Genomic DNA, 104,614 nt, shown 5'->3' with positions numbered 1-104,614 from the left:
AAACACAAACACCTTTTGAGTGTCAGCCAATGTTTGTCAGACAAATGCTGGAACTACATGAGTACCTCCTTCCTGCTCATGCCATGTAACAAATGAATAAAATTTGAGTACTCAAGACCTCAAATGCTAGACTCAAACTACATAGAACATGGCTGAATTGCTTACCGGCAGTATCTGCTCTGCAATACAAGACACATACACATCAGAATCCACAAGAAAATCTAGAAATCCAGTGTCTCTTCAAAATTTCCCAGTACATGCAATAGAAGAGTACAGGCTGTGAAAACCAAACAGGTGAATCATTTTGATGCCAAGTTCACTTGGGAGAGTCCATTTCACTTGCTGAGTATCAGCATACAGCGGCCAATCCATGGTCTCAACCACATTCTGGTGTCCAAGAGCTGCTGACATTTCTGCATTGTAGTGTAGACTGTGCCCATGTCAACTGATTTGGTATCCACAATAGGTGCATATGCAACTGCTGTGGAGGAGTTCTTTGTTGCATACTTGTGGCTGCAACCAATCTAAAATTGAATCACCTGACTGTGAATAATATCAGAATCATTTGGTATTGATAGTACATCATGAGGTAGTAGTCTTAAAAGACACCCGGAGAGATCTCAGACAGCGTTCATATGTAGTTGAGTTTATTTTCTCAAGTACTTTTTCATAGCAAGCCAGTTTAGAAGTGTTCTAAGTTTTTCAAATGCTGAATACTGCGCAACAGACTAATTTCCTGGGGTGAGTAAATGAACTTTCCTTCCCATACTTCAGTGATATTTCTTGTGCCAGTGGACTATCTTCTGACTTCTCTTGAAATACCATTCTAGCAATTGCATGATCTTTCCATCACTGATCTATATACTGATGTCTATATTATCATCTTCATGGATGGGATTTCCATGAACAGAAGTGATACAATTACATTTGGAATGAACAAACCTCCCTGAAGTCTTTCTACTTCAGTTTTTGCAGCACTAGTGATGAACTCCCTCAGCTCATCGTAATTGATGCAGAATGCACGAAGGTGTAGTATGTCAATTAAATTGCAAGACCCAAACTCATGGCAAAGGTGTGCAGCAAGGCTTATGTGCAGTAATGTGATCATTTTGGAACTGTTAAATAACATGCATTCTGTAACTCAGAGGCACCTTCAGTGAATTTCTTGTGAAGGGTGATACTCATTGCTAGTTGAATTATATGTTTGTCTATCAATGAAAGGACAAACTAATGCACCAATGGGGGGGGGGGGGAAGAGGGGAATTAAAAAACAAAATAGCTGACTACAGTCACCTGACTTGATACTATACTGTAGCTTTCATTTTGGCTATTTCAGACTGAAGGATTGCAACCACTTGTTTATTTGCAAAATGTTCATCAGGCTCATTCACCAGAAGAACATCCACAAAACATTTGGATGACTTAACTTCCTGCTTCAGAAACTAGCAGCTTAGCATCAGCTATTGTTATTGCACTGTATAGAATAAAGGTAGACTTGTTTTGTCCATGCTGTGCATGGAATGAAATTACAGAACAATAGTGTTTTTCTGATTTTGCCTGTAATTTACTAATGGAATAGCTTGCAGTTTCTACATCTGAGGGAAGTAGAACTTTACATCTTTGTCACAATTTGACCAGGAGAAGAGCCTTCTTGTTGTATATAAGGTCTGTCTCTTCAATCAGCTAAAATGCAGTATCCTAAAGTGGCTGTATTGTGGGTAGTGTAACTAGATGGTTTTAGTTCAAGATTTGTTTTTCTCAAGTAGAAAAGCATGTTGAGTGATAAACTGCATCCTTAGCAATCAGGATATTCTGCACAACATGCCATCATCTCCTCTTTGAAGTGTTGCCTCCATTAGGTGGGTTGCTCTCTCAAATTTTGTATTGTATGTAGTTTATCTTCCTTTTGTGTGTTTTTCTCAAGCAAACAATGCAACAGGACCTGGACTAAAGGATGTGCTTGCCCTGGTGGCTGCAAAAGCAGGTGAACATGATGCTCTCTGATTAGATTCAGAGTCCATTTTCTTTCCTGGGTTTGATACAATTCTGAATGTACCGAATATTGCTTGCTTGTGTATTTCTGAAAGCAACCCCAGTGATACAGTATTGGTGGCACATCATGTAAACTAGAAAACACATCCAGTAGCCACCAGTACAATTAATCTTTCCTGGCTTCTGCTGTCAGCATCACAGAATTCTGTCCAGAACTGGGGGCTTTTCACAGTTGTTTGCATTTTTTAAATTTTTTTTTGACAAATAACACATTTTTCAGTTTGTAGAGAATCTTTTTCTCTTTGATGTAACCTTTACGGGACTTGTATCCTCCATCTCTTCATATACCGTAACTTCCCTGTAGAGGTAAAATTCCCTAGTATATTGTTAGCATTACCACCACCACCGCTATTTTTTCATTTTGTACAAATATGCAAATCTGTGCTAAATTAGGTATAAAATAGATCTATATGTTATCAAAATTGCCATTTTTGTTTAATGAGCACTTTGATTGAAGCCCAGGTTGAAGCTGTTTAGTTTAATATCTAATATGAATACTGACCTGTGCATATGTGTCACTGAATTAAAAATCTAATTTTCTAGAATATTTCAAAGGGTAGTACTGCATGCATAGGCAATTACAAATTAAAACGTTCTAGCAGGCAGACTAGATGTTACATTAAATGTTCAAAAGCTTACAAATAGGGAAGCATTACATTAGGAATTCACATACATTTATATCTACTCACTATACATTACAAACTATGTGCACACAATCCACTGCTATTGGTGCATAACCTTCAGTGTAAAGGTGACCCTTCTGTGCCTAGGGCAGCCACCTGAAACTGCCAAGGTCAAGGCAGGCTCTAAAAGGAGAGCAGATTCTCCCAGCACTGGTGGGTGGCACTGAAGCCAGACTTCCCAACCAGCCACAAACTGTGCTTCTGATTTACCACACCGGTTATCAAGAAGTCAGTACACAAATACATACAGTCCCCTTTACTGCATTCCAGTCTCCGGCTCCCAGTCAGCCACTAGGTCCAGTAAAGAGACCAGTTATTTAAACTCTATGCTCTTTACTAAAAAGGCTCCCTTTGACCCTAAAGGGTCAGCCACAGCACCGAATCAATATAAGTTTGGATCTTACCCAAAATACCACACTGCCAGCCAATCCTTTAGAAATTAAAATGAAAGTTTTATTATAAAAAGAAAGAAACAAACCATAAGAGAAATGTTAAAGGATTAAAGCAATTAGATACATATAAATGATTTGAAAGTCCATGTACATCAGGTTTCTAGAAGAATTGTGGAGTTTGCAGGCTTGTGTAGTTCCTCTGGTATACATCAAGTAATTGGATGGTCTCAGTCCTTTGTTTCACAGCTTCAGTTCAGTTGTAGATGAGCTGATCCAGAGGTAGGTTGGTAGCTGAAGCTGAATCCCAACTGAAAGACAACATGGATTCCAAAGCCTTGCTTTATATACCCTCTGGCCCTAGCCACGCTGTCAGTGGAATTTTATAGGAATCAAAATGGAGTTCAGAGTCACATGAGCGAATCCTGGTGACTCATCAGATATATCCCTGGCTTCTCCTCCTGGGCCCCTTGCACCTGTGAATGTCTTAATGGGCCATTAAGCAGGCTATTGTCCTGCTGCCATCCAGTCTGGGGTGTTGCCCAGGCAGCACAATTTGAAATACAGATATCTCAAATATGTCCATAACTTCCATTACACATATCACACATGAACGTAAGAATTATCATCTTACTTAGCATATTATAACCTTTCTAACCGTACCTGACATATCTTACATGAATTATTATGATTTTGACATACTGATGTTAAACCATATACTAAATGCTCCCCCCCTCAATCTAACCAGCATGACACCCCCAATGCGAGACTGGTGTAGAAGGGAGTAATCAGAGCTCCTGAATACACCTCAAGGGCCCCCTGGTCCAGCCAGCGTGACAGTAAGACTGATCTTAATTTTAATGTAAAATGTAGAAAACTATTATAATCACTTGTGAGATATTCTGACAATTAAGAATATGCAATGTGAAAACATTTCCTGTTAGTAGATTGCCAAAATGTTATTTGCCATTTTTGCTGCATGCTACACAGCTTCATCATTTCTGAAAAAAAACTTGCCCATGCAAAACCAATAATAATTTTTTAATACATTGTCATTTGGTATGACCAATATACATCATGTTAAGGTGTTGAAATTAACTTAAACAGTAGTCATAGTTACGTTGCAGTGTTTCTCGAACTGTGCAAAAAAAGGCACTTTGTCATTTTGGATACCGTTGATCTACTTCACCTACAGGCTTGTGGCGCCACTTGACAGCTCCACATCATACCTCATCTAAATGTACACCAAGTAAGCTTTCAAATGATATATGATGGGTGCGGGGGGGAGGCGGGATGGGCACATTACACTCCAAAAATATGGCCCTTTTTGGAAAATTGCTGCACACCTAATATACCTTGCAATATATGCCCACAGGTGAGTGGGACTGCCTGTTGTATACTATGGTGCAGCCACCTGCACTATAGTTTACATTGTGTTAGAGAATTTCAATTTGACAGTAAAAGAATAGTGAATATCTGGGGTCTCTGAGTGAGTTTTAGTAATATAATAATAACAGAAAATGGATTATAATCCTTAGCTAATTACAGGTCTTTTGGTGTATTGATTGTATAATTTGAAGTCTGGGAAATCTTATCATAAACTGTTGTTTTTGCAATTTTTGCTGAGGAGTGTCTCACTTTTCTTTGTTCTCCTTTTGTAGGAAATCTAACACGTTATGGGAACTGTCCTTCAGCTACATTGCTGATTCCTAGAATATTAGTTATATATCAGGAGTGTTTGTCCATAAAGCTTTATAACTTTTTAGCCATAAAGGCAAACACAGGCACCAGTCTCAAGCCACCAAATTTTAATTTGACAACAACAACAAATGCTGCCTATCCTAGAAAAGAGGAATCCAGGACTTCTACTGTCACTTCTACGTTCTGTTTAAATTCCCATGCAATTGACTATTATTATGGACTACAGCCATGATCCTCAGATTAGAATACAATCAGGGAAGGACTGGCGAATGCTTCCCTCCCCCCCATTTAAAAAAAAAAGTTAACAGAGCTTATGCAAGGCCACTAGAGGCCTAGAATCAAGGTCTCTTATATCGCAAATCCTGACATTAGCTACTGTGCCACACTGCCTTTCAAAGCAACTAACCCAATTTTTATTAGCCTATCTCTAACCACTATAAACTGCTCTTCTCTCACAGATGCAGGGAGAGAATCCAGGATTCCTGAGCACCATTATTCTGCATGTGACTAGTAGATAGTTGTTTGCAGTATTGTTCAGATGTGTTGGTCCCAGGATATGAGAAAGAAAAGGTGGGTGAGGTCATATCTTTTATTGGACCAACTTCTATTGGTGAAAAAAACAAGTTTTTGAGCTTCACAGAGCTGACTGGAAGAAGAGTTCAGCAGTTATGCAACTGTAGTGTAAATACTACAGCGATTGAAGGGGTTTTTCTGTCGCTGTAGTAAATCCACTCCCTTGAGAGGCAGTAAACTGGTTGATGGAAGAAGTCTTCCGTTGACCTACCACTGTCTACACTGGGGATTAGATAGGTTTAACTATGTCTCTGAGAGCTATGAATTTTTCACATCCCTGAGCGAAGTAGCTAGATTGACCTCAGGTTTAGGCGTTGACTAGACCCCTGTGAGAAAATAAAGAGAAAAGAACATTGATTTCACTTCTGGTTTTGTCCTCTGCCTTTGATATCCAATTTTTAAATCAGAATTACCTGTGTCCCAAGCAACAGATGTAGAGAGGCTCCGGTTGCCCTTTCAGTCCATAGATTGAAATAGCAGGCACAGAAAGAGGGAAGGCTGGAATGATTTCACTCCTTCCAGTTCCTTTTCATCATATCTGCATAGCCCTTGAACACTGAAGCTTTGTGTGGGGAGAGTGGATTTCATTCTTTGTTTGGTGTTTAGGTAGGGAGCTAACTTCCTACTAGTTGCAAACAAGCTCGGACCCTCTTGCAAACATTTTTAGATGCGTCATACTTTGGCCCTAAGTGATGAATCAATGTCTCGCTAAAGGCTGAGATATGGGGTAATAAAATCAAGAAAATGCTGAGTTGCGGTTATTGCATCAGCCTTAACAATCCAGTTCTTTTCAGGGTTGTAGCACAAAGCTCAGAGACTCAGAACTGTATTTCCCGCAGTGTACTGCATGTGCAACAATACTGAAGCCCCAGGGGTTCTAACACCGATACAAAAAGAAATGTCACTGGTTTTATAATAACACTTATGTTGAACTGGTTTCCCAAAGGGAGCCACCACAATAATTACATATATAGATAAGAGAAATTAAAGAAAATCTTGGCAGTTTCTAAACTGATTATATAGTGAATATCATGAAACTTTCCAAAGACACATTTTGCTTCTTGCTTAGATGTAAAATGAACTTAGCTGTAAAAAACACAGGAAACAAACTTTAAAATGAATTTTAAAGAATAAATAGCACACATTATGAAAGGAACCTTTGCTAGTATATGAGTTGTTCTTGTTAAAGCACTTATGTATGAGAGCCTATCAGCTAGCTAATCATTTACTATAAACTTTATGTGCCCTGAGTTGGCAACTCAGTGCAGTGTTGTTGTAGCTGAGTTTCTCCCGGACCTGAAGAAGAGCTCTGTGTAAGCTCAAAAACTTGTCTCGTTCACCAATAGAAGCTAGTTCAATAAAAGATATTACCTCATCCACCTTGTCTCCATTCATGGTCCTTGCAGTTCCCTAACTGAAACAACAACACAGGAGTTAAGCATGGTGAAGGCCTGGTCTTGCTTACATAAGTAATGTCATTGACTTTAATAGGAAAATAAAGAATAAGGGTTCCAGAACTTGCCCTATTTTTGTTTGCTTTTATCCTTGATATAAATTAACTTAGGGAAGGTTTACTAAATGAGTTTATCCTTCAGCAGAATAAATGTTTTAGGTATCACTCATTCATGGTACATTTAAAGGAAGATGGCACCCACTTTACCTGGCTGGATAGTTTACATAGAAAGGAGCACTTTTCAATCAAAATGAATTGTGAAGTATATTTCAGCATAATGTTTCTTTTAAACTAAGCTAGTGTTTCTGAGCCTCCTACTCCTAGCAATGGCTACTTTAATAGTAAAGGAAAAATGAATTTCTAAGTGTGTATTTTTAGTTGAATTGTGGGTGAAAGTCTGGGTATTTCCACCTCAAAAATTTGCAGTTGCAGGCAGGTAGTTGGAGGTGTAAATACCCAGTTCAACTGCAGGTGCAACAAACATGCAAATGTTGCAGGTACAAATCGTACTTGCCCAGGAGAAACTGTTGCTTTAAAAACTTGGCTCTTAATATTTTTTTTTTTTTTTTTTTTTTTTTAATATTCAAGTTCTTTTGGAACTTAAACCAATTTTATAGAAAGATGGAGTCTGGTTTTCAAGTTCTTAATTGGGTTTTCTCCATTGTCACCAATGTAATCCTTTCTGTTAAAATGCTGTTGCCAGAGGAAAGCTTGGAAATGCTGAATTCATTTAAATATTTTGGGTCAGATACAGGTCTATGTAAGTTTCCTTCCATATAGGTACACAATTAGAGTAGCAAAGCATGCGTGCCAGTTACCTGCAGTCCCAGTCTCAGACCCTGTACAGATCAGAGACTGCTCCCATGGAAGTCAGCTTTGCCAGTGACTTCCCTGAGCATGAGAAAAGGCCCATAAACACATATGGTCTGCTTATTTTGTTTTTCTTCTTCTTCTGCAGAAGCGCTTCTGAAGCCAATGGGAACCACAGGTGCTTAGTACCTTTGAAAATCAAGCCATTAGTGGCTACTTTGCCTATTATTTAAATGAAATTGGTCTTTTTTTTTTTTTTTAACAGGGCCAAATCCAGCTCTAGTCATGTAAGTAGACCCATTGGCATCGATGGAACTACTCATATAAGAATTGCAGGATTTGGCCCATAGTCCTTTCTTCCTGCCCCCCAAAATAGTAACATATATGTATTACCCTACTATTATATCAGAGTGTATTGTGACTGCTGTGTATAGGAATTCAATGTTTTCACTTTTCTATCTTGAACAGTTCAACATTTTGAACATATAGATAATTTAATGAAGACTCTGAAGTGAGCACTGTCATGCTAGCTGGATTGGGGGGGAGGGGCATTTATTATATTATTTAATATCAGTATGTCAAAATCATAATAATTCATATAAGATATGCCGTGTCAGGTACTGTTAAAAAGGCTATAATGTGCTAAGTAAGATGATGATGTTTATGTTCATGTGTTATATGTGTAATGGAAGTTATGGATATGTTTGATATATCTGTATTTCAAATTGTGCTGTGTCTGGGCGACACCCCAGACAGGATGGCTGCAGCACTAGCCTGCTTAATTGCCCATTAAAGAAATTCACAGATACAATGGGCCCAGGGGAGAAGCCAGGGATATACCTAATGAGTCACCAGGACTTACTCATGTGACTCTGGACTCCATCTTATTCCTGTAAATTTCCACAATCAGCATGGCAAAGGACATAAAAGGCAGCTGCACAACATCCATTTTGTCTTCTATCTTCAGTCACCATTTTCAGCCTACCTCTGGATCAACTCATCTACAACTGAACTGAAGCTGTGAAACAAAGGACCGAGACCCACCCAGGTACTGGATGTACACCAGAGGGACTATACAAGCCTGCAAACTCCACAATTCTATTAGAAACCTGATATATATGGACTTTCAAATCAATTGTGTGTCTGATTGCTTTAATCCCTTAACATTTCTCTTCTAGTTTGTTTGTTTCTTTCTTTTTATAATAAACCTTTAGTTTTAGTTACTAAAGGATTGGCTGGCAGTGTGCTATTTTGGGTAAGATCCAAATTTATATTGATCTAGTACTGTGACTGACCCTTTGGGGTCAGGAGAAACCTTTTTAGTAAAGAGCATACAGTTTAAATAACTGGTCTCTTTACTGGACTTAGTGGCTGATTGGGGGCCAGAGACTGAAATGCAGTAAAGGGGGCTGTGTATATTTTTATTTTGGCTTCTTGATAACCAGTGCGGGGAATCAGAAGCACTGTTTGTGGCTGGTTGGCAAGTCTGACTTCAGTGTCACACACCACTGCTGGGAGAATCTGCTCTCCTTTTACAGCCTGCCCTGACCTTGGCATTTTCAGGTGGCTACGCTAGTTACGGACGGGTCACAAGCACTTTTTATTTGTATTATGGTAGTGCACAGAGACCCTTGGGTTTCAATTGTACAAATACTCTTCAATTTATTTTACCATTCCGAACAGAAGTAGAATGTACTTTAAAATCAATGCTTTGAAATGACCGGCCAAAGCAATAACATTCCTGTTCTTCAGCATTGGGCGCTTTCCCTCGGCAGCCTTCTGGATTAGGCCCTGTGTTAACTGGGAATTAATCCTTTTCATCTCTTGGGCTGGCTTGCTTGAGGGCTTTGTGTCAGATCCTTTGGTTCAGCTTGACTGTGTGTTTGTGCTGTTTAGATCTTTAGGTTGAGTTTAATATTTTGCACCAGCTTTATCACATGGCACTTAGATGCTTAATGACAATCCCTTTATAAACGTAAAAAACATATTTAAAATGTTGTACTCTTTGTTTAACAGCTCAGCTATTTTGCTTTTTAGTTTTCTTGCGTAAGTGTTGTACACACAAGATGAATGAAAGACTAAGAAGTTTGAATTGCCTGCCAAAACCCATTCTTAATCTTTGTTCTCACTCTTCTGTACATAGTCCAACTTGGAACTCTTAATAATTTAATTTCCAGTTTATTCTATGCTTTTCTTATTAAGCAGTGTTTGACTCTAAGATTTTTGTTAAATTTATTGGGATTTATTTTTTGTGGAGTTCTTGGTTTATCACTTGTGCTTCAGTAATTGAATATTTTCTTTACCTATTTTTAATTTATACATTTATTTAGATAGACAATCCCTCAGCCTGGAATAGGCTCATTTCTATATCTCATCACGCATCTCAAAGTCTCTAGTCAGATCTAAAAGAAAACGGAGCCTCAAATTATACACTGTTTCTAGAATACTAAATTTAAGGAAATTGCTATGTGCTTGAAATGTTTTATAATTCATTTAAAAAAGCCAACATACTATATACAGTTCTTCTAATCATTCTGAAAAATATGATACTTTGCTTGACTCTTAAATCTCAATATTCTGTCTAAATCCTCCCAGGTTTATCCTTTGCTCACATCATCACTTCTTTATAGGCATCTGAGCATCTGGGGCAGAAATCTTGGTCTACCTTTCAGAACTAACATAGGAGAAAACTCTTCACAGAAGATATACCTAAACATAATCTAAAAAGGGGTGTTATAATCTAAAACAGAAATTTTACACAACAAACATCATGCTCAGCTCAGCCTACCTCATTTCAGAAGCTGTTTCTGCTATATTTAGATTACTTTAGTGCTTTGTTTTGAGCTTCTGCTATTAAATGTATATTGCTCAAGGCAAGTTGTTTGTCAACATGGTGTACTATAATATCTGTGTGGTGATGGCCCTAAGACTTATATTATAGCCCTGTATGTTCAGTTCCCTCTGTGTTACTGTTATTTAGATGACATTGAGCCTGATCTTTTACTAGTTTTATCTTGCTAAATGCAAATAAGATACTAAAGTGCTTTTTCTGTTTACCAGACATTTTCTCATATATATATATATGTGTGTGTGTGTTTATTTATTTTTTGCTGTCAAATCACCAACCTGTGTAGCTAGGACACACTATTTTGAAACTAAGCTCTATTCTGTACAAGAAAATAACATTTGATTACCATGTACGTCGAAGTATAGCACCTCAGAACACTGATAGGCTGAACCTTACTCCCTGCAATAGGAAAGATCTGGGATCCTCCTGATCAGTACATCTTTTCTTAAGATGGGAGATTTTCAGTGAGATGTGAGCACATAACTGCTTTGAAATCCCAAATGTTTTGCTTTAATTGTTTACATTAACATTGTCTTATATATTTTAAATGTTTGTAAATGATCCAAAGCTCAGGAGCAAACTTCTTAATGTTTCCCATCCATTGTCTTCATGTAACCTTCCAGACTTCACAATCTGTTATTTGCAAACTGTCAGGAGATCCGTGGGTTATAAACAAATGTTAACATAGAGTCAAGAAACTATCAAATATCAAAAGTACTCATTCAGAATGAATATAAAGCCCCACCTGTTTATCAGTCTCTAGACCTGGACATGATCCTGCAATATGCTGAGTGCCTCCTGCAAGGGGTTGAACACTGTCAACTCCCACTGAATTAAATGGAAATTTAGAGTGTTCAGCACCTCCCAGGAGGCACAGACCTTGCAGGGTCAGGCCCTCGGACACCAGGGTTAAGATTCTGTGCTGTGCCCCTAACAGGCACATCTCCTTGGTCAGAGCTTGGGAGGATTTACCAAAGGCAGCCTTATGGCTATTTTTCACAGTGCTTCCACAACACCTTCCTTATAGCTTCATATGAGGTTTTTAGTTCTCCTTTATGCTTCTCCTGCCCTTTTACCCCGCTGCCTGCATAAATGGGCTGGAGCAGGGATGAGGATTTCACCAGAAACACGGGAATAAATGAAGAGCTAAATCTTTTCAGTTTCCCCAGGTGATGTGTTTTAGCTGCAAGCAAATCAATAGGAGAGTAGTTCAGCCACAAAAGCAGCAGAGTGTAACTGACAATGAACCTGAGCTAAACACAATCACTGCATAACAGAGTAGGGAGACTTGAAGTTGGCGATGCATGGATGGGAACATTACTTGGACATCAAACTAAATAGTTCATCCTCATCCCTACTTACACCCAAGAAACACTGAAGCCTGATTACACTGAAATGAATAGCAAAACTCCCACTGACTTCAGCTGTAATTAGCTTATGTGAGGCCCGGCGCTGTGTGGCCGGCTCACATGCAGCTAAATGGCTGCTTGTTGAGTAGAATAATAGAATGTGTTGCAGCCGAGTGTAACGGATGAGAGACGTGTGAGCGTCACCCTCTCAGCGCACGTCTTCAGATAAGTTTTGTTTCCTTGGATAGAGTTAAGTTTCGATTTTGTATATTGGATATAATTAGCATAAATAGGGGGAAATTAAGCAAATATTACCGGCTTATTTAGACTAGCAAAATAAGCCAGATGAGCAGCCTATCACCAAACCAATATGCTAAATGCACCAATGGAAGCCAATTGTTGGTTCCAACCATCAAGTGCCAGTCTAATTAGACCAAAATTCTAACCAACCATCAAGTGCCAGTCTAATTAGACCAAAATTCTAACCAACCAGTAACACCAAACATTGGCTTGACTAAGGTCCACATCAGATAAAAGACAGAGTCCAACAGGTCAGGAGTGTGGTGTATTCGGATGTAATCAACACGGCAGAGGCTGATAGCCAACACATCCCCCTTCTCGACCCCTTGACTTCTGGACTTCACCCGGAAGAGAAACAGCTTGAAGCAGAGCAGAACAGAGCAGAGCAGACTGAGACAGAATTGAAGATTGAGTAAGTATATTGCGATTGAATACGGTGATTAGGTATTAGGCCTAGTAGGAGTGGCCTTCCTGACCAAAGGGCTCTTTGCCGAGCGGCATAGCCGTTCGTGGAAGTAGGGAACCTCTGATACTTTTAGACAAGTAACAGAAGATTAGGTTAAGATTGCTTCAAGGGGAAAAGTCTTTCACTCAGAGACTAAGTGAGACTGAAACGTCCTGAGGACACAGTTAAGAGTTACCGTGAGGCTGGGGGCTATCTGCAGGAAGCAGGCATAGCAAGCCTAAGGCACAAGAAGTATAGTTAGGGACTGTTACTGGTCGCTGTTGAACATGGCAAATGAGGTAACAGAAAACCAGCTATTGTAGCGGTCTCGCTTGAAGCCATGATTGGGGTACTGAGGTACTATCGGGGGACTCGCGACAGTTTAGGCACGCATTCCTATCGCTTACATCCTGAATTGCTCAGGATTTCTTCTCTTTCTATCTCTCTTATATTTTCATCGGAATTGTGTATTGAATAAAGACTCGGAATGTAACAAAGACATTGAGTATTGGTACTGATTGAAGGGCTTGAAATCGTTGGTCACTGTAACACGGTCAGGACCACGGCGAACTGAGCGAGGGGAGTCAGTCACACTACACAGGACTCACCCTTCATTAGGTAGTCCTCTCTGCACGGCAACTTGGGGGCCCTTCACTTAACATCTTGATAATACCCGAGACCATTGCCCGTGACAGATTATACCCATAATGTGTTCACCCCCTAAATTATTTTCTTAGGGCTAGTCTACATTTAATACTTACAGCGGCACAGCTGCATTGGTACAGCTCTGCCACTGTAAGAGCACTTGAGTAGCTGCCTTATGTTGATGGGAGAGAGCTCTCCGACCGACATAATAAAACTACCTAAATGAGCGGCGGTAGCTATGTCAGTGGGAGAGTGTCTCCCACCAACATAGAATCATAGAGTTGGAAGGGACCTCAGGAGGTCATCTAGTCCAACCCCCTACTCAGAGCAAGATTAACCTCAGCTAAATAATCCCAGCAAGGGTTTCGTCAAGCCGCAGTTTAAAACCCTCTAAAGATGGAGATTCCACCATCTCCCTAGGTAACCCATTCCAGTACTTCACCACCCTCCTAGTGAAAAACTTTTTCCTAATGTCCAACCTAGACCTCCCTCCCTGCAACTTGAGACCATTGCTCCTAGTTCTGTCATCTGCCACTACTGAGAACAGCCTAGCTCCATCCTCCCTGGAACCCCCTTTCAGGTTGTTGAAGGCTGCTATCAAATCCCCCTCATTCTTCTCTTCTGTAGACTGAACAAGCCTAGTTCCTTCAGCCTCTCCTCATAAGTCTTGTGCTCCAGCCCCCTAATCATTTTTGTTGCCCTCCGCTGGACTTTCTCTAACTTTTCCAAATCCTTTTTGTAGTGGGTGGTCCAAAACTGGACACAATACTCCAAATGTGGCCTCACCAACGCCGAATAGAGGGGAATGATCACTTCCTGTGATCTGCTGGCAATGCTCCTACTAATGCAGCCCAATATGCTATTAGCCTTCTTGGCAACCAGGACACACTGCTGACTCATATCCAGCTTCTTATCCACTGTTACCCCCAGGTCCTTTTCTGCAGAACTGCTGCCTAGCTCGTCGGTCCCCAGTCTGTAGCTGTGCATGGGATTCTTCCGTCCTAGGTGCAGGACTCTGCACTTGTCCTTGTTGAACCTCATCAGATTTCTTTTGGCCCAATCCTCCAGTTTGTTTAGGTCCTTTGTATCCTATCCCTACCTTCCAGGGTATCTACCACTCCCCCTAACTTAGTGTCATCTGCAAACTTGCTGAGGATGCAATCTACCCCATCCTCCCGATCACTGATGAAGGTGTTGAACAAAACCAGCCCCAGGACCGACCCCTGGGGCACTCCGCTTGTGATCGGCTGCCAGCTAGACATGAAGCCATTGATCACTACTCATTGAGCCCTATGCTCTAGCCAGTTCTCGATCCATTTTATAGTCCATTCATCCAACCCATACTTCCTTAACTTGCTGATAAGAATACTGAGAGAGACCGTATCAAAAGCTTTGCTAAAGTCAAGGTATATAACGTCCACCACTTTCCCCACATCTACAGAGCCAGTCACCTCATCATAGAAAGCAATCAGGTTGGTCAGGCATGACTTTCCCTTGGTGAATCCGTGTTGACTGTTCCTGATCACCTTCCTCTCTTCCAAGTGCCTTAAAATGGGTTCCTTGAGGACCTGCTCCATGATTTTTCCAGGGATTGAGGTGAGGCTGACCGGTCTGTAGTTCCCCGGTTCCTCTTTCCTCCCTTTCTTGAAGATAGGCACTATATTTGTTTTTTTCAGTCATCAGGGACCTCCCCCAATTGCCACGAGCTTTCAAAGATAATAGCCAATGGTTCTGAAATCACATCAGCTAATTCCCTCAGCACCCTCGGGTGCATTGCATCCAGCCCCATGGACTTGTGTATGTCCAATCTTTCTAAATAGTCTTGGACCTGTTCCTTTAGCACTGCGGGATGTTCACCCCCTTCCCATTCTGTGCCGCCCAGTGTAGCAGTCTGGGAGCTGACCTTGTCTGTGAAGACAGAGGCAAAAAAGGCATTGAGTACCTCAGCTTTCTCCACATCCTCTGTCACTAGGTTGCCTCCCCCATTCTGTAAGGGGCCCACACTTTCCCTAATCTTCCTCTTGTTGGTAACATACCTGTAAAAACCCTTCTTGTTCCCCTTCACGTCCCTCGCTAGCTGCAACTCATATTGTGCTTTGGCCTTCCTGATTTCATTCCTGCACGTTTGAGCAGTATTTTTATAATCCTCCCTAGTCATCTGACCAAGCTTCCACTTCTTGTAAGCTTCTTTTTTGTGTTTAAGTTCACCAAAGACTTCTTTGTTAAGCCAAGCTGGACGCCTACCATATTTGCTATTCTTTCTGCACATCGGGATGGTTTGTTCCTGTGCCCTCAATAAGGTTTCTTTAAAATACAGCCAGCTCTCTTGGATTCCTTTCCCCCTCATATTAGCCTCCCAAGGGATTCTGCCCATCAGCTCCCTGAGGGAGTCAAAGCGCTCAGGGAGTCATAACGCTGTCTACACAAGCACTTAAGCTGGTAAGATTTATGTCGCTCAGGGGTGTGTTTTTTTTCACACCCCTGAGCGACAAAAGTTTTGCCAGCATAAGTGCTAGTGTAGACAACACTTTTGGCCCATGGGCCAGAGGTTGGGAACCACTGCTCTAATGCCTGGAAATTTGCTTTCAGGACTAACATTTTAAGATTTTATATTAATTCTAGAAGTAAAGTTACACCCCAGTGCAAGTGTGACTGGAGATTACACATGATACAGCAACCACTAAGCACTAGACCCCCAAATCGAAGGGCAGTCCCACATCCTTTGTATGCCCTCTCCTTTACTCCCAAGAGAGCAAAGTAGAAAGGAACAATTTGTGGGCAAGGGACATGTCTGAGGAGAAAAGGGTTTAGGTGTGATCCTCAGCATGCAATTAGTGCATGGATGTATGCTTGTTGGGGCAGGAACCATCTCGTTACATGTTTCTGCTGTGCCTACACAAAGGGGCTGGAGCCTACAGATGCTAGTGCACTGCAAATAATTAGATACATGCTCCTTTCTTTGCCCATGCTCCTGCGAAAAGACAATGCTTTCATTATTGCAGGATTCATAGATTCTAAGCCCAGAAGGGACCTTTGTGATCTTATCCAGTCTGAACTCCTTTATAACACAGGCCATAGAACTTCCACAAAATAATTCCTAGAGAAGATTTTAGAAAAGCATCTAGTTTTGTTTTAAAATTGTCAGTGATGACAAATCTGCTGTGACCCTTGCATAAATTTTTGATGAGCAATTATTGATTGGAACAATTTACCTTTATTTCCAGTCTGAATTTGTTTGGCTTCACCTTCTAGCCATTGAATCGTGTTATACCTTTTTCTGCTAGATTATTTAATGTTTGTTAACCCAAGTTGGTACCTATAGACTGTAATCAAATCACTCCTTAACCTTCTCTTTGTTAAGATAAATAGATTGAGCTCCTTGAATCTGTCACTATAAATCACATTTCCTAATCTTTAATCGTTCTCACAGCTCTTCTCTGAACCCTCTCCACTTTATCAACATCCTTTTTGATTTATGGGCCCCAGAACTGGACACAGTTTCCAGCAGTGGTCACACCGGTACCAAATATAGAAGTAAAATAACCTTTCTACCATAGACGGTGTGTGAGTCTTCCATGTGGGGAGGCTCACACGAGTGCCGGAAGTTCCCTAGCAGTGGGAGGAACCACCGGTGCTGGACTAAGGACCCACCCTCCCTCCACCTTTTCCCCTGAGGTCCTGCCCCCACTCGGCCTCTTTCCAGCCCTTCCCTGAGGCCCACCCACCGCTCACTTCTCTCTGTTACCTACTTCAAGGCCACTCTGCCTACTCCTCTCCATCTCTTCCTCCAAGTTCCCCCCTTCTGCTACTCTCTCCTCTCCGCCCCCTTCCCAGAACATGGGGAGCGATGGCCCCATCACTTTTTCCTTCCTTAGGCCAGTGACAGGAGGGTAGGGGTTGGAGAGAAGCAAGTGATGGGGGGCCCTTGGGGAAGGGGGCAGAAAGGAGCGAGTGGTGGGTGTGGGGAGGCCTTGGGGGAAGAGGTGGAGTCTGGGTGCCAGTGTCCGCCCATGGAGCTTTGCTTTCAGCGCTCCAAAGACGGCAGCAGTGGGCCAGCACGCCTCTGGAGGGTGACCCACACCGCATCAATAGCAGTTCCCCCCTGCATGGCAGGCCTTTTTTGGGGAGACTTAGCCTCCCCTAGCCTCTTATACGCACCGCCCATGCTCTCTACTCCTACTCAAGATTCCCCTGTTTATGCATCCCAGGATCACATTAGCTCTTTTGGCCACAGCATCACACTGGAAACTCATATTCAGCTGACTATCCAGGATGACCCCCAAATTTCTTTGAGTCACTATTTCCCAGGATAGAATCCTCCCATCCAGGAAGTATGGCCTACATTCTTTGTTCCCAGATGTATACATTTACATTTAGCCTTATTTAAACACAGTTTGCTTGCACCCGGTTTATCAAGCAATCTAGATTGCTCTGCATCAATGACCCATCCTCTTCGTCATTTACCACTCCTCCAATTTTTATGTCATCCACAAACTTTTTCAGTGATGACTTTGTTTTCTCCAGGTCACTGATAATGTTAAACAGCACAGAGGCAAGAGCTGATGCTTGTGGGACCCCAATGGAAACAGATCTGCTCCATGATATGTCCTTACCTTATGAATAGTACTATTGAACTCTATGGGACTATCTGCAATATGTAAAATTAAACGTGCACATTTGAAGCCTATGTTTGCAATCCACATGGAGAGCCATCCTGCTGCACAAGAAAATAACAAAAATCAACACTACAGTAAAATATGGAAATACAATTGAGGGGGATCTGTGTGAGCAATGATATTTTGTGAAGATGATGAAGGTGTTAAACTTTTTCAGGTTAAAATTTGGTTGGCTAATTTTGGCTTTTAGGTGGAGTTATGCTGCTAGATTTAAAACAGACACTCTTTAAATATTTGTATATAAATTGAAAGAAATAAAAGGAGATTTCAGTTTTAAACAGGAATGTTGATTCTTTTTAAACCCAGATAAACAGGTGTCTAGATCTATACATACAGATTTGTAAGGTGAAAGTAATGATATTAAGTAGGGCCCACGGTTTCTGTTTAACTACATGTTATCTTATTTTACTTTGTACATATGCACTGTGTAATGAATGAAGCAAGAAGATATTTTTATGATGTTTCCTTTTTCTGGTAAAATAGTTCATAACATTTTAATTTAATGGAATTTGTGCCCTTTATCATCAAATATCCCTTAGTATTGTTCACAAATAGGCTAATTTCTATACACAGACTTATTTGAAAGTTGTGTGTATTTAAAAAAACAAACAAACTTGTGGGATTTTTGAGGGTTTTTGTTGTTGTTGTTGTTGCTGGGTAATCCAATGATACTCAAGCCTGTCTGTCTCTTCCAATTTATTGTAAGGAAGCATGAACCCTGGGTTGGAGACAAGACCAGAGAGCAAATAAGGCAAGGTCTGTGTAGAATATCGTATCAGAGAAATACAATAACCTATGTAAAATGATATTCTTATTCTCAATAAATACCAGACATGAAATTGTCCCTTTTAAACTTCATACTTTATATGACACCAGAAAGATTACCAAAAAACAAAACCTTTTTTTAGAAAGGAAGGATGTAGAAACTTTAAGGTCAAAAGCAAGGAAATGAATCCTTGACCTGTATCATTGGCTTTATCTTCCATGGTAATGCCTGCAGGAGGAAATCTCTGCAAAGATCCCCTGGCAGGAATCTCCACTCGTTGTCTCATTGGGGTGTGTAGAAAAGGCTAAGGGGCCTGACCCTGAGTTTCACAGATCCCCAGAAATCTGTGCAGATCCCTGGCATCCAAGATGGGCCAGGGTCATTAAAACAAGTTCCCAACCATGTCACTGCACCAACTCTGGTCCCTAATGCCACTTCCATCCATGCTACACCCCCTGGCTTAAAGTGGTTTCCAATATATACAGGGTTTATATTTTGGTTCAAAGACTCTCTGCACTGTTACCAGACTTGCCCGTCGCCTTGGGGTATGCTCATTTATTAGGGTTTACCTTCCTGGAAGGGGGTGTGTGATTCTATTAATGTACTACTTGTGTTACTTGTGTGTTCATATGACTATAAGTCCCCTCCCAATGGAGCTATCTTGCAGGACCTAAGGTTTTCAGGGCTGGGTTCCTCCAGCTCCAGATTCAAATAAACCCCACACATACACATCCCAGATTAACCCAGTGCGTCTGAGCGGACCATGCTATCAGCACTCTCAGCTGACTCCTTATATTCCCCTGAACTCAGCAGGCTGGGTAACACAGCACTTTCAGCAGCCACCCTTATATGCCCCTTTGCACCGCACCAGAATAGAGTGCACTTCTGAGCAGGCTGGGTCCGAACAGCACTTTGAGCTGCCACCCTTATTTTCCCCTTTGCACCGCACCAGAATAGAGCGATGTCTGAGCAGGCTGGGTCCGAACAGCACTTTGAGCTGCCACCCTTATATCCCCTGGACTCCACAGGCTGCAGAGCAGCACTTCTCAGCTGCCTCCCCCCTCACTCTACAATTGTTCTAGTAGTAACCCCCATAGGATTTTGGGGCACTCTAGGGATCTTTGGCTCAGGTAAAAGAAGCCTTGCTGCAGAGTAAGATAGGGAAGCCAAGAACACAAAAGAGTAAATGAATTTTGGAGAGAGAGAGACTGGCAACCAGCGTGATTATAACAGTTATTTTATTGCCAGGTATACAAAACTTATGGTACTAATAGTGATACCATACAAGGAGAGAAAAACAATCAAATGCTTACAATACTACACAATTTCAGTTGGGGTATTGGAGAAAGCTATCCCAGGTTTGATTACAAAAGTAGAAAGTTATACCTGGACTAAAAGAGAGAGAGAGAGAGAGAGAGAGAGAGAGTGTTGGGAGAAGATGGGGGCGGGGTCTCACCACTCTGTGCAGCTCAGAGGTTCCCAAGAGACAGGCTGTTCAGCTTAGGGTCTGGAGCGCTTGAGACAGGCAGAGCCCCCAACACAATCAGCCAGGAAAAAGGGAAGTTCCAATAGATCTGATGCAGCATTTGGATCCAGGCATCAGACCCCAGGTTTGAACTTGGGTAGGGGTTTTTGTAGGGAAGAAACAATGGTTCAAGGAAGAACACTAGGTTTGTTTATGGGTAAACAATGACTCAAAGGAGTATACCAGAGTGGTTTTGTTTACAATAGGAACTGATCATTCCTGGCTATGGGCAATGTTCCTTGAGGGAGCTCACAATGCAATCATGCAGATTCAATGTTTTGGATATCAATAACTAGAATGGTCTAATAACTGCGGAGCTGGGTGTGTGCAGGTGTGGGTTCATTAACATCAGGAGCAGAGATCTCCCATCATGCAGTGTGTCCCTGCTTTGCCAATCCCAGAGTTCAGTGCGGTTCCTGCTTTGGAGCTTGGTTTATGCTAATTCTTGTTCCATCTTCGATGTAGATGAGGCTTCTGTTCTCCATTCGATGTGCTAATCAGGATGCCTCCTTTTTACATCTTTGCCTTAATCCTATCACCCTTTTTTGGAAGGGTTTAGGTGTGTCTCCCACTGCCTTTTTATTGCTTTTGGTTTCTTGTTCAAGCAGAGGCTGTGGGGGGATTCAGGTGAGCCAGAGAGAGTAGGAGTTTTGCGCCCTGGTTCCCCAAGAACACAGAGTTGACAGGTAACAGCACGCCCAATATAAAAATTGTTCCAGCACATCTGCCTCTGTCTCTTGTTTCCTGGCAGTGAAGTTTCCTACCAGGAAAGTGCCACAGCTGCTTTTAGAGACCCTGGGAGGTGGGAGGCTTCACAGAAAAGATAACCACTAGCTGTTGTATGATCTCTTCCAGATAGCCTTCTTAGGACTGGAGAGGGATGATGTATTGTCTCACTGGCTGTACTCCTAGCCTGCATATACCCACCCCAAGGTTCTCAATCCCTATCCTGTCCCTTGGCCACAGTGCAATATTTGTCCCATGCTCTGCATATGTTGAAATTGTCCGTGCTGCCTTTGTATTTAAAAGTGTGCCCAGATAGGAAAATGTTATTTGCCCAAGACTTTTTCTGAGCTCTCTCCCTCCTGTCCTCTCTACTTACTCCTGAATGTCCCTATAACACAGGGCTGAGTCAGTCAGGAGAACAAAATATGCTTTTCTGATAAGGCTATCATAAATACTGCTTTATGAATCCACTAATATAACAATGCAGTCAACACTTTCTCCTTCAGGCAGATTAATTAACATAATTGTTTTCCATGACTCAAGGAGCAGAAGGTCTCAGGGGCATGCCTGAACCCTAATGCTCATCATAGCTCTGCCAGGGACTACCATAGTGCCATCAGAGAGCACAATGTAGTGTCAATAAAAAATAAATGTGAAAAAACATCAGATCTAGTGGAGTAAGTAAGTTGAGAGAGCGAGAGAGAGATTTATAGAAGACATTCCAGAGGGGTAGCCGTGTCAGTCTGTTTTCAGCAAAACAATGAGAGGTGCATCTGACAAAGTGGGCTTCTGCCCACGAAAGCTTATGCCCAGATAAATTTGTTAGTCTTTAAGGTGCCACAGGACTCTCGTTGTTTTATAGAAGACATTGTTTATAATAGCATTTTAAAGGTCTAAATAATGTAACATCATAAAACATTGTTTTTCATTTCTTTCCCCATGTTAGTGCTCATCCTCAACTCCTTTCACTGAACAAATTAGCTGTATAATATGTATTTTATTTGTTAGCATAAAGGGCCAAATTCATCCCTGGCGTAGTGTAATGCCTCTGAAGGCAAAAAAGTTATGCCAGGAATTAATCTGGTCCCATGAGAGTTGGAAGAGTTAGAGTCATTGTTATTTTCAGCAATTTCACATCAGTGGTATTTTTTCTTAATTTTCCTGGGTAAGCAGATAGCCAGTTTTACCACTGTTTTTGAGCAAACTTTTTAAAAGTTAATGCACACTATGGCATACATCTTCAGACTGACCTTAGCTGACCATCAACTTTTTGTACCTGCAATTATTTGTGTTTGCATTTTAGATCCTTTACACAAATCTGTATGCACTGTGAGCAGTCCCATTACTTCACTGGGACTACTTGAGTACTCACAATGTATAAAATAAAACATCAAGGGAGAAATCTGACCCCACTGAAGTCAGTGTTTGGTCATTGACTTCAATAGGGCTAGGATCTAACCCCAAGTTATTGCAGGCTCAGGGCCTTGGTTTTCACTGAAGTAGAAAGGTCATATTGTTTTAACAAATTAATATAATATAAATCAAAACAATTTCCCCTTAATACTTTCTAAAGTAATTTCCACTGAAGACTCTCAAAAGCTTTTTCTATGGCTAGTATTATTAATGTAACCACAGAAAATATAACAGCACGTTCAAGAATGCACACATTAACCTGGTGGGTAGATTAATTTAGAAGATATGCATGGCTTCTTGCTGTCTGTCTCTGTTTTTGATAAAGCCACATTGCACAATGCTTGCAAAGCACTCAAAAATGGTTCGGCAGTTGGGGCCTGATCCAAAGCCAATTGAAACCAATAGAAAAATTCCTGTAGACTTAAATGTGCCTTTGGAGGGCTGATACTACTGCTTATTACATCCAGTTTTATATATATATAATTATATATAATTTTACTGTTACTTTCCAAATCCGGCCCGGCCTCCGGGGGTGCCCGCCACTCGGGCTGCTCTGGGGTCTCAGCCCAGTCTGGCGATCTTCTCCGTCTCCCCGTTTGTTTTCTCTTCCTGTAGTGATATGCAGAGAGGCTTTTGTACTTTCCCTTCCTGTTGGGGCTTGGCCTGGCCGGGTTGTCCTATCCCGGCCCGGGCCCTTTGTTGCCGGGTAGACTCCAGGGCAGGGTAGTTAAGCCAATCAGAGCGTGGGCGTCCTTCCCCAGGCTCTGGTTCCGCGAGCTCCTGGGATACTACTGCTTAAGGTTACCTTTTTCTTCTCCGTTGTTTGTTTTCTCTTCCTGTGTATAGCATTTAGCATTTAGCACAATGGAGTCTTGATTCATGACATGGGTCCCAAGGTGCTACTGCCATACAAATTACTACTAACTGGACTAAATGTGTTAGATTCATTAGAACTCAGGCCTGGTCTACACTAGAGAGTTATGTCAACAAAAGTCAGCCTTTGTCGACAAAACATTGCTGGTGTACACACTGCAATCACCCCCCCACCTCCTGCCAACAAAGCTGCTCTGTTTTTTTGATAAAATAAAACCACCTGGACGAGAGGTGTAGGGCTTTTGTCGGCATAGCTAGGGCGATGCAGTGTCAATGTAGACACCGCCTTGTTATGTCAGTGGTGGGACTGTCATTCTTGTCAATTTTACTGCTGCTGGAACAGTGAAACTGACAAGCAAGCCCAAGCCCAGGGTGGCTGGTTCCTGCTCCGGATTGGGGCAGGGTGAGAAGCTTGGGCTGCTGCAAGCCTGGGCGGCTGGAGCCCACCTCCCGGCTGCGAGCCAGGACCAGGGAAGCCATGGGCAGCTGGAACCCGCTTCTCGGTGGTGCGGGGAGAATCCCTAGGCGGCTTCTTCACCTGCTCCCAGCCAGGAGCTGGGCAGTCTTGTTAATTTTTACGGCCCTAGCTCCTGGTGGGAGCAGGGGGTGGAGGGCCGAGAAGTTGGGGCAGCTGGATCCCACTCTTCAGGGGCGAGAAGCCCCGGGCTGCTTCCCCCTGGGAACGGGAAGGAAGGAGGCTGTCCCCTGGCTCCCAATGGGGAGTGGGGATGGTAGAAACCTGGGGCTGGCTCCTGGAGGGGAATGAGGAGTGGGGGGGACAGCCTGTGGGTCTCCTGGCAAGGAGCTGAGAGCCCTGTCTCTCAGCTGACACAGCCCCTCTTAGGTCGCTGGAAGTGCTCCTGGGACTCTATTGACCCAAGGAGAGAAGTATGGATGTTGTTAGTCGACATATGTTCTGTCAACTTAGTTTTTGAGTGTAGACAAGGTCTCAGCCTATATGTTGCTGTGTTGACAATTATTTTTAATAACGAAACCAGATGGGGGCAGCTTTAAGCCTAGGGAATGTATAAAGTTGTAGTTTTGCTCTACCACTAGCCCCACTCCTGACTTACAGCAAGCGCTGATAAAGAACCACTGCACTAGAGAGCGCACTATCCTTGATTCCCATCCATTGATTCTTTAAGACTCCGGTGGCAGCAGCCCACAGAAGAGACTGAATTTCTTAGTGCCTTTCCATCTTCCATTTGGAAAGTTGAACTTTCTATAACTATGACTATGGCACTAGTCGTAAATCAAACATCAAAACCTATATAATCTCACAGTTTTGTGAAGGGAGTGGTGGAAAGAGGTTGCAGAAAGTCAGGAGGTAGCCAGAAGACAGGGTGTGCAATGGATACACAGAAAAGTGGTCATAGGTGGGGAAGGTGCTGGGTGTTAGTTTGTATAGGGCCTCAAAAAACATAGAATGGTTCCTGCTGGACAGTAAGAACTCTGTTTTTCAAGATGCTTGCTATATTTTTTTAAAAAGACCCCATCCTGCAGCTCTTACTCAGACAATATTTCCATTGATGGCAGCAGGAGTTCCATTGATGGCAGCAGGAGTTTTGGCTAAGAATTGCAGAATTAAATCCAAAGATATCAATGCAGAACTCAATGTACATGGAATTGAAAAGGTCTCTACAGAATAATTAAAGACTTTTAATAAAATTGAGGTTAACTACTCAGCATTGATTTGAAATAAAATTAAGTTGCATAGCCATCTGAGCCTGGTGCTTATCTAATGTTTAAAGAGAAAAAAGTACTTTACATGTTTTTTTCACTTTCTAATTTTCTCTGTTTTTATTCTTTTATCTAATAACTTTAATAAAATAATATAAAATTGATCTATTTTGGCAGCATGTACTTTTTCATAATAAGTTTTTAAAACTCGCAATTTGGCAGGATTTAGAAGACGTTTTAAAATCAGACTATAATGTAAGAACTTATAACAATTTCAAGCTCATAAAGGGAACTGCAAATAGTGGAGAATATAAAATCAAATTCAAACTATAAAAATACTTGCCAATGTCTATTTTAATGACAATTAAACATAATTTTCTGTGTTTAATTTTTTATTTCAATAATTGCAGAATCATTTTACCTTTCCTTACATCATATTTTCATCTCCATAGACTTGCATTGAAATTATTTTACCTGAAAATGGGATTTCAAAGTGTCAAGAAGTTTAACCAGAAATTTACAATTGCAAAAGTTACCAATAGCTCTAAAACAGATACAAATAAAATTATTTCAAATTAATTGAACATATTTTCCTATGCATATACAAATTTGAGCTATTTTAAATTAATTTAATTTGTAGAACCTAATGAAACCACTACATTCTTCTTAAAAATTTAAATAATTAAAATTAAAATACTGTTTTTCCACACTACATTCAAAGTCCAGTTGGTCTAGGTTTCTCATCCTATTGCCTTTAATAGCTCTGCTTAAATTTCCTGACAACTCCTGCTACCTGCAGCTGATCTGCTTCCATGGGATCCCAAGATGTAAGTCTCAATTCTGCAAACACTTACATACATGCTTAACTTCAATAACAAAATACGACTAACTCATGTGCCTACAGTTAAGCACATACATAAGTGTTTGCAGGCTCAGTGCCTGAATTGCCTTTAATTTCCTCTTAGGTTATGGTCTCTAGCTGAGAGAAGATATAGGTTTGAAAATAACCTTTAAGGAAAGCCTTTTAGGACTGATTCATATATAGATCTCTGCTTCAAGATGCCATGAGCTTGTTTGTTTAGCTACCTGCTTAATCCATGTTTTTACATGCAATGACCAGTTTTGGCATCACTGAGCTAAACACTGAGAACACCCTATTTTTTACCACACGAGTAATATTTTTGGCATGTAGGATTTGTAACAAAGAAAGAATCTTGCTGACTTTGTATTTGACTGGAAGTATTTCACAAGACTTCTTTTCACTTCTTCACAAGACCTACAGTCAACCCATGGAGCTCATTCACAGGGCATGTTGTGAAGACAAACTATAACTAGGTTCAAAAAAGAATTAGATAAGTTAATGGAGGATAGGTCCATCAATGGCTATTAGCTAAGCTGGTCAGATGCAACCCTGTACTCTGATTGCCAGAAGCTGGCACTGGATGACTGTGGATGGATCATTTGCTAATTGTCCTGGTCTGTTCATTCCATCTGAAGCATTTGGCTCTGGCTACTGTCGAAGGACAGTATACTGGGCTAAGTGGTTTGGTTTGACCTACTATCGCCATTCTTATGTTCTTATGACTGTGGCTGAGATCTAAGACAGGTGTATGGTTTTGCTTTAGGGGCATTGGAGGTGTTAGAGTATGTCATGAATGAATCCATGGAGTCTGCGTGATGCACAAAGATGTGATTGTAATCTTAGTTTGAGAAGTGTGCTGTGAAGTGATTGAAAATATGTGCCTTAATGAGGAATAGCTAAAAAGGATGGGAGAAGACGATTGCTTCCTTCATTTTCTATCTTTTTCGAGCAAGATTCTTGTTGAAGAAAAGCAACAAGAGTCACTCAGTCCTATAGATGGAAACAAAATTAAAAGAGGTTTATGTGGCAGAGTGAATTAGAATATTGTCTTTTACTTCAAATTGTGCGGATGAATGAAATTAAAATGAATTTGTCCCCATTTGTTCACATCACAAAACTACTGTACAATGGGCAGTTCTGCTTAAGGGCCACATTCTTCCCTCCACTAATGTAAGCTGAGGAGAATACAAATGGTTAGAATCCATTAGGAGAAGGATGAGAGGGGAGAAATGCCACTCCATGTCATGCTTTCTGCCTCCCTGAAGTCACATGGAAGCTCATTTGCAATGCTGTGGAGTTTATTCTCCATGGGTATTTGGAGCCAGAATAGGGAGAGATGGAGCCAGGGATCAGCTGCTCGCTATAGCAATGCTCCCTTGCAAACCGCAGTGGGAATTCTGGGTGTGGAAGGAATGTAGGATTTTATCCTTAATTACTGTCATGCATGTCTCATGACTATTATATACTGGATGATAATGGACAAATTGCACATCCTTACATCCATAGGGGCAGCTGCATGACTGGGAGGATTTGCCCAGGGAAAAGGCAGTCTACAGTACTACTGTTCTGCCAAAGAAGAGTAGCTTTAAATTCTGGCTGGCGTGTTACAGTGGCTCCACGGGTGGTGGCTGTTTGAGACAGATACTCAGTCAACACATCTCATCCAGTCTGATTCCACACTCTCTCCAAGGCTGTCACTTCTGGTTGTTTTTGAGCCTAGTCGTTTTCAATAACCAGGCTCCACCGGCTTGTGATGGCAGAACCAGAGCACTACTGCCAACTCTGAATATTCAAATCTCATCATGAGTCAAGAGCACTCCCCCCCCCCCAAAAAAAAAAAACCAAAAAACGACCCCATGAGATTGGCTTTAAAATAATCAGATTTTAACAAAACAACACACTGAGGGTTCTTTACGTTTGCCCTCTGATGATATATTATAAGAGCGCCACCTTGTACGGCTAGCCGCAATCTGTTTTCTCTTCAACACACTCATTGCTAATAGGTCCATTACCGTAATATCTAGGTGCGTTGTAACTAAATTCCAGTGTAAACTAAAGACTGCTCACAAATTTCACAGAGTAGCAACGATCCGTGTTTCTCCTCTTGGGCACGTACACACAGCCAGCGTAATACACAGCGCAGCCTCGGACCCGGGCCGCGCTTGCTCTGGAGTCCCCAGGTGTTATAACACCAGCGACAGCGGGAAAGGAGGGATACCGTTAGTTAGGATTAATAAATTCTCCCTGTTGGCTGTTGCGCCCCTCTAGGGTGAGCCGCGATCGGGGACTCCCCAGACCAGAGGTAGGCGGTGAGCGTTGGGGATTCCCCCTCAGCTGTTCTCAGAACGTTCGGGATTGTTCCGGGTGACGTCACAGCACGGGGGGCTCCGCTGGCTCAGGTGGCGTGGTGGGGGAGGGGCGGAGCAGACGCGGGGTTCCTTGAAACTCCTCCACGGCGTGGGCTGGTGGCGCTCCTCGAAACTCCTCCCCTTTCGCTTTGCGGGTGGCTGGCCGGCTGCTGGTTGGGGCCAGTCCCGCGGCGTCGGCCGGGCGCGCTGGCTCTCGCGAGGTTTGGGCGCAGAGCATTGCGGCTCGGAGCGGCGCCATTTTGGGAGCGAGGCGAGTTGTGTGTGTGTGTATGTGTGGAGAAGCGGCAAAAGGAGCTTTCAAATCCGGGACCCTCTGCGCTCTGCCTGCCGCCGCCGGGACCAGCCAGCCGGGTACGGCCCGGGGCAGGTCCGAGGGGCTGCGGGAGGCAGGCTCGGAGGCGCCTTTCGCTGCGGGGGCGGGGAGCTCCGTGGAGGGGAATCCCTGTTGTGGAGGGGGCTGGTGGCCTCCATGCGGTGGGGAGAGGGTCCGGGTACGGCGCCTCCGTGTGTGCATGGGGGGGGGGAGCTGAGGCCAGGCATGGGGGAGGGGAGCGGTGCTGTGTTTGGGGGCAGCGGGCGCAGGAAGGGTCCCCGTGCCGCCTGGTGTTGGGGGAGGAGGGTCCCGAGTAGGAGCGGGTGTCCTAGCACGGGAAGCCCCTGGTCCTCCCTCCTCCCCGGCCGCCTCATTGGGGCGACTGATCTCCCCCGGGTTGGGCAGCCGCGGTACATGTGGCCTCTTGGTTTGAACAGACAGAGCTTTGCCCGGGGGTAGGCAGGGCTGGCCGACCGAGCCGGCAAGCGCTTGGATGAGGGGGGCAGCAGCAGACACCGGATGAGGAGGATTTGAAACATCTCCTCGACAAATCCAGCGTGCGAATCCCCAGGCGAATCCCCCCCGGGGAAGGGTCTCCTCCTTGCCGCTGTGTGTGTGCAGGGGGTGCGGGAAGAAATGGCAGTAAATACGTCTCCACCGCTGCCTTAAAAACAAACGCATTCAAAGCCATCATGTTGGTGTGTAAACTAATCCCGACTGCAGCCTGTGCGTTTGTTACTCCTATTTATTTCTCTTCTCTAGTGGGAGTGAGTGCTGGAGGGATTTCCCAGGTAGCACTTCAATATCTGGAAGGGGTTTTTTCTTCCTTTGTCATCTTTAACCTAGAATAGATCAGCAGCTTCCTCTTCTGTTGTAACACATTTTTTATGAAAATGTGAAATGGGCATGCCTTTCTAGTTGTTTTTTCTTAGGTGCCAGAGCAACGTCTGTGTGTGTTAGGGCAAGGAGAAACTTCAGCGTGAGCAGCATATTTATTGATAGTGTGCTTCAGGAAATACTGCTTCTTCCTTGTTCCTGTTCTCTCTCAATCATGTGAATGAAGGTTGAATACTACATATCTTTTAGAGATTTGAGATTAGTTTTATAGGCAAATATATAATTGAACTTTCGGAAAGGAAGATTGATTTTTGTTTTTCTCCCCCTCTCCTATAGGCAGTTTGGATTACAAAGGCTCTCCTGGATATTTGGAGCCTTTTGCTTCAGTTTGTTGTGAAGGGGGAGTAAAGTGGACATTGACCTTCAGCCTTTGCTTCAATTGAAGAGGAAAAAAATAACTGCACATCGACCTGGAATTATGATTTGTTTGATCACTTCCTACTCAAAAGGCTTCTGAAACTGTCAGAAGACATCTAAGAAGTAAATTGAAAGCTTGCAAAGTCTTGAATTTTTCTACTCAAAAGTACGAGACAACTCATCTGTGAACATCTTTTGTCCACATGGAATGGATAATAGCTTAAATTTCTTAAGCTCTGCTTCTGCTGTCAAAATTAAAGGGGTTTTTCTTCTAGTTAAAAATTTTCAGGCACCAGCTAAGATACCATTGAGTCATACGCATAACTAGTTTTGTCAACAGGTTTTAGATTATATTCAGTGTAATCCTTGGTTACTGTTTAAACACTCAAGAGTTTCATGGCAGATATTTTTACTTTTATTTTTTAAATATTCTGACACAATCTCTTTTACTTTGCAATGAAACCTATTTTCTAAATGAAGAGACTAATAGAATTTTCCTTTTTCCTTTTATATTTTATTTGAGGGTTTTTTGTAAAATGTTGCCAACAATCAATATGGTGGTATCCAGATAGCCATTGTTTGCAGATGCCTCTAGAATCTGAAGCTCAAATGTTCTTCAGTTCAGATGTGAAACTTGATTTTTCAGTTTTACTCTTGGTGTCATAAAAGGTATATTTATTTCATCAGGAGCTGATGGTCGTTATAGTGAGATGTACATGGAATAGTAAAGAGAAGAGGCTGCAAAAAGATAGAAGAAGCTTCTTAAATCAGACTTGGTAAATTTTTGCAAATAGCTTTGTGAAGTCTGTAAAGGAGAAGGATGGGTAGCTGATTTCTAAGAGGTGAACTCTGTCAAATAGCTACTGATGTAGTATTTTCAAGGACTCTTACTGGCTGTTTCAAGGAAAACAAACTGGAAAATACAAATAACACAGAACTTACACCTGGTATAGTCCTCTTGGATTTTGTAAGTATTTTACTGTGCATGAATCAATATACACTTGAATATAAACTGTCCCATCAGTAGAGGCATAAATAATATTCCAAATACAGTAAATGTTAAGCTGTTTTTGAAAGCCTTCAAATGGGCTCAGTCTAATTTTCACTTGCAGTGTTCAGTAACTAGGAAGGTCTCTCTAAATATTGGAAGCTATTGCAAGAAGGAGTAGCATTAACCAGATAAAATCTTATGTGACTTTTAGCGTTTGCTGTAAATTATATGCTGTTGCATATATTTTTAGATATTCTATGCCTTTGTTTACATTGTATCCCGAACAGCAATAAGCTTATACCTTTGACTAAGTTGGTTGAGCAGCATACAAATGGAAAAAATTAAATACTTAATGTACACACTTCAACAGCATAGAAGCTTTCAGTAAGGTTGTTTGAAGTGATAGAAGCTTAAGATCTTGCACAGTTTTGTGCTATGTAGCTAAATTGATTTCCTGCAGTATGAATTAAGGGTGGAGACAGCAGTTCCTGTCTATGCTGGGCTTGATAAAACATTTGTTTAAGCTGTCTGACTTTTTAAAGCTGTATTCAGAGTAATTTAGTGTAATGTGATGGGTTTTAACCCTCTGTCTAGTTTCTGAAAGCTCCCTTGGTTCTTTCTGATTCATCAGATACCAACAGGCTGCTTAATTCACCACTTCACATTTTTATTGTTAAATTTCACATTTCATATCTTTACTGTTAAATATATTGCCGTTCCTCTTTTGCCTCAGAAACCCGGGATAACTTTAATACAAGAAACAGTTTGCCTATTTGTAAATACATTTACTGCAATATTTTGAATCGATTTCTCTGCAGGTTTGTCTTCAACAGATCCGCTACTGCCTCAAGAAAAATTTAAGATGGACAAAACAACCTAGTTCAAAAGTCAGTGATAACTTTATTCAGTTTTAATCTTGTGTTTTGTACATAAAGGTCATGTTGACCTCGGTTTAAATTATTAAAGCACTGTTTGTAGTCTGTATAAATAGTGTATTGTGAATCTGGCACCTTTGCCAAAGTGACCATATTTTCATAATTTTCTGTTAAAGCTCTTCAAAATTTGTACTAGCTAATACCAATTTTGAGTCTCCAAAAGGGCTCTAAAATGGGATCTGGGGCAATGTCTTGAGGGAAGCCTAGTACACAAGCAATTTTAAGTGAATGTGAAGTTGTACCTAGAAGACTATATTGGAATAGCTTTTCTGTACGCTGATATTTTGACCAGGATTGAAAGATCTTGTTTTAAATAGGCCTACTCCATTTAACTTCATAAGGCAGGTTCAGGTTTCTATGTGATCAGAATTACTCTTTTCCACCTTTCTCCTGAGTGCTTGAGGAGCTTTATACTGAATATGGTGAGCAGTTTTGTTGCTAAAGCGTCCTCTTTGGCTTCTGCTGAATCAAAATCTATTACATTCACCATCATTAAAAGGTTGCCATCATCTAGTTATGGTTCTGGGATACTTTCTGGTATTTACCTTCTTCCAAATCCCCTGGCCAAGTTTTGTGGTTTTTACACTAATTCTTCTATATTTTTCCTTAAATGTTTCTTTCCTCCTTTGCTAAACCCATGCAAACAGGAGAAAATGATTAAAGGTCTGGTCCTGTAATGAGCTCCGCATGAGTGGATTCCTGTACCTGTGAGGAATTCCATTGAAGTTAATGGGCTCTATATTGACTCATGGTCTTCTTACAGTGGAGTTCGTTGAATGATGTGGGTGGGGCTAATTGATTATACAGGGTAATAGGCTACAAACAATACTGTAAATGTACAAAATAAGCAAGCTAAAAAATGGAGAAATTCCTTAAATCTTTGTAATGTGTTACTGTATTGCTTCAAGTAGGTTAAAAAAATCACTTATGGCTGAATTTTTTTAAGTTGATGGTCTGTGGGTTCCATACTAGTGCCCATCAGTGTAGTATCTAAGTGTCTTCCATGTAAAATTCATACTAATAGGGAAGTCCCTAATGCTATTCAAGCTACTGATTTTCATTGGGACTACAACTTGTTCTTGTTCAGATTTTCTTGCTGAACTCGAGCCCTTTCTCACCATGGCACATTCATTCTGAGAAGTGATTTTTCCCTTTCTCTGAATAGTTCTACGCTGATTCTGTTTCTGGCCTATAGAAGGGTGCCCTTCGCTCTTGGTTCTTCATGCTTTCCTGGTTGCTGGCAGAGGGAGAGTTTTACTTTTCCCTAACTTAAGATCCCAGGATATGATCTCTTGAGAGCAAGATGTCTTGCTTTGCATGCGTATATATTGGGCATAGTATGAAGCCCTCCTATAGTTGATATTGTCTCTCTTGGTGGGACCTCGCATCTTGAGAAAAATTCATACAGGTTGGTAGGGCCTACTAAGTTGAAAAACACTACTATGCTAGTCCACTTCAGTACCTCTTCTATATACATTTGAAAATTTTTTGATGCTGCAGTCTAAGTGCTTTGCCGAGAGGTATGAAGATGAGATCCCTGCCCTGAAGAATTTATACTGTAAGGCTTGATTTAAACTCCTTTTTTGTACTGGTACAATTATCAGGACTGTAGGTTTTTTATCAATGTAGCTATACCGGTACAATCCCTAGGGAATGCAGTCATATTGCTAGAAAGGAGTTTTACACTCCCTTGCAGTGCACAAATAAGCTATGCAGATATAAGATTTTATCATTACACAAGGCCTAAAGAGACAATATAGAAACAGATTAATGGGATGCAGTGAATGTGATGATGTTCTGCTTTGCGATTTGTTTGGATTTTTATCTACTTTAAAAATTTTTGTACTGCTATCCATCACTGTAGTGAGTTTCTTCCATGTAAAATAGATATGAATAGAACAGATTGGCAATAGATAAATCCCTCAAGAACTTCTGAAGTCTTCTATTCTTAATCTTGTTTTGTGTTTCGTTTTTAGTAATCTGAGTTAATGTTCTTCTGTGGGGAGGATTAATTGCCATAGGCCTCTTTGTAGGGAGCACTAGGGTTGTAAAATGGTGTAACAGTATTACACCATAATAAAATACTGTAGTTTATAGTAGTGCTTTGCCATTAATCTGGTTTGACAGTGATTGTGACATCAGTCCCTGAATTGGCATGGTGCTACAGGCCTTTCCTATTTTTCTTAATGCACATGAGCAGCTTCACAGTTGGCTGCCTTCCCACACTAAGGAGGTTGTATGCAGGCTAGCTGCTGCGTTCATGATAGTTCTTTACCGTATCTTAGTTCTTTGGTATCCAATATATACTCACCCCCTTTTTCAGTCACTTTATATAGGCACTGCCTAGATGAACTTAACTAGACAGTCACCAGCCGAAGCTTTCAGTGCAATAATACGTACTTTGAACCTCCTGCATAGGGAAGTAGATCAGGATTTATTTAGTTTCTCTGCAAGGTGCGGCAGGTGTGCACTGAGACAGAAGGAAACTGAGTGGTCTGTCAATTTCTCTCTTTGGAGTCCTTTTGGTTATATAATGCTGCAGAAAAATAAAAGGATTAAACAGCAAAAAGCAAGAAAAAGGGAATACAAGGAGAAACCAGGAAAGATGTGTAAATGAATGGAATTCCACAGGCTACAGAAAACAGTGAAATAGGTAGTAATAATTTCAACACAGGTGCCTCACAAATTTTGTAACCCTGACAGAATATTAAACCCTTGTATAAGGCCCATCTGCAGATCTCTTCTGTTGAGTCAGCCTGATGTCAGGTGCTTAAACTCGGTGTAGAAATGCAGAAGTATTTTTCCTAAATCACACTGAGGTTAGCTACAATTTGAGGCATTGTCTGTACTAGAGACATGCATTGGTTTAACTAAATAGATTTAAAAATCAATTGTCTTCAATAAACTGGTGCACTTCTCTGATATCTACATGGTTTGTGATAAGAGGGGGTGAAGTGCTTCTCATGTACATGGTATTAGGGACAGGGATGGAGAGGTCCTAGGAACAGCTAGTGTTGATAGAGCTTAGACTGATTTTTATGTATACATTTACAGAAAAAGCCAAATCCCAAGAGGTGAGTAAATGTAGTGTGTGTGCACACTCTGCTTGGAGCAGCGTGGGAATTCCACCTCCATATTCTTTTCCATTATTGATTGAGACACCAAAGTTCAAATGTCTGTTATCAAAGCATACTTAGGGAGCCCAACTGTATTACCATTTTAAAAAACCCACACACATCAGAAAGTGTCTAATAAATAACTTAATAGTTGTTCTTCCTCTAATTTTTTGATGACTTGTTCTTTCCCAATAAGCTCCTAAATTTTTCAGTTGCCACTGATTGTCAGATGACATGTATCCTCTTCACTTTTTAAAGGTGACCTGTGAAGGGGGGAGAGAGCAAATGAGCTTGTACCCTTTGTTGCTTCATTGTGATTTATAAAGAAGAATTGAAAGGGGTTTTTCCAAAACCAAAATTCTGCTTGTTTTTTACATTAGCAAGTCAGGTCTTGCCAATCTTAGAAGACTTCATAGCAACAGGTGAGAGTAGTGAAGCTAACATCACAGTTGGAGATGAACTAAAAGCTGTGCAGTTGAGAAGGGATGGGATTTTTTTTGTCAGTGTTTAAAGCTTTGTTTTTATGACATCTGTTGAAATCATTGGCAGAAAGAAATTTGTTTAAAGATTCAACTTTGTTCCTTCAGTTAAAGACTCTCAGTTAAAGACTCAAGAATTCCTCACGCAAAACAAAGGAAAATCAAACTTGAATGTGTGATATTTCTGTGGCAGCTCCTCCCCTTCTTTCTTCCACTTTCAGACCTCTTTTGTACACTTAAAAAGAAGCAAAAAGGCATAAACCCAACTTAAAAGCAATCCTTTGTCGGTCACCTTTAAATTGGAGAAAGATGAACACTGTCCCTATGAGATAGGAATTGGTATAAGTAACTCTGTAGGGTGTGGCCATATTTAAAAAAAAAAAAAACCACAAAAAAAAAAAAAAAAAAAAAAAAAAAAAAGACAAAAGGAAAGTTCAGGTTGATTTGGACCAAAAACTTAGTTTTGGTAAATCCCTGTTTTTTACAAAAATTTAAGATCAATAGAAATGACTCTATAAATTGAAAACTTTTAAAGAAAATAATATTTTAGAGATTAAATACTCCTTGCTCCATTTTACAAAGTGAAACTAACTAGTCTGTTATTGTTCAAATTAAGTAAATGGCAAAAAGTAAACATAATGTAAAATGACTTCAGTTGAAATAATACAAGGTGAAGACAAAGAAAAGGACACTGTTCTTTAGGAACAGTTTTTAACTATAAAAACAGAATTTGCCTTATTGTGGAGGCACTCTGGAATAATGACTAGAGCTGACTGGGGGATGAAAATTCCATTTTGCAAGAACTTTCATTCTGCGTTAAAATGAAAACAAAACATTTCAAATCTTATCATAAAACCGGAATTGTGTGAAAATGTCTGTTTTCTGATGAAAACCTGAGCTTTTTGATTTGGGAAATGGGTTGTGTATCTATAGCCTGGTGAGGGTAGTGGCCTGAGATATGGGAGACTCAGGTTCAAGTCCCTGCTTTACCTGATTCAGAGCAGTCTTTCATCTCAGGTCACTCACATCCCAAGCCATTGCACTAACTGCTGTGCAATAGAGGGTAAGGAAAATCAGTCTTTCAACCTTCTTGATGTAAACTTTATTGAACCAAATGTGTGTCTTCAAAATATTTCAGCTTTGACAAAACAGCTAAAATTTTATTTCAGCGAAAATGTTTCAGTAGTAGCTATTAGCTATTCCATAGTTAGGTTTGCTTTCTAAACTGGGCTTAATGTGACATAAATCGCTGCTCATTCTCTAAAAGTAGGTGACCTTTTGGTGTGAAATGTTGCACATTGTTAGACTTTCTGAAATTTTTATGCAGTTTCTTTTTTTTTCATAACTTAACAGGAAGGGTTTGAAATTTGGCTGTCAGAAATTTTTCCTTGCAGTCCATTCATTCAGTTGATACCTTCTAAAACATTGTGTATCTACAAAAAATAGAGAGGTAAATTCTAGATAGATCTGGTGCAGCGTATAGATTTTTAAAAAAATGACTTTTTGGTAACTTTTGGAAGTTTGTAATAAGAAAATATTTATGTACAACAGTTAATTAACTTATTGTGCAAAAATTTTGTATTTGTGTAACAAGAAAGGCTTTTATGTGTAGCTGGTGATATGTAGGCCTAATCTACTCTTAAATGTGAGGTTGGCATAGCTAGGCACTCAGGGGTGTGAAAAATTTACACCAGTGAGTATTATAGTTGTGCTGATGTTTAACTTCAGGTGTAGACACAGGTAGGTTGATGGAAGAATGCTTCTGTCAACCTACCTACCAGCGCCTGGGGGAGTTGAGTTCCTACAGTGATGTGAAAACCTCTTCTGTTCCTGTAGGAAGCATCTACACTAGTAATGTAGATATGGCAGTAATGATTAATGTATAGCAGCTGGTGGTGCAGAAAGTCTTCATTAGGAGCTGCACTTACATCCACCATTTACCCATCTTCATGTATTAACTCATTTAAACATTTAAAAAAAACCTAAGGAAATTAATATACAAAGAACTTTGTTGTGAAACAGGATATGCCTCACTCAAACCCACAAAGGCAAGAAAATGAAAAGTTAAGTTGCTGAACAGTACATAACCTCTTCTCTTTTACCTGTAGGCACACACCTTAGCATTACCACCACTACTGTGGGCCATAGACCATGCAATGCAAGCTTAACTCCGCTCTCCAAGGGTCACCAACCAACCTTCACTCCCCTTTCCCAAGCTATTTCATTCCTGCACAACTGTTCCAAGTATTCACAACTGATGGTGTGAGGTGAGGGTAGACTGGTAAAGGGGGTTTGTGATGGAGGGTAGTCTGAGAAAGGCAGAGTTAAGGTTTGGGTCCATGGTCTGTGGTGTACCATAGTTATGACAGTAGGAAGATGTGAGCCTGTGGGTGAATGAGAACAGGCTATATACACTGTTAGGTAGTTTAACTTTTCATTTCCTTGATTTTGTCATGTATGTTGTGGAACCCTCACTGCTTCCCAGTGATGATTTTTTGTGCACATCTCCCTTTTTAGTTTCTCTGCTTTCTACTAGAGCTTTCATTCTGTAAATCAGTACTGTTCTATCTATTATTAACCATTCTGCACAGAGCATCCAGGGATTTGAACTCCCTTCTCCTGCTTTAAAGTGTGGCTTTAAAGGGGATTGTCAACTTGAAATTCATTCCATTAAAGCAAAAAAAGTTTAGTCTTATTACATCTGCCCATGGGCACCCCTATTCATTTTAGTGATATTACAATCATATTTCTCTATGCTCATCAGTTTAAAAAAAAATATCCCCAAGGTAGTGAAATTTAGGTTTGATCTATGCCAAAGTTAGGTTGACCCAGCTATGTCGCTCAGAAGTGTGAAAAACCCACACCCCTGGTGAAATAGTTAAGCCAGCCTAATCCCCGGTATAGACATTGCTAGGTCGATGGAAGAACTGCGTCTTGGGGAGGTGAATTACCTCTGCCAATGGGAGAACACCTCCCGTTAGCCTAGAAAGCATCTATGCTGAAGTGCTACAGCTGTTGCCACTTTAGCATTTCTAGTATAGACAAGCGCTTAGTTTCCCTTGTAAGTTCAATTAATCAGACTATAGTCTGATTAATCAGACATGAAGTACATGAAGTATTACAAACTGGAAAAAAAAAACCCTACATTTTCAGTCTTTTGCTTATTGTAATAGATAAAAAAAGACAAGTGATCATTTTAAAAAGTTTGTTTCCATTTAAAATTGAACTGCCCAAACTTACGAAGTATGTATGTCCCAAGTAGGAAGTTGTAGATTTTAGTCACTAAACTTTTAGAAGCCATCTATTTTGGTGGTCCTGTTGTTGTCATTCTGGCTGACCACCTCCCTCTCACGATAATGCCCCCAAATTTAGCAAAGTTTCCTGCTATTTACAATGTTAACCTAAAATCTTTGGGTTTAAAAAAATGATGATTTTTGTGTAGTCTTGATAGGAATATGTAGTTATATATAGTGGCTTTTAAATAGCATTTGTCACCAGGGTATTTGAGTACTTCATAATAATTAATGAATACCTTTTTGAGCTACGGAAGTATTTCTATTTTGTAGTTAAAGAAACAAACATAGATGTTAACTTGCCTGAGATTGCATACTGGAAGTTTGTGCCAGAGTTGTCAAGATCTCCTGAATCCCCACCCAGTGCCTTTATTAAAGGACCATCATTCCTCTCTCTAATTAGAAACTGGTTAGGCAAGTTAAACAAGACGTATTCCAAATTTTTGTGGGGATGGCCTCTGTGATCTAATTTCCTTCCTTTGATCTAAATTAGGCCTGACATGGTTTCCTCACCCCTTCTTTGCTTTGGAGGAAGAGTTCTATTAACTGCTTGTAATACCATAGAGGTAGGACTTTATTTTATTTTTAAAGTGGTGTTTTTTGTGGTTAAGGAGTTGGAGCACAGCTGTTCTGAGGCTCTCAGTGCAGTTCACATCTCACTGCCCTCACTTTTACTGTGAAGTTTTAAGAAGGACATTGTATTAGTGGGCCAGGTAGAGAAATGCAACTGAAATTTAACTTGTATAACAAAAGTACTAGAAGTGTCTCCGCTCCTATTCCTGTTAACATTCCCAGTGATCTCTAGGGTGGGATCATATACAGCATCCTGCTAAAAGTTGGCAGTATACAAATGCAGAATACTAATAGGTAACTTAAATTGCCTTATGTAAGCATGTAACTCAAACCTGAAGAGAATCAGTCTTTGAAATTGAAACACCTGCATCCTCAGTTGCCAGAGATGAGGTTTCATGTTAATGAAAATTAGTTAGAGAGTGTATCTTGCTTTGGTATTTTGAAGGACATTGAGTTGGCCTTTGAAAAGAGACTCTGGCAGTTGAGCTTCACAGCTAGTAAGCCAACAACCTGCAATATTTTAAGGGCAGAATTTCAGTCTTGAAACAGGGTCAGGAAGATGATACTTCTATATGCTATTGGTGAGATTTACTAGGATATTGTGTCTGGTTTCAGTGTCAGCACTTTAAAAAGGATATTGAAAAATTGGAGAGGGTTCAGCAAAGAGCTACAATAATTCAAGTTTTGGAAAACAAACCTTATGCAATGAGAGATTTGAGGAGCTGAATTTAAAGACTGGACACCTTGGTCACAGTACCTGTACAGGAATAAGAGATCTGATGCTAGAGGGGTCTGTAACCTAAGAAGAAAAGGCATAACAAGATTCAGCGTCTGGAAGCTGAAACTAGGAACAGTCAAATAAGGAGAACATTTTGAGTGTAATTAAGGCTGTTGGCTAAATAACAGATTAGTTCAACAAAGGATGCGCTTTTGTCATCTCTTGATAATGTCTTTAAATCCAGATAGGGTGGCTTTCTGAAAGGTATTATTCTAGTTCAGCCACTGCATGAAGTTCTGTGACCTGTATGTTGTGTAGAAGATCAGATTAGATGATGATCCCTTCTGGATTTAATGTCTGAGTCTTGCTTTTTGTTAATTTGTTACCTCACTCTAATGTTGAGATGTTTGTGTGTTAATTTTGAAATTAAGCATTTTTGCATAAATCAAACATTGTAGGAACCAGGCTGAGAAAAACCTTGCTCACACAGAGCAAATAGCAGTGTTTCTTAAGAAGGTTGTGCTGAGTTGGGCTGGTGAATCACTGTCCCTTTTTCTAGAGGGAAAGGTAAGGGGAAAGTAAAGAGAGAGAACCCAACTGCTGCTCCTCCTTTAATGGAGGAAGGAAGCAGATCAGTCTCTGGAACCAGTTCTTTTTGAGAATGGGCAGCCCTGAAAGGAGCAGTGCAGCACTGACACTGCTATATTTGTCACAGTGTGGAAGGGGAGGGCAGGAAGAAATGTGGCCCCAGGGTAACTTCTGTCTTCCCATAATGAGACTGGTGGGCTCGGGAGCAGCGAAGAACAGAATTATCTCTGGTCTGCTGCATCTCTTAAGAGGCAGGATGCAGGTGAGGAGGAGGGCAGGAGGCAAAGGGGCCTGTGGCATGCCCAGGAGAGCAGTGAGAATGGAGAGCTTTGCAAAGAGGTGATGAACAGAAATGATTTTTGGGTATGGAATTAATTGATTAGTGAAGATATATATAGCCTTTGCAGAGTGGTGACAGGGTAGTGCTCTCACCTTGTTTGGTAGGCTTGGTCCTTGGCGGAGTAGATTGAGTAGGTAAGTTTTTTTCAGTCTCTTTAAACCTGTATTGACATGCTTTCAGAGCCACACAGTTGCTTTAAACTTAAAAGTTTTTCAACCAATTGTGCAATGAATGTATATTTAATCTTTTTTCCAAGAAGGTTGAATTTATTTACATTTGCTTTGTGTTGTATTTTGATCTTTTATCAGCTGGAGAAAATTGCTTAAATGTCTAAAAAATTTGATGGCTTAAGTCTTAATATTCTGAATAATGAATAACCTGCAAAGTTATAAAGTGTTATAAAGTGTCTTTATAATTGGAACAATCCGACATTTCCATTAAGATGCTGTCAAAGTATCTATTGTTACTCTTCAACAATGACTGTCCTCAAAATATGCTTTATTCAGCAAGAGGAAACAACTTTTTTCCTGGCAGGTCAGAAGTACAAATCATGCTTAGCAAGAGGAAAAGTATATTTCTAACCAATTAAGAGTGAAGGATATTTATGAGATTAGGGTGTGTGAGTTTGAACTATTTTAGAAATCAGGACTCAATTTTTCATAATCTTTTAGCTTATTCATCTTTCCTTTGGAATGCACTGTGTATCTCAAGGCCCACTTGCCTTAGACCAAGTTGCTTATGTTTTATTGTGTTGATGAATTTTAACTGGCAGAAGATTGATTTTACTCAGGCCCCAGATGACATTAATGCCAAACTTTCTAAAGCTATTGTTACTGATGCTGGAAAGATGTCCAGAGTAACGTGGGCTGTTTGTACTTTTACATAATAGTTGGTATGCTTATTCAGCGCTTAGATAAACTGTATCAGAGCTGACAGTATAGTTCTGAGAGCATAGTTAAATTTTGTTTAATATAGTTGGAACTTTATTGCATTGGCTAAAGATTTTTTTTTCACCTCTGAGCAGCCTGCTTACTAAACTGTGTTCTTTAAATGCCTTCAATTCATATAGGTAGCTCATAGCACAGATTTCTGCGGCTGGCTGACACTAGTTTGTATCTCCTGGGTGCGCCTCCTTCAGTAGGTGGATGGACAGTTAGGAGAGCCAATCTGACACGTTGGTGCGCTCTGTTTGGTGTTTGCTTCCTGTCCTTTGCAGTTCCTGGTTACTCTCTCCACCAGCAAAGATACTCCCTGCTTTTTTTTCTCTGGCTATGTCTACATTGATGGCGGCACATTTGCTGCTGTCAGTTCAATCTATCTGGATCAATTGAGCAGGAGTGAAGACCCGCTCAATTGATCTGGAAGTTGGTCCGTTAAAACCACTTCCAGAAAAAGCGTAGTGCTGTGTTGACAGATACACCTTTCGCGTTGGTGCAACATAGTGAAGGGGGCATGCAAAACGGAAGTTACAAAGTTGACGGGAGTTACGCAAGCTACATAGAGTAGATTGCGTATCTCCCATCGACTGCTGCCGAATTGTCAGGTAAGTATAGATTAGGCCTCAGAAGTGGGGTGGCAGGAGAGAAGCCAAGAGGATTCACCCTGTTTTTTAATCTTGCCAGACTTGCCATGAGCTAGGGAAACTTGGTGTGCTGTAAGACTTTCCTAGGGTTTCCTAACACACTTTGTCAAAAATAAACCTTTTTAAACAGCTGTATCCATATCAAAGCTGCCCCAGATATACCAACCCCCTACGTGAAGGGAGATTCAGAGCTTTTCATGGACCACCTTCTCTTATAACATGCCTATTGTGCAGTTTTTAAACTCTGAAAAAATGCAGTGGGGACTCCATAGACCACAGCTTGAGACCATAATTCTACATTACTGCTGTCACCTTTTAGTATAACTGGAAAGGTAGGGTATGTGAATTTAATGGATGACTTTACTGGAAACATTTGTTTTGGCAGTGAAGAGAGATCCCTTTTACTTTTAAAATAGGTGGTAGCAAAGCCTAAGAGAGTGTATATAAAAATCTTTATATAATCGGGTGATGAAGACTCAGTGTTACTCCTCCCAAAACATTCAGAACATATCCTTTTTGAGATCAAGGCTTTTCTCATACCACCCTCTAGAGGTTTGTTTCACAATTTGCTCTTGAACTAAATAGTACTTGAAATGGATCCCTCTGGAACCTGCCAATGCTGCTTGCAACGTTGGCCAAAGTGACTATTTTTTACAAACCCAGAGGGGTTTCTCTTCCAGATTATTCAGGGTCTGGTTGTCCCAGGTGGCCTGTCCTACCATATCCTACATCAATATGAGGCCTCATGAATTGTTGTAATCAGCACAAGAGTCCATAGAAAAAGTAGGGGTAGTTTCGAGAAGACAGTAGGAAAAAAGGACATTGCATGAGGGAAAGGACCTCATGGAACAGGTATCTTCAAAACCTTCTTAAGCCAGCAGTACAAGCAGCTCACTGATCTGTTTCAAGGGCTGGTGACTCTCGGCCCAGTCTTCTAATCCAAATTCTGCTAGTGCCTTTGTACACTGTGATCTCCTGTTTTGGCATCACTCTCAGGGATGTGATGTCTGCAGTCTCCTTGGCAACAATACGAAGCAAGTCGCTACGGGATCAGCCCAACAGACTTGACACACCCTATCAGGTTGCCACAGTCCTGAGCATAGTGGCTCTTCACCATTGCCTATGAACTCACTTTGAACAGTTTCATGGACTGGCCTAAGGAATGGCTCTGCTCTTGTGGGATCCCCCATCCCAACAGCTTTGTTCTGAGTGCTTCTGGTAGCAAAACCCCTTCAGACTATCCCGGAGTGGAAAAAAGAGATGGCATAGATATTCTACACAAGAACCTCCAGCATTCTCAATGCAAAGTAGGGTGGCTTTTCAAAGCCTTACCTCCAGCAGTGTGTGGTCTCAACTACAGGGTTTAATGCTTATTGCAGCCCTGAAGGAGAGAGCAGCAGAACCTCATTTGCCATCTCCAAAAAGGAAAGTGTTACTGGCAGGCACCCCGGAGAAGCTGAAGTTTCTATAGTGCTGTCCTGGTAACTAGATCCAATTAAGAGAATCTGTGGAGAAGAGCTGCTTCCACTGTAAAAGGATCCAGGACTCAATTGAGGGAATCAGCAAGTCTCAAAAAGGGAGCTGCAGCCTCTCTACCAGCTGGGGTAACCATACCTCAGCCATTTAGGAGACAATCCCCCCTCGGTCCATGGATGTTGCTGCTTACAATTGCAAGAGTCTGACTCGGCTTAAAGAGAACCCATAAGCGAATCATAGTTAATCCAGCTTTGAAAGCAAAGCAAGCCACTCTCCACTTTCTGCTCCCAAAGAGCAGTTAGAGAAATCTGGCATGTTTTTCCCAAACTCCAGAACTCTGAAAGAGAGAATGGGGTCATTCATTACCTGAGAGCCAGAAAAGTTATTCCATGTCCCTTTCTCTCTCAAGTACAGTACCACAGCATGATGCTAAGGAACACACCTGCCTTCTTTCTCTCTTCCCCCCCCAGAATTGTACATTCTGCAGTGTCCCTATTACAGTAAGCAAAGGGAGAATCTGGGTGGTAAGCATAGGAGGAACCTGGAGGGATGTTCTGTGTTGGGACGTGTGCCTGAACCACTCATTTCTCTGTAACCTGGAGTGGAACATGGGAAAGAAAAACTTTACCTAACCAAAAAAACAAAAAAAAAACCCCACTCCCTTTCCCAACAAAACAAATGAAGAAACAAAAAATGAAAATTACTGAAAACATTGTAAAGATATGGAAATTGATTTTGCTCTGGAACAGTGCCATCCAAAGATGGCAGTGCTGGAAATAGTATGTTGCATATAGTTAAAAGAACACTAAGGTTGCAAAGTACAGTCAGATTAGGAAATGCCAGAATTAAGGTTGTCCATGCACCGTTTCTCTCTCACCCCCCTCTTGTGCATAGGCAATATCAGAGTCTTGCCCACTTCACATAGGAGGTCTGTGGCAGAGTCAAGTAAAGAATTCTGCTCTCAGTTGGCCCCAATCCAATACTTTAGACTCAAGAGAACATCCTTTCCCTTCTTAAAATCCTCTACTTTGCTCATTCTGTATACTAAATGAGGCAGGAGTCTTGTAGAACAAATGGCATGACATCATTTCTTTAAGCACTGTATCCCATTGCTTGCATGCAAGATGGCTGAATTAAGGTTGCGCTGGTAACCTTTATTTTGGCGTGAATGGTTGACTTTGCAACTTCTTTTAATGTAGTACTTGGTATGTGATTTCCTAAGTGAGTGGTCTTTTAAGTATACTGGGAAAACAAACCCTGTCATGTTGAATATTATTGGTGGCCCTGGATGGGATATCCACACAGTTAAAAGGTAGGACCTCTAACTCCACAGCATACTTCTATCACTTGAGCTATAAGAGTAATTGGTACTGATAGTAGTAGTGGTATGCACTGTTGTAGGCAATTGCCTCGTCTGGATCAGCAACTTGAGGGTGAGGCAAAACATGCTTGCACAACTGTTTGCTAGATAGCATAGGAATATTGGGAATCAAGAATTCTGGTTCAAGTTGCTGACTACAGAAGAATGGTTGCTAGTAATTAGACAACATAGTCAAGCACAGATACGACCTATTCATTCCGAAAGACACTGAGGTTAAATGAATGAGACTTGCCATATTAGAGTCCTAGGTTCTATTCCCAGCTCTGCCAGAAATGATTTTGTTAGACCTCTGTCCTGTAATTTTATAAATAATGTATGTTGTTTGTTTGCTATCAGGTAAGACCTCAGACCCATATCATAAGGATTACAAAAGACAAAACTAATTCCAGTCGGGAAAAGCTGAGACTTGAATTCATGGTCTCCTGGCTTCCCAACCTGATGAATCTTCCTCTGTGCCAAATTACGGGCTGGCTGGTTCATTTCTCCTCTCTTCTCTCCCCTCTCCAGAAAAAAACAAACCAAAACCCTCCAGAGGTGTAGCTCTGCTTTCCCCTGCCAGAGGCTCAGTGGTGATTGGGAGCATGCTCAATGGAGATGGTAGGTAGGGTGCACAGTGTGGATCAAAGCATGTTCAGTGCAGATGTCATGTTTGGGGATTTTAGTAATAATCTGTTTAAGCTTTACTGCATGTGGCAGTTTTCATGGGGATAGCAAAAAGTGCCTCTCTGATATCAGAACTATCCATCTACTAAATTTCAGGTTCCTGCTCTAAAGCATGGAGGAACCAGAGCTCTTCAAAGAATGGTTTTTTATAGGGGAGGGCACGAGGGGTGCATGATAAAATTGGCAAAGCTACCTAATATAACTTTCAGAAATGAGAGGAGTTTTCAATGAAATGTTAAAAATAAATAAATTAATAATAATAATAATTCTGAGGTCAGGAGCAACTATGGAAAAGTCTAGTCAAATGTTAAACTTTGATTAAGCAACTGAAAAGGAGGACTTAAAATAGAAAGTGACAATTGTAAATACAAGCATTGCTGTGAACTCTTATAGTACTGGATCTCCAGGACAAGAGTTGGTCTGCTAGCAGGTGCAGAGACAGCTACTCTTTGTCTGGCTTCTGGAAGTGTGAAGGTTTAGCTTTCCCTCACGGGTCATGCATGGCTCCTTATGTTAGTCAGAATCTTTCAGAACAAGCAACAGAAGAATCCAGATATACCCATGATAATATATTGCTCTTATTATGTGTACATGCCATGATGGGGAACTGTTTAGGGCAGGGGTGTCAAACTTGCTGATGGTGATGGGCCAAATTCTCGTAAACTGCACTTCACAGGGGCCACGCAATACCCTCCACCGAAAAATTCGGGCCATCTTCCCCTTTTCAGCGGCGCAGCATCAGCCCTTTTTGGCGGTGGGATTTCGCAGGGGCCGTGTTGCCAGACTGAGTGCATTGCCGCTTTAAGAGATTTCTCTGCGTCCAGCATCGACGCTTTAAGACTCTTAAACTGGCAATGCCGTAGGCAGAGAAATCTCTTCAAGTGCCAATGCATTGCCGGTTTAAGAGTCTTAAAGCGTCGATGCCGGACGCAGAGAAATCCCTTTAAGTGCCAATGCCCTCACTTTGGGCAGCAGCACGTCTCAAAAAAACTGGCCAGACGCGTGCCGGATCAAAAAGGTTCGCGGGCCGTATGTTTGACACCCCTGGTTTAGGGTATTTTAAGATAAGTAAAACAATCCACAGGCCTTTAGATGCTTGTAGGGAGTTCTATCATGTGAACTCTTTGAGGTGTCTGACTTAAAACTGGATAACTAGTGTATGGTATAGAAAGTTGCAGCTTGCACTGGTTCCATGAAACTGATGCAAGTTGCATGGTAAAATCTCTAATGAAGACACCCACTGAATAAGAGTAATCCTAACATAAATATTATAGTTAGTGCACAGGAGATGCGCTATCGCTAGATTGCTGGGCCCAGAACTTTTTGTTTAGTAACCATTTGGTCACTTTTTATTTTTTCCCTTTATTTGTCTTCATGCCCACTCTAAGATCTTGTCATCCTGTTTACATCATCCTCCCAGTCCTGCATCTTTCTCCCATCCCACTGTTCCCTTCACTTGCCCTATCATAGTCTGAATTTTTAAAACTTTAACAACCTGTTCTTCATATTCTTTTGTTTATATACTAGTTTATTTTTAAAAAACATCTGCTTATTTCTAAGAGTGGTGGGCATTTTAGAACATAAGCAAAACAGTTTTTAAATTTCTGCTTTTGTTTCCTTAACATTGTTTATATTGCTTCCTCAGCAAGTAAATGTTATGAGTATAGGTATATAACTACAGTAGAATATTAGGATTAGTTAAATTTTAGGTTTGTGAACCTGGAGAGTATTCCTATTAATGGTTTTAAAGCTGGGACATGCTCAATTGAAACTTGCTTCTTGAGTAAATTCTACAGATAGAAGAGGGTTTGTTCTAACATAAATGAGTGCAAAACGAGATAATGATAAGAAGGAGTCTCCCCGTATGTGTTATAAAAGATGCACAAGCTGCAGTTGTCTCCTGATATGAGAGAATAGTAAGACAAAGTCCTGTCAAATTTGCCCCTCTACACGCTTCCCCCCCCCCCCCAAAAAAAAAAAAAAGAAAAGTGTGAATGTGTTCTACAGAAAATTTTGAGGAGACAGGAATCTTGAAAAGGACACTGACACAAATCAATGAAGTACAGACATATCTTAAGCCATCCATACCTACCATATAATAGAAGTACCCCGCAGAAAAATCAGATTATTCTGCTGTGTAATGCACATAGACTTTTCAATACTCTGCACACAAACAGGACCAAGTGAAGGAAAATTGTCTATAGGTGTCCAACTCCGAAGAACGAAAGCATAGGTAGGTATAATTTTAGGCCTCAGTCTCAAAATGTGTCCAAGCAGATATACTGCATGTACACTTGCATGGGCAAGCATCTCGGGTGCTTTTTTCCAAGTTTATTTATTTATAATATATTCCTTATTTGCAGCAAGAAACAGTACATTTTTATTGAAATTTGAACTAGTTAACAGACAATAATGGATTTTCAGTGAATTGATGAAAACCTTTCATTTGGCTTCATAACACTGGCTCAGATCGTTTTCTCAGCTGAACCTTTTTCCTTGTGTATTTATTGTCCCAGCTCTATGTTCTTACTTTCTTAAAGATGGCCTAGGTAACTGCCAACTTAGTTTTGTAAATACAGCTTGAATATTAATATGCATTGTTAGCTCTAAAATAAGAACTCCCCTGAAAATCAGTAGTTGATTTAAAAAGTTCAGATAGGATTTTTAAATTATAATAAAAGACACAAATTAAGAAGCAACGCTGTGTAAATTTTGACATTGATTTGCACTGGAAGTAGGTAACTCTGTGATACATGTGTTCTGCCCTCTCAGCTAAGGGGACAGGCTAATAGAGGAAGGATAATAAGGAAAGTTCAGAAGCAATCATTTTAGATTGTTTAGGTTGTTGAATTTTACTATTTAGGAGATGCTGCTGTTATAAAATGCAAGTGAGGCAGTACAAACAAGTTAGAATCATTCCATTAAAAAGTAAAGATTAAACCAGTTTGTATCCTGCTTTAATGAATGTGGGCTTAACTTCAAAAGAACATTGCTGTTTAAACATAACAAATTTTAGTTTAAAGGGATGCAGTCAACTTGAAAATTAAATTTTTATGAAATATTTGTCTACTGTATCGTACTACTTTCAAGATACTAAGATTACTGTAATTGAAGGGAACTAGTTAAAGTACTGATCTCACTTGATTTGTCTTTATGCATATGAGCACTTTATGTATAGTTAGTTTAGCTGCTCAGCTGCAATAATCAGGGTGTCCCTTGCTGACAAATCCCTTATAAACATAAGCAGGGAAGCAGGAAAACTCTTAATATTTTTCTTTAAAAACTTTATTTAAAAATTTTTTAGGGTATACTGTTTAAAAAGAGTCCTGTCTGAAATTACTTGTGTTTAAAGGCAATTAAACTGATATTGATATTCCTTTAAATATTAAGTAAAGGTCTTGATACAATTAACCTAATATTAAAGCGGAAGAAATCTCTGGAATTCATAAAGTTTAAGGCCAAAAGGGACCATTAGATCAACTAGTCTAAACTTCGGTATGCCATAGATGTTAAATGTCACTGTAATCCCTGTATCTTCTAGAAAGGCATCCAGTCTTGAAGACCTCGAGATGTTGAGTATACCACTTCCCTTGGGAGTTTGTTCCATTAGTTAATTGTCCTAACTGTTAAACTTGTGCTTTATTTTCCCTTTGAATATGTCTGGCTTCAGCTTCCAGCCATTGGTTCTCGTTAAGCTTCTTCCTGCTAGGTTAAAAAGTGCTGTAACTCCTATATTTTATTCCTGTGAACGTATTTAGAGAGAAACTGTAATCAAGTTATTTTTTTTATGAGCTAAACCATACTGAGTTCTTTAAGTCTCTCAGACCAGATCTCCACTGCAGAGTTTTGTTAGCATACCTGTGTCGGTCAGGGGTGTGAAAAAAAAACACAGCAAAACCCGCAGTGTAGATGTAGCTATGCCAACAGCAGCACTCTTCTGGCTGATGCCATTCAGGGAGGTGGTGGTACGACAGCATGGTCTACACTAGAAGAAGATTAGGTCGGTTTAACTACAGCTGTCGTGTGTGAAAAATCTGAACTCCCTGTGTGCTGTTGTTAAAACAACCTAAGTCCACATATAGACAGCACTAGATTGATGGAAGAACTCTTCCATCGACTTAGCTACTGCCTCTAGGGGAGATGGATTACCTATGCCAAAAGGAGAGTGCCTTCTGTTGGCATAGAGACTGTCTATGCAGAAGTGCTGCAGCTTTGCATCAATAGTGTTTTAAGTGTAAATAAGATCGAAGAAAACAGAGAAATACTTTCACTTGGGAGGCTTTGCCAGTATAGCTATACCAACAAAGTGTTTGTAGTGTAGAGAAGACCTCGCTTTAAGGTATTTTTTCTAACCTCCATATCTATTTTTTCTCTCCTGTTAACTTTCCAATTTTCAATATCCTTTTAAAACTTTGGACATGAGAACTGTATGCAGTATTCTAGTATTGGCCTCACCAATGCCATATACAAAGTTAAAATCACTTCCTGTTCCTACTCCCAAGTTCATATGTCTAGGGATCATGTTAGTCCTGTGTGCCACAGCATTGATCTGGGACCTCATATTCAATTACGCGTTCACTGTGACCGCAAATTCTTTTCAGAGTCACTGCTTTCCACGGTATTCATCCCTACTGTTGGTATTGCCTGTGTTCCTTGTTTCTAGATGCGTTTTAATGCCGCCCAAAATGCAAAGTTACACATTTTGTTTGAAAAGGCCAAATTTATCAAGGGATTCAGATTGATTTGTGTCATCTGCAAAACAGCAGTGACTTCTATACTTTCTTCCAGATTATTTGATTATGCAAATGTTGAACAGCACTAGATTTAATACCAGTTTCTGTGGAATCTCATGAGAAGCACTCCCTTTCAGTTATTCTCCCTTTATCTAACCCCTGTTTCAAATGGACACTTTTCAGTAGGATAGTATATATTAGCAGGTGGCTGAGATACTATCTCAGAGGAAGGATAATCTTTTTTGGTTTATGCACAGTCCTCAAAAATCAGGAGATCTGGGTTCTGTTCCCAGCATCTCCACAAAACACTCATCTGACCTCTAATTCATGTAATCTTCTGTGCCTCATTTTCTTCAACTGTTTAAAATAGAAAAAAAAATGCAAACTTGTTTGCTTTACACAAATGTTGTGAGGCTTAACGTTTTCTACAGGTGCAGATAGTAGTGCAGACAGTAGAAGTGCAAATAATTTGTCAATTTTAGCTAAAAAGCTTTGTTTTTCATGTACTTTATAATGGATGAAAAATGCTTCCTATTATGAAAACTCATCAGATGTTGACTGACCACAGTGGGTTCAGCTTTCTTAAGGAAAATATTTTTGTCATTCTAAATGCTGACAGGATTGTTCATTTTTGGGGTTCTGGTAGTGGATTGGTCTTTAAAACAGATTTTACATAGACTTTACCTCATACGGTAACCTGCTGTTCATTATGATATGCATAGTCAGACAGATACTTATCACTGAAAATATTTGCAGCCTAAAAATTTGAGGACTGAATCTTGTTTAGTGTTACTCCAGGATGTGACAGTTGATATCCTGTGCATACATGAGCATTGTGGCTGATTTTTGTTATGCACTATAATAAGTCCCATTTAGTAAAATGGTAGATCAACTTCTTTGTGGCTGTAAAGTATCTTAGTGTACAGTTACTATTTAATTGAGAAATAGGTCATGCATGTAGAAAACTTTCTTATAGTTCCTTCTTTAAATAATTAAAATTAATTGTACTCACTTTCTTAACAAAACAGAGGTGGAAGTAATACATAAAAAATATTCAGCCGCTAGGCCTTCCCCAAACCATGATTTAACAGTTACAAATGCTATTTAAATATAACTTTGTTCGTGGATCCTGATATTTTTTTTAGGACTGCAAGCAAAATATGAATGTGTATACAGTTATAAAATTTCCCCAGTCTCAGGGCTGGTCTATTCTACAGAGTTTTGTCAACAAAATTCAGCTTTTGTTGACAAAACAGTGGAGCTGTACACATTCAAATACTCTTACCACTGATGTAACTCCCTTGCTGTGCCGACATAATAAAACCACTTCAACGAGAGACCTATAATAGGGCTTATGTTGGCACAGAGACGGTGACGCAATGTCAGTGTAGACACTGTATTCCTTACATCGCTGTTGGCTGTCATTCTCATCAATTTCAGGGGTCCAGCTGCCTGGGGCTCCTCCCCACCCCCCTCTCAGAGCTGTAAAATTGACAAGGCTGCCAGGCTCCCTGTGGGGGTGTGGGGAGAGTGAGAAGCCGAGGTAGCTGGACCCTGCTTTCCGGAGGCGATAAGCCCTGGGCGGCTTCCCCACACTGTCCTCCTTACTGTCGATTGAAGTGGTCCTGGTGCGGATGCACACCACTGACCCAAGGAGGCTAGTGTGGACATGCACCACCACAGTACTGTGGTGGCTGTAAGTCAACCTAATATAAGTCGACTTACCTTTCTAATCTAGACAAGGCCTCAGTCAACAATTTCATGATCAGGTTACTTTAACTATTTTAAACTTAGATTTAAATAGCTTAAATTTAAATGTTAATACAAATCCTTATGTTAGGGTTGATTTGGGCATTTATACTTAGGGACTCTGATATACATCTTGACCTAAGTCTAACCAAGTAACTGATTGCTTGTGGGTTTTTTTTTTTGTTGGTGAGTGGCATATGTTCTGAGGTTGCACTTTTAGCAAATTAAACTAGATTATAAATAAAAGGCCCAAGAAACCTTTTTTTTTCTTGTAGTGAAAAGAATGAAATTCTGGGGATCTCAAGCAGCAGCTACAGAGCAGGCATCATGATAGCTCCATAACCCACACTTTTAGTTTACCTCAGAAAGTAGGTATCTAGTCTGAGGGCCTACTACATATGTCTGATCATCAGTTGTTACAAGCTGTAATTGATCACTGTGTTGCATATATAGAAGAGACCTAGAAATGTTAGCATACATTTAGCTTTGCATTTCTAAAGTAACTTACTATAAACTTGTAGATGTGAGTTTACATTTTTCCTGACTTCATTGCAGTTCTTTTTGGGCTGCTTTATTGTCTTATGTTCATATGACCATGAAAGACTTTACTGGAAACAATTCTTCCATCTGCAGTGCAGTTAAAATTAGGGACATCTAGCTCCATATGATTAATAAAAGAAAAATGTTGTTTTGGTACCTAAAACACACATGCATCTGTATTGTATATTCCTTTCTCTTCTTTATCAGTTGACACACTAATTTAACAATTTAAAAAAAAAATGCTGATAGCCCATCTGTATGTTTTCACCATATTTGTATTTCCATTTGGTTTTTAGAGTGTAAGTTCCCTGGAGTAGAGATCTTTTTTCTTTGGCCCTGATCTGATACTATGAAATAAGCCTTTCTGAAGTTTTAATGGTCAGCCTAACGGGAGTGAGGAAGTTAAGGAGAAATGATGTTCCTCTCAGTAAGGTCTTCCCATTTGAGGTGGGAGAAGCAAATGATTTGCTTGTTTGTCAAAAAATGATATGCACTGTGTTCATTTTAAATTATATTTTTATGTTGGTAAATTTAGTCTTTTTGTATTGGTTCATTTATAAACAAATATTAAGTGACAAAAAACATTAACGCAGTTAAGGTTTCCTGGTGATAGCTTGTGCCCTTCCAGAACCATGAGTTCAGCAAAACTCAAACTTCAGAGGATCAGGAAATACAAAATTATTTGCTATTTAGTTTCTTTTAAATAGAAAGAAAACTTGTTAGTGCGAGTTAGGGTTTATGGTGGCAGTTATAGATAACATGTAGCCAAGTAGATTACAGATCTGGTCCTGCACCTTTCTCCCCCTTCCACTCAGCCCCACTAACCAGCGCTGTCCTATGGTGTCTGGCAGTCCTCCCAGTCAGCCCCCACCAAACTATTTTATCCAGTAGTCCTCCCCCTCCAACCCCCAATATGAGTGGTGGTGTGCCCAGGTTTCCAGCTGGACCTGTCCTTGGAATTAGATTTTCCCTTTGTGGACAACGAGAGAGCCTATAGGCTCCCTTAAGAGCCACCACAATTTTCTGGAAAGTATTCTATGCCCTTGGTAAATCTGGATTCCCCTTCTCCCTCCGTGACCCCCTCCTGCCCCTTCCCCCCCAATAATCTTGTTAGATGTAGCATACTGATCTTCACATCCATAAGTAGTATGGAAGACTCTGAGAAGTGTGAAGTGACTCATTCATCTCACTGTGAATTAGAACTCCTCAAAGAGATGAATACATCCTGAAACAATAGCTCTTAGGTATGTAAACTGCTCCTTTTAAATCAGTAGGTGTTCCTATTCCTCCTCACCCCCACGTGCCGGAGAGTTTTTGATATGTAACTCACATGCCCACTTTGCCCAGCCCATTCTCAGCTCCTCATCTCAGTGTCAGCAGTGTTCTTAGTGCATGCTCTGAAATCTGGTCTACACTACAGTTAGGGTGGTTCAAGGCAGCTTACGTCAACCTAACCATGGAAGCATCCACACTTAAATTTCATTCCCACTGATATAACTGCCCCGCTACGCCGACTTAATAACTCCACCTCAACAAGCAGCGTAGAGTCAGGGTTGATGTATTAAGTTGACACAGTGTCTGTAGTCACTATGTTCCTTAGGTCGACTATTACTGGCTTTCATCTCGTGATGCCACACGCTAACAGAACAATTGAGACAAGTGCTCCTGATGAGGACACGCACCACCAACACGAGCAAATTGTAGACACACACAAGCGATGTAATTAATGTGGCTGTATGCTGACGAAGTTAGCTCAACTTAGTATTGTAGCATAGACATGGCCTAAGCTTCCCATTCAGAGTGGCAGGGCAGGCTTCCCAAATCCTGGCTCTCTTGAGGTGTAGGGAGTTGGGCTCAGACCCCCCAGTAAGGCGAGCAAGCTCACCTCAAACCTGGCTCACATGAAGAGGGTGGGAGGGTGGGGTCAGGCTCCCACAAATGGGGAGGGGCCAGGGCCTCCCACATCATGGCATACACATAGTGTGGCAGGGAGCAAGGCTCAGATGCCCTAGGGGGCAGATTTCAGTTCAAGTGAGGGGAATGGGAGAGGGCTCAGAATACCTGCCAAAAGTCCATCCCTCTTCTGCCCACAAACTTGATTCACATGAAGGGGGTCTGACACCCTCCCCCCCCGATGGCTAGGGGTCCCCAGATCTTGGCATAAACACACAGATGGACTCAGACACCACTGGGGAGGTAAGGTCCCCTTGTATCCCAGCTCATATAGGGGGGTAGGGAGAGAGGCTTAAGACCTCCCAGACTCTGGCATTTACACACAAGAGGAGAATGTGGGACCAACAGGTGCCCTGCCCTATTCTCCATCACTCACCCTGCCAGCCACCTGAGTCCCAACCTCACCCATCCCCAGTCATCCTCCTTCCCTTGATGAAGCCCCAAACTTCTTTCACTCCTATTCCTCCCCACTTCTCCACCTCCTAATATGCCCTTCCCTTGCCACCATTTGCACGTGTAATTTTTCTCCCCAAATACTCTGATTACATTCTCCAAAAATAATCATTATATTCTATGCCAATACGGGTGTAGAATGCAATAGTTTGTGATTAGTAGTTTTAGATTTCAAAGAATACAAACAGAATTGAGTGTCAACTTGAAAATTAATATGCTATCACTGTACTGAACAGTGGGAAAATTCAAATGTTCATTTGGTGCCCTAATATTCCAGTGCATGAGCAAACATTCATTTAATCTTTTTTGTATAAATTTCCAACAGAACATGCATAGAATGACATAAAATATCAGTTTTTACATAAAGCTTCCACACTTAGTTCCAGGACATGTACTCAGGATCTCTGTTAACCTAAGGCAGTGGTTCCCAACCTGTGGCCCATGGGTCAGAAGTGGCCTGTGAGGGCTTTCAAAGTGGCCTGCCACTTCCCTACCATTGGCTGCAGAAGGGAGCCGCTAAGGACCCAGGCAGAGCATGTTGCCATGGGGCTAAAAGACAGGTGCAGGCTCCTTGCTGCAGCCAAGGGGACAGAAGATCAGCGCTCCCCTCTCCCTGGCTGTAGCAGGGAGCATGGCAAATTGCTCCGCCTGGGTTCCTAGGTGCTGGTGTCCCTGCTGTAGCCAGAGGAAGGGGAACACTGATCTCCTGTTCCCCTGGCTGCAGAAGGGAGCCACTGCCTAGGGACCCAGGTGAAGTGCACGGGGCTACAGGATGCTTGTGGTTTCCCTACTGCAGCCAGGGGAACAGGAAATCAGTGAGAAGGAAGGCAGCCTCCTCTCTGAACTCCTTCGGTCTGCCTGCAGTTGGAGGAGGGGAGGGCGGGGAAAGGGCTGCTGACGGAGACTGGTGGCCCTTCAAGGTGATAACAATATCTGTGGCCCTCAAGCCAAAAAGGTTGGGAACCACTGATCTAAGACATTAGCATGTTGTCTTTTCAGTCCCATTTGCTGTTGCAAATTCAGTTATTGGCCATGTATGTTATCGTGTCTTGTGTTTGCTTGATGTTTAGTTGTTTGTAAAGTGTAATGTGGCATAAAGTGGGGTTTCCAAACCTGAGTTGTGGCCCTGGGGGAGGAAATTTTCCCCCCATCTTTCAGCACCCCAGTCCTAATTCTGCTTTGGCTGTTTTTTTAATGGTTTGCTTGCTGGGCTAGGCAGTTCATATTTTTTTCTAATGCAGGGATTTCTCTGGGGATCAGCAGTCTTACCTAAGCCCCAAATCTGCCCATTTTCTTGCACAGGCACTGGGAAATAGCAACTAAGGTTTGGTGTATTCTAGTAAATTAGGTTAGTATAACTACATTGCTATGGGGTGTGAAAAATCCTAATCCTTGGCATAGACAGCACTAGTCAACAAGACAATTCTCTCGTCGGCCTACCTATTGCCTCTCGGGGAGAATGAATACTTACACAACTGGAAAACCCTTCTTATTGGCATAGGTAGTGTCTTTGCTGAAGCACTGCAGCTGTGCCGCTGCAGTATTTTAAGTGTAGACAAATCCTTAGCCATTAATTTACTAAATGAACTAAAAATATACTTATTTGTAATACTCTTTTGTTCTTTTGGGAACTATCTTGAGATTTTTTTCCTCCAGCGTTGTATTAAAACACTTGTATTCTCCCACATTTGCAAATAATTAAACATTGATTCATTTTAAATGGCAAATGTTTGAATTATAAAATAGTACAAAAATACAATTATGTTCTCAACTAGTGTATATTAGTATGTGGTTTTTTTCCCCTATGGTTACTAATTAGCTAATTCCTCAGAATTATATGGGGGGGTATGTATCTGATCCAGAGAATTTAATTTTAGCATTTTTGTCTTTATTTAACAGTATTCCTTTTGTTACTGCAAAACGTAGGCATTGTCACATTAGCACTTATGCTGGCAAAACTTATGTCGCTTAGAGGTGTGTTTTTTTTTTTTTTTTGTTTTTTTCCCCCCCCCACACCCCTGAGCGACAAACATTTTGAAGGCATAAATTTTGCCGGCATAAGTGCTTGTGTGAACAGCACTATGTCGGTAGGAGACGCTCTCCCATCGACATAACTACCACCGCTCATTTAAGTGGTTTTATGACATTGGCGGAAGAGCTCTCTCCTATCGACATAACGCAGCTACACAAGCGCTCTTACAACAGCACAGCTGTACTGATACAGCTGTGCCACTAAGTTTCAAGTGTAGACTAGCTTTAAATCTCCACAACTTCTATTTAACTTCTACTAAGAAAATTCTGCTAGTTATGAAAAGGATTATTTTACTGTGATAAAATTGTAATGCTTTCAAAGCTAGAGAAACTTAATTTTAGAATATTTGGGCTTGGGGCCAAATATAGGAGCTAAGTGTCCCTCATTTGCTGTAGCAGGAATTTTGGGTGCTTATCAGTTCTGAATATCAGGCCACTTTATTAGACGCCTAAATATGGATTTAGAGACCTAACTATAGATATCCAGATTTGAAAAATTGACCTTTAAGAGAAAAGATGGGCTTGATCTGGGGTGTCAGAGCTGACTCCTCCAAAGATTTCCTGTGTGACCTTGGGCAAGTCATAATACTAACCTACTTCACAGGTGTTGTGAGGGCAGTTACTAATGTTTGAGGCTCACTAATATTACAGGGTTGGGGACATCATAGAATATTAGAGTTGGAAGGGACCTCAGGAGGTCATCTAGTCCAACCCCCTGCTCAAAGCAGGACTAACCTCAGCTATATCATCCCAACCAGGGCTTTGTCAAGCCTCAGCTTAAAAACCTCTAAGGATGGAGATTCCACCACCTCCCTAGGTAACCTATTCCAGTGCTTCACCACCCTCCTAGTAAAAAACTTTTTCCTAATGTCCAACCTAGACCTCCCGCCCTGCAACTTGAGACCGTTGCTCTTTGTTCTGTCATCTGCCACCACCGAGAACAGCCTAGCCCCATCCTCCCTGGAACCCCCTTTCAGGTAGTTAAAGGCCGCTATCAAATCCCCCCTCACTCTTCTCTTTTGCAAACTAAACAAGCCCAGTTCCCTCAGCCTCTCCTCATAAGTCCTGTGCTCCAGCCCCCTAATCATTTTTGTTGCCCTCCGCTGCACTCTCTCCAACTTGTCCACATCCTTTTTGTAGTGGGGGGCCCAAAACTGGACACAATATTCTAAATGCGGCCTCACCAATGCCGAATAGAGGGGAATAATCACTTCCCGTGACCTGCTGGCAATGCCCCTCCTAATGCAGCCCAATATGCCATTAGCCTTCTTGACAACCAGGGCACACTGCTGACTCATATCCAGCTTTTTATCCACCGTTACCCCCAGGTCCTTTTCTGCAGAGCTGCTGCCCAGCTCGTCGGTCCCCAGTCTATAGCTGTGCATGGGATTCTTCCTTCCTAAGTGGAGGACTCTGCACTTATCTTTGTTGAACCTCATTAGATTTCTTTTGGCCCAATCCTCCAGTTTGTTTAGGTCACTCTGTATCCTATCCCTACCCTCCAGGGTATCTACCACTCCCCCCAGCTTAGTGTCATCCGCAAACTTGCTGAGGGTGCAATCTACCCCATCCTCCAGATCATTAATAAAGATGTTGAACAAAACCGGCCCCAGGACCGACCCCTGGGGAACTCCGCTTGTGACATATTAGGGGCTAGCCAGATTTGTTCTTGAAAGTACTGCCAGAAAATTTAGGCATGGTAGGAAATAATACAAAATTACATGTCATAATGTTAAGATATAAGTCTATAATGTGTCATCTTTCTTTTCCAAATGACAGGGACCTGCCATGAGGTGCTGAAGCCTTGTTTTACCGATTTGGAGAGACTGGACCTAAATGGCGCAGCATGACTTTGCTCCAGCCTGGCTTAATTTTCCTACTCCACCATCATCAACAAAGGTACCTTTTTCATGTCCTTTTGAATATACAAGGAATAGAACTTTATTTCCTAAGAATTTTTCAAAAGTAGCTTCTGTCATACTTGTAAAGGTACTCATTTTGAGCTCCCTCAGTTAGTGTAGTAGCTCTGTCGTTATGAAGTAGTAACTTCCAGGTTTCTATAGTTTTCTGGCATCTCTGTAATCTATTCTAGTGTTCAGCCTTCTGTATAAGAGTTTTTACCTTTCATAACCAAGACAGTTGCATAGTTATCATGTGACTTCAAATTCTTCTGTTGTAGTCATTAAATTTAAAAAAAAAATAGTAGTAGTAAGGTGGCATGCGTTCATTAGACCCTGCAAGCCTTTTATCTATGGGCTGCTTTTCCTGTTATCGTCTTTATGCGATGTTCAGTACTGGAGTTAGGATGAGAACATAAAATTTAGGAACAGGAAGAGGTCGTTTGGTTGAACCATAACCACACCTTCCAGTTCTAATCCTCACTTCCTGATTTCCTTATAAGTGGCCACCTAGGCAAAACAGTCACAAGTGTAGATTGTAGTTTGAAACCAAAAGTATAGATTAGAAAGAAATAGTGTTCTTCTGGAGATCCTAGATAGCAGCAGCTCTCATACCTTTTAATTGCTTTTATAAACAAGATTTTTATTTAGGATTTTGATATGGCAGACTTGAACTTCTCTGATACTTTATGGTGAGCTATAGTGTCAGGGTCTCTCAAATTCCAGGACCTTATAGCACCTGTGGTGTCAGTTTATTTTTACTTTTGGTTTTTATATTCCTGAAAGAAAAAAGGTCCTCAGGAATTTTGTTTCTCTTTGCTAGAAGTATGGAGCCAGATAATGTCTCAATTTTCAGATACAGTATTGACAATAGAGATCCTGATGGTTACAAAACTTACTTTTGTCTTCAACACAAGAAGCCTGATTCTGTTAGCTCCATCATGTGGTGAAAATGTAAACTGCATAACTTTGTATATGCACAAATTAATTTCAGCAAATTAGACATGTACATAATTTGAATTTGTATAGAAAATGTTAAAACTTGTTTATAGCTTAACTTTTTTACATGGGACTGACAGTTTCTTTAAATAAATGGGTTGTTAATATTTAGCCAGTTTATTGAGCGAGTTTATTGTTAAAACTTATTGAAGAGTTTATTGCACAGCTAAAGGAACTTTTAAGTTATTTGGAGAAACATACTGAGTTTATATTTACTCCTTAGTTATCTTTAGATGAACCAGATTGTCTGGCAACGAAACAATTGTCTGGCAATTACTGTCCATTTAATAATTTGAGTTGCAGCTTGTGAATCTGATGTACATTACGGCATTCACCAAGGCTGAAAGGCGCAAAGGACAGGAAAAAAAATCATATTCCTTTATCTGATTTCGTTTAAATGCAGTATTACAAGCTTTATGCATGAATGTATAAACTAGACATGAAGCTGCCTTCTACAATTGCTATGTCTGTTCTGATATCAGTAATCCAACACATACTTTCAGCTCCCCCTTGTGATGAAAAGATATTTCCCAGCAACCTGTTTCAAGGTTCAATTTATAATTCTGGAAGCAGTATAGTAACAGCAACACTTTCCTTGCTTTCCAAATCATTTTTAATTTTAAATATTATCCATCAGCTATACTTTGTTATGTTTCACCAATTAATAGGACACCTGTATAGTTAAGTCATGGGGGGGGTGGGCGGTGGAGGAGAGGATTTCCATCCCCTTGAGACTCCAGAAAGAGGATGTATGTTTTCAGATTTTAGGTGAATGCTTGCTGGATTTCTTGGACTTGGGTCTCACTCACTGAGGTTTGAATACATCTGTGGGCTTTGCTGGGCTCCTTAGTGGAGCTTAAATGCCCACTGTGTCTGCTTCTTGACTGGGGAAAAAATAATTTGTTGTGGCTGGGCCTGGGAGAACACTTGTGATAGCAAAATGAGTAGTCACTCAGGGTAGATTGTAGATCTTCATTAGGTCTTCCCACTCCTTTCTTCCGTGCATTGAGTTGTGAAATACTTTACATATCCATTTCTGTCTGCAGACTCTGACATCTTTGCATTGGTTACACTTGGTTCGGTTTTCTGCACAACATAACATTTAATACACCATTTAATTGAAAGTTGATTCTGGAGAACAGAAGGGTTACTACAATGGGGACAGGATAAGTGTATGGTTGTGTGGGAGGTGAATGTATGCATCTAGGAGGTTCCAAAAATAAGTTTCAGTATTATCATTGGTTTGATTGAATTTCACTATTTTCAGGCGAGCTTGAAGTGAGTTTTGAGAGAGTATTTTAAGGAAAAGAAGGAAGCATTGCAGATGGTGTTGAGAAGGGAGTTCCAGGACTGAACTTTAAATTTTCTTATAAAAACTCCAGGCTTCAAAGCTTGGTCATGACTCACCTCTATTGTTTACCTGTTTTAAGAAAATTAAAGCTTGTTGCCACTGTTAGCAATTTAGGAATCTGAATTTCAGAAAGTTAGGCATGCAGAAATGTGGACAGTTGTGCTTTTGATTTGCATATTTTGTTAGTCAGTAAACTATTATTTGCAGAACAAAATAGCATTCATGCCTGAGTGTGCCTACAGACCCCTGGTTCTGGAGGCTTAAAGCACACAAGGCCCAAAGATGTGCCCCCAAACAAAACAGCCTTTAGACCAGTGGCAGACACCACCAAATTGGTTGACTTAGCGTATCCTCTTTACACACACGCACATAGTACATCATTTGAAAGCTCATTATGTCTAAGATGAAATATGATGTGGATTTGTCACGTGGTGCTATTACCATAGATAAACAATGACACAAATATGTTAAAATGACCATGTTGAAATATTTTCATGCGTTTGTAAGTTTAATGACTCTGTTATTTTAAGACATAAAATTGGATTTCTTTGACCTAAAAGAATCACAACAACAGTCAAAAGGGGAAAACAAAATCAAATACATGTGGTCAGGTATCATTGAAATGTGATAGTGCTGGTGAAGTTTCTAGACATCATTGTTGTCATCTTTCTACATTACATATAGCAGAACCAATGCCTCCACCCTCCTTTTTTCCCCACTCTTTTTTCCTCCCAGGAGAGATGTAGGAAGGGTATTCCACCTTTCCTGTACTAGCTGGCATTTGAAGAAAAAAGATATTCTTCCAGATTTTTCTTGTATAACACCTTAGCACAAAGAAATATGTGGCTTTGGTGTTATAAAGACATTTGACACCATTGTTCAGGCCTTTAACCTTTAATGGGTCGAATTTTTTTATGAAGTTTTAAAGAGTAATTTAACTGCTTCTCCTGAAGCAGAGTTGGATGTTCTGTCTGTTTCACCATAACTCAGTAGACTACTGTAAAAATTAGTTTAAAAACAATGCTGCTGCTTTCTGGGTTTCACCCTTACAATGTTCAGCACTGAATAAAAATAACTACTGAATTTTCTCACTGACACTTCTTTACACCTAAGATGTCAATCTTCCATAATTTTATAAGAAATACTATAATTTTATCAGAAATAATGTCTTGTAGTGAATGAATGAGCAAAATTTAAAATCTATAATTTTCTGTGCAGTCTGCATAGGCACTAAACCTTTAAAACATAACATTAATGACGTCTAGGGGGTTTGTGCTGCTCCCATAGCATATATTCTAAAAATGTACACAAATGTTCCTTATCCTGGTTTTCCAAGTATCTGTTGTATATGGAAACTTCTTTTAATTCATTTTTATTGTAAAACATTTATTACACCCCCCCCCCCCCCCCCCCCAACAGTGCAGCTGTGTTCTGTTAAGTATATACTTTTTTTTTTTTCTAGGTTCACACAGATAATGGATTGAATCACTGAAAATGAATCAATACTAGTGTCTCCCATTTTTATGCTGTTTCTGAATAGTTAAAAAAAAAAAATCTTTGCTTTTAGAAGGCTGTGTTAGCAAAATTCTGTCATGTTAAACCAGGCAATCAAAGCTGCAGAATAGCTAGGTAGCAGTAGCAAAGATAGCTCCTGCCTCTCTAGAATGAGGAGTATGCATTACAGCAGTTATCACAGTTCATGGCCAGTGCACCTGTACTCCCCTTTTGTGGTCCACCAAGGGCGCCCACTTTTAGGCTTCTGGCTCCCAGCTGTTACGTCTCTTTGGCACAAACCACTTATCTCTCCCTCTTGACCAAGGTTTTTCCAGGCTGCACAGTTTCCTGACTAAACTGCCTGAACCGGCCAGTTTTCTCTCCAAAGTCTATGACCAGTGTAATTGCCTGCAGTTACAAGTTACCACACAGCTCTTCCTAAGCAAGCACATTTATTCTTAAGGCGAAAGCATTACAGAGAGAACCTATGAAAAACAATGAAAGAACCTACATGTATGCTAAAAAGCTTACCAGAGGTCACTCCCAACTCCAACCTTGGGCTCCATTAGGTCTCAGTCCTCCAAAACCCACAACTGCATTTCCACCCTGGTTCCAAGTCCATAACTTTCTCAGACTGAGAACCAGAATAACCATGAATAGTTCAGTCTTCCCTTTACACAGCTTGGGTGTTTAATCTTGGCTTCATGTAACAGGTGATCAGCAGAGAATGGGCCACTCCTCAGGGCATAGCTTCAAAAGGCTGGGTTCTTGAATGGCCAGAGGTGGGGAATTTGCATTCACCTCCCTCTAGATGTTCCCCAGGAAAACCACTTAACACTTTTTGTTCGAAAAGTCCATTCTTGTCTGGCGTGTTGTTCAATATAGTCCTTTGAACCTCCTGATCTCTCATCTGTTACATCTTCTCCCTTGAAAGGTTAGATACAATCCCTGTGCATAATAATACATAAATCATTCGTTTAATACAATGGACCCCAAAGATACTTGGGAAATCTTACTGAATTAAGTCTGTTTCAGAAAACAACCATATCTGTCACACAAGTGTTAGTAAAAGCATTGGTTTGGCTTACTTGAATACTTTTCTCAATTTAAGAATTTAGCAGTTGTCTTTACTAGAATCAAATAACTCCTCATTTCCTCATTCCCACTTCTAGTTTCTCTGGGATCTTCCACAATACATGGCTTATAAAGCTGGTGAAGTGAGAGATGTTAAAGAAACTTCATATTGTCAACTTTCCCATAAGTTTTATTTTGCTTCTCATAACCAAAAGTGCTTGTTTTATTGGATCCTAACAGACTATCCTGTTTGTCTCAAAAGGAATGCTAAAAGCACTAATCTGCTATTTGTGCTCCTTTCCAGTCATCACTGAATTTTGAAAAGCATTCTGAAAATTTGTCATGGACAGAGAATCGTTATGAAGCAAACTGCAGACGACACAACTCTTCAGACGGGTTTGATCCTAGTGTTGGACGTCCCAATGGAGGTATAATTTTGTTTCTAGAGCACATATCCATCAGTGCTGAGTGTTCTGAGCTTGTTTTGTAGAGATCTGATATTTTTACTTATAGACATTCTATCCTTTCTTAATATTCAAACACTGAATGCTTTAGCATTGCACGACTTAATCCCTAGGAGAATGGAGGCATGGAGAATGGAAGAAAAGCAGGAGATATGTGGTACAAGACGAGTTTTTCAGGGAAGATAGGATGCCCCAGGGTTGGTTAGAGCAGTGTGCCACTGGGTGCATGGTATTGCTCTTTCAAAAAGGAGCAGTGTAAATACCCAGCTTGTGTGTGCTGTAGACAGCAATGTGGACATGAGCAAACAGGAGAGGGGCCTGACATTTAATTGTCAGACCAAGCTCCTTTGGGGCCCATCTGTTTCCTATCTATGTCTGAAATCAAGTTCCTCTCCTTAGTGCAGGGTAGAGATCCTACCCCACTGCATGTATGAGGGAAAAGAAGCTTACTATGGTATCAAATCCACATGAGCTTAGAACATTATTTGACTCATTCATGATGTTTAAGTTTCTGTAGAAATTCTGCAAAGTAGAAATTCTTTCAAACTGCTTGTAATTACATTTCTTTAACATTTAAAAATCTAAGGACATTTTGGGAGAAAAGAGAAAAATGGTTGGCGCTCACAAGGCAGGAACGGGACAGAAAACACACACCATCGTGGGGGAGGATACCATGGTGGAAGTTCCCGCTCTCGTACCAGCACTTTCCTCTCTGGAAAAAGCCAAGGACTGTTGCATGAAAATAATGTACTTGACAATGAAACTGGGAAAAAGGAAGACAAGGAAGAACCCAAACAATTTGAGGCTGAGGATTTTGTAAGTTACTTGTAATTATAATAAACAAAGTTTCATTGTTTCTGCAAGTGCCATTTTGTCCATTATACAAGCTACTTAATGAGATTTCACGAGTTACAGTTCTTATACAGGGATCACCCTTTCCATAGGTAAGAGGGTGTTAATTGTTTATCCATTAAATTGATTCTATTCATACATCCTTTTATTATTGTAATTATATTATTGTTAAGGCTAAGATTTAATCCTGGGAATTTTTAGTAAAAATCATGGACAGGTCACAGGCAATAAACAAAAATTCATGGCCTGTGACCTGTCTGTCATTTTTATTAAAAAATACCCCTGACTAAATCTTAGCTGTTCCCGGTGGAGCCGGGGTTCTGGGGGTGCTGCGGTCACCCCCAGCGCCACTGCTCTGGGTACCCCAGTTGCGGCTGGCTATAGGGCCTCTACAGCAGCTGTGGAAGTCATGGAGCTCACGGAAAGTCACAGAATTTTCTTCCATCTCTGTGACAGACTTGCAGCCTTAATTATTGTGTATAGTACTCATTTAAGTTTGTTTATAGATGTGGTGTTCTAAATCCTTCAGTACAATATTTTACAGCAGTTTACCATGGCAATTACTACATAATAAATTCTACACAACTTCCTTTTCAAAATTGGGAGTAGAATAAGTAATCTTTATGCCATGTAAAAACCCAGGCTTGGAAGCCTCTTCTTGAGTTGTGAAACTAGGGAAGTCCAGGATGTAGGAGTATTTTAGCCTTTCTGTTCTGGCCGACCAACACCATTCCCCTCCTTTTCTGAATAGTCCACGAAATTGCATTGATTGCAGTGAGAGAAGCCCATTATGAAGGGATGAAATTGGTGAGGAGCTAGGCACCAGAGTGAAAAATAGTGATTTACATTCAACTAAAGCATTGGTCTGTTTTAGCAATAAAACTGGGTCTATCCACAGTCCTGTCTCTTTAAGAACTGATGATTTCCTTTGACAAAGGAGATGACATTTGAAATGAATTCTAATGTGATCCTCCAATATTACATTTCATTTTTAATCAGTCTTGAAATATGAACCAACTAAGCAATAATTTTTAAAAACTTTCCTTTCAGCCCTCTCTGAATCCTGAATATGAGAGAGAACCAAACCAGAATAAATCTTTAGCAGCAGGTGTGTGGGGTAAGTATTTTTGACTCTTTGGATAGAAAATATAGTAAAGATTTGGAGACAGTGTTTGTTTTAAATAAATCGTGGAAAGAAGTGAGTGAGATTTTTTTGGGGGATATAACAGTACTAGTTTGTTTTGTACAAACACCTAAATGAACTCTGGGCCTTACTAAAGTTTAGTCTACTTTTCCGTTATGGAAAAAGTGCCTATTGCTATAATTGTGTAACAATGTTGGCTTGTAAGCATAGGCATGGTCAGCATACCTCTTATGGGGACTAGACATCTTTTGGTCAAGGGATTGCTAGGATTTGGTCTCCAGACAGTGCACATGATGAAGAGGGATCAGTTGACTAACTGTTGTGCGACTGCCAATTGTAGATTTTATAAAAGAATGCATCTGTATCAGTTTTGGAAGTTGTTTGAGGTAAGATTTTTTTGAGGGAAGTTCCTCTGTGGGTACTTGGCAGGAGGTCTAGGAGATAAGCAGGAAGGCCGCCCAGGAGTAAGAATGCATCCTCTCCCTCCATCTTGCTGAAAGTTGGAAAGTCCTCTGGTGTCTGGCAGCAAGTAGGTTGAATAGCTGTGTTCTTATTCTGATTTTTTTCCCCTGGTAATAAAGCCAACTCTGAGTGAATTGTAGTTTGGACTTTTTTACCTATCCCAGCTGGTGTAGCTTGCCTACCAGCTTACAGTTTGTGCTATAAATACATGGTTTGCAGTAACAGGTTGACAAACACAGGAAATTCCTGTTGTTTAGAGAACATTTTTTTGTGTAATTCAAGTGTCTTCCTTTTTGAGGAATGTACCATTCTGTTAAACATGCATAAAAGTTGCTATTTAGAAGTGGGTTTACTGTTGTCAAAGCTGAGACCTGAGAAATGAAGTGCTGTTTTTCAAAAGTACTTTGATTTACTTACTCTGCATGACTTCAGCTTACAGTTTCATGTCTTTAGAAAGAAATACAGATACAGGCCAAGATTTTAAAATAAGCTGAAGTTAGGTTAGTAAATTCTTTTAGATGTCTAAATAAGCGGCCTTCAGCAATGTTGTGCATCCAACAGCTTCCACTTTTGAAAATCAGACTGCTTATTTATCTTTAATTATCTATCAGAATGGTCAGCAACAGTTTAATTTTCTAACCAAGCTAGAGGAGGTGTTATAGCTACTGTTAGAACCTTGCAAACTTAGTAGCATCAACAGAAGAGGAAACAGTTCAATTCAATTTGAAGGAGAAAGAGGTTTCCAAGCTATAGGCTACAGTCAGATTGATCTTCACAAGAAAGGCAAGAAAGTTTAATTTTGCCAAACAAAAAAGCATAAACTACAATATGATAACTTGCTGTTGCCGTGCATTATTTGATTTTTAGAGGGAAATGGCATCTTTCATATTACATTTGTTTGCAATTGCAAGGCTATAAGTGTATTTAGAAATCGTAAATTGGAATAAATAGCTTTCAAATTAACAGAAAACTAATATGCAAGACAATTTGGATTTGATATTGTGGTACATGTATTATGTATTAAAGTCCAGATCAAAATGGAATATAATGTTGTTCTATTATATTTCACTTGGTAAATATGAACGAGCTTATTCCATGCTGTGAATGTGTTTACATAAAATTAAATTCTACAAGAACAAAATATTCAACTATTATAACAAATAGTTCACTTAGTTTAACACCCACTGACAATAAAAAGAACAGCATAATTTTATTTCCAGGCAACCTTTGCTAGTGTACTACATATAAACCTGTTTTGCTGATGTACTTGAACTTTCCATGTGGACACTTAATCTGCACTAAGAGTGCCTGTTTGCAGTTTAGCATGATTGGGGAGCTAGTGTGGAATAGCTATAGGGCTTTAAATTCATACCCTGGCTTATTCTGCACTTCCCAGTGGAGACAAGCCCTAAATCAGCTTCTCTGCTAGAAACGGAATAATAAAGTTGAGAGTTGAAAATAGTCTATCCAATATCTTTTAACGTTCTTTTCAGTAGAATACATCTGTGCAAAAGCCTTAGTGTGATAATTCCACTTCGTTACATACATTTATTTCAGAGCTGCATTTTAAATGCTGTCTCTCAGCAAACCTGATTAATGATCTTAAGTGTTGTCTTTCAAATCAGACATGCCTCATCCCTTAAGTCAGAGATCCTCAAACAGTGGGTAGATGCGGAGGAACGTTCGGGGTGGCACGCAGTGGGGAGGGAAGTTAGTGCCATGCAGCTCCATTTTACCCTGGTCTGTGCTCAGTGCTGGCCTCAGCTACTGGTTGTGGTGCACAGCCCTGGCCTCAGCTGCTGGGGCTTGGCATGGGCCCTGGGATTCCTGGCCCTGACCACTGCCTCCTGACTGTGGCCCACTGCTAGCTGCAACCTCTGGGCCCAACCGGTGGTCCTGCTTCCAGCCCCAGCCAGTTGTTGATAAAATAAGCAAGAAAAACTTCTTCTCTCAGCAGCTATATAGCTTTCAAACGAACACTTAGAGGTAAAATTACCAAAATCAGTCACTGTTTCTGGTTTTGAATTAATAATCTACCTGGGTAAAGAAAATGCAAACATTTAGCACTGTTCTCAAGAGCAGTAATAATTGTATAGGTGAAGAACAATTTACAAGTTTTAATTCTCAACACAAATATGAGGTAAGTAGGGTATTTCAATTTTGTAGGTATGGCAACCGAGAACCATTACTTTACTTGCTCCACACACAAGTCATTGGCAGATCTGGGATTGAACTCATCGGTTCCTGATTCCCAAGCCTCTTCTCTTTGCTCGGGACCACACTGCCACCCAACATTTTGTATCCTGGAAAAGGTTCATTCTCTGATTTTGTTTTTGTTTCTATACAGAATATCCTCTGAATCCAAAATCTAGATCTCCAAGAATGCTGGTCATTAAAAAAGGTAGTACAAAAGATTTGCAGATATCTGGATTCCCTGTAGTCGGAGGTCTTCATTCACAGCCAGTCAAGAATGGAACTGGTACAAGTGTTTATAAAGGATTAGTCCCTAAACCTGCTACTCCACCTGCAAAGGTAAATTTGAACTCTATTGGAAATGTAAATAAGTCGTCTGAAATGGTGCTCTAATTTTTTATATCACGTCTCATCGGGGAGTACTCCTTTTCACTACTGCTTTATGTAGTATTACCATGTTAAATACAGTTTTACTTAAAATGTAACTCAATATTATTCTGAACTGTATTTAGACCCTTCCTATTTCTACTACATATTTTTGAGATAGGATGATAAGAGCTGAACAGTGTATTCCAGATGAAGATTGAAGGGGTACAATTGCTTTATGTAATCTGAATATATTTTCAGTATTTCTTTCTATCCAATCCTTTATACATACTAACACTTCCCCACCATTCTGCATGTAGCAGAGGCTTTCATCAAGTTGTCCATAATGATACCCTTGGCACATTTTTTTCCTGGGTGGTTCTAGTTACATTTAGAATCCATCAGTGTGTATGAATAGATCAGATTATTCCTTCTAATGTGTGTTACCTTGAATGAGTTAAGAGTGAAGATAAGGGGTTTGCACAAATATTATTTAGGACATAATTTAGCCCGCAGTACTCATGGTAAGGTTTGACTGAAATAACACAGTTTGACTGTCAGAGCTCAATCTGAATTTGCAGGGCTGGCAGTTGAATAAAATATTTTAAAAACTGAGCCTATTTGTCGTTGAAATAATTGAAAATAATAAACAACACTGCTGCCATGTTAGTCTCTCTTTTTAAATGGAACAATGCCTCTGAATAATTCTTACCTCACTTCAAGAATTTACATGCTTTGTATGTAATGGGAATAACATTATTTAAGAGTGAAAAATACTGAGTTATTGAAAATGCTTTCTTTAATATTGCAGTGCTAGATACACTATAAAATATTGCACACAGCTTTTGAATTTAGTTTGGTCTGTTTAGATAACTAACAGAACAAGATACGTAAGAAATGACAAACTATTTTCAACAAGAAAATAGTTTGTTTTATACTGTCATGATAAAATAGTATTTGTTTTAATCATGTTGCCTTTCCTGAATGAGGAGACATTTTAGTTAATGATGGTTTTATTTTTTGTTTAGCCTACACAGTGGAAAAGCCAAACAAAAGAGAATAAACTTGGGACTCCATTTCCTCATGAGCCTTCATATGGTATTGGCAACTTTAATGCTTTCAAATCAACTGCCAAGGCTTTTAGTGTATCACAAAATTCAGTGAAAGAGGTATGGTTGTATTTTTGTTTTTCTTCAAATCCCTTTAAAAAATTTCAAGTTATTAATCCGAGTAACTTGCTAAATACTGTAAGTGAATGCTGTAGTATGCAGTGGTGTTGTAGCCATGTTGGTTCGAGGGTATTAAAGAGACAAGGTGGGTGAGGTAATATCTTTTACTGGACCTACTTCTGCTTGTCAGAGAGACAAGCTTTTGAACTTGCACAGAGCTCTTCAGATTCGTTTGGATCTTCTTCAGACATGAAGAAGAGCTCTGTGTAAGCTTGAAAGCTTGTCTCTCACAAGCAGAAGTTGGTACGGTAAAAGATACTACCTCACCTATCTTATCTCTAACAAGGGAAAACTGGAATGCATATTAAATGACAAAATATTTTTTATGGAAATTTAACAGAATAGAGATTAAATATTTGAACTTTACCAATGTTATATACCTCCAGCATTGGCAATACCTGCCATCTCTTTTGTGGATTTGGAAGGGGGAAAGATGGATGGTTTAGAAAATGTTAAGTCTGAGAATGTCGAATATAAAAGTTGCTGATGGTGTGATACAATTCCAGAAGTAGTATACTCCAAGAATACCTTCAAAATTTGATAAATCAGTGGGTACACACAGAATACACCCACTACCCATGGGTAGTGGGGAATTTTAATATCCTCCCCTCTTTATTTTTACTTCATTATGTAAGCAGATTAAGTCAGTATGGGACTCTGGATGCAGGGGAAACCTGAAACTATAATAGTGGCAGATTTTTAATTCTTGCTCAGTAAAAGGAACTTTTGTGTCCTATCTAGTAAAGTTGTTTTTAACTTGCCAATTTCTCAATATTCTTACTTTTTTCCCACCCATTAGTGTAATCGGTCAAATTCTTCATCCCCTGTTGACAAACTTAATCAGCCTCGATTAACAAAATTGACAAGAATGCGCACTGATAAGAAGAGTGAATTCTTAAAGGCATTGAAACAGGATAGAGTGGAAGAGGAACATGAAGATGAGAATCATGTTGGGCAAGAGAAGGTATTTTGGTTCACCAACTGTTGTAGATATAGTAGTTGTAATACATCTCAAACTAAACATGCATTGTTTTATTTGTTTGTAATGAGATGTTCACTTTCTCTGAATGCTTAACAATGCAAAAATAACTTGCCATGACAGATTTTATTGAAATATAAAGTGTAAAACAATAATGAGGTCAGTTCCTAGATCTATTAAATATCAGGAAAAGATTCTTTTTGATGTTCCTACCTGCTCAGGTGTCCAATCACTGTCCTTTTTCTAACATCACTTTAGTCCCTCTTTATAACGAAAATTAAAATACTAAGTTCCTTCTGCTTTATTGGTATGGTGGCAGCGTGTGAAATTACAGATCCAGCTACTGTCTCTTCAGTTATACTTATGGCACATGTTCAGTTGCTCACCTATGCACAAACTCATGACTACCCCGTGAATATTCTCATTAAAGCCTCTCCTCTCACATGTTACTCTGTAACTTAAATTTACTCTTCTCAGTAGGCTGTTGGGCATCTGTTACATACTTTTTAGTTACGCTTTCACTAGAGCATTTCAAAAGCTAAGTGGCCATTGTGACATCATTTCAAACAGGTTTCTCTCTGAAGTTTATTTTTATTATGTGCAGTGCTCTTTACAGGCAGATAAAACTGGCAAGTCTTTACTCCATGTAGCTTGCAATCAAAACTAGGCACAACACGGCAAAGGCTGGAAGTAAAAGTTGGGGTGAGTGAGGGTTAGAACTGTTAAAGACCATTAAATGAACTTACTGTTATTTCCTTTCATCACTAATTATATTACAATTTGCAACTTTCCAAATTGTTAGTTAATAATTGCTGTCTTTGTAAAATGAAAGAATATGTCTTGGAATGTCTTTCTCAGAATCTTACTATATGGGTTTTGAGCAGCCAATTTAAAAGCCATCTACAAATTCTAGTTTGAGGGAGACTATATACATAATCCACCATATACAAGTATTGTCATGTATGCCCTCATTTTGGAAGTAAATTTTCTGCCACTGGTGAGAAATTGCAAGTATGTTGTACTAGCAACAGGGAAGTAGTTTCCTCATCTCTTGCTCTAAACAGAACCCTAATCTAAATGTTAATTTACTAATAGTCTGCTGGTTAGTGGTTAGTGGTGGTAGTTTAGTGTTTAGTAAATGGTAGATACAGAATAAAGAAGATTCCTAGCTTCATGTCCTGTGCCAAGTGTAATCAGTGGATCTCAGTGGTTGAACCAAGACAACATATGCCTCTAGTTGAGAAAAGGAGCATCCTTTATTGAAAACTTATGGCTTGGCAGATTCTGCAGCATTGTCAGTTTTCTGCTTCGGTGTCAGGGTTATTAACACAAACAATTGGCTCCTAAAAGATTAAAGTTTCAGGCCTCTATAAAGTTCTTTTTAAAATGTTTTCTTTGACTATCCAGATACCTGAGTGACAGAGTTTCAAATCAATCTTCTATCCTTGGTCATGAGTATTATTTATATCATAGGTACTTCTGAAGGAACCTTTTTATCCGGTTTGGGGCTCACAGGACTGATGGATACCTATAGTATAATGCTTAGGAACTATATTAGTCTGTCAATCCCCTTCTTTCCTCCAGGACAGAAACCATTAAAATGAAGGGTCATTTCCACTCAACACTCATCTCTTTCCCATTAAATTTTAGATGTTCAGATGGTCAGTTTCTAACCGAGTGGAAGAGAATATATTCTATACAGAACATATCTGAGAGCAGTGCATATGTTGAGAGAGCCTTTTGAGATTCTAAATGTGAAATGTTACCTGCACTTTGTATGGATGCCACATCACAGAAACCTTATAGTGTCTGGAGCTGATCTGGAAATGTCCCTTCTGGAGGTCTCTGCTACTGATACAGTTCATTATAAAGAGATGTTTAAGTTCTTTCTTTCTTTCTTTAAATACTTGAAGATTAAATTCTCTCATTTATGTTCTGCACTAAGTAGTTAGAAATACTGTATAACATGTCACTTGGATATTTGGAGGCAGCTGTGCTTAATAGGGTGATTGGTTTGCTACAATGGCAAATTTAAGAAGTTACTCCAGTGGAGCTTTCTATGGAGAAAGCATCAGTTGCTGTTGTAAAATCAGATTTCATGTAATGGAGTGAAAATTGCACTGATTAATGAATTGGAGGCAAAATTGGACTGGTTGCAGTGGGCTCAGAGAAGTGGCTTAGAAGTTACTGAGGCTTGGCAGAGATATGTGGGAAAGAATTGGGCCTGCATATACTCCTGGTAAGCAGCAGGAAACAGACTCCCGACCTAGTATTGTTCTATGGTTCAGGCAAAAAGAAGCATGCCATTTCTAAAGCTGGAGTTGAACTTTGTGCCTGAGCCCTGGGGTTCCAATATGTTGATTAGGAAGTGGAGAGTTCTTGAGGGTAGAAGTGTGAGTGGGTTTGACGACTGAGATTGAGGTGGACGAGGCCAAACATGCCTGTTGTTACTTCAGATCTCCTTTGCGGGACTGATTTGGGGATTGTTTGGTGAAGGAGAGAGAGAAAGTTAGACAAAGGGGAAAGAGAAAGCTGCCCTATTCTGATTTTTTTTAATTAAAAAAAATCACAGCCCTGTAAATCTACACAGTTCAGTTATATCCTGGAATCCAAAAGTTCTTTGGCTCAAATTGGCCTTTTCTCTAATTGCCAAAAAACAATTAGTTTGTTTTAAAACTAGGTCAGAATAGAACCTCCAGTGGGTGCCGTTGAAAAGAAACACTAACACTATCCTGTTGTAGTACAATCTTGACTTTATTTAATGACACCCACTATTTCTGCTAGTGCTCTTTGGTTTTCAGGGGGTTCCAATGGTTAATAGGTGAATTAAGCCTTAAGCCTCTGTACTAGGACCCTACAATTTTGCTTCTGCTAGATACCTATTCCTGGGACATCTACTTCAGCCCAATCCCTCTCCAGAAATTATCCTTTGAAATAACTTTTGAAATCTTGCAAAACATCACATCAAAATTAAACCTCTCTGGTCCACCTATCCTTTATTAAGATTGTTGACAAAAGAAATATTTTAGTTGCCTTCTTGCCCCTCCCCCCTGGAAAAACCTTACATGTCTGAGGCAAGTACGTAAATAGAATTTTTTTTTTAAAACTTATGTACTTATGCTTTTCCATAATGCTTGTCAATCCACCATACTGGTGCTATATTATCTATTATTTATACCCCAACATAGGTTTCCACGGCTGTTAGTCCTTTCTAGGTTTGCTTCTGAATGACTGGATATTCAGCTATAAGGAAACAATAGGGTAGTGTACCTATTTACAGATTTTTCAATGGAACATTTAGTGTACTTACTATTCAGGAGCCACAAAATCTGTTTTCCCTCTTGTTAGTAGCAACACCCTCCTTTCTTTCTCTGGCACACATTACAAAATGCTTTTCTGTACTGATAATGTAAAATAAAGAAATTGTTCAGGAGGATTTAGGATAATTTTTGATCTCAACAGCTATGGATTCTCATTTATTTTGAGTTTTTGTGCTCCTGTTGTGTGCTGCAGCAGTTGTTAGTCAGTAACATTCACTTGAACTAGCTGAATCCGAAGGAAACTGCTTCAGCCTTTCTTCCAACTGTGGTCATGGATATCTCCAATATTATCTAGCTTCCTGTGGACCTATTTTTTTAAAGTGTAGGTTTATTCTTAAGTGATAGTAAGAATATCACTTTGCGGTTCTCATTTGTGTCTCTCTAGTGTCCATGTAGGTGCTCGGTTTGTAAATAATAGGATGTCTAAGTACTTACACCACAAACTCATCTTGGGCTTGGCAGTCAATCTAGGTTGTTTTCACCTCATATATCTTTATGGGTAATGAGGTTTCTGTAAACCAAAGTAGACTTTCAGCTACGGTTATCAATCAATTGTCTAGAGCAGGGACGGGCAACTGGTAGGGTGGGGGCCGCATCTAGCCCAGAGCATTTTATTTGACCTGCTAACCAGGAGCATAGCCACAGGTGGGCCACAACCCACCAAAATCTGAACCTCAGGAAGTGGCACTGATTCTACCTCAAGTGAGGGAAGGGGAGAAGGGATCTGCCAGAATGGAGCGGAGAACAGTGAAGGGGGCAGGAGACAGCTCTTCCCACTGCCTGGAGGAGGAAAAGAAGCTGCTCCCTGGCACCTGCTGGAGTAAGTGCACGAGGCAACAGCTTCCTGGTCACAGCAGGCTTGCTCCAGAGTAGCCCTGGCAGACAGCACCCAGGGGCTACTGAATGGGGACAGTGTATCCCTGGCTGGCAGTGGGGACCAGGCTTGCCCTCCTTCCCAAAGATCATGGAGTTGAACATAAGCTGGCAGGTGGTATGGCCTGGTGGGTGTTAGGATAGGACTTGTTGCTCTGGCACATGTTCTCACAGCAGTAGTCAGGCAAGGTGCCTTGGAACAGCAAGGGCTAGTTCTTCCTCAACCACAGCTGCTTCCTCTTCTGCCACATCCTGGAGCCTCTTAAAAATGTTTGGCTATCCAAAGGGTTTTAGTTGATTTTAGAGCTCACTGCTACATAAAAGTTACCCATTCCTCATCTTATAGTTCATGGCCTCAGTTACATCTGTGCAGTAATTTGTCTTGCAGAAGGTTATTGGTAATGTGCAAGGTGCGGAAAAGGGCTTGTCTGACTGCTCAGGGTCAGTTTGTGGGTTTGGCAGTTGAGATGGGGATTCTTATTTCTTGCAAAATGAGCACATTTTATTACGTAATCATGAGACAAAAAAGTAACTTTCAATGCCATTCTTATGAAATTTCTTTACTGTAAGTCTGGCTTATGTTTGTCCCATTTCCCTTCAGTTTGACGATTACTAGTAGCTTAAAGAATAGATGTGTGGAGGAGTACATTTACCTTTTTAGGTTCCTGAAGTTGTGCCAGTTGACCTAGGACAACTCAAGACCAAAATGCATAGAGCAGCTAAATAAGCCAAATAAAATCAAAGTGACGAATGAATTTAGGAGCTTGACAATAAGTTAGTGTTGATTTTTGATTTGGAGTGTTGACTTGTTCCCATCAAATTTAAGGTCTTTCTTTAGATATTTGTTTTCTCTGGCCATTTTCTTCTTCTTCTAGTCTTTAGTTCCATCTATGTGGCCATTTTAAAGAAACAAAATACTGAGATTCAGATTCACCATAAGAATGGGAGTTCCTAACTTGAATGAATGTACACTTCAGTGTGTTGACAGAAATCCAAACACCTGTAATACCAGGGAAATAGAGAAGATTACCTACAGAGGGAAAACATTATTTTACAGTAGCTAAAGTCACAAAATAAGTCACTCAGAAATCTGTGGCAGCTCTAGACTCTAAATTGGAACGGACAAATGTACAAGTGAATACATAACTGCTAAGATACTATAATGATGAAAGTTTATGAAAAGCTAGATACAATTAAGGGAATAGGAAAAGCAATTGGAAGAAAAACTCTTGAAACTATTAAGTAGAGAGCTGGTACTATGAAGCCGATGGACATAGTGGTTCAAAACTATGCTCCACTGTGACTTAAATCTTCCAAAAAGTAAAATGTGCTTAATGCTTTAGTTTGTATTTTCCAGTTCTCCAGTAGTCCCTTATTCTGCCTTTTCCATTCCTGCAATTAGGTTCTACTTTTGCTGGGCAGCTTGAGGATGCAGGATGAATCAGTGAGGAGGAGGCTTGATTCTCCTTCAGAAGAACAAATCCGTAGCTTGCCAGACCTTTCCCTGAGCTACAGAGCATAGGAGATTATTTTAGAAATCTTTGAATTTGGATCCAGATCTGTTACTTTGCTTTTTCTAGCTGGTAATTTCTCTGTGTCCTTCTGCAAGAGCCAGTCTTCTCCGGGCAAGTGAGTTTACTCTTATCGTTTGCCACAGCTGCTGCTCCTCACCTCAGGCAGAGACAGAGCTATGAATCTGCTGTATGACTTCCCTGTATCTTTGGAAGGCAGGGAATACTGTATAATTTGCTCTGAGCAGCTTCTGCCTTTCTATCCAGACTCAGCTACTTGTTCTACCATTGGTATAGGAAAGTCACTGGGTTTTAGCTTCTGTACTAAGTGTGGTACAGATTGCAGCAGAGGAGTTTTGGTCATGCTTTTGCATCCCCAACCTGGAGTCTCTAGCAGTGGTACAATAGTGCAGGGAGATGCAGTATTGAAAGATGTCTGATGGCAGCTCTGTACGGGGTTCAATTCCAGTCCAGCTGGAAGACCCAGTGTAAAACTTAATTTATTTAAGTAAGTTCACTGAACATAAATATGATACAGTCGGTATTGTAAAAGACAGACACATTCCCTGCCTAGAGGTGCATGCCATCTAAACAGAGAAGATGCACCGGGAAGAATGGAGAACTTAATTTCTTTTGTTTTTAATTTATTTCTTCCCTTCTGATAAACTGTGACTGAAGAAAGTATTTGACGTTTTCACACTTGACTCTTTAGGTGAGGTTTGCCCTCAGATTGGGAAGGTGTCCCATTCCGGAGTGCAATCCAGACCAGTCAGAGTTTGTCACCGCCTGCCCCATAACCTTGGGTGCCTCATAATGCTTTGCTGTTGTAGCTCCCAACCAGGGCCCCTCACAAACAGCCTAATAGCATGCAGGTCACACCCTGAATGTCTGTGTATGACTGGCTGCTAAACCAGAGCTGTAGTTAACACTCCAGTCACATTCTGGTTTCCACCAGCCTTGGTTACTGCTTGCAGGGTGATCCCAAGATATTCCCAGTCCTGAATTTCCCCTAAAACACATGTTCTGCATTGTCCAGTCCTCTCTGGGGCAGCTCAGATATTAGAGGTCCATTGCCCCGTAAGAGGTTGATATTCAAGAGTTGGTTACTGTAGCTTCATTTACCAAACAGTTCAGTTTAAACACAATGCTGAATTCATTTATATTAAAAATAAGACAAGTTTATTTAACTACGAAGAGAGTTTTTAAGTGAGTACAGATGTAAGGCATTAAGGTCAGAAATGGTTACAAGAGAAATAAATAGAAAATGCTTTCTAGTAGCTAAAACTTAAAAAACTAGACTTGGTTCAAGATAAAATCATTACCACATATTCCCAACAACAGAGCTGACCAAATTCTCCAGTCAGACTCTTCCCCCTAAGTCAAAGGGCTGGTTTCTTTGTTGTCTTAGATGAAAGAGAGAGGGAGAGATCAGGACAGAGAGCGAGCTTGGGGTATTTTGTGCCCCTCACTTTTATAGTTCGGTCACACTTTGGAAGTGCATTTTCCTGAGGGTTACCCCTGGCTAAAGTTCATTCTAGCTGGGCAGATGGAGATATGAAGACTCCTGGTGAAAGAGGTTCCATGTTGTTGTTTGCCAAAATGCGGATCTGTCTATTCCTGCCCCATTTTGTTGCCAAAGAATGGCGACTTGACAAGTGATTGCAGTTCAGCTTTGATGACTCCTGGCTAAAGGTATCGGCTTGTCCTTTGACTCTGAGAAACTGGTTTACCCACTCCCGAGACTTGTCTGGTAAACACGTAGTTATTTTAGTTTGTTTGTAACTCTTAATATGCATTTCATACTTACTGATTAACATTCTTGCGTAATGTGTTAGTTTTAAGTAATACCTCACAATGCATATTTTGCTAAAAAATTATTACAGTAGTGTATAGAATTAGAATACGGGGTGTGATCTGTCACAGTTGGCATTCCATGAACGAGGATATGAAGGTGTGAACAGAAGGAAATGTAGGGGGCTATTGAAGCTGGCAACATTGATTAAGAGGATGTGGGGTAATTATAAATAGCAATGTCTAAAATGTAGACTGGGAAAACTGGGTAGGGTCTTGAAGGAAAAGACTTGGTGCAACCAATAAGGGGGAGAGACTTGAAGAGGAAAAAAAGGAAGTTTAATTATAGCAACTGCATTTTGGATGAGGGTAGTGAGATGGGACTTGGAGGCCAGAGAGGAGGTTTGGGCAGTTTGCATAATCCTATTTTATCTCTTAGTGTATATGATTTATTTTGTTTATAAAACAATGAAATTTAAGAATGACTTGCAGCCGTACACATCATCTAAGATCATTTGAGTTTTTTGTAAGATCTGTGATTTCATCAGGCCTCAGAAGCTAACCAGAACAGGATTATAGATCAGTACTTGGATGGAAACCTCCAAGATAGACAATTCTGCATGAAAGGTTGGTGAATCAGTAGATAGCCTCTTCCTCTCTTGCCCCCCTCGTCCCCAAGAGTATGGGGTCCAGTATATCATTGTGTTTCAAGGCAGTTGGTTGTGCTATCTTTTAAACTCAAGGTGAGTCCTCTCCACTTGTGACTAAGAATCCCATAGCCTTTTCATATTACAGTTGTACCAGTTTTAACCCTGATGTCCTTTCCAAATACTATTTTAAACTACTCATCCAGTTCCAGTTTTTAACTTCCTGCCCATAACTGCTGTTGCAAATGTAAAGAGCTGGAAATGAGTGTGCTTCCTAGAGATAATTTTTGAAACAGAAAGATAACTACAAATAAATTATATACTACTAAGCAATTGTTGTAGTTTTCACACTGACTTTAATCATGAGTGAAGCAAGGACATGGATTGTGGAATCATGAAGGGGTGCAGAGATATCCATGTGAGAATCTTTTTGTGTGGTTCAGTCTGTGAAAGTTTGAGAACTGTTGATTTGGGATTGCAGACTATTTTGATTGAAACAATAGTTTAGATGTTAGTGACAGGTTATTGGCATCTGGCAGCTAAATCATGGCTGTAAGAAATGATTTGGTCCTGATGTGTTAAACTTTATTTAGCTCAAGTGTATTAAATAAATACTTTCCTGTATTCTGATGTTCATCTGTTGGTAAGTGTTTTCTTTAAAGAAGTTGTCTCTGATCTTTAAATAATCCCAGGTTCGCAGTACAAGGACAAACTAACAAGAAGTATTTCCTAAGATGTTTGTTTGTAAGAGAATTCTGATTGTCATTTAAAAGCTGCTGGAAAAGCCTGAACTCCTGTTTTTCTTTCCTGAAAATGGAAAAGAGTTGGTAAATTCTTGACCCTAGACTCTGAAGCAGGAATATTCTGATTTAAAAGTCTCCCTCTCAGCCAATCCTGCATACCTTCCACTTTGGGAAATGCAGGTTTTAAGGGCAGAAGAGATTCTTATTTAGTATGACCTCCTGCATACCTGTTCTACTTCTCAACCCAAAAATAAATTTTTAATTTTTTTTTTTTAAAGTAATACAACTATGACTGAATTGATTAGCCTACTAAGAGCAGTAAAGGGTTTGTAGGATATGTGCAGATACCTGAAGTGATAACTAAGAGTAAAAGCTATATTTGCTTTTGTATGTTGGAAGAGTTTTTAGGTTATTTTTTAAGTTATTTTGGATGGGGGCATATTTGGGAACAGAGGAGCAGAATGTCTTTTGTTTAGAAAGGGAATCTGGAAATAAAACTCAAGTAAAGAATGCATGAATAATTTGGAGACGTCTTTATTTCTTTGACTCTCAAATCTTCTATTCATGGTTTTTAGTTATTAGTCAGAAAATAAAGTATTTCCTATAGCACAACCCATCTTTCTGAAATAAAAAATGGGGGAGGGGGATGGGGTGGGAGATATGTTGTCTGGCTTCAGCCCATAGAAAGAAGGTGAGAGTAATTAGATCAGGCTTTTCTACTTTTGTGATATACAGGTTTGGTATGAGGAGTCTTGGTTTGGTGTTTAAGCCCTAGTATAATGTCCCATAAAAAGGTTAAATTAAATTTGGGACGCTGTTATTTCAAATAGTTCCCAACTGACATTTTGACCATATCTCAAGCACTTAAGCATAATTAGCAACGTTCAGCAGAGACTGAAGACTAAATAAACATGGGTTCTGAGCTACTCTCCCATACCTATAGAAGTGATTCATCCAGGCCGTGTTTGAGAGACACTGGCAGGGTGGAGAGAAAGGGGAGCTTGCATTGCTGTTGCCTCCTGTGATACCTGATTTGTGGCTGAACTACTGATCCCTATTTGTATTCCACAGTGGGTATGCATAAGCTCCATGTGCCTGAGTCTGGAGAATTATTGCAAGCAATGTCCGTTGGGCTGTGTCTTCACCCCTGCTCTCCTCGTGTTCCCCACACACAGAGTGTAAGCGGTACGGTGGACTGACTGACTCTCTCTCTCTTTCCTTTTTACTGCCATGTGGCCTGAATCAGAATTCTCCATTGTCCAGAGCTGATCCTTTGTCGTCTTCCTATAAATATAACTTTGAATATATTTTTTATTAATTTTCTGATTGTTTCCTAGTTACTGAGGGTAACCACCTCAGAGAACCCTCTGTCTCCTGGCCAGACTTGGACTTAAATTATGTCCAGAATACCAGGCTTAAAATATTGCATCTCCTATTCTGGCTTCTTTTTGGTTAGCGACAGCTACCAGTATTGTCTCTACTGCCATGGAGAAGCTCATATCTTTGCTTAACGCAGTATCTGCTACTCTTTTCCCAGCCAAATGCGACAGTGATGAGAAATCCAGCTTTGGAAGCATATTATGGAGCACACAATGAGTTCCCGGTCAGAATTGGGCCACGGAGACCTTCTTTACATTGGCCAGAGTCATCAAGGAGCATGCTCCCTAGTCTCACTCCAGAGCAGAGGAAAAGACGCTTTGTCTGGGCCCTGTCATGAGAATAAAGAGCACTCTCACCCTCTTAAACCTTCTAGGAGGAGTTGGCTGAGCCTTCATACCCAAGCAACAAGGATCAAGGATTCGCTCCCCCCAAACCTCCAGTCTTATGGGCAGATCAGAAGGCATATGGGGCAAGGGTCCTTCGGGACCAGCCTTTATACCTACTTCAACACCAACTGTGCTATCAATTCAAACGAAACACTGGGACTCGAAGGACTGGGAACTCGCTGGTACTGTCAAAAACCATCAGATTGGAGAGTCATTGAACAATACTATCAGAGCCTCATAAGGAACCACCTACTCTGATGGTACAGAGTGACAACACGCAACCTCCAAAGGGGCTGGTGACTTATACCACTCCAACGGATGTCTTCTTTATCTTGGACCCAGAATCTCCCTTGTTATTGAGACTGATCCTCACCAGGAAGATTCTAACACCAGTGAGGATTGAGGACTCTGGAAGAGCTGGACATCTGTCCTGTCCACTAGCTATGGTTTCACCTCAGTGGGACTAGGGGTATCTCTCTGATAGTCTGGAGGAGCCCTCATGGATGATCATACAGTGCAAGGCACTTGGATGCCTCAGGAAGCCATAATATACATGAATCTTTTAGAACTGGAAGCAATACAAGAAGCTTGCAAAACATTCCTACCACTCATACCATTCCAGCATGTCCTGATAATGTTGGACAACTTGTATAGAAAGGTCAGCTTATGGAACTGGTACATCCAGAACTACGTTATCCTATCAGCAGTGGACCTCCCAGGTGCCCAGAATTCACTGGTGGACATCCTCAGCAGGCATTTTTTGCCATCGATCACAAGTGGGAATTACACAATTCAGTGGTAAACAGCATCTTCATTCAGTGGGGAACCCCCACTAAGTATATGTTGTATTTCCTGTTTACCTGGAAGGCAAACAAGTCCTATTTCAGGGGATCTTAAGAATAGTACTCCAGAGTCGACACTCATCTGCCCAATGCAGCAGAACACTTCAGCTGTGCCTTCCGTAGAACCCAAGGGGTGGGAGGGAAGATTCAATTGGAAAGGGCACAAGTCATCTGTGTCACCCCCAAGCGGCCCAGACAGTTCAGGTTTCCAAGTCTCCTACAAATGTCATCTTGTCTGCCTGTCAGCATTTAGACCTCTGGATCTCTTGACCCATGAGAAAGGCAGGGTCAGGCATCCCAAACCAGATGCTCTTTATCTCACAGCTTGGTATTTGAATGGTCTTTAAGCTTAGAACATTCCTGCTCTGAAGCTGTTCAGACTATTCTTAATGATAGCAGAGAGGACTTGACCAGGAAATATTACCTAGCCAAGCGGAAAAGTTTCTTTGTCTGGCTCTGCAAAACCAGGCACTGCAGATATTCCCACTATCTTTTTACCCCAGGACAAGGACCTTTCCCATAGCTTGCGATGGGTTTACCTGGCAGCATTCAATGTGTGTCACCCGCTAACAGTTAGTTACTCAATTTTTTTTACTCATCCAGTAACAGTCAGGTTCTTGAAAAGTCTGATCAGAACTTTTCCGACAGTAAAGAAACCAACCTCTCACTGAGATCTTAACTTATTGCTTTCAGCACTCATTAAGTTGCACTTTGAACTGCTAGTTATGTGTCCTATGTTTCCTCGGCCACAATAAGTGAATTGGAACCCTAATGGCTGATCCACCATACACAATATTCCATAAGGACAAAGTCTCTCTACAACTACACCTGAAATTTACTCTTGTATTTTTTTTGGCATTTTACGTAAATCAGTGAATTCACTTGCATGTATGTTTTCACGAAGCCCCATGTTTCTAGCGAAGAAAGGAGAACATGTTCCCTTGACATGAGACAAGCATTGGCATTTTACCTGCAAAGAATGGAAGATAGAAAGTTGCCTAGGCTGTTCATTGCTATAGCAGAACAAGTACAAGGGAAAGCTATATTCTCTCAGAAAATCTCTAAGTGGATCTCTGGCTGTGTCCCACTGTTATCAGTTGATAGTTTCCTCCCCCATACGGGTAAGGAGTCACTCTACAAGGCCACAAGCAGCCCCAGAAGCATTACTTCAAGAGGTCCTTGCTTGATATTTGTAGGGCAGCTATATGGAGTTCCACACGTTCACGAGACATTATTCATCATTTTGCATAGCAATTCTACAAGCAGCTATACTTGCATCCCTGCACCCTCCTCTTCTGAGTACTGTTCGTCAGTTACCCATAGGGAATATGCCTAGGGACCAGCACTTGAAGAAAGGGAAGTTACTTATTGTAACTGGAGTTCTTCAAGAGGTGCAGTCCCTATCTGTATTCCGCTAACCTGCCCCCACCCCTTCTCCATGGTGTCAGATCATGACGAGATTCATGGTAGAGAAGGAACTGGATATGCAGTAGGTCCATGCCACATGGAGTATGAGGAGAGAGCTGAGGCACAGGCATAGGAGTCTGGCATAGGAGCACAGGAGTCTGATTGCAAGAAATCTCTGGTCTCAGGTGCATGGAGTGCGTATGTACCCACAGTGAAATACAGGTAGGCACCACACATCTCGAATTCCAGTTACAATAAGGTAATTGGCTTCCCTTTTGCACTGCTACTGGTAATCCAGTATCTCTTAATTTAAATAGATTTAGAAGTATGAGTAAAGCTATTTTGTGAATTGATGGTGAACTTCTCCATTTAAAGCTAATTTAAATGATACACAATCCCAGAAAAATGTCAGCGTTTGCCAGAGTATTACTTTGTGGATAATTTGTCCTTAGAATTGTATGTAATGTATTTGTAATGTATTTTTTTAACAGGATGACTCATTTAATTTGCATAACAGCAACAATGCTCATCATGAGAGGGACATAAACCGAAATTTTGAAAATGAAATTCCTCAAGAGAATGGAAATGCTTCAGTGATTTCTCAACAGATCATTCAGTCTTCAACTTTCCCTCAGACAGATGTCCTTTCAAGCTCACTTGAGGCAGAGCATAGGTATGTACTTTATATCAATGCCTGTGGTGGCTGTTGACAACCTTTTCCTGAATGTATGATTAATATGAACTGAAGTAATTTAAATACATGGATACAGCTAATGCTCTGATCTTGAGTTCATAGTTAATTGGTTTAAAATATAACTTCTCTTGGGTTGTACTTCTAAACACCTAATTGTTTGACTTTTTAGTATTTATATAGAGGCCTATGGACTAGGTTTCATTGCTTGTACTAGTTCTCTTGCACACTGTCAATTTTAAAAGAAAGGACTTTTGTTTTATTGGATGAAATTTCATCAGCCATCTGACAAAGAATATAAGCAAATCACTTTTAGTGAAAATTGTTCTATAGTGATATATATAGAATACACAGCATGCATAATACCTGCCTCAGACAAATATCGCTATAAATGCACAAATTGGTGTCCTACTTAAATTTGTCTAATTTTGAGTTTCTCCACATTTATTGTTGAAATATAGGTAGGTAGTAATCCTTTTTATAGTTGTCTTTGTTTTGTAGTGTGGTGTTGGATCAACTAATAAGGCAAAAGGGGAGAAAGTGAGTTCTGAAAAGTATTGAACTCTGCTGTTCCAGGATGTCTTATAAATAACCTGTAGCCACAGCTACATAGGAAGGTGAATGGTACTACTGGGAGATCACATCTCTTATAAGCAATTTTTTGGTCAGTGTTGATGTGCAATGCTATATTTCAGCAGCTCTCTCTGGTAACTAAAGGAATAACATTTTGCATTAATTTTCACCACATCACTGTAAAATGACTGGAATCTTGGCAACAGTACTAACTGAACTGTACATTTGTTGCTTCACCCTAGCTAGGTGGCATTCTGCAGCAATTAATTAGGTTCTTCGAGTGCTTGATCATGTCGATTCCAAGTAGGTGTGCATGTGCCGCATGCACGATCATCAGAAGGTTTTTTCCCCCAGCGATACCCATCAGGTCGGTGCAGGTACCTCCTGGAGTGGCACCCTAATGGTGCCATATATAGGGCCTTGCCGCCCCTTCAGTTCCTTCTTACCGCCAGTGACGGTTGTCGGAGTTTCCTTGCCTTGCGTTCAAAAGCATTCTTCTAGCATAGTGGTTCCTGTTCATTTAAAACAAGTTAAAATTAGTTGTTAGTTAGTTATAGTTTAGAATTAGTTAGGGGAGTTCATCCTGTTTGTGGTATTCCTTTTTCCAGGGCATGCCGGGGGCCCAAGGTTTTAAGTCTGGCGGATCTTGCCATAAACCTATGCTCAAGGGCAACCTGCATGACTCTTGTTTGAGGTGCTTAGGCGAGTCGCACGAAATGGACTGGTGTGAGATCTGTAAAGGGTTTCGCCCCAGGAGCAGAAAAGAAAGGAGTGCTAGGCTCAAGCTGATCCTGATGGAGGCATCTCTAAGACCACAGGCCCTGGACCTGACACCCAGCGCTTTGGTGCGCAGTGCCCCGGTGTCGATTCGAGACGCTGTACCAAAGAAGAGCTCGTCCCCGAGGGAATCCTGGCACGGCTCACCGGCACACAAAGGAGCGTGGCACCGATCTCATTGCATTCACCACGTAAGAAGCAAAGGACAGGTCGAGGCTGCTCTCCTACCGTGCATACTGCGGGAAAGTATTTTTCTATACTGCACCCCCAGTTGCACCAGACCAAGGAGCTCCCAGGACAGTTTGCGCCAACTCTGACACCTTTGAGGCAACAAGGGATTTGATTGTCATGACAGCCTATCAGTCCCTGGCCTCAGCAAGAGCCAACCAAAGACCTCCGGCACCACATGTGGCAGTGCCATCTAGAGGCAATGCGGCAATGATGCGGCACCATTCACCTTTGCCACAGCACCGGTCCCTGATGCATTAGGGTCAGTCACCTTTGCCCGAACGCACTGATTGCCCGAACCACAGTGTTGCACCTTGGCGAAGGCAATCTACTTGGCTTTGCCATGGCACCATTCACTGGCGAATCAGCACTACGTGTTGCCAACCCGGCACCGAATCCTGAGTATCGGCACCGTTTGCCATCATCTCAGCACCAGTCTTCTGAGCCACTCCTCCATGCCCCAGTGCCCTGACACAGCGCTACAGCACCGTCATGGTGGCCTAGGGGGGATTCGCAGTCCTCAGACTCGGATGCAGGATCTTCTCCACCCAGACGCAGGTCAGGGAGGTGCTGCTCCACAGAGGACAAGGGGCAGGGCCCCCCATTGGGACCTGGCTGGTTCAATGGCAAATACTCCAGCAATGGCCCTAGTGGACCCCATGGGACTACCAGTCAAGAGACCCTTACTCGGTCATGTCGGAGACACAGACGTCTCACGCCTCAGAACGCAGGGCCTCTCCAGGCACTGAGGTCCATGATCGCAGGAAGAAGGAGCCTACGGCGATGGCCAGTGAAGGCCATGGTGCCAGGGAAGGTATTGGCACCGAGGAATGCCCTGAAGGGGACGTGGAGGAACCAGACAGAGAGGATCTGGATCAGGATATACTGGAGGCTGGCATCGAGCTGAGAGCCTCGTCCTCCTTTTCCCCAGACGAAGCAGTGGTGGGCTCGTCAACCACACATGTCCCAATGGACAACAGAGCTCATCTGGCGCTTCTAAGATTGGTGTCTCAGAACTTGGGTTTGCAGGTGAGGCGCTAAAAGAGTCAGTGGGTCCAATGGAGGATATCCTGACACCAGAAGGGCCCTGAAGGGTAGCCTTGCCATTCATTAAGACAATTCAGGCCACAAGAAGGACCTTGTGGCAGACTCCTGCCTCGATTTCCCCCGACAGCGAGGGGCGTAGAGAGGAAGTATTTCGCGCCCTCCAAGGGATATGAATACTTGTTCACACACCCTCAGCCAGGCTCGCTGGTGGTTTCGGCGGCAAATGAGAGAGAGAGGCAAGGGCAGCAGTGTCCAACGCCCAAGTCCAAGGAGCCCAAAAGACTGGACCTATTCGGAAGAAAGGTCTATTCCACAGGAGGGCTCCAGCTGCGGATTGCCAACCAGCTGGCAATCTTCAGCAGGTATAACATCAGCTCATGGGAGGCGATGTTGAAGTTTATAGACCTCCTCCTGCCCACCTCCAAGTCCGAATATGGAGCTATGGTAGATGAAGGCAAGGTGGTGGCCCGGACTTCACTGCAGGCTGCACTTGATGTGACAGATTCGGTAACACACACCATGGCATCAGGGTTAGCGTTGAGGTATAGCTCCTGTTTATAGGTGTCAGGCCTCCTGCTGGAAGTTCAGTCCACAATTCAGGCCTCCTGCTGGAAGTTCAGTCCACAATTCAGACCTACTGTTTGAAGGAGCGGGTCTGTTTTCAGAGCAGATGGACTTGAAGCTCCATAGTCTCAACGACTCTTAAATCCTTGGTGCTCCACACACCTACTGAGTGGAAGCATTTTAAGCCTCAATCGAGCCAAAGATTCTACCCTCCCACAACCAAGACAGGACTTCTCATGGAGGAGGGATAGAAATGGCAGGCGCAAAACCCCTCAGCCTCATATCCAGCACAGAGGCTTGGGCAAACAACCCCCAGAGCCAAAACAGAACTTCTGAAGCCATGCCTGAGGGCAACACTCAAGCTCAGTACCTGGATCCTCATCCTCCCTTCCTGGACTGACTATTCCATTTCCACCAGGCGTCAGCCCGTATAATATCGTACAGATGGGTCCTTAAGCACGGTGGAGCTGGGATACTCTCTCCAGTTTTCTTCTTCCCAACCGTCCCACTCCCCTGCTCTGTCCCTCTTCAGGGACCTCTCTCATGAGCAACTTCTCATGCAAGAAGTGCGTCAACTGCTGCAGGTCAAGGCAGTGGAGGAGGTCTCTCTGGATATGAGGGGAAAGGGGTTTTACTCCAGATACTTTCTGATCCCCAAGGCAAAAGGGGGATTCAGACCTGTCCTAGACCTGCGGAACCTCAACAAGTTCATAAAGAAGCTGAAATTCCGCATGGTTTCCTTTGTCTCCATCATTCTCTCTCTGGATCCAGGGGACTGGTATGCCACCCTTGACCTAAAAGACGCCTACGTCCATATTTCAGTATACTCCCCCTCATAGGAGATTCCTCAGATTTGTAGTGGGGCATGCACATTACCAGTTCACAGCCCTCCCATTCGCCCTCTCATCGGCTCCAAGGGTCTTCACCAAATGCATGGCCGTCGTTTGCGGCTTCCCTGAGAAGGAACCATGTTCGGGTGCACCCCTACCTGGACAATTGGCTAGTCACGGGGCATTCCAGGTAGCCAGTGCAGGCCCATGTCGTGCTGGTGAGATCAATCTTCGCCAATTTAGGGCTCCAGCTGAACACAAGCAAGTCCACATTGGAGCCAGTACAGAGAATAGAGTTCATTGGAGCAGTTCTGGATTCGGTCCAGAACAAGTTGCTGCTCCCAGAGGCTCATTTCTAGACCATGGGTGCATTGATAAAGGGCTTCAGAAGGTTTCTCACCACTGCAGCTCGGAGTTGTCTCATCCTTCTAGCCTACATGGCCTCATGCACCTTCTTGGTTAGACATGCAAGGCTAAGATTCAGACCTTTCCATTTGTGGCTCGCGACAGTGCATCGTCCCCACAGGGACAAAACTGGACAAGGTGGTTTCCGTTTCACATCAAATGCTGGAATACCTGTGGTGGTGGTTAGACCCGGGGCAGGTTTGCAGCGGAGTCCCATTTGATGCTCTGCAGGCGTCCGTGGTGCTGGCCACAGATACCTCGATTCTGGGTTGGGGGGCACACCTCGGTTCACTCACAGTGCGAGATGTGTGGTCCGCAGATGAGTTGTCGCTCCATATAAATGTCCGGGAGCTTTGGGCAGTCCGGCTGGCATGTCAGGCTTTTCTGCCTCAACTTCAGAGGATAGTTGTATTGGTGATGACAGACAACACCACAGCAATATTCTATATAAACAGGCAGGGAGGAGCACACTCCTCTCTCCTGTGCTGAGAAGCCATCAGCCTGTGGGACTTCTGCATATCCCACTCTATCCATCTGCAGACGTCATACCTGCCTGGAGTCCAGAACGAACTAGCGGATCACCTCAGCCCCTTCTTCACCACTCATGAGTGATCTCTCTGCCCATGTTTAGACATTTAGACATATATTTAGACATTTTCCAAAAGTGGGGGTCTCCCCAAGTGAACCTCTTTGCAAGGCGCTTCAACAGGAAGTGACATTGATTCTGCTCTTACCGGAACCACAGCCAAGGTTCTTTAGTGGATGAATTGCTTCTCCCGTGGGGCCAGTTCCTATTATACGCCTTCCCACCATTCCCTCTTATTCACAAGGTTCTCCTGAAAGTCAGGAGAGACAGGGCCTTGGTCATCCTCATAGTCCCAGCTTGGCTCAGACAGCACTGGTTCACAACGTTGCTGCAGCTGTCCATGGACACCCCACTCACTCTGCCTCTACTCCCAGACCTCATCACTCAGAACCATGGACAGCTCTGCTACCCCATCCTGGACTTGCTCCATCTCACAGCATGGAGGCTGCATGGTTGAGCTCTAGAGAAGCCATGTGCTCACAGCAGGTGTGGGAGGTCCTCCTTGGTAGCCAGAAGCCATGGACCAGGGCGGCATATTGGGCAAAATGGAAAAGATTCTCCATCTGGTCATCTCAAAAAGGTACTCCTCCCTACCAGGCTCCGCTGTCCCTTATCCTGAACTACCTACTGCATCTGAAACAGCTAGGGCTAGCTACTTCGTCGATTAAGGAGCACTTAGCAGCAATCTCTGAATTCCACCCGGGGGAAGGAGACAGATCGGTCTTTGCCAACCCCATGGTGTCGTATTTTCTTAAGACTAGAACAGCTTTACCCTACTGTTCGTCACCCCATCCCGGCTTGGGACCTGAATTTGGTGCTTAATAAGCTAATGGGGCCCCCATTTGAGCCTTTGGCTACTTGCTCCGTTCTGTACTTGTTCTGGAAGGTAACCTTCTTTGTGGCAATAATCTCAGCAAGGAAGGTGTCAGAACTTAAGGCATTGACCTCAGACCCACAATATATGGTGTTCCCCAAGGACAAGGTGCAACTAGGCCCTCACCCAGCTTTCCTCCCCAAGGTGGTTTCCCACTTCCATACAAGTCAGGAAATCTTTTTGCTGGTGTTCTGCCCTAAGCCGCATGCTAGCAGCAGGGAGTGTGCCCTCCATTCTCTTGATGTTAGGCAGGTGTTAGCATTCTATTTGGAGCATACCAAGCCGTTTTGGAAGTCGAACTGGCTTTTTGTAGCCGTGGCAGACAGGGTGAAGGGCGCTCTGGTGTCATCCCAAAGAATTTCATCATGGATTACTTCTTGTATTGGAACGTGCTACGACTTGGCTAAGGTTCCAGCCCCACCCTTGAAAGCACATTCAACCAGGGCACAGGCAACTTCGGCAGCGTTCTTGGCACAAATCCTCACGCAGGAGATTTGTAGGGCTGCAACATGGCCCTCTAGCCATACGTTCACTTCACATTATGCCATTACCCAACAGGCTAGGAATGACATGGAATTTGGCAGGGCTGTGCTACAGTCAGCTATCTTGTGAGCTCTGACCCCACCTCCTGGGGTCAGCTTGGCAGTCACCTGCTTGGAATCGACATGAGCAAGCACTCAAAGAAGAAACGGTTACTCACCTTTTGTAACAGTTGTTCTTCGAGATGTGTTGCTCATGTCCATTCCAAGACCCATCCCCTATCTCTCTTGTCGGAGCTGAACGGCAAGAAGGAACTGAAGGGGCGGCGGATTGGCAGGGCTCTATGTACGGCGCCATGAGGGCGCCACTCCAGGGGGTGTCTGCACCGACCCGATGAGTACTGCTGGGGGAAAAGCTTTCCGATGATCGTGCATGCGGAGCGAGCACACGTGCTTGGAATGGACATGACCAACACATCTCGAAGAACGACAGTTACGAAAGGTGAGTAATTGTTTCTTCTGTTTAGGACACTGTTTGGCAATTTGATGACAAAAGTAGCTTATTGAAAAAGTGACTTGCAATTTTCATTCATATTTTGAACGCCAAGCTAATGTAATCTACTTCCGTCATTATTTTACAACTGATCAGGCTCAGTGTAGAAAGGGTTAATGGCTTATACTGCAGTTTTTTGTGACAGTAATGCTTTTTAATTTCTAAAAGAGAATGCTGAAGAAGAAGGGATAGCTGTTCTAAAAAGTTTGGTAAGAATTTAGAAATTTTCATGGTATGGTAAAGCATTTAAAGAAGCTGCTCTTAAACAATAAAATGTGTTAATCCATTTATCAAAGTGCAGTGCACATAAGTGATGAAAGAACATGTATTGAGCAAAGAACATATTTTATACACCTAGTTGCCATACCAGAGCTTACTATGCTTTTCAAGTACCCACCTATACTTGATGGTTCTAGGTAATCTCTCCTGAACGACCCTTTGCCGCCACTCCCCTTCCAATTAGGGCATGTTATTCCCTATTATATCATTAGATATAACTCTCAGTTGCTGCAGTTGCACAATACCAACTAGCACTTAATTGTCAAGTTGATGTTGGGTACGAATGTCTTTGCCATGTTTCTAGTTTTAGAGCATCAACTGGAGTGATTTAAATAGCTATTCCCTCTTACTAAAGTCTTGCATTTTCTTTAAGGGTCACAGATTTTGGCCGTAGCAGTGACTCTAAAATACTCTTTATAGTTCTGAAGATTAGTTCTTACTCCAACAGTACAGCATGAAGTCTAAGATCACTCTTTCTGAAGACCCTCCAGATCTTCAGCTCTCAGAGGGATATGATTTTGGTGATACTCAAATGATGATGGACTGCTTTGTACTTGAATGCAGTCCTTTTCAACTTAATAAGTCCTTTGTCCAGAAACTGCATTTCAAAATGCAGCGATCACTTTCGTTCAGGCTTTTGCAAAAGTCTAACGAAAACACAGCATTGTACCAGTTTTGATTCCATCTGGCCCCCCCAAATAAGTTAGTTTCTACCTTCCTCGAGCCCACTTTGTTCCATTGCCTTCTGCCACGTGATTTTTTCTTCATCAGAAGTGTCTATGCTTCCTTGTAGTGCAAAATCACTATCAGTACAGTGTGCTGGTGTTTGTTCTCCCTGCAGTCCTCAAGAGTATTTGTTGTTTGTGTCCTTGATGGCAGCACATCTCCATCTTTAGGTCTTTTCAAACCAGGATAACTAGCAGAAAATGGAGTCAGTTCAAGTGTTGGACTCTATTGATTTGACTCCTTTCAGGCTCTGTTGGCTTGATTCCAGTTCATGTAGTTGGTCTAGTCAACCTTGTCTAATCAAATTAAAAAAAATCCTAAAATTCACCCCCACCTCAGTGCTTATGGTATTAGGGTGTTCTTGATTCTCTTCCGAATGACCAGTTCAAGAACCACACACCATCTACATTTCTGCTGCTAATCTTGTTACCTACCTTTCTATACCTTCCAGTGTTCGGTTTCATGTCACTGTGCACACTATTGACCATAGCTTTTCCCTCTTGCTTGTGCCAGTTACAGGGGTTCTGTCATGCTGTCTAGTGTGGCTCACGACTGCGAGTGCCTACCTCAGGGCAGACACCCCAAACTGGTGGTGGTCTATAATTAGATTTCACCAAGCCAGTAACAGATGTGAACTTCTGTATTACTATAACTATATTATCAGGGAATCAGACAGTCCCCTTAGACTCTCCAGTCTATCTTGCCACCTTGACATACTGGACTTAGTGAAAAATGGTCACTTATGCCAAAAATCACACCACATTCAGGTTGCTTCCAGTCCCAGGAGACTAGTCACTTACCCCAGATCAATTGATCAATTGATATCTTACACCAAAGACAATGCTGTAGCCCATCCTGTAATGAACTATCTAAATGTTTATTAACTAGGAAAAAGAAATGAGTTATTTACAGGTTAAGGCAAGCAAATATATACACACAAATAAGTTGCCATCTAAATCCTAATTGTGACAAAGTTGTAGTGATCTGTCAAATCAAAGTGTCTTTCAGGGCAGCTCTTGGGGATCTCTGCTTGAGTTTAGAGTCTCTGGTCCTTCAGAGTTCAAACCATTGAAAAGATGCAGTTTCTTCTCGTCAGCAATTTTTATTCCTTTCCTCCAGAGTTCAAGATGATGGGAGGAGTTCATATGCATGTCTCCTTTTCATGAGTGGGAGAGGAGCAATCATTTGATGTTCCACAGTGGTTTGTCTGGTGTGTCTGGGTCGTCTTTTGTTGGCAAACTAATATTTCTCACTTAATAATGAAAAGTTCCAGAGGGGTAGCCGTATTAGTCTGTATACAGCAAAAACGAGAGTCCTGTAGCACTTTAAAGACTAACCAATTTAATTTCTGCAAGCATAAGCTTTGGTGGGCTGTAACCCATCTGATGAAGTGGGTTACAGCCCACGAAGGCTTATGCTTGCAGAAATTAAATTCATTAGTCTTTAAAGTGCTACAGGACTCTCGTTTTCACTTAATAATGTTCTCTAATGATTGGGGGGGGGTTACGGTTTCAGAGTAAACACTTAAATGTTACCTTTAGAACATGGGATATAGATATTATAAGAGATTAATGCATGAACCAATGTACAAGCATTTCATAGTCTAACTAAAGACAATTCTTATATGACTGATACCTATTTTGAGCAAAACTCTAGCTATGAGGTTGTCTGTTCTTAGCTAATGCCTGCAGCCTGGGCAAGAGCTGGTATCTGGCCTGCCAGCGTTACAGGATCTTAGTGTTTTCTTTCAAACTTGTGGCAAACTAATTCTCATTTTTCAGCAGAAGTGGACCATCAGTGGTGGCAGGCACCCAAAATCCTCACTTGGTTGCCTGTTGTTCTAGGCCCGTGTGTATTCAGGCTGATTGGGACATTTATGTACAAGATCCCATTTTGTGCTTTTGGAGTTTTTTAGACTGATTTCTTCTACACAAACATTCTGAAGTAGAAGGAACAGTGATTAGCCTTGCCTGCATTCTTTCCAGTAAGGTAGTGACACAGGTTGAAGTATTCTACAGATTCATATAAGTATTCTACAGATTTCCAGATTAAGGTGACTTTTCCAGAAGTGTTTCTTTTTGGTATTGGATTGTAGTGAAGGTGTTCTTGGTGCACATTGTTGGTGTGGTAAACTGAGCTGACGGTCCTGATTGCTTGCACTTGTGCCCTGTGAGTGGACTCTTCTAGAGTTAGTGTTTGACTTGTGGGAGGACTCCTTTGTAGTTCTCTTTGAGTAAAGTAAACAGAATGTTTGTCACTATGTATTAAAGGGGGAAAAAGATCCTTCTCAATGTTTCCCTTCTTCGAAGAACAATTTCTGTATGTCACCTTCTCTAACACAGTAATCCTGTAAGGCATTCAAAGAATTGAGGCAGGGTAGAGCCTCTGAGTGATACAGGCAGACCTAACATAAATTCGTCAGTCCTTGTAGACCTATAACTTTTCCAGACCAGGAAAACCAGTCTTTGGGTTATCCTATTATAAAGCTACGTGTTTTACCATCTGGTAATGTTACTAGCTCAAGCATGGAATCTGAATTTTGATCTTAACAAATTAGTGGATCCACTATTTTGATTCCATCAACAGTTGTCCCAGATATCTCTATCTCATAAATCTCCTTGCTCGTGGCAATAGTTTAATGAACTTCGGACCCTTATTGGTAACTCGTTATGTCTGTTTTAATACACTGTTCATCAGCCTCCAAACTTTCTGCCTATGGTCCAGCTTCCATGTCTCTTGGTCTTCTGTTTTTAGTCCGTTTTCCTTTTTGCCACACTTCTGGAGACAGAAGACGTATTATGGAAACTGGGAGCTAAATAAACCCTCAGTTTATTTTTAGACTGATATAGCACTCTTGTCAGATCTAGAAAATAGATTATATGGTTTATTCTTTGGGTGGGAAGAAGCAACTATGCTGTCTGTTACGTAAACATTGTGTCCCTGTCTCCCCACTCAGGATGGTATGAAACTTTTTGTGGTGGTCTGTCTTTGTTTAAAGTAGACTTTTATGGGTATCTCTTTAGTGGGCCTCCATAGTTAGCAGTTTATCTCTGCATGTGTAAATCTGGTAGTGATATGCCTCCCTACACAGTTGGTATGTCCAAGTGCCAGGTATTGTGGACACCTTTTTGAAGGTCTGTTGAAAGCTTCACCTTTAGCATTTAGACATGTTTGATGATTGATTTCCAAAATTACAAATATAGGTATTTACTGAAGAGGCAGAATAACTCCAAAGGACAAGTAAATAAATAAAAGCAACAAACTCCCACTGTGTCAAAAAAACCCGTAATGAAGTATGTACATTTTTGCAATCAGGTATTGTAATTGCTTGCAAATTTTGAAGACCCATATATATTTAAACAATGTTCAAAAAACAGATATTTGAATGTCACAATATTGTCCTTTTTTTTTTTTTTTTAAGGTTGTTAAAGGAGATGGGCTGGCAGGAAGACAGTGAAAATGATGAAACCTGTGCTCCACTAACAGAGGATGAGATGAGGGAATTCCAAGTCATTAGTGAACAGGTAATACTTACTAAATACTATCAAGCATTACATTTTATATTGTTTACACATTGTTTTTCAAAAAACACAATTGAGGGAGATGTCAAAACTGGATTGTGCCATTGAGTGAACTGGTACCTCAGGATGGCTCTGGGACAGGTACATATAGAAATCTGAATGGCTTCACAGCAATGGTCCCCAAACTTTTTATCCCACACCCTATCTGCACTCATCTCTCTCCCCTAGGGCAAAGCTGGGCGGGGGGCCATGGTGAGGCTGGGTGGCGCTACCTCCCCACCTCCTGTGGGGGGCTGGCCCAGGCCCTGCCACACTCCCCCGAATATTCCTCCATGCCCTCCCCAGTGGGGTGTGCCCCACAGTTAGTCCTCCCCCGCCTTTACCCCCCTGGGATCAAGTAGTTCACTTAAAATCTCCCCTTCTGCTTTTAAAAGGCATGGGGAGTGAGCCTTCCAAGTTCATGATACAACAAATGTCTGTCTATAAAAGATAGGCTTACATGTAAGACATGCTTTAAAATTATGTAATTTCCTTTCATTGCTACCAGTAAAAACAACGAGAGTTCTGTAGCACTTTAAAGACTAACAAATTTAATTTCAGTAGGCATAAGCTTTGCTACCAGTGATGGAGCAGCACAGAGTGCATAAACTTTCCAACTCCATCTCAATCTGAGTTTTCTTGCCTGCAGACTTTTTTGCGGTTTCATAATTTGCTAAAATCTGGGTTTTCTTTGGATTCTGGAAACCTTTGTCCAGTGATTCCAAGGAAGAGGAGTGAAGAGGCAATTATGACATTGACAGTTTTTTCTCATTTTTAGTATATTCCTGATTGACATGGAAAAAAAAATCTCAGTGAATTTTATTACATTATACATTTGAAATGTCCTGTGAGTAAACATCCAGTGGCACAGTTGTTGATGTCCAAAAAAGAGAGATTGTTTTAGTGTAATTAATTATTGCTATCAATTTTCAGCCCACTAAATGTTTGTTTTTTAACATTTCAGTTACAAAAAAATGGCCTTCGAAAAAATGGCATTCTGAAAAACGGCCTCATCTGTGACTTTAAATTTAGCCCCTGGAAAAACAGCACTTTCAAACCCACTATTGAGAATGAAGATACAGAGACCAGCAGCAGTGACACATCAGACGATGATGATGTGTGAAAAATTCTCTAACAGCTTTAGAAGCTTGTGTGATCTCATGCAGATTTGGGGGTGAATTGTTCAACCCCCCTCCAAACTATAATTTATGTAGAAAAATACCCCATTAGAGGAAGAATTTTGGGACTTCTCTATGAAGAAAACAAGGAATGTTGTGTTGGGCTATGAACATAACTATAATTTCTTTGTAAATGAGTGTTGTAGAATGAGGACTTTGGTTGATCCAGCGTCGACTTTCTTCATCACTGCAGCATTTCTCTGACTAGCAATGTGACAATGTAACAAATGAGATTTTCTCATTTAATAATAAAAAACAAAAATTGTATAATGTTTTGCAAAGCTTCTGTCTTAAAATGTCCAAGTCTTTAAGAAAAAAGGGCAACATGACACTGTTTTGCTTGCTGAGTCATATTTCTTTCTTACAATGGAAACCCTCAAGTCCACTTTGTACGCAGAAAAAAAAATGGGCAGTGTAGCATGTTGGCTAAAATGAGCAAAGTGCACTAAAACTTTGTTTTCCTGAATTGAGCTGTTGTACTGTTCCGCTTTTTCCAAACATAATTGCTCTTTAGCCATTAATAGTACAGTTATTGTTATGGCAAAAAGACTATTGCTACAGTTCCAGATTTATAGAACTGATCTAAAATCAAGAGCTTTATTTGGGTGCTGCAAGGTCCAGAATTCTCAGAGTGGATGTCAACAACGTTTTTTGTGGGAAAATAAACATTTTGATAAATTATTCACATGCAGAAAAATTGATTATACTGACTGGCTCTACATGGAAAATAAACTGGATTTACAGAATGTCGTCTCAGTGCATAGCATCACAAGTATTGTTTATAAAACCCAATTACAATTTGTTTATTAGGTTTCAAGGATAATGTGACAGTAATGGTTGCCTTTCAAGCTATGAGAAAGAAAAACAAAATTTTGATCACTAGTTCTTCCATTTACTGCTATGTCAGTTTCATCTGTACAATAAGCAGTTTATTTCAATGGCCTTGTTTAGAATCTTTTTTATAATCACACATTCTTTAAACCACTGTGGTCTTTGTTATATGGTTTATTCATTATTAGAGTTAATTTGGCAGTGCCAATACTTAAATTATTTTTATAGCTTTATTTTCATTGTCTTTTAATGCTACATTTTTCCTACTGAGATTGATCCAACTGTATATGGTATAATTTATAAGCATAAATGCACTGTGATATGATTTCATACTTCTATAATACAGATCTATATAGATATATGTAGATTTTCCCTTTTAAATATTTCCTGTTGTACTAGATCTTGCATAGTGATATGTTTTATCTAAGATTATGACTTTCAATGTGAAAATTATTTTCCTAAACGACAGATTTTTTTCGTATTTTAGTTTTTGGGGTTTGAGAACTTCTTACAAGTGAACATAGACTCCCTTTTGGCAAAGGGTAAAAGAAGAGTTTAAACAAATACACTTTAGTCTATGCATGAAGTCAGGTTTCTACTGTAAATTAACAAATTTAAGCATGTGTTCATTTGGACACAGAATATCTAAAAATACAATGTTCTTTACTTGCCTAATTTTGTCCAAGATAAAAATAAGAATGGAAGTCTTTTCATGCTAAAGAGAACTGCCATGTTAATATCAGAATCTGCAATAGTAACAAAATGCAACCTCCTCCACCACTCATACTTTTGACAACTTAATCTGGTTTGCATTGATTTTTTCACTTCATAGCACCTTTTTTCATGCCCTCATCAAAATTCCCAAGACACCACAAGTCACCCAATTTCACTGATGTAGGCAAGTTTTACTGTTAGGAAGAAAAAGGGGTTTTAAATTTTGTTGCATGCCAAGTAACTTTTTATCCCAAAATCTACTAAAAATGTTTAGTCTAGAGAAATAAGAAATGATAGGCCAAATATTAACAATTGAGTGTCCCAATGGCACTTCAGGTTCACCACTCCCACTAAGCACGGGGGTCTTGGCCATGCCTTAAGGTAAATCATGATTTAGAGCAAGCAAAATAATCCATATGATTAACTGACTTTTTATTAAAGAAAGGAAAAGAAAATATTAAAACAAAAATGGTAAACGGTGACTCTTCTTGGAGCATTTGGTCATGTCCATTCTATGTAGTTGTGTGTGCGCGCCACATGAACTGGTGCTGCAGATTTTTCCCTCAGTATCTGTAGGGCCAGCTCTAGCATGCTCTGCACTGGCATGTGTATACACTGATATAAGGAGTGCTGGCACCCCACCGCCCCATCCTCTTAGTTCCTTCTTACTGCTGGAATGTTCTTTCCTCATCAAGCAGTCTACCAGTGGTTTCTCCTATAGCTTTAATGTATATAGTTCTGTTCAATAAGCTAATTAGTGAGTTAGAGATAGTTGCAGTTTAGTTGAGGGGGGGGATCTTAGCCCCAGGGCTCGGTCATGCCCTGGTCCCCAGGCTTTAAACCATGTGCTTCATGTAAGAAGCCCAGGCCCATAAACAGTCTTCACCAAAGCTGCTTAAAGTGCCTAGATAAGACCCTTACCTGGGATATAACTGCAGGATCTATAGAAATTTCAGACCACACACTAAAAAGGACCAGGACATCAAGTTAAGAGTGCTCCTGATGGAGTCTGTTCTTAGACCGTACTCCGAGCCTAACCCTGTGGACTCAACACATTGGGACTCAACACATTGGCGTTGACTTGAAGTACCCCACTGGTACAGAGTTCATCCTGGCACCGCTCACCATCCCTGGTGCCGAAGAAGCTGCATGCCAGAAGAGGGTGCTCCCTGGTCCCTAAGAAAGACAAAAAGGGAGCGTGGGATGAGCTGCGACCCACTCCAGGCCACTCATTTTCCCCAGAACTCGAGTCGGATACAGCTTCACCCATTAGAGCTCCCATTCCTAACCAGGATCTGACTCCTGGGAGCTGTAGGGGTATCTAGGACCTTGCAGTGACGTCCACACCAGAGGCTTTTCAAGGACTTATTCGCATTTCCTGTGCCACCTACCCCTCATAAGGAGAGACCTCTGCACTGGGATAGTGTGCCAGTGCAACCAGCTAAGAGTGTCTGCGAGCAAACTGATGATGGGGCACCCGCAGATATCCCCAAGGCCATAGCACTACTCCCCAGCTCCTTGTCGGTCACCAATGCCCCGGCAGCAATCGCCTGGCCCGTGGTATTGGTCCACAGAGAACCACCATCAACAGCTGAATGCCTGGTACCGATCGCTGGACCCCTGGTACTAGTCATTGGTATCCTGATGCAGGTTGCCAGAATCTTGGCACCAATCCCCAAAGCTGCGTCGTCAGTTTCCAGAGTGCAGCTAGTGGTCACCAGATTACCACAGTCGATCCCAAGATGCTCAGCACTGATTGGCAGAATACCGGTACCACTCTCTGGAACCAAAACATCATGGCTCCCAGCACAGTAGAAAGGTGGAGACAAGGTTGGCACTGCCATGGTTGCCGGGAGAGGACCACCTCAGATTCAGTGTGGGAAATTACCTTACCTCAGGAGTCAAGTGAACCCAGCCACGGTTGCAGGTTTCCTTGCCACTGGACTTGTGGCCACAAGCAAAGTGGTCCGGACCATAGCAGTTCTGGAACCCATGAGGATTTCCTTCTGCCCTAGGGTCACAAATGCAACATTTGGTCTCAGGGGCATCTCAGAGACGCTCAGCTACAGTGTTGTGCCAGCCCTCAGAGTTGGACGAGGAGCCACACGAGGCTGCGGAGGCTACCCCAGCTGTGGAAGAGCAATCACCCACTCCACCCTTCGCTGCCTCATCTTCATCATCGCCTCATGAGGTGGTAGCGGGTCCATCCACCATGGTCCCGCAGGATGATTTTAGAGTATACCAGGAGCTGCTCAAGAGGGTAGCTGCAAATTTTGGCTTAGAGGCAGAGGAGCTAAAGGAGTCCGCTGATGCACTCTTTGATATATTGATGCCAGGTAGCTCTTCCCATCCATGAATGGGTTGTTAAACGTATGGCAAATCCCCTCCTCTCTGCCTCCTACATCCAGGTGGGCTGAGAAGAAATATTATGTGCCTGCCTAAGGATTAGAATATCTGTACTCTTATCTCTCCATGGGTTTGTTGGTGGTGTTAGCTGCCAACAAAAGAGACACGCAGGGGCAGTCAAGCTCAATTCCCAGGAACAAAAGCTCAACTTCTTTGGCAGAAAGATTTATTCAACTTCTAGTCTCCAACTCTGCATGTCGAACCAGCAGGACCTGCTATGGAGATATTACTTTAATATATGGCATTCCATGGACAAATTTGCTAACTCCTTGCCTTAGGAGTCCAGGCAGGAGTTCATGGCCATTTTGGTGGGGGGCAAATCAGTTGCCTGAGCTTCTTTCCAGGCAGCCTCTGATGCGGCCAACTCAGTGGCCAGAACAATGGAGTCCGCTATCTCTATAGGGATGGCCTTTTGGCTGCAGTTGTCTGGCTTGTTGGCGGAGTTCCAGCAGTCTATCCAGGACCTCCCGTTTGATGGTCAGCACTGTTTTCCAACCAAACAGCTTGCATGGGCTGAAAGATTCAAGGGCAACACTCAACCCCTGGGGCCTGTACACTCCATCTGCTTTCAGGAAACATTTTAGGCCCCAACAGCCACAGCAATTCATGGGCCAGGCCAGGAGTGATCCTTACAAGAAAAAGAACAGAGGCTGTAAATGCTGTCAAAGTCAACCACCTGCTGGTACCAACCAGTGAGGCTCAGGCTGCTACCCACCCAGGTGGCAGGCAGGCCTTTTGAGGGCATGTCCAGGGGCAACCTAACAGACTTAACCCAGGATCCAAACCTCTTTCTTTTCCAACCGTCTTTTACCCTACCTCTCTGTTTGAGCAGCTATAACGTCGGACGAGTGGGTGCTAAGCACCATTGCAGTGGGGTTACACCCTTCAGTTTATTTCAATCTCTCCTTCCTACCCTCCATCCCCATCCTCCTTCGGGGACCCTTCTCACGAGCAGCTTCTCATCTAAGAGGTGCAAGCCCTTCTATGGGTGGGGACCATAGAGGAAGTTCCCCTACAACTGAGAGGGAAAGGGTTCTACTCCTGTTACTTTCTAATCCCAAAGACCAAAGGAGGCCTATAGTCCATACTGGACCTACATCACCTCAACAAGTATCTAAAGAAGCTGAGGTTCCGTATGGTCTCCCTGGCCTCCTTCATCCCCCTCCCTGGATCCGGGAGATTGGTATGCCGCCTTTGACCTAAAGGACACATACTTCTATATTTCCATTTTCTATAGTCAGAGATGGTTCTTAACGGTTCATGGTGAGACACAACCACCATCAGTTCCTGGCCATCCCATTTGTCCTATCAACAGTGTCAACAGTGTTTACAAAATGTATGGAGGTAGTCATGGCCTACCTCAGATGTTGAGGAATACAAATTTACCCTTACCTTGACGACTGGCTCATCAAGGATGATCTGAAGGCTCAGGTCCAACACAGCATTGCGATACTACAGGCCTCATGGCCTGTTGATAAACTGATAGAAATCAACATTAATACCGGTGCAAAGGATAGAGTTCATCAGGGCAGTCCTCAACGTTACCCCAGCCAGAGCATTTCTGCCACAAGCCAGACTTCATACTATGTCAGAGCTGATCGCTCAAGTCAGAGCTCACCCGCTCACCACCATGAGAGTTTGCCTCAGACTTCTAGGTCACATGGCAAATTGTACCTATGTGGTACAATACGCAAGACTGCACCTCCGACACCTCCAAATGTGGCTAGTGTCGGTTTACTCACTAGCAAGACACAACTTGCACATGATCCTTACGATACCGTCTCAAGTGCTTACCTCATTGCCATGGTGGATGAATCCGGCCCACGTAGCAAGAGGGGTTCCCTTTGCCAACCACCTGACCAATGCTCTCCTTGGTGTCAGATGCCTCAGAGTTAGGATAGGGAGCCCACCTTGTCCCCCTCAGGACCCAAGGCGTCTGGTCCACAAAGGAGTTGACATTACACATAAATGTCAGAGCTTAGGGCAATTCGACTAGGCTGAGAAGTGTTCCTTTCCCAGATGTCAGGAAAAGTAGTAGGGGTGTTGACAGACAATATGATGGCATCAATGTATTATGTCAACAAGCAAGGAGTAAGATTCTCTGCCAAGAGGCTCTTCATCTGTGGGACTTCTGCATGGAACATGTGATCCACTGGAAGCCTCTCACCTGCCGGGGATCAAGAATACATTGGCAGATAGCCTCAGCAGGTCGTTTTCTTCTCGCCCTGAGTTGTCCCTGCACCCAGAGATAGTCAAGGTGTTCTTCCAGAGGTGGGGTATTCCCCAGGTGGACCTCTTTGTGACCAAGCAGAACATGAAATGTCACCATTTCTGTTCCCTGCAAGGGTTCGACAACGGCTCACTTCCCAATGCATTCCTCCAACTCCTGCAGCGGTCATGGGGGCGGGTCAATGTATGCCTTTCCACCAATCCCTCTCATCCATAAAGTCCTCCATAAAGATCAAGAGGGACAAAGCACAGGTCATACTGATTGCTCTGGCATGGCCCCGTCAACACTGGTTTGGCATGTTGCTGGCCCTAGTGGTGGCGGCCCCTTGGACACTCCTGGACTGTCTGGATTTGATTTTATTGGACCATGGTGAACTACT

General features: G+C 41.4%; 1 protein-coding gene across 5 annotated transcripts; it reads left to right on the top strand.

Annotated features, from left to right (window-relative positions):
• The first annotated feature begins 28,287 nt into the window (after positions 1-28,287).
• Positions 28,288-98,516, top strand: GPBP1 (GC-rich promoter binding protein 1). Of its 5 annotated transcripts, none has more exons than XM_067568481.1 (15): positions 28,387-28,489; positions 29,625-29,828; positions 30,393-30,672; positions 31,515-31,583; positions 45,685-45,774; positions 59,079-59,198; positions 64,420-64,543; positions 65,166-65,395; positions 66,482-66,548; positions 69,385-69,569; positions 70,625-70,765; positions 71,625-71,789; positions 85,196-85,377; positions 96,738-96,840; positions 97,841-98,516. In XM_067568481.1, exons 6-15 carry the CDS (start codon positions 59,136-59,138, stop codon positions 97,997-97,999), a joined length of 1,419 nt encoding a protein of 472 aa, XP_067424582.1. In that variant the 5' UTR covers positions 28,387-28,489; positions 29,625-29,828; positions 30,393-30,672; positions 31,515-31,583; positions 45,685-45,774; positions 59,079-59,135; the 3' UTR covers positions 98,000-98,516. The 5 variants fall into 5 exon arrangements, with proteins under 5 accessions (XP_067424580.1, XP_067424582.1, XP_067424581.1 ...); XM_067568480.1 differs by having other exon boundaries at positions 29,625-29,871; XM_067568479.1 differs by having other exon boundaries at positions 28,288-28,388; positions 29,625-30,672.
• Positions 98,517-104,614: the final 6,098 nt, after the last annotated feature.

This window comes from Emydura macquarii, unplaced genomic scaffold (assembly GCF_026122565.2).
Source record: "Emydura macquarii macquarii isolate MOO-44397 ecotype Brisbane River unplaced genomic scaffold, CSIRO-AGI_Emac_v2 contig_2897, whole genome shotgun sequence".
In the NCBI taxonomy this organism is placed as follows: domain Eukaryota; kingdom Metazoa; phylum Chordata; order Testudines; family Chelidae; genus Emydura; species Emydura macquarii.
This window is presented reverse-complemented; position numbering and strand designations above follow the sequence as displayed.

What these genes read in the sequence shown, in the direction of transcription:
- GPBP1 (XM_067568479.1), top strand. Translation starts at nt 59,136, where the DNA reads ATGGCGCAGCATGACTTTGCTCCAGCCTGGCTTAATTTTCCTACTCCA. An exon ending in CACAAAATTCAGTGAAAGAG is followed by an intron (nt 70,766 to 71,624) that starts GTATGGTTGTAT and finishes CCCACCCATTAG; the next exon opens with TGTAATCGGTCAAATTCTTC. An exon ending in ATCATGTTGGGCAAGAGAAG is followed by an intron (nt 71,790 to 85,195) that starts GTATTTTGGTTC and finishes TTTTTTTAACAG; the next exon opens with GATGACTCATTTAATTTGCA.